The sequence below is a fragment of the Apostichopus japonicus genome, chromosome 14 (assembly GCF_037975245.1).
Source record: "Apostichopus japonicus isolate 1M-3 chromosome 14, ASM3797524v1, whole genome shotgun sequence".
In the NCBI taxonomy this organism is placed as follows: domain Eukaryota; kingdom Metazoa; phylum Echinodermata; class Holothuroidea; order Aspidochirotida; family Stichopodidae; genus Apostichopus; species Apostichopus japonicus.
In genome coordinates, this window is record NC_092574.1 from 6,898,654 (window position 1) to 7,020,853 (window position 122,200).

Sequence of the window (122,200 nt, forward strand, 5' to 3'; positions counted from 1 at the left end):
TCATACTTTTGTTTCGATTATTGTTTTATGAGGCTGACGTCATACAAAAAACAAATCTCCTTGAAAACAATAAAGAACGACACCCTCTCCATACATGCACACACATACACGCACCCACAGACACACCCATAGAAACACAAAGAATCATAGAAAATAATTCACACTAAATATTGCATGTATTTTTTTTTTGGCTTTACTTTATTCAATAAAGAATATGGTTTATGGTGAAGGTTACAGAAAACAGACAATTAAGCAATAATCTCAATAGCAAAATACAAGCAAGATAAAGAAAAGATGTTTCTGTTACTTTTTACAGCGACTTCACCGTCGTTATGTTTTGCCAATGTACGCCGAAAGCAGGTATAGTTCCACTGGGATCCCTGTTTAAACCCCCTGGCGTGAACAGAACGTAAATTTATAGAAAGCGATGCTAGACAGACAACTATAAACACTAGGAAAAACATCTGTCAGGCGATATTTGCTTCGTTTATCATGCTCTATGCTACGAGGGGGGGGGGGGCAAAAGGGGAGGCAGGGGCGTCAATCCGAATTGAATGTGTATGTGTGTGGGGGGGTGGGGCATAAATGACTGAACACGGGATAAAACCGAACGAGTCCGCGAGCGGCATGGCGTTAAGCCTTTACCGGGTGTGGTCCGGGGGCTCGCCTTACTGCATGGAAACTTGATGGTGCCATGAATTGCCAACTTGTCAGCTATCCAGTGATGGGTAGCGTTTAGCTAGTCAGAACTTCTATCTAGACTTCAAGACCACATTTATGAGTTAGTGTGTAAGTCAATGGGGAATTTAATAGGCGTATGCTACCATATACATGACGAGTAGTTAACATAAACCATGTGTTCTTTTTGAACGCCATTACTACAATACATGCTTAGAATCTTGAGGTTGCACACTATACTGACTAATTAAATCAGAAGATTTGAAATGATCGTATCACTAAACTAACTCAAAAAGCGCATACTGTGCAGGCGATCACATTATCGTTAGCCTACTTTAATTTAGGAAGTGGACATCTAACGGGGACAGCTGCCCCCTTGCCCCCCCCCCCACCCGCAAGCTACGGCCCTGTAGTTGGCATCAGTTAAAACACAAATAAAATATTTTGTGAACTTATGTACATACAAGGGCGTAGGAACCGGGGGGCTGGAGGGCGCCAGCCCCCCAGTGAAAAATATGGGGGGGCGGAAGTATCATTCCGCCCCCCGCTCCGCAAGTCAGAAAACCCCTTTTTCATTTCCAAATGAGAAAAAAATCTCATTTGGAGCACCAAATTGCATTTAAGGCCAGGTGAAAATGCAAAATTCTTTACAAAATGGAGTGGGAGTTGAAGTGTGCTATATTGCACCAAATTGCATCTGAGGCCACCTGGAAATGCAAAAAAATTCCAAAGGGGAGGGGGACACCCCCTCCCCTTAGACCCCTCCCCCAGGCCGGCCATCGGTCTTCAGCCCCCCCACTCAAAAGTACTTTCCACGCCACTGTGTACATAACAACTAAACTAGAACTTGAGGTATAATGAGTAACATGGTTATAAAAGCATGACTATAGCAGCTTAGCACCATATATATGCATGTCTCAAAACTCCTAAGAAATATGTAATTATATCAAAAACACTTAAAACTATTATGAGTAGCATTGCTAACCAATATTAAAACAGCAATAACTACTAATCTCATAGCACAATGTTTTGAGTAAATTTTAATGAAATGCACGGGACATGAAGAGCTTGGCAGGCCTAGCGCCTATATGCACGAGACAAACACTAAACTTGGGGGGGTTGATATTGTATCCCCACCCCTTCCGAAAGTCGGGTAGGGGTCGTGTCCACCATGATTGACGTCCCTCAAGGGAAGAGGGGGGGGGGTGTCAGTAGGGGAACATTTTGTACATTAATTATTTTCAAGCTTTGCCACTATCATTAAATGCAAACTTTTCTTTTCAGCAACTCTATCGATCAATATATAGCTTTCGAAATCAATTCCTGCCACTATTGTCAACACTATACAAAAGAAAACTGTATTATTTTACAAGTTTAAGATGTACTTTAATATTTTACAACTAACTAACTAACTAATTATCCATCTATCTATCTACCTACCTACCTATCTATTGTGTTAATGATATATGCATTTATCGGCAAATCACTTCCATGTCCTCTTGTATATGCTTAATGACATCATCATAATTTTACATAATACTAGTAGGCAATATACACGTGCACAAAAAAGTGCCTAAAAATTGACTTTCGTTGCACCTATATTGTACCAAGGATTGTAAGCTGAGAGTTGTAGAGGGATGTTCTGGGAATATATTCAGATATGTTTGATGCTTGGGGAGGTGTTAGTTTTCGAGTTAAAAAACGAACATGTGACGCTACAGTTAACGGTGTAAGATATTTATTAACTGCAGCAATTACTTTTCATAGCAACATGATATATATTCAAATGACTTCAGAGAACACACAGAGACCAAGGTTTGAACCATCAGAGATCCCGTGTCACAGTGTAAACATGGGTGTGGGGGTGGGGGTGGGGGGGGGGAGGGGTAGGTATAATGGTTATCGGTCATAAAGACCACTGAATCAAGTCTATACTCCCTCTTTCTTTCATGAACTTTTGAGACCTGACTTCCCATATGTTTATGAAGTGTCATCACGGTGAGAAATGGACTGACGATGAAGTATACCCATATATCAGTCTATACTTTGTTGTGCATCGCTGTTTTTTTTTTTTTTTTGGAGACTGATTGTCTAGCATTATTATGAGCTACAGAAACCAATACCAAAAATGAAATGTTCTGTGATTTTATAGAATCCCTTCTGATTACACTGGGATTGATATTCATGGATCAAACATGAATTTTCCTCTGTTGAAAACTGTTGCACTTTTACACAGTTAAGAGACATTATGTACCGAATCAAAATGCTTAAAATTGCTACTTAGTGGCCTGCTCAGTTTTATACAGAACATACAGTATTCCTATCGATATAACCGTACTGATTTTGAATTGGATAGCTTTGAATTTGAACTGACTCAAGCAGTAACTTTTGTAATAAGTTCCTCGATAAAGAGTAACTGAAGACAACAGCTGCAGTTGCCTAACTCCTGAATATGCTGCGCACATAACTTGCCCGCCCGCCCGCCCCTCCCCCCCCCACCTCACCCCAATTTATTTTTACCGAAAAATAGTTAGCTCTCGTATCAACATAATTGTGTATGACGACGGTACTTTTCTAAATGGGAAAAAAAGTTTGTGGGGGGGGGGGGGTGGGGGCAGCGCTCCCTACTCTGCTTAATGGATTTGGTGATTTTGTTGCAAAGATTTTAACTTTTTCAAAAGTGTCAATTTTGGTTTTCCTTCATGGCGTTTTTTTGTGGAAATGAGAAAACTATTGCACCCATATTGAATGAATATAATGAGAACAGTTTTTAACATTTATTTTTCACTCACTATTTAGTAGAGTAACCCGGCTTTCTATAAGTAACTAGACCTATACAATACCATAATGACTATTAGTATTTGAGTAGGGTTACAGAAGAGTAGCATAGACTACGCAGTTTATTTGTAGGTTAGGCCTAGTGTTCATCGCAAATCTATACGTACTGTGATCAGTCGTAAATCCGGGGCTAGGCCTAGGTATTATAATAGCACCCTCTATCGTTTCTTTGAACCTGGTAACGAACGAACCACGATGTTATCTCGCTCAGTCTCAAGTCTGACTCAAGGTTTCGTAGTTACACCGTCTTCAATCGACATGAATGGTTCTGTTTCCTGGGATATTGAGATGAAAACGACCACCCTCGGACTCAGCTTTCTAACTTTTGGCACATTCTGGCATAAGTTTGCTAGCTTTTCTTTCGAGAATTTTTGACAACTTTCCATATGATTTCTTAGGAGTATGACATTTAATATAAAAGAGCGAAGTAAATTGGTCCGTAAGAAGACTGCTGTTTATTCCTAAAATAAACACTTCCCGAAGCATCAAACATCGAGAAATGCAATAGGACATTCGAAGGCACTAGAAGTTGAGTTTTAACCTAAGATATAGGGTGCAACGAAAGTGTAAGATATCGAGCCTGCTATGATAAGACTATAAAAAGAAATATTTAATTGGAATATTATAAAATTGTTTTCCGCACACGTGCATCATTTTATCAAGCATAAACAACTCAATTAAGATTATTATTCAGATAAGCGTATATATGATGAGAATATATCCAGAGGGGGTTGGGGTGTGGGTGTGGGGGTTGGATGTGGTCATGGTGAGGGTGTAATATAAGGGCGATCCACAGTAGCAGTCCTTGTTGTGAATTAGGTTCGAAGAAACAGCCGTTGCAACAAAAGTGCCAAACCGATGATATAGACAAAATCTGCATGAAAGAAGAGGTTATAACTAATAAACTGAAAATATCGTACACTTGTATTTCTACGTTGCATTTACGAAGGAGCTTTATTTACTTATACGGAAATACCTACCATGAAAAAACAAAAACTCTCATTTAATGAGAGAACAATACCCGTATACGCTGGCACAATGGACACACGATAAGTGTCATACATAAGCGTCGGTCATTACAACAATGCTCCTGCATTAGTGTAGCCTAATTTATTTTAAATACGTTTTTTTTAGAACTTGACCTGTTGACCTGTGATTTAAATATCAAGTATGAAGTTTACCCCAAAAAAGAGATGAAAAAAAAAACTTTTGCGGTAAGGAATGATAAAAACAAATGAAATAAAATTAAATTAAATTAAACAAAATTTCCCACCGAGAGCAGCTCTGTAATCGTTGGCCGTAACACGATTTTTTTTAAAGTTTTTTTTATTCCGATCATAATATTATTTCCTTATAGGTCTATTGCGTATTTATGAGCAGCAATCTGCTCAATATACATAGAATACCACACTTACCGCCCATAAGTCGAGCAGCTCTGTTATGGTCGTGGTCATGATCATGGTCATGGTCATGGTCGTGGTCGTGGTCATGGTCATGGTCATGGTCCACGCTCATTGATACATTGACACTATGAAACATGTCCGTTTTGCTCAGATTGATTCTTTCGTTACTAATGTACGGGTTCCTCCAGTGCCGTGTAGGATCACCTTCAAGGAAAGATGGGGACAAAAAGAAGTTTTTTTCTTTTAAAATTTCTGAAAATTTAGCATGACAAAATATCAAACCATGACAACCTTCGTGTCTTTTTTTTTTAAATTACTATTAATTAGTAGGTATTAATGAATTAATAAGTACACCAGGTGATGACACCGTCTGGAAACTCTGATATATGATATCATTACGCCCTCTCTCTCCACCGGCGGTACACACGGCAACAACAAATTGTGTGAGGGTACTCGACTCCCCCCGGCCCCCCCCCCCCACGTAAAACAAAGTGTCGAGTATAGCCTCATTTTAACGCGGCTTATCTTCAATGAATAATGCACTTGAAGTTTGGAACTTATAACATGGGCGGTAACGTACAACATTCGATGGGATCATTAGTCTTAAGAGGCTATAGCACCCCCCCCCTTCCCATCCCCTTTTGCTCTGGGCCCTTGGGAGCTGCCAGATTGTCTGTAGGGTCTGCTCACCCGTGCTGGTTCCACTTTGCTGATCAAAATGATTCATCATTATTCTTGTATATCGTGTTATATCTAGCTATATGGTCATACGGGGGGAAATGTATTTTTACAACTGAAAATGGATACATTTTTGGTAGGTAAGGCTTCGAGAAGAAGAACATTGTAGATATTTTAAAAACAATAACTTTTACCCACGAAAGCATGGACAAGTAAATCATAAGTCATTTATATTACCAGTTGAGCTGATGGGCCCAGTACCAAAGAAAAGGTACAGCGGACTGTTAAGGTCAAAGGTATTGGCTGCTCTGATTCCCGCTGGTATGGTGAAGGCACAGGAGAACAAGTTTTCGTTGAAAGATTCTTCAATTTTTCTCAGACCTGTTATTGTCTGTCAAAGAATATATAATATTTGTAATACTATAGGTATGTACTTATCCCAGTAAGGCAAATTATGTCACCAAAAACAGAACTAGTATTGTTCGATACAGGTAACAAACGCCTACAGTGGAATTACGACCTTCCTTACCGGTTTCGAACCTCTGGACATACAATCAGCGTCCATATAGCCTAGTGGTTAGGGTGTCCGCGTACAAAGCGGGAGGCCCGGGTTTCGAATCCCGGTGGAGGCTCGAAGTTTTTGCACTGTTGTTGATTTTCCAACTCATTTATCTGTTAGATATTTATATATATATATATATATATATTTCACAACCCCTATTCTGTTTTACTTATAGATTGATATCTCTATGGCAAATAAAACATATATAACATGCCATGGGCATGGGCCACTTTCCTAAATGTATGGTACCTACCAAATTTGAATCTTGAGTGACACTCAGCCCAGTGGTGTCACCCGAGTATCTGTCACACCATTTGTGTAAAGCCTAATTCAGGTAGAATATCAATACCAAAGAAATTACTTCCCTGCTACGTCATTTTGGGGTCTTAAAGAATATCCTTACCTCACCTTTTGGTAGGTTTGTGTGCCCTTCATTGTATCGATGGATGACTTCAACTGTACCAGACTCACTACGGGTACACATTATGACTTCATCAGAACCCTGTCGTCAAAATAAAAAAAAGAGGTCACATCAAGGGACTTGGGGGGGGGGGGGCAATATAGCGGAATACATTAACTGCTAAGTTTTTTTTTTAATTTTTTATATTTTACTTATCGTTTGTTCTATTATTTTTTATGTTTTATATTACATTATCATTTTACTTTGCCAAAAAAATCTATCATAAACTAGGCACAGCTCATGGCAGTACTATAATAACTTACGGTATGTGACTATGTGACGTCAAATCAATTGATTCAAATCACACTGTTCAGGCTCAGCTAGAAATTAGGCTAAGCGATATACCGATTCCTGAACAGCTGATTTAATCATCTAGTGCTAAACTTGATAGTTCAGCCGCTTTATTGATATTTATAGGCATGATTGAAAAGAATGGAAAATATAGCAAATCGCAGCTTGCGAAATAACTGCGGTTTTCAAGGATCTGTCAAAACTCGGATTAAATTAAAATATTTAAAGAAAGAAGAAACCGTGTATAGCACGATTCTTTTTTTCTTATAGAGTTGAAGCGAAGAGAAGCAACATGGAAATCCGCTAAACAGATAATGGAATGTAAAGTTTATCGTTTTATATAGCATGTGCATGGATGGTAGTATTTACAGCCTACGTCTCCGTTGAAACATATACTACTAAAATTGACAGTTCGTCTTATAATGAAGGTCATTATACTGGATTGCCCCCTCCCCCTTTAATTACGCTAGAAGGTATATTAATGGTCACGTACCGTATGTGTTCGAAAACTTCAACAAGCACTTTTGCGACCACCCTTTAAGCATTTTCTTCACCTTGGTGAGAATGTTAATTATTTGAATTCAATAGTACATTCGTGAACGTCTTTGGTGTAATTCTAGATGGTCAGTACCTCCAGATGTTATAGTACAGCTTTGACTGCAGTAAAAGTATACCTGCCTTCATTTTACACTTGGTTGTAATGAGTAACCATGCAGCTATGTTATTAAGTGGCCAAACCCAAAAATCTATATCCCGCTGATCTATCATCTACCTGATGTAGGTGACATGGTAATGTTATAATCTCTCATAACCTTTTGACATGATTTATTTACCATAGTTCTATCGGATGAAAACCCGACAGAAACCCAACCAGAAGTTACATCTCTTTCGAATGTGCCCTGTAGCCGGAACGTGAAGACGTCATCTTCCAGCGCACTCATCCTCATCGTAATTTCACACGGTGCATCGGGAGTTCCGGTACATTCATCCGGGTAGTTAAAGCAGGTGGTATCGTTCAGAGAAAACATGTCACAGAATGTTTCATGATGATGATCATGACCATGATGATCGTGACCATGTGCCCAACACGTGACCACCATCGACAGTATGCACAATATTATATACGTCATCGTGAAACCCAAAATCCTGAAACAAAAGTTGACAACAGATGAGAGAGGGAGATAGATAGATAGATAGATAGATAGATAGATAGATAGATAGATAGACAGACAGACAGACGGACAGACAGACAGACAGACAGACAGGTGGGCATATAGGTGTGCACGCAACCCATTCTATTATATATATATATATATATATATATATATATATATATATATATATATATATATATATATATTTATACATGATTATACATCTGTGGTGAGAGCTACTTCATCCAATACACCGCCGTCACCCAAACAGACATTCCAAAGTGAGATTAATAATTGAATCGTATATATACGTCCATGTTTTCGCCACTTGACATCGACAACATACTCGCAAATAACTCAACACTCTATAATTGAAAAAAAAAGGCATGTAAAAGTGCATGGTGATTTCCTTTTGCCCTCACAAACCTTTCACATTAGCACTGCAATTGTAGCCGAATACAGAAAAGAACATTCATGTCAATGTGTAAAAGCAAAATCTAAATATTCCAGGTCAGAGTCCTTTTTTTCCAAGTCAAGTACCAAGTTACTTATAGTTAACAAAATGTTATGTACTCAGCTTCCGCATATCATAGGGTTCAAATCTATGGAACGCGAAAAGGGAAAACTTATTTCGTTGATAAGTTTAACGCAAGTTTAGACAACAACGTAAGTTTAGACAACAACGTAAGTTTGAGCAACAACATGATAAAACAGCAGAAACAACTTTAGTTTAGACAGCAACAAACTTAGTTTAGACAACGAAATATGGTTGCCCTTTTCGCGTTCCATAGGAACGCCTGTCAAAGGTGTTATTAATAAGCACTGCCTAGGTGACATTTCAATGATTTCACCACCAAACTAATACATCGAAATGATTCGGAAAGATGGCGGCATTGTTATGAAGTGAGCACGCGGGCGTATAAATTGCTAATTATACTTGGTTATGAATATATAAGACATCTCAACATGATTGAGCACATGAAATAACACAACGTGCTATCATGTTGATCAACTTGATACTGCTGATCGGAACTTCACTATTAGAAGCACACGGGTGTTCTTGCCAAATCACGATAACGAAATTAAAAGGAATGCTTTTTTAAATAGAGAGAATCACAATGTAGAACACTGACGTAGTGACATCTATTTCAGGTGAAGTTTCGCCACTCAGAGATGAAATCGACGCCTTCGGCACCCGAGTCAACCTGGCGGGGGTTCCGGTGCCTCGTATACCCGGTACGGAGCCGGTGTGTTGGAAGGTCAAACCCGCAGTGGTGAATGCAAAGTGCCGCCTATAGTGTCACTATATAGTGTAGTATCTTTGCTCTGGGAATTTTTTGGGGAAAACCCCGTCAGTGTTGGGATAACTGCATAGAGGAGCAATAGACTGCAGACGGAAACCTGTTCTATATATTAATCACATCCGTGCCCGGTGCATGGTGATATTAACCTTCATCCGAACATTGTGAACTCCTTTAAAGGGAGTGAAGAATCGAGCACAAAGAATCGTCTGATGCCGGTAATCTGACCTAGTTTCGAATGAGGTGTAACAGAAGTGTTAGACACCACCATCGATCCCAGGAAAGACATATACAGCTTGCTACCCTCCGGTAATTAGACACTAGTGTACAGACAGTACATACAGCTGCGGTAAATACCCACAGCACAGTGCATAAAAGATACAGCGATGGACATCTCAGGTACAGTAGTCCATGGGCTAGCAGGACCCACCAAGCACCCCCCCCCCCCAGACTCTCCGCGAGTGGTATCATTTTGTTCAGGAGACCCGTCCGAACAATATTTTGCATGTTACCATTGAAAATGTTGGGATCAACTCTCAGGTCGCTATATGGAGACGTGCAGACATTCCCATTCAAGACGTTCCATCGCCAACAGATGGTCATGGATGGACTCTGAAGTCTGGTTTACTGGAGCCATTGTGGGTGGACGGACCAATTCTTCCCCAAGCGCTAGTGGACGAAGTGGAAGTACTTGACCCAAGCTGTGAATCAGATGATGAAGATTCTGATGACCAAGACTCACTACCTGCTCCATCAGAAAGCGATGACAGTGACAGTGAGAGTGAATTGTAGTACAGGTGGAAAGTTACATCAGGATAACTGTAAATCTAGAGAAGTACTTGCATCACATGTTAGTTCTGAATGCCAAGCAGCCATTTTGGAATTCAAGATGGTTGAACATGTTACCAACAAAGGGGCTCAGCATTAATATCACTGAGCCTAGTGAAATACTTGACGATAAAAACATGGCAATGTTTTATTTTGTTTTAATTTTATAATGTTGTTGATCTTATTGGATTCCTTAACTCTGAAAACATGGGTTTGTGAAAGTGAAAATAGTTCCAATTGGCGGCCATTTTGAATTTCAATATGGCTTCCTCAGCACAATGTCCCAGTGTTAATGTTGTTATTCTTATTGGATTCCTTGACCCTGAAAACATGGGTATAGACACCAGAATTATAACTCTATGTGCCTTAGAAGCTGAGTTATAGGTAAAAATAGTTCCGAATTGGCGGCCATTTTGAATTTCAACATGGCCGCTGCAGCGCAATGATCCAATGGTTATGTCTTTGTTCTTACTGGATTCCTTGACCCAGAAAACATGGGTATAAACACCAGAATGATAACTCTATGAGCCTTAGACATCGAGATATGGGTGAAAATAGTTCCAAATGGCGGCCATTTTGGAAAATGGCGGAAATGCAGAGTTGATCCCAACATTTTCAATGGTAACATGCAAAATATTGTTCGGACGGGTCTCCTGAACAAAATGATACCACTCGCGGAGAGTCTGGGGGGGGGGTGCTTGGTGGGTCCTGCTAGCCCATGGACTACAGATAAAAGATAACTAAGTATCACGTTTCATAACTGCCTGCATTTTGTATAGCGACAAGAAGAAAACTTCACTTGCAAGCAACGGATAGTTAACTTTTTTTTTCAGATGGCGGCACGCGGTTTGGGGCGAGTCTTCAATGCCTTTAATTACAATGTATTAAAAGCAAGCGTATATGGTTATATATAATTGGATTTCTCAATAATGATTTTCCCGATTATCTAAAAAGCGGAGAACTAAGGTACGACTGTTCCAAAAAAAAAACCTGTTAACAAACTGTTTATCCACTAAAGAGACCATGTGAGAGAGTGTGTAAAAGTAACAAGTGGGCCTGAATGTTTCGATCCTATAGCAGGATCGTCTTCGGAGGCTGAATTACAAGTAAAACAGAAACTGACAGAATACAAGGCTCATTAACCTTGTAATTTGTCCCAGGTTGAAGTTTCTGTTACTTGTCATTAAGCCTCTGATGGAAGATCCTGCTATTAGTATCGATTCCATAACAACTCCCTGGTTAAACATGGAACGGCAGCATCATCCCTGACTTGGCACGATCATACCAGGGAGTTGTTGTCATACCGTAAATCCGTTTCGAAATTGTTTTACCGGAAGTGGCAATACAGTCACGGGAATGGATGTTGGTTGGCTCTCCCCTTTGTTTAGATAGATCACACTGCGTGGTAACAGGTTGAAGTATAATAGCGTATCAACTCTTGGATCCTCCCCCATCAGACTTAATAATGTAGGACGTTTGTGCACAGCTGGATAACAAATCAGTAAGCTGTTAGCTACATTACGTTTGCCGGTAGTCTACCACGATAGTAAAATGTATAGGCTCATTATGCTCAGTGCCAACATAGTCCCACATTTAGGCTTGTATTATAATAACATTTGACATGTCGATTACTTCTAATCAGAGCGTTAGAAAACAACACGTGACTGGTCGTCCAATGAGAGTAGGAGAAATTCAGGTCAAATGGCACTCTAGGCGCACTATTAGACGACTTATTTACGATGTTGGGATGTTCCAAGTGAGGGAAGGATTTGGTTGAGGTTTTTTACTGCATAGTTTCGGCACTGATGAAACCTATCACCGTAGGCATATAACTGATTAAATGTTAACAATGCTTTCCATGTCTGTCTGTAGGCGGTATAGCACATATCTTATGAGACATATTTTGATAATCCCTTGACAGTTCATTTTCAACATGCATCGACCCTAGCAACATATGGTTTAATGTTTGTCAAAGCATATTGATCTCACAAACACACACGTATATGTAGGCTAATTATACAGGTAATATGCGGGGAAAAACTGTGCGGATGGAAAGGGTGATATTTTCGAGCAGACGACGTTAATGGGAAATATATAAATATACTGCATGCATGGTTTCACATTCGGTATATTTCGGGGAAAATGCGTATAAGGGTTTTATGTTTGTAACGTACGTGACCGCTTTATTTTATAGTTAGGAAAAGGCTGACGAAGAAATACTCTACAACGGTTAAGCACATACGTGAAGTGTTTGCTGTATATGTACATACAGGTGTCCGTCAGTGTCTAACCAGGGAGTTCCATAACAACTCCCTGGTCTATCTTAGGCCATATGACTAGTAAGTGGTAGTGATTTGGTAAATATATCCGATCGATATAGGCTAGTGTATATATTTGTGCCTTCCTATATGCTATACTTTCAGGTATGATGATTTTACTATAAGTTCTTTAGTAAGTTTTGTTACTATAACGACATAGGTATAGCCTAGGTCTAATTTACAACAGGTGTGTAAAACCGAGATGATGGGGGAAAAAGGGAAAAAAAGATAGAGAGAGAATTAGACCCAGCGAATTCCGAACGCAGGCTGAATAACTCAGCCATTAAAAGTGACATATTTTACGTTGCAATCAAAAACGTAGAAAGTGCAGCCGTAAATTTGAGATCAATCTCCAATTTAGTAGGCCTAATTAGTAACCCATGGAAACCCTTTGTCTCAGTGCCTGGCAGCAGATCTTTGCGCATGTGCAGGTCCACATTTTTCAAGCACTCCTGACACATTTTTGACTTCGGGGTCTGTAATGTTTACCGACCAGGTAATATGTTGATCAATATCCAAATCAAGACAGAAATATACTTCTATAAACTATTACGGAAATCATGTATTGACGGTTAGCACTCGGAAGGCAAGATCGCGCAAGAGTGACGGATAGCCTAAACATGCAATTGGCTTAGCACACAACACAGTAATGATGTTCGTGAGTGATATATAAAGTAGTTCTTGAACGTAGCATATTAATGTCACAGGGCCCCCCTCTGAATCTCCTTTCAGTACAAAGCAACCGCCTCTGTTATGTCATTCATAAAACATGATAAGCTTTTTCTCTCGTCAACGTCCCCCGACCCCGCCCTAGTTCTGATGACTACTATATATACGCATGCTATACTATAGTGATGTAGTAGAAATAGCCAGGACGGTAAGCAAACAAAATATACTGTAATCAATGAGCTACATATTTGTTTATAATGATACGCCTGTTATCTTAAACTGATATGCGACTGAACAAGGAAATGACTTCATGCCATATTCAATGTCACACGCCCATGTCAACTTAAAATTGTTTAAAAAATAAACATTACATCAGTGAAAATGAAATTAATATTAGACGCTTTGTACTTAATAGTTTGTCTTACCAGACGAGTTAACCGTTGATAATAGGAACGAACGTTAATTCTCCTCCTTACATCCAGTTACAACCAACGTGATGAGCTCATGCACTTGTTTCCTCGACTGATCCCGTAGGTTTACTTCACTGCACTATAAACATGAGTGTACTTCCGCGTAACAAGTCTAAAGATAGACAACCCGATTTAACATGTTTCCGCTGAGTGAAATGTGCAGTCTGTGAACAATATGTGTGTGTGTTGTCTCCCGCCCATCGACAAGCAGTGTAAACCGAAGCGATATGATTACCGCACAGGTCATGTTCCTATATACGCTGAATGTGAAAGTGTCGTGAAAAAGAGGAGGTGGCTTGGCTATACACAAAAAACTGTATGTTGGGATAAACAATGGGAGACGTAAAAGAGAAGAAACCCGTACCACTCGACAACAGAGATTCTACTGGTATGTGAATGCGTACAAACTGGTTATATATATATATATATATATTATATATATATATATATATATATATATATATACATATACATATGTATATGTATATTCGTATATGGATGAGTGTTTCTCCAGTACTAACAAAATCGCCGACAAGTAGGCACGACAAATTTAACCTGTGTCAGTGATGACAGCCTACACGTGGGTCCTGACTCCTCAAAAAGTGGTCACATGTGGTTTGGCTTTGTTTCGTACTCCCGACCTGTCCCATTCCCCTCAAATAACTTTCACGCACTTGTAGTCAAGGCCTCCAAATCTCCAACCCCACCCCACCCCACCCCACCCCACTCCTCAGAAACGAAACATCTAACTCAAGACAGATATAATCAACACGATTCCAATTAAAAGCGATATTTGTTTCTACTTTCAATTCCTTATAATTAATTATAAGGGTTTCATCACAGTACACACCTTTCTTGGACGTATGTGTGTCGATTTGCTTCTCAAAGTGTGGTAGGAGTGTAGCCTACACTTTACTGTGTAGGAGTAATGCAACTGACATGTCTGGATTCTGAGTGCTGTCTATGAGGATGGGGCCTTATAGTCCAGTCAATCTGTCAGAAAGAAGAAAAAGAAAAAATGGGTCAACCTAACACTAATTGCCAAAAAAATGTTGGAGGTTTTTCACAGACAAATACCTGTACCTTGTGACAAACATATTAAAAATATAGCCTACATTCATCGAGGTTGCACAACCGAGCCAAAATATTCCCCCAAAAAAATCATAATAATAATGGTGGATCATGCCTGCGCTACATAGATACGAACTGCGTTCATTGTAAGCATTTTGCGAACTGATTATTAATTTCCCATTATTATGTTAATTAGGTAGCCTAATCCAGTTTAGCGAAAGAGCATGCGCCCTGGTGTATTTTCATTCTCATTATAAGATAATTTTTATTAGAAACAGCAAAAAATGGGGGTTCCGTTGACATAATTATTATACCCGGGCCCCCACCTGACTTTCTATGCCCCACGCGCATTAATTAATGTTGTACCTGTGTTGTAACAAGTGTTCTACCCAATATGCATATAGCAACGCGACTGATTTGCTGACAAATTTGATTCATTAAAGTAACACAGTGATGAGCTGATCATTTGATTTCAGTCGTGAAACATGTCTTTTTTTTTTTTTTTCATTTTTTTTTAATGTTTGTCACGTATATTACGGATATTCATAAAGCCTAACTTGTAGTGGAATTTATGTTTATATTTTCTATTACAATCTTCAGAAATGTCACAAAATAGGAAGGGTTTCAAATTTTCAAAATTGTTTTTTTTTCTCTCACATTTCATTGGATAATTATATGGCCAAATATCAAGAGAGTCTGGCAAAATTTGATTGGACAAAGGAAATAAAATAATGATAATAATAATAATAATAATAATAATAATAATAATAATAATAATAATAATAATAATAATAATAATTATAATAATAACATGTCAATGACTTGAATCGAAGACTCAAATGAAGGCTTCGGTGACCGTCAAATCTCTCCAATTCTTGTCTGATCGTTGCCAGAAATCTGCAAGATGTTCGAGTCAATTGTTATAGAGAGAGAGACCACCAAAGTGAACCCGTATGGTGACAACGATACATATATGCAGCGACACAGTGAAAATGATTTTGGTAGAAATGAACTGCCTACCTACCTATTTTTCATCACCCTCTCCCACCCCCCCCCCCCCCCTTTATTCACATATTCGCCAGCTATTCAATTCTTACATAGAATATATCTACATCTTTCTCTTGTGTAGGACCAGGATTGATGCCCATTCTATTGGAGGCGGTATATCATGTCAATTAGGAATTCTGACATATAATGGTCAACATTGCCAGCCACAAACCGAACAAAATGATCTGAATCGACTCATTGTTTCAAACCGCCTCGTTTTTGGAAGAATTATTCCGTTCGCACATTTCTGCCGACTCCTCGATTACCGAAAGAATTTGAAATGAAGGGTTTACCATTTAGCACAGATTTCGCTCACAAAATAAAAATGGAAAAAATGGAGAAAGAAAATAAAATGAAAAAATTACGAGTCAAAAAGCTGCGCCGGCATTCATAAGAGCCAGTGCGGGAAAGAAATCACATTTTGGAAAAGAATGTTGGGGTACTTGCACATAGTTTTACTGTGCGGTGCTCGCAAAATGGCCGCTTACGGGTAGTATTTTCATAATAAGCCATAATAGTTTCATTTTGCATGAAAGCAATAAATACAGTGTAACAATATACTTTGTTGAATTGTACTGGTACATAACCATTACTGACATTACTAGTTCAGACAGCATGCTACGTGTGGTTTTATGTTCATAACGGTACATTAAAGGGAGGGAACATACGCGCACAAGGAAATGTCTGATGCCGGTAATCTGACCTATTTTCGAATGAGGTGTAACAGAAGTGTTAGACACCACAATGGATCCCAGAAAATACACACACAGCTTGCTACCGTCGGTAATTAGACACTAATGTACAGTCACTACATACAGCTACGGTCAATACCTATAGGCACAGTGTACAAACGATACAGCGATGGACATCCCAGGTCCAGATAAAAGATAACAATGTATCACGTTTCATTACTGTCTGCATTTTGTAGCGACAAGAAAAACTTAACTTGCATGCAAGCAACGGAAAGTTAACTTTTTTTCAGAGGGCGTCACACGGTTTGGGGCGAGTCTTCAATGCATTTAATTGTTTGCATATAGCAGCGCGAATCGCGCAAACAGCTCTCACAATCCCGCATATTCACCGGGAACATACCGCAAAGTTACTGGCGAATTACGGTCTCCATTAACAATTTCAGTACCAGCGACAATAACCTAAAAATCCATGCAATATACAGAAATAACATGTGCTAGAAAATTGTTGACCTACATAAATATATATATATATATATACAACTCACCGAAAACATAATTTTATTTATTTAAATTATCAATAACGTAAATATCTCGTATCTACACGGCTTTCCTATGCATACAACGCTAGCGCTGTATAAGTCTAGCCTAGCCTAAACCTAGCGCGGTCTGCTGGCCTCTATAATCATGTTGCGTCACTTGCTATGAATGACCCAGGTCTGCAATTCTGCATGACCTTTACAATTAAACTTCATATGCCAGTCGTCTTCTCAGCTACTCCACTCATGACCATGCATAAAAAAGTTCAGTTGTTCGAGAAATGTACGGAGCGACTGCGTGGTTAACCTGAACGGCTAACTTAAAATATATGTGTGAAAGCACGTGGGCAGCTATAACTTTGTGTGTTAGCTAGAAAAATCAGTTGTTGTTGAAATAAGACTGACCAATACATACAGGCATGTTGGCACTCATTACATTATTCATAAAGAACATTACTGACAGTTTTTGGAAGCTCTCATTAGGGGCCTTCGTTCAGAGAACCCCATACATGAATCGTTTATTGCTACCCCTCCGTTACTAACAGGTGTTTCCATTAATTCCAGTGCATGATGAGAATTACTTTTGCAAAACGGTCCTCCAAGTTTCCTCGACGGCGACATAGGATTCTGCGACGGTAACAGAAATATGGTACAACGGCGCGCCATATATGCCGCAAACACAGTTACTGACATGCTCTCCACACATCTCGCTTGCTCAGCTGATACTTATGACACCTTACTCTGCATTTTATTTTTATTTCGTTTTCGCTTCCGTCTTGCCTCACACTTTGCAGTCATGCACTAGTCCAACTTGAGAGATGTATAACTGGAATTGCACACATAAGAAACAATCTACATTATTCTCAACTGTCTGCAAGCACAGCAGAGAAGAAAGGCAAATACATAATAATAAAATGCATAAAAACCTGAAATGATAGTGAAACTATATAACTGTCCTAGAAATGAAGAATTATATGACACGGTGGTGCTTTGCAAGTGATCGAAATTACACACACAATCCTCGGTACATAGTTCGAGATTGCCTCGCTGTAGTAGAGTAACGTTATATGACGCATGTAGGTATATTTAGGTGGGTGACTATACTAAATGGCACTATAGCGACTATTTGGTGAAGCCAAAATCCTATAGGCCTCGGGAATGGGCCGCAAAATGAGCCCAGCTGTGTCAGTGACCAGCACACGGAGGATGGAATACATTACTGCATGTACCCAAACTACAAAGGTATGTTCCTCTCTAACCTCATCGCCGCAGATGGTTGGACATTAATCCTTATATACACCACATTGATCTCACGTGTAACACCACCCGCTCACAAGCGGCCAGTGGTGGCGCTATACCAAGGGCGGCGGAAGCACTTTTAATCTGGGGGGGGGGGGGGCACCGACATCAAAGGGCACTTTGCAGAAATTCGATTGGACTGATGCAGCCTTATATTTAGTACCCTTTAAAACTCTTATTGTATTATCTTATTTGCGTATACACGTCACTCCATCAACGCCCCCCCCCCCCTCAAGGAAAATATGCATACTAGCAATGCAATATCCAATGTGCAAATTGGGAAACAAGGAACAAGTTTTCTTTTGAGACAAAATGAGGTGAAATCATGCTAGTTGCTAATGTAGGAATCTTCCGAATTAGAGTTTATTTCTTGTTAATATCTTAACAAATTTTTCCATTCGAAATAGCTTTGAGCTTGACCCACAGAAATTCATTAGAAGTCAGGGGCGTAGCCAGGATTTGCAAAGTTGTATGCACGACTATCTGAGCGGAGCGCCACCATCGGTTTGGCGCGGAGCGTACAAGAAAAATTTTGGTTTTACAAACCCCTCAGATGGCCGGAAACGGCCCTTCCCGAGTGTTCATTCTGGTTCCCTGGCCTCTTGCTAACTTGAGACACCTCAATTTTTATGTAGAAAAAGGGCACATTTTTAACCTGAGGAAAAGTGGGGGGGGGGGGGGCACGTGCCCCCTGTGCCCCCCGGTTCCGCCGCCCTTGCGCTATACTCATGCAATATGATTAAAACGTAGATACAAACCCCCTTTGCACGCTCTGTAGACTACAGTGACTACGCATATAACGCCCATTAAAAGCCCCATTGACTTACACACTAAATCACAAAAGTAATGTGGTCTCTAAGTCTTGATAAAAGTTTTCACTAGCTAACGCTACCCATCACCGGATAGCTGACAAGATGGCCTTTCTTGGCACCATCAATTTTCCGTATCATGACCATGTAGATTATTTTGCTATCCGAGCCGGAAGTTTTCGTCACTTATAAACAAACCTCTTCACTCAGTATAACAATTTTCCTACGCTGCTCCTGGGAGACCTAAAGGGGTCTAAAATTGCCTCAATTGACCCAATTTTCTCACCACATGTACTTCCATTCATGTTGTCGATCTATTGCAAAGCACCAAGGTAGCATACTCCTATTAGAGTCTATATCCATCCGCTCGATTGTTCTCCTTCAGGAAAAGTGCCAAGAAGCAGCAGGAAACATTTGTTTGACCTGTTACCAATCATGATCTAGTTTGTTGTGGCTTGCATGTTGAAGAACATGAATGGCAGTACATGTGGTGCCAACAAAGGGTTACAAAGGGGTTAATAACTTAGCAGGTGTTTGATAAAACTTAAAGGGGTAGGCCTATATAGTAATCCATATCACTTCATGACACTAGGCCTAATGGCTTTGTACTTATCGGTTTGGTTTCCACCAGTTTTATACCTTTCCTCGTGATATATTAATGATCCTTTGACAAATATAAATTGCTGAAGGCATGAATGTTTTTGTTTACAAATGTGCTATGAAAACATTAATGTAAATACATGGGCAATGTATACCGTACGCTTCTGGCCACCTGATGAACAGGCATAACCTAGGCCTTGAATTAAACCAAGGGTTCCCTAACTGGGGTGCATGAACCCCCAAGGGGGTGCGTGAGTCCACCCCAGGGGGTTCGTGAGACGTTTCTGAAAGTCAAAACAAAAGTTCTTTATGTTGAACTAAAATCTGATATATTATATAATTTAGTAATGTACCTATCGCCAACTCTTCTCGCGTTCCATACGCATATGTTGCCATAGTAGTACCGTACCGTGCATGTGATAAAAAACAGGAGCATCCGTCTCATCGTGTGTGATGGGTGATCGATGCGTGATAAAATTTGTGATATGATCTTGAAGTTTCCAAATAAATATTTGTTCATCTCTTGTTTTTTTTCCATTACAATCTTACATTATGAACTTGATCTTTTACTAAGCACTGTTACGCGTATTATAGTATAATAACTCTGACATCTGACATCCATCGTGGGGGGGATAAAGTTAGGGAAACCCCCTGAATTAAACAGTTTGAACTCTCTTCCTTTCTTCCATACCATATTCGGCGTAGATTCAATCAATAACAACTACGGATTCTGGTGGGCTGCCAAGCAATGCTAGGAATAAAGTAACTATATAACCTTGAACTTTACATGACCTTGTACATACACCAAAATACGTCTCACGTAAGATTTATCTTAATTGTTATAATTTTATCATATTTAATATAAAGTATACTTTAAGAAATACTAGTGATGTCATCACTCCCTAACCATTACCATTTTCATAAATGGTTCTGTATCAGATCCAGCCATTCACACCAAGTAAGGACAGCACAGACAAACCACAATTCCAAATCATCCTTCAATCTTAAATTCTCAAAAGCTCTCACTCCCAACAACTCAAATCTGGGAACTCGGGACATCCTGAAACATGACAATAATTATGTCTACTATGAATATAGTTGGTAATCAAATGAATGAATAAACCAGTTATATGGTTCTTACGTCTAGGCAGCGACCAAGACACTCAATAAAATCCCTCAATCAAAGAAGAATGTGTAAAAGTAAGTTGGCCTGATGTTTCGATCCTATAGCAGGATCTTCTTCAGAGGCTAAATGACAAGTAACAGTAACAGAAGGGACAAAAACACGCACAAAATACAGACAGGTTAATGAGCATGGTGAACACTAAGACTAGTATGAGATAGGTGTAAGGGGATGTAAGACAAAGGATGGAGAGAAGATAGAAACAGGGGAAGAGGAGAGGTATAGGAGATAAACAGTAGAGGGACAGAAAGAGGATTAAGGGAAGGGGGCAGGGAATAAACTACTGAAGGACAAAGACAGAAAGGTGTGGAGAAAAAAGGGTGGAAGAGAGCTATGAGTAGAGGAGTGACAGGAGGGGGAAGGGGAGATGGAGGTGGGGGGGGGGACAAAAGAAAAGATAGTCATGTCCTTCCTGAATGTTGAGCCCATGTGGTTGAATTGTGCGAAGGCGTTGCATCCACAGTCTCTCTCTCTGCTGATTCGTATTAGGTCAGGGCGGCTACCTAAGGTTTCAATCCCCTGTATGGGACATGTCATTAATGATATGGTTGGGAAGGTTGAAGTGTTCTCAAACCGGGGTCTCAGTCTTCATGTTGTTGACTGTGGATCTGTGACCATATATAATCGCTTCTTGAGGGTGGTTTTGGTTTCGCCAACATACTGGATGCCGCAAACTCTACAAGAGATCAGATATGATGACATTAGTGGTTGTGCAAGTGATGTGACCCTTAGTCTTGTGTGTGAGTTGCATGCTGTGGCTGGTGATGGAATTGGATTCAGCAATGTGGTGGCTGCAGACGAAGTACGATCACATTTAAATGTACTATGATGAATGTGTATAGGGTTAGAGGTTAGGGGTGGAACAGCAACACGCACAAGAAGGTCTCGTAGGATGCGTGGTTGTCGGTCGAGTCCAAGCACCATACGAGAGACGAATTAACAAAGTACATGGAACCCCGGTAAACTTGTGTACCTTCCAATTCACATACACAATCATAAATAAAAACTGATTAATGCAGCAAACCCAATTCCTCTCCTATCATCGTTTTTGAGATTCGACTTCACCACGACAGGAGCATAGTAATCCCCAAAATAGTAGAATAATTACAAAATGAGACAAAATTCACAAACAAATGTCGCGCGCATATTTTATAACACAGCAGAACTATAGAACACTTACAGGTTTCAACCCAGACCAAAAAAATTGACAATTCAAGACCTTCATACGGAAGCTTAAAAGTGCCATCAACATAAGAAAACTTTGCCACAATAAGTCAACATTTTTCATTAAATTGTTTAGATAACAAGATAATATCAAAAATCAGAAAAATGATGGATTGCTCAGTTGCTTTAACTGAGCAATTGAACATTTTTCTGCAAAATGTTTAATTGACAACTTGAGATCTCGTCAATTTAACATTTTTTTTTCTGAAAAATGTTCAATTGTTCAACAAAAGAATGCTGGCTACACCACTGGAGTAGGCCTAGCACAATGAAATGCTAAAGGATCGAAAACTGATGCGGATTCGTCATGTTAGTTTTACGAAACGTTTTACTTTACATAAGTACTCCTCCTGTACTTTAAATGGAGTACAAAGTATACGAATACTTTAGCATATGTGTCCGAGTATTGAATGACGTGTACAAATACTTTAGCGTCCGAACGAGTACTTGCGAATAGGTACTCGCGAGTAGGCTACTAGAGTACCGAGTAATTCACTGCATGCGAGTACTACATCACTGCTGTTTTGCCCCTCTCTTTGAACTCCATGCGTAGCCACGAAACACATCTAATGTTGGTACCTGTAATTAATCAGTGTACAATATCCAGAACCGTATAAACGATTTTGGCAATATCATAGATGAATCATGCTTTCCACGTTATGTTTTGTGTCTGGTCATATCGTGTTTGTAATATGTTCCGTGAAACTTAAAACTTAGCATCATCATTATTATTTAAGTAAAAGACTTCGGCTGTCTGGACGTTAATCTTGAACAAAATTGCAACCCCATATCTCCTCTTACACGACATGAAGTGGCTAGCTCTAATCCTCAAAGTGAGTCATATATCGATTGAGACATTTGTTAAAATACACAACTGTAAATCCCAATGTGCATAACTACTTTTAATAGTGACAGTAAATACTTAGTGTTATTCGAGCAAGAGTGACCACGATCTCACTTTATAGCATATTTCGGGCCAATACTGACGACCTTGTATGACGCGTATAACGATATTACCACATTCTGCAGGGGCGTATCCAGGATTTTCCAATAGGGGGGCGCCAGGCATGAATGATCGCCGTCCTTGGGGATGGGTCTAAGGGGAGGGGTGTACAATTTTTGCTTTCAAAGAAGGGCTGAAATGCAAAATGGTGTCATATGCATGGGCGGCGATCCGTACTTCCGAGTGGGGGGGGGGGGGGATATGACCTTGTTGACTATCTAAGCGTAGCGCCACCATGAGTTGGCGCGAAGCGTACAAGAAAATTTTGGGATTAACAAACCCTCTAGATGGCCGGAAACGGCACTTCCCGAGGTTTCCAAGCGGCATATACCCAACTTTAAAATAGGGATGTCATGTCCGAAATATCTCATAATCAGGATCCAAAATACTTTTTTTTTTAATTTCGGGTGTTATTTTGGGAAAATTGCCCCTGTCAATCTTGTTTCAGGCCCAACGTTAGAATGTTCGAGAGCTCTGTTATATTATTCGATGAAGAAAATGGCCTCATGCAGGCTATTATAGGCCTATACACATGCAATACACAATTACACATAGTTACATTCCTAGGTACCGATTGCTAGGGCATCCAGGTGAAACGTGTATTAAGCATTACCCTGGTTACATGAGATTCTCAGCTGTTCGAGGGAACATGTACGTGTGTAGGCCTACTATAGGGCCTATATGAATACTATGAGGGTGCATATATGTACTATATCAATACCGTGGGCGCAATAATACATTTTGTTGTTATAGGGCCAATGAAGCCTACAGTCAACTATTTTTGCTTTATAAAGACGCTTTATTTGAAAAGATCGCACTGCGTTTATGGTAGGCGAGAAATGAAGCTAAAAAAGAGCCGTACATTAACGAAGATGCATAAATGTAGGCATGAAAATATTCTTATCCGTGGCATTTGGTGGGGGGGGGGGGATATGGTGCATTACATCCCCTCCACCCATTTTCATGGGGGGATATATCCCCCCTCCACCCAGGATCGCCGCCCATGGCCATATGTGATCCATTTTTCGACCTTAATAATAAGCAACATTTCCAGTAAATATGGACACAAAATGCACAATTTAGTATGGCTGGCATGTCATTTAGTGTTTATAGTGATAATACCAACACAATTACCATCTATGTTTCTAAAACTATTATGCCGCCGAACTTCGCCAGAACCTTTTTTTGGCAAACAAAAAATAAAGCATACGGGAGGGGGGGGGGGGGTTGAGCGATCACCGACATCTCACATAAAGGTCGTCATCAATTTTTTTTTTTTTTTTTCTTTTTTTTGGTGACGGCCAATAGGGGGGGCGCGCGCCTGTTGCGCCCCCCCCCTGGATACGCCCCTGTTCTGAATAATATCGGTGTTTGATCGTTTTACTTGATTTTGTATAGGATCCAACTAAACTAGTGCATTCATAATTTAAAACAAACTAAGGGAAACGCATACACCCCAGCTGTCCCCTCCGAGGCTATGCCTTAATTGTGTCTACGCCCATTAACTTCATCCTAGTCCACCCATACCATTAAGCCATGCTTAGTGCCTGATGTGTTCTCCCCCCCCCCCCCCCTCCCCTCCCCACTTGGATGGCCTTTGCTTCAGCAAACTAATCGACCTTTAGAGATATGAACCACTGTGTCCTCTGCATGTACCGCGCCCCTTTATTGAGGGAATTCACCTAAATTGTTTGTTGTAAAAGTACTAGACTGCCCATCCTCGTTACGTCATCATGTATGATGCATACGATCTGTGTGAAGTGCATTGCAGTATCGTACTGAACCCACACAATACAGTGGCACAGCGCTATGCATAATTTGCCAAACTGTCTGATTTGTTTGCTAAAAATGGAGCAAGGGCTCGTATGTTCAACTGCCCTCTGCCATCCGTCTAGCGTATGAATCACGCTTGAATCACTTCAGACGGACTGAGAACATAACCGATCGTTCTTCTTTGTATTCTTTTGGAATATTTGCATCTTGATCACTTTATAAATCTTTTACGAATGCGACAATTTTAGTGATTTTACAGTATTTGCAATCTGCAACTCCGTCTGGAGGGTTCCTTTTTAATATCCTAACATTGAAGTAAACATAATAATATAACATTAGGCTCTTCACCCTGTACCTCAGCTGAGTACGGCCACATACATAGGCCTAGCCTAGTATTGGCATACGTGATACTACTTTGATTGCCCAGCTTTGTATTAACTTGGTAGAGGTGTCCATCTATTTACCTGAAGGTAAGAAGATCAATCATTAATTTAATTGTGTTTATTATTTATGTAAGAGAAGAGTAGGCTAAAAGCAACTACTAGTAGGCGCTTGGTGGGCTCATAAGTCATATTAATTGATGCACTTAAGGATTTGATCAAAGATGTTTGTCAAGGAAAAATTCAAATCACTCAACTGTTTGTGTTTTTCATATGTGAAGTTCCTCAGAAATGTAATGATCCCAAAATATTTAAGGTTCTGTGCTTATGCACTGTACAATTAAGCAGAATTTGACCACAAAATGTTTGCCGTGTCAAGTTCTTTCATACCTCTAAATTGACACATTTGTCGATAAGCTTACTGTAGTGTAGGCCTTAGTATACATCCATTGACTTTGGATGCTGTTTGCTATGCTCTGAGCCTCTAAGCTCAGACAGGTCAGGTCCCAGAGAGTAGTGGTATCACATTGATGTAATGTTGGTTACTTTTAGGGTGCAAGATTTGCAAATGACCAAAAAACCTGCAAAACTGGGGGGGAGGGTATTAAAAGCATATATAAAGATAAACACAATTTGGTCAGCAAATAGCTGGAATGGATTCAAGCTCATGAAATATGTAATTCTGCTTGACTGCAAAAAGTTTAGCTGGCCTGCTGTATCGTTCCTAGTAATATTTGAAGGTGTGTCAATTACGAGGGTGCGTCAATTAAGAAGCCTTTACTATATACTAGTAGTAAATAAGCCTTTCACAAATCACACAAGCCAAGGGGATAGAACTGCCTAACAAGTAACAATAATCCTAGCATAGACCATGGTAATTGGGCTATGGAGGTTATGGAGGGGTTGGTAAACTGGTTTGATATTTAAACAGAGCTCTGTGTGTGTTTGCAAAGCCAAAGTCTGCTATCATCATTTTGGCGTAATTTCAGTTCAATAGCAAGAAAAACATCATTTGTGACTTTACAGGTCATGACATATTATTGAAATAGAAGTTTAATAAAGATATGATCATTGGAATAGAAGTTTAATAAATATGATAATTGGAATAGAAGTTTAATAAAGATGTTTGCTAGTCTACCTTTCCAAACAAAGCTCACTGTTTTAGCCCTCCGTCCTTCAAAACTACTACTTTAGGCCTACAAAACTGGTACTACAAAACTGTATCGAGACCTAGTCGATAAATATATGAAAGTTCCAATTGAAATTGTAAATAAGACACTTCCCATATTGTTATCAGGTTCACACTCAATGTTTGCACGATTGGGATAATAATAAACCTATGTGACACATTCATTTGGAACAAAAGACTAGTTATTGCATACTGTTATAAATATTCATCATATCCCTGTCTTGACTACCATAAGGAAGAACACATGCTTATATTTCTCTTCACCCTGCTGTGCAGCAAACTCTAGTAACAGCTAATATTTAGAAACATGAAAGTCCTCAAATACTTTTATTTTGTTATAATTTGATATACTTCTCTCTAAACAGTCAATATCAGAATATATGAGTTGTGGTAACAAATGGTTGTGCAAAGAAACTCCAGGTCTATTCATAGGCAGGGGCGTAGGAAGCGGGGGGGGGGTGTGGGGGGGTGTCACACCCCCCAATAATTTGGTCGCTGTCGGAAAATTTTGGGTCTGTCGGCAAAAGGAGAAAAGGTGAAGAGAGCGGAAGGGGAAGAAAGAAGGAAAGCTGAATAGAGAAAAGGAGAACGGGACCTTCTTCCGTGCCCAGTTTGACTTAAAATATGCACCAGATTGCATCTAAGGACGTTTCAAAACTAAAAATTTTCCAAAGGGGAGGGGTAGACCCCTTACACTTAGACCCCTCCCCCATTTCAGTCACCACTTCCAGATCCGTCGGCAAATCAAATTTGATTTAAAATATGCACCAGATTGCATCTAACGACGTTTCAAAACTAAAAATTTTCCAAAGGGGAGGGGGAGACCCCCTACCCCATTTCAGTCACCACTTCCAGATCCGTCGGCAAATCAAATTTGACTTAAAATATGCACCAGATTGCATCTAAGGACGTTTCAAAACTAAAAATTTTCAAAAGGGGAGGGGGACACCCCCTCCTCTTAGACCCCTCCCCCATTTCAGTCACCAATTCCAGATCCGTCGGCAAATCAAATTCTCCACACCCCCCCCAACAAAAACCCCTTCGCTACGCCCCTGTTCATAGGTCATCTTAATTGCTCCCTTGTGAGTCAAATCATTGTCACCCATGCTCAATGATCAAAAGTCAGTGTTCTGCCACCTCTTCAAGGCATTCTTTATTAATTATACATTGAATTGTACAATTGCACATTCCTGGATAATTAGGAGAGTCAGAAACTTCCAGAAAGTAATCAATTTGGGGTCGGTACTGAGGACCTATTTAATAAACAGACAGCAACATTGAATGCCAAAGAAATATACCAGATATGAATAGTTTGAAGGATTTAATTATTAACTTTAGAGTTAAAATCAATACAGCTTATTAATTAAATCTGATAACATTCTTCTAACCACCCATCAGCATAGTCAATGCAAACTTGTACTTCTTGCACAGTAGTTGGTTTGTCTAAACTTGACTGAAGTCATGAAGTAAATTAAAACGTTTGCTTGCTATGACCTTAATACGAATGTTGGCACGTTATTAAATATACGAACAATTACATTGCCTTACTTTTAATGGCAAGTACATATTAAAACAAACTTGTCATTTTTGGGGACTTTTCTACTTTAATAGGGTTTGTGATAGATTGTACTCTGTAATATATTTATTGAGGCCAAAAATTGTGACAGTCTGATAAATACAGTCTTTCATGAGCATATCCAAATGAACACTTGAAGTCACAGTACATGTACGTATACTGTACTGCATGGTATAAAGGATTTAATGAAAGATGGCATTGTGGCATCATTTATTCACCTGGTGACTCACTATAAATGCTGCTTATCCTAACACTGATAGAGCTTTGCATCTCTGACAAAACTTGAGGTTACACTTTGTACCTCAAAGACTACTGTATGTAGATAAAAGACTTATGTCTTGATTATGTATTAAGATATACATGTGTCATGTGTGTAATATTTGAAGTGATTTGAAAGTGACATTGTACTCTGAGATAAGATTCATGTAGAATGGTTTCAACACTGACCTGTAACTACAACATGTACATAAGTAACAGGCATTTGATGAACGATATTAAACCATTCTTATAGATCATGGGTACAGAGATATTATTATTTAACGAATTGACTGACCACGAGCTGCATAAGTAATGGAGCATTTTAGCTGGAAAGCAATTTTTTCGGGATAACTAAAAAATAATAATCGCAAGTGGCTTTTAACTAAACGTTCCAAATGCAATCAAATTGCGCATATCGCGCAATCTCGCGGCTATGGGCCTGCATAATAGATCTAGTAGAAGTGAAAACTGTTTAAGAGCTAAATTGGATATTTATATGGTCTGATCTAATAGAGGTGGAGAGCAAACATAAGCAGCAGTGGCAGTGCGATGATAGTTGTGATGTTAAATATATACATGAAGTTATTAACAAGTTAATGAAAGAAACAAAAGCAAATAGAAATTATTGAGGAAGGTTGTGTGGTCCCTTAAACCTTACACCTATTTGAACATGAACACATTATCAGTGGAGAATATAATTAATTTATTATAGCATCCAGTATGTAATTTCCTCACGATACACGAGGGTAAACATTTTTTCCTGGGTACCCGGATACCCGACGGGTCATGGCTCTCGGGGACCCGGTTCCCGATTTTTGTACCCGTTTTAACACTAGTACTAACGGTAAGATGTGGAGATAAGGCAAGGATTACACATAGCAGATTAGCAGTGCTACTCAAGGAAACTGAAACTTATCAGTTGCTTCGGTACAGTAACATTGTCCTGACACAGACAGGCAAGAGCGTTCGGTTGAAAACATTGTTACTGTACATGTTACTATGTTAGCTTTTAGCAATATTGTAACATATACAGAGCTACAGCAGTGACGTGTGAGGATCTTTCCTGTTTTACTTATTTTGAGATTCTTTTTGGTTTTTTTGGATGATATCAGGAGATAGATTGAGGATTTATTGAATAATTCTTCCTCACAGAAAACATGACTGTATAAATGTACGTAGTAGATCAGATGACTTTTAATGGGATAATTTTGCATTCTCTGGATGATGATCCCAATATCATGGGGAATTTTACCAAATAACCTTTCTGCTTTTTCATTTCCTGACTAGTAATTTGAACAGTTGAAAGGAGTCTTAATGGAGGACATGATGGAGAACGAAATTGTTTACGGTAGCGGGGAAGAGTCGGTGCAAGGGGTGATGTCGGAGAGGGTTCAGAGCCTGGCTTCGAGCATCTACCGAGAGTTCGAGAAGATGATTAAATTGTACGACGAAGACGTCGTGAAAGAACTGATGCCGCTGGTAGTGAGTCTGCTGGAGGGTCTCGACCAAGAGGTAGCTGAAAACCAGGAGAGTAAAGTGGAACTGGAGTTGTTAAAGGATGACAACGAACAACTGATAACACAGTACGAGAGAGAGAAGCAACTTAGAAGGCAGGCTGAACAGGTCAGTGATTGAAGCACTTGTTAATTAAATGAGTGTTTGACGTGTTAATTAATGAGTTTTCGACATGTTAATTAATGAGTGTTTGACATGTTAATTAATGTGTTTTCGACATGTTAATTAATGAGTTTTTGAAAATTTTTAATTAATGAGTGAACATTGGACATGTTAATTAATGAGTGTTTGACATGTTAATTAATGAGTGTTGGACATGTTTTCTCACTATTGGCTTCAGGTCGGATATATATGTGTAATGGAGAGTTCCTTGCCACCTGACCAGAATTTGTTGTTGTTGATGTGAAGAGGGTTTTGTTTTTGTAAAGATATTGCCCCCCCCCAAAGAAAAGGTGGGGGGGGTAGAATTTAAAATTGTGACTACTTAAAACAACCTGTTTTGGTAATGTCACCCAGACCTGTCGTATATATCTGATGTATTTTCTTTTACAGAAATATTTAGAATACGAAGATGTAAACGACCAAGAGAAGAGAGCATTACAGAACAGACTTGAAGCAGTGGAGATGAATCAGAAACAACAGACGCTCAAGTTAAAGAATTTCAACGATCAAAGTAAGTTTAATCAGTGCTCGTTAACAATTAATGCTTTAATTAGGTGATAATATTGTTGGGATCGTTGAGCTCGAAGACAATAAAAAAATGTATTTTGAGAGGTACATCTTAAATCAATTAGAATCGGGCAAGCACTCTCTAGGCTCAGGAGAAAAGAGTACAATATTGCCTTAAAGTAAATGAGTGCATTCGAACTTCAGAATGGTAGATGTAGAAGGATCAGGATTTGGACAGTGACATGGAAGGGGGTTTTGAGGGGGGGGGGGAGGTGGGAGTGACTTCATTGCGAAATGTGAAGAATTTGAAAAATTAGTTGTCAAGGGAACATTTTACATTTTGAGTAGAATATAGATAATTATCATGATCTGTAATTCTCAAAAGCAATAACCTTTGCGGTTTTAGTGATTTAAGATTTTTTTTTGTAAAACATTTCATGATTATGGAAGGAAGGGGGGGGAGGGAGACTTATGACTGACATGAAATTTTTCAACACAGTACATATAAGCAATTAATAATTTAGGACAATATGTAATGAGAATTGGGCAAAAAATTCTCTACTGTAGGTTGTGTTCCAATGTTGACTCATAGATTATTGATGGTGTAATAACTCCTAATCTGAGGATTGGGTGTTTGCTCATGTTTGCCACAAAAACGCAGGCTGCCCTCCGTGAAATATGACAACAGCGCAGCTTAACATTTAGACAGAAATCACTTTAAAATCCATCCTTTTGCATATTCATTGCTTACAACCCCATAATTTTGAGCAGTGCCACATAACACAAGAACTAGTCATAGTTCACTTTGAGTAGTGCCACATAACACAGGAAATAGTCATAGTTCACCCAACCCTCTTCTTTGTTTAACCTGTTGTCGTGGTAACCTATTGGTATTGTGCAGTCTTGCACGACCTGCTTTTGTTAATTATATGTAGTTTATTGTTGTGTTTTGTAAGTTAACAGCATTTTACAAATATTTGTGCATGAGGTATGGTCACAAAAAAAGGAAACGAAATCATCGGAAAGAACCATGGAAAAATTAGAGACAACCGTTGTTGCCGTTCAGAGTCAAAGATGATCACCTTTTCCTGTGCAATTTACATTGTATATAGTGTGTTTCGTTTCGTTTATTTCACTTTTTTTCTTTTTTACAATTACATTCACAATAATGTATAATACCAATGTCAAAGAAAGAAAAAAAGCATGGAAAATCTGAAAAAGCTACGCTTGTACACTCATAAAGTGCAGATTCACCATGAAAAAATTAAATACAATACGCTAGCTACACCCCCCCCCCTCCCCCACTTCCCAAACTGGAAGCACAAGTAGCATTATTAAATGTGATAACTTTAACGCATAAATTACAAATCATTTTTTAACAAATATAGCTTCAGTTGATTTATGAATATTGATAAGGTTGGTGATTTTTTAAGTTTGGGTTCGAGAGTATTCCAAAATGTGGCACCAGTAAATCTTACAGACTTAGTATTTAAAACTAATCGTGGGTAATCCAAATGAATGTTATTGGATTTATTGGATTTATTGCAATCTTTGGAAGAAAGTTTAGACAAAGCGAATGACAGCTGGCAAAAACAGATGTGTTGTACTCAAAATTTAAAAGTAAACAATATGTTAATACAAGACAGATCAAAGACAAAAAAGAGAGCAAAAAAAAAAGGTACAAGCTTTGAATGACTAAGAATGCAACCAGCATTTTTCTTTTTTGACCCTTGGTACCCTAACATATACTTTGTCCCATAGTGCTAGTTCAGTGATGTATGCCTTGGGCATGGGATCACCACAGGCACAATAATGTGCCCTCCCCCACCCCCACCCCCCAATGACAAAGTGCATATACAGTATTACAATTATTCTTCCCCCTCCCTCCCTTTCTATCATCCTTATCCCTTAAATTGATAGTTTGCAGGCAATTTACAACTTTCCTTCAATAGTAAAGCAATATTGACAACTCCATATGTAACACTAATATATAAAAACAAAACAAAAAGAACCTGACTACTTTCTATGGACTATGTAGATCCATGGTATTACCAAATAATAACAACCACTGCTGCATTTCCACTTTGCAACCTCCCCCACCCCCTCCACCCATCTCCCTGGCAAAGGATGACACCCATTATTTCCAAAATAATTTCAAACACACTGTTGAAAATCCCCCCCCCCCCCAAGAAAAGAGTTGAAAATGGACAATAAAGACCTTTATAAAATATGTCAACCAAGATAAGAGCCTGAGTACAAAAACCAAACTTACTTGATCCAACCTGATCCACTTGATCCAACTTGATCCACTCTCAACCCCAGTCCCCTTACATCAAGACTGTAACTGTATGATAATAATAGGATTTTGAAGTGAGTTATTAAGAGTCCCTCAGAAACCAAACTATACATGATCTCTGTTCAAGGTTGGTTTGATAGCAATTTACTGGAGTACTGTTTATCTGAAAAGAACAGAGACTATATACAAGATCTTAGACCTTCATAGTGTAAACAGTACACTAGCCCCCTCTCTCAATTAAACCAATAGTAACCCATGGTCTTTACATAATGCTTTTCTTTCCCACTGTAACAGTTTCAAGACACGAGTATCGGGAATTGGATATGAAGAAGGAATATCAAGCATTGCAAAAGAGACATAATGAGGTAAGTGAGTTGTCTTGTCGATGTATACAGTGCAAGATACATTAGTTACCTCAAAGAGGTACAGGAGTACAAGCTTAAATTCAACTATGAAAGAGTTTAAATTTATTTCATTTCTGAAGTGAATCATCCAGGACAAAAAAACCTCAGAGACTGTATCGGACAGTCTCAGTGATTGATCTCCTCCACCTAACATCACGCTTAATTTTCAAGTGCTATTCGATTTGGACTTATCAACTGACCATTCTATTGTAATTCAGCAAAGGTTAAATAAAAAAGTTACACGTAATTTTGCAAGAAAGCCAACACAGAGGGTAGTATACTGCCCTCATGAATACATTTTACCGCATTCAGAGCTATACGAAACTGTCTAATTGAATACATCTCGACGACAGCTATATGAAACCGTCTAATTGAATACCTCTCGACGACAGAGCTATATGAACTGTCTCATTGAATACCTCTCGACGACAGAGCTATATGAAACTGTCTATTTGAATACCTCTCGATAACAGAATAAAGTCCTGACGTTTCACGCTTAACAAGAACACAAAGATACAAATTAAAGAAGTTTTAAATTGCTGTTTTTAGTTAGATATTGTGAGTGATGGTTCAAGTGGAAGCCATCAGCCCAGGATACAAATATTATGCCTTTGAAATCTCTTGCTGGTGATTCCATACATAACACCCAATTAGGATGTCATGTAGATCATGCAGGTAGATCAAGGCCCTTTTAATAATAGAGTTCATTATGGGCCTGTGTATAATATATATTAACCTTTTCATCAGCAGATCATTAGTAGTGAAATTTCCTTTGTTTTATGTCATATATCTTCATCAAAATCCTTTTATAGATTAGTTATTTGCTGTATGCAAATTTTCTTACTAAACTTTGATTAATTATTGATAGCAACATACTTGTGATAGTTTTTACTTGCCATTTTAGCCAAATAACTCAAGAAAATAGCAGTATTATTATTTTGGAAGTCATCACTATGTGATAGTGATTGTAGCAAAGTCTAATAATGAATTCAGCATCAAAAAGTACCTTTTTTCAATACTTTGTATCTTTTTCTCAATGTCTTGGGTATTAAAAAATATAATTAACCAAGTGTTTTGTAGAAATATACACCACCAAACAGTTGTTTTATATAAAAACCACAAAATGGTTGTGGTTTCCCTACCAGTATAATAGACTTGCCTTATGTTTATTTATGAGCTCATTTAAATGTACGGTGGCCTTGAATGGACGTTGAACAGTAGATAAACAATTGAAAGCCTTCATATAATGAAATGAAAGGTTCCCTTAAGTGAATAGAATTGCTGAAATGATGGTTTCATTCAAATTCAAAAAGCTTTGTTCATCATGCTCATCCCTTAGAATGTATATAGTATTTTTTATGAGAAATTCTGGAATTATTTTTAGTTTTTATACACAATGTTACAAACTTGGTATGGAGTTAGAATTGTCCACTTGAAGCCTAGAGGAGATTTCCAAATTCCCCATAACTTCAGCAGTACTATTGAGTAGGTAATGGAGTTTCAAGATGTTAATAAATTATAAGAGAAGCAAATGTGGTGAGCATGAAGTCTTCTTCCTCCTCCTCTAGCCACCCCTTCCCCTCCCCTTCACAGCCATTCCCCACCCCCTCCCCACAAAAATGAAAGAATTGTGATGCATTTAGAAAATAAGATCCATTTGATTCCCATAATTCCTTTGCATCTGACACTAGGATATTGCCATTGCCACACTCCCCAGCCACAGTAGGCAGCTGTTTCTGTTTTGCCATTTATAATGTCTGTTGAGTTAACACAGAGACCAAGGTATATTAATATCATTCAGGTACTTAATGTCAATTTCTGAATAAGAGATATATTGTACTATCTAGAAATATATCAGTGACTGCAATCAAATCTATAAAATGTTTGTGTATAATGTCTCTTCTCCAAGATTACCTACTTACAGTCCCTCCTGTAATTTGTTTCATTTTGTTTCATTTTTGAAAATATTTTTTATTATCAGTTTCGTGTACGATTTGTATGATTGTTTACATTTTTATCAGGTTCTTCAAAAGTACATGGAATATGTCGACCGGCTGAAGTTGATGGGACACAACGATACTCAGGGAACACCAAGGTTAAAGTGAGTAGAGTGGATGTGTCCATTACATAATAAGTTTCTGTAATATCAATGCTGAGTCCATTGTTCGTGGTTTGTATCCATCAGCCCATACGACATTTATAGTATAATCCTGCTTGATTACATAGTAGTATGTGCAATGTTCAATGGCTACATGCAAACATTAAAATTGGTCCTAGATATGCTACTATTCTATAAAAATGGACTTGCAATCATTTATGAAATCATGCATAGCATATAGAATCATGTCCTGCACAGTAGTAACTTAATTAGCCCTTTCATTATCATGCACTGCACCCTGTAGTGTAGTTGCATGGCAGCCACACGGGTAGTTAGCCCAGAAGAAACAGTACAAACAGAAAATCTAGTTCCCAGGTTTTGTCGTGTTGAACGAAAGAGTCAAGCGCAGTTTAAAGTTCAGTAGATATATCATAACCTTTCCTGTTGTGAAGGTAGGAAATATGTTTGACCTTAGCCATTGTTTGAAATGCCAGACTTGTTCAGAAATCTGTTATGTTATCTGTTATCATGTGCATATTGCTCTATAAACTGATCATTGCATTGTTTAAAGAATGTGTTTTGATTGTTTGGTGCAGTGGCATTCTATGGTGCAGGGAGTATTCATGGTGCAGGGGCTATTTATGGTGCACAGGCTGTGTATGTTACGTTTGGCTGTCTATGGTGAAGAGATATTAAACCCGGTCTCTCCACTAGAACCTGACTTTGGTAACATACAACAGTGTTGCCTACAATATCATTGTTTTCAATTTAACATGACAATATTTTTTTTTTTATGGAATTATGGTTAAAATTTAATGGGTAGAATGGCATGTCACCTAGAGGGTACAGACAGGTATTTTCAGGACCCTTGACAATTGATCACATAAATTACATTGTGATGTTCTCCATTAATGCCATGCACTGAATATCACAAACTGCTTTGTATCTTATAGTTGTAATGATAAGAGTTGGGCAACCCAGGGTGGTTGGGGGGGGGGCGGTTGGGAGTTGGGTGGGGAGAAGTTATTGGTGACATTTCAAGAAGGCTAAATACTTTCATCATTGGTGACCATTTTTGGTCTCTCTAGCATATTTTGTTCAATACTGCTGACCTTTACATTCCAATTAAGTACTTAAAATGTCTGACAAAAACTGTACTGAAAACTACACCAGCTGCTTGGCTACATTCTTGGCTAATGAAGCAAGATCATATGTCATGGCAGTGAAAAGTCTCAGCGAGTGCCAAATGTTGACCTATATGAGTAGATTATTATTAACTGTAGTTGGTACGTATATAAGGTTAATACTGGATGTGTAGGCGTGAGAGTGTTCATGGTTTTAAGATTAGTCGAATACAGTGGAGTGAGACGGTGTGGGTGCAGTCTGTATATATACTGCCCCCCCCCCCAACAAAAACAAACGAAACACAAAATGTTCTTTCCGTTATGCTAACAACTATATGATTACATTCATGATTGGTACTATATTGATAAGGTATTTTGAATCATGGGTTTCTATGGAGACAACTAGACCAGTTTAATCAGTGAAAAAAGAGGGAAATTTGATGGGAATGAGTCATGGAATGAAGAGTATTTTTTTATTATTTTGTAATTTTTTTTTATTATGAAATAAAGTGCTTCTTACAAATTCAAAACCTGTGATACATTCATCTTGTTTGAATTAACTTGAACATGAACAGGATTTTTGTGATGCAATACAGTATAAAGTGTTCTCTGATGAGAAGGGTTCTTGTGATTGTTATCATTGATGAAACATGAATCTCAACAGGCCGTCATAAACAGCCGTTTGTTTGTCTTTGCAGTGTACACAGGGGAATTATATAGTGTTCAAATTGCTTTCGTTTTGCAGTGTTGGATGTTCTGGACTCTTGTCTCATATCAAATGCTATAGTTTCTGTTTACAATAGATGACACTTTGCACTTGCATAGCAATTTCCTCGTATTGAGTAGTAGAATTTTGCGATCAATCCAGGGTAAATTATCCCCTGGTACACACATTTTGCAACATCAGATCCATTTGAAGGGAAGCTGCGTCGATAGTACGTTCTGCAATGGAGTATGTACTGAACATCAATGTTACATAATGAATGTTTAAGGTCCTGGAGTAAGGTTGAAGGGTTGGAGGGGGGGGGGGCAGATGAGGGTGTTGTGAAAGTAAGTTAAGATGTGGTTTTAATTCTTTCTTTTGAAGTCCTTCACATGACTTGTAAAGAGAGTTATTTTCCTTTCTGGACTTAGTTGGTTTACTGTGAAGTAACTTTGAAGAGTATCATGTGTTAATGCCAAAATTAATGTTTCAGTGAAATATTGAAGTGTATTTATTTATAGTGACTGTATCCATCCAGATTATATGAATTGTACATTAAATGGCAATATATTTTCTACTTGAGAGACTTCTGACCTATAGCTGCTCTTTATAGCTTTCCAGTATTTTATTCAGCTTGATTTTCATGTTTGTAGATCAAGCTGGTAAATTTTTAGTTATGTTAGCCAGCTGCCCAAAGCATCGGCTAACACCAACCTATACCATCCTCCAGCCTCATGCTTCAAAACACTCATACTGACAGTATGAACAGTTCCTAACCTTTATCTGATAGAAACAGGATATGCATACTGCTCATACTGTCAGTATGAACAGTTCCTAACCTTTCTATCTGATAGAAACAGGATATGCATACTGCTCATACTGACAGTATGAACAGTTCCTAACCTTTATCTGATAGAAACAGGATATGCATACTGCTCATACTGTCAGTATGAATAGTTCCTAACCTTTCTATCTGATAGAAACAGGTATGCATGCTGCTCATACTGACAGTATGAACAGTTCCTAACCTTTATCTGATAGAAACAGGATATTCATACTGCTCATACTGACAGTATGAACAGTTCCTAACCTTTATCTGATAGAAACAGGATATTCATACTGCTCATACTGTCAGTATGAATAGTTCCTAACCTTTATCTGATAGAAACAGGATATGCATACTGCTCATACTGTCAGTATGAACAGTTCCTAACCTTTGTCTGATAGAAACAGGTATGCATGCTGCTCATACTGTCAGTGTGAGACTGTGCTTTGAAGCAGGTTATAAAAGTAGAGTATAGCAACAAACAAAAAATCCAAGCCTTAAGTAGGTCATGCATATTTATGGCCTATTTACATATTCATCATGTAATTTGTAAATATTTGATGAGTATTTTAATTCCTCTCTTTCTCCTCTTTACAGATTTATTCTTCTTTGGCTGCTTGCTGCTGCGCTGCTCCTACTCGCATTCCACCTTGCATGCTCTCATTCAGGCTAAGTTACCATCCCTCTTTGTAGTATTAGTATTAACACCCCCCCTCCACATCCCACCCCTTCCCTCCACTCCCCTCCCCATCACAAGCCATCATCATACCATCAGATATTTCATGGTGATCATCATTATGTATAATCCAATTACACAGTCATTGGTTCATATCATATCAGCATGGGAGAAATGGAAATAATATTCAGAATAAATTTGAAAAGTTTACTCAGGGAAGGATTGGAGCTTGTACCATGAGAAAGAGGACGTTAAAATCAAAAGGCGCATATATATGTTTCTTTTATTGTTAGTACATTACAATATATATTTCAATATATCTCACATGATCAAATGAGTCCTTGGGCATTAGTCTAAAGGTTTTGTGCAAAAATGTGGGATTCTAATAGTAAGTTATCCATTTGGCTTCAATTTTCAAGGATGTTGTAATAATTAGCCCCCCCACTTCCCCACCCCTCCTCTGACCCAGGCCATGTTTGATCAGCTACAATGTTAAGATATGGTTGAGGGCAAGACTGGTGATGTCTGTAGTCTACTATTAACCAAAATCAGATATACATTTGAAACAAAAAAGGACAAAAGAAAGTGGATGTGGGGGGGGGAGGGGGAATGGTAAGGGAACGTTAGGTGCTAGTGGTAAAATCAAACGTGAAATGAACTTGCTTCAAATGATTGGTGATTATTGGGCTGTATTTCATATGGTTACATTCAAAAGTATATGGGAAGCGAAGTTAAGTTATCCATGGCAATTGTGAGGAACAATTTAAAAAGAGTTACTCTATAGGTCTTACCTGCGACAACAGTCCATGTTGTTCAAGAAATCAGTTTGTCGATTTTTGATGAGGAAAAAAAAAATCATTAATGAAAAGCAATTGCTCATAAAGGCTTAATATTTGGTGATTGGTATCTAACTTTTCTGCTGCAATTACTAATACTAACACAACTCTGATTCCCTTTTATTTAATTTCAAGGCGAGATAAAATAAATGATGTATTTCTTGATTTCTAGTGTAATATTTTATATATTACTCACTCTTCTTTAACAATTATGTATGTCAAAGCATAATATGTTTGAATGAAGGTAGATACAGGTACATATGGAAGGTTCCTGTTAAGTCAGTAGTGCAAAGAGAAATTTTGTTATTTAACTTATCTATTGTCATCTTAAACTTGTTTTGAAGATCTAAAGTTTATGGAGGTTTGCATTACTTGATATATTCTAGACATGAGATTAATTCTTGGGTTAAATAACAAGAATACCTAACAGCTGTTTGGACAGCTAATTTATAGCAAGGTTTATAAATGAGATACCAATATTTGAGTAATTCTTCAGTTCAAACATGGTATGCTGCTACATATATCAAAAAAGTTATACAAGTTATCAGTTCATTTTCGATTTATCCAACATTTGTAGACATGATTTCTATGTAAGTTTAGTTTTCAGTACTCTTACAGGACTTTTACAAGAGGCATATATGCAACATTGACAATATGTTTACATTAACCATACATTAACCTTGACCATGTGTGTATGAAATTGACCTTATGTGTATAACATTGACCATGTGTGTACGTACAACATTGACCATATGTATACAACATTGACCATATGTGTACAACATTGACTGTGTGTGTACATCCCATCATGTGTACAACATTGACCAAATTCATACATTGACCATATTTGTACAACATTGACCATATGTATACAACATTGACCTTGACCATATGTGTACAACATTGACCATATATATACAACATTGACCGTGCGTGTATAGCATCCATCATGTGTACAACATAGACCATATTTGTACATTGACCATATTTGTACAACATTGACCATATGTATACAACATTGACCATGTGTATGTCATCCATTATATGTGTACAACATTGACCATATGTGTACAACATTGACCATGTGTACATCATCATATATGTATACAACATTGATCATGTACAGCATTAACCATGCAGACAACATTGTCCATATGTATACAACATTGACCATCTACAAACTTTAATTATGAACATTGGTGATATATACTACTGACCATGTACAACATATTATATTATAAGACATGACAATGTACAATGTTCACTCTATTGACCATGTACAACATGAATCAAGCAGCATGGACTGTGTACAATGGCTGACCATATCTTTGTACAACATTGACCATTTACAACGTAGACCACTACACATATACACAACATTGACCATGCACGTATGCAACACAGTTTTTGAAAACAGATTTTGAAAGGTAATAAAAGAGTAAAACAATAAATGAATCCTGACATAATACTGAATTTAAGAATTTATTTTCTGCTCAGGTTAAACGTTCTCCGGCAAACGTCGTCCGAGTTCATAGATGATGGTCCAGAATCCCTTACTCAGGACCTTAATGATCATCATTCTTTGTCCACACCCACAACACCGGTCAAGGAGTTGCCCGGTGGTGGACGACGTCCTAACAATGCCACCCTTCAGCAGGAGATGATCAGTTCGTCGACTTCACCCGATAATTCTATTGGTACGTCAACCGGAGTCCAGACCAACACAGAGACACAAGCTACAGTGGACACTGTAGATACTGAAACAGGTATTGTGGTAGGGCGGTTACCATAGAAACTAAGACAGGTTATGCAGTCAGGTGGATACTGTAGATACTAACAGGTATTTTGATAGACTAGTTACCATAGAAACTAAGACAGGTGATGTGGTCAGGTGGATACCGTAGATACTAACAGGTATTGTGATACTGTGGTTACCATAGAAACTAAGACAGGCGATGTAGTCAGGTAGATACTGTAGATACTGAAACAGGTATTGTGGTAGGGTGGTTACCATAGAAACTAAGACAGGTGATGTAGTCAGTTGGGTACTGTACAGAGACAGGTTAAATAGTATGGTGGATACAGTACAGAGACAGGTCAAGTTACTGAGACAGGTAACCTGGATAGCCTACTTAGAAAGTTAAGTCAATATGGCAGATACCGTACCGTCATCAAGGGAGACATATTAAGTGTGCTTCATTTTCTTTCTCTTGTGTCTTATCATTTCCTTACAGTGATGACACCTATCGATAACCGCAACCTTAGTCCTCAAATGGCTGAATTCGTTAACGAATCACCAGAGATCTTTGGAGATGGTGGAAAAGCTGAAAGACCATCGCATCTACCAAATTTACAAAGGTTACTAACATGATTATATTTATCAGATCTTGGAGGTTTTTGGAGTGGTAGCTTGGTTACCATTACGACTTATGCCATTGTTAAATGTTTGATTGTGTGTGTGAGTTGTACATACAAGGGCTTTGAGCATACATGTTTATCTTGGCGTAGCAGGACTTTCTTAGTCAAAAGAATTTTGTGTGCAGCAAAAACATAGGCTTTGTACATTCTTCTTTGTAAGGAGATGTTGTATGGGTCAAGTAGTTTGTCATAGTGGCCAAATTTTTTAAGCAGGTAGTGGGTCAGCCTCTTCTGGGTGTTGTTTTGGAGGGGGGTGGGGGGTTGGGGGTGTGTGAGGTGTGTGAGGTTATTGGACACAAATTCAAAGTTGACTAAATCCCAAAGAGTGTCTTGACATTAATTCATGACTTGGAAGAAAGTGACAGCACCATGGGAAATTGCTAAAAATCATACTAGGCGATGTCTTTATGCCCCTTTCTCCCTTTCCCCTAAACTGCCATTTAATGAGAAAGAACAAGCCAATGACTCAATAAAGCTGATATATTAGCCCAAACCTTGTTAATTTGCCATTGATACTACCCTCACCATTTTCAAACTTGATTCCAAATCCTTTTTATGTCAATTCAAGATAACAGTTAGGTACGAAAGGTGAAATTTTTCCCCGGTTTTATCTTCATTTGCGATATTAACTCCCCCACCACTCACCCTGTTCCTCTTCTTGAGCGCTTCCCAGTAACATCATCTAGCCAGGGAATATTTGATAACGCATTTTGTCATCTTTGCAGGGCAATAACAAACTATACCTTTTAATAATCTTTTGCACTCTCTGTAACAGTTTCCAGCAACCAGCTATTTTTGATGAACTCGGTGCTGAAAATGCAGCGGAGCTGGATGATAGCTTTAATATTACAGGTAAGCAAGGTTTGATTGATGCTCTCAAATATCTCACTGAGTCAGTGTACATTGAGGTGACATAATGGTTTCGCATAACAATAAATGATGCAAATTAGGCAACTTGTTATACAAATACAAAGATATACAGAGCAGTTTTTGTTCACAGGAACCAATGTATTTTATAAGAGGCAAACTGCAGGGCCTCCAAAAGTGCTACGGAATATTTGAACACTTATTTAAGTCCTTGGACATTTCTTTTGTACTTCAACAATTGTCTGATTCACAATAACTCATCATTAGTCTCTTGCCTTGACCAGTGTTTTCAATTTGTAATACAGCATGCTGTGGTGGTGTGGTTGAATAATGGCATGTGTTTGGTAGTTACTTTGACACCTAATCCAATGGTTACAAGTGGACTTATCGACTGTTCTTCTTAGTGTGAAATAGCTGATTTTTTGTCATTTTAATTGCAACCTTAGGTAGCCTAACACATAAACCATGTTGGAAATTGAAGCCTAAGCTTTTCAAAGCTGACCCCACTTCTAAAGATTGTCAGTTTCCTACAGTTTTTAGCTTAGTGATATCCATTCACTTAAAGATAAATCATTGTTCAGAATATCAAGAGGCTAGTTTACATACTTTCAATATCCTGAAAATGTTGGCTAAATCTCTGCATGTGATAAAAGTAGGAGAAAAATACATATTTTAAAGTCATTTATTTTGCTGCCTATTCTGTCACTCTCATGATTTGTTATTATCACGGCAAATTAAGCTATTGCCACCCGCATTTCTCTTTGGTATGTACATGCCAGCACATCCAATGTTTACTTTTCTGGTCATATAATAGCATTCAAAACTACTTCCTTAATGATTTTTCCACTTTTGTTTTCGCTCTCGTTGGGAGGGAAACAACCACTGCTATATTTAAATTATTTTCAGGCTTGTGTCATACAATAAGATTATTCCTTTTATGATATAATTTCCATTTACATACATCTATTATTCTTGTCATCATTTCATTTTCTCCCTCTGCCATCGCAGTGGATCCTTCAGAGTTTTCTGGTGGGTACAAATTAAGGTTGTATTTCACATTCGTAGTTACCGTTGACCTGATGGTCCGGGGTGAAAATTTGTGACTGATGAAAAGAGGAACATATTCTTATCTTCCCTGTGAAATTTATATAAAAACTCCTATTTTTGATGATATTGATAAAATCTACTAGTGTTTATCACAGTTGTACCATATAGGTGAGCTTGATGCACACAGGTGTGATGTCATGGTTACACACTGAGATTAGAATGTTTTGTTTGGCTCTAATTTTTCATCTTTATTATTTTGATCTTTGATTGGACAGGGTTCCATCTTTGCCTTAGGAGATGTGAAAGGTAACAAGATACCATTGGGTCTGGTGTAATTCATATTAAAATTAATCAAAATCTGGAGGTCGAAAATTGGATATAAATTGTGAAGAGAAACAAACCACGAAATATGTCAGGATGCAATTTATGACATCACGCCTGTTTGCTTCAAGTTCATTTACGCTGCAAGACCCGCAGGCTATAACTGCCGTTGTCTCGAAAATTGTAACTACGAATTGAATGGAAATTTCACCGGGATGCTTAAAATTCATTTCCTTTCATCAGTCGTAAAATAAAACAATAACATTTTCACCTCGACTATCCTTCTGAGTCCTGCAAAGTTAGTTCTCATTAACGAGAGGATCTTGATATAAACAATAAGTGTAAATTATTCTGTACGGATCGTGAATCAGATTTGCCGCTAGATTTTTTTTCTTGTTTTTGACTCTCCAAGCATGTGCATCTCCTTACATGGTTTCTTGAAATTTAATTCCAGTCTCAATGAGTTGTACATCTTAGGAAAGTTTATGTCCTTGTCAGAGAATCATTTGTTAAAATTATCGGTATCCAAAGTTATGTTGTGATGTTCTGTTTACCTCATGTAATCCTCTTGTGATAGCTAAATGTCCCCCAAAAAATATAAAGTTTTTCGTGTAGAAGCATTTGAAAAAATTTGCATGCAAGGTGTACACTTCTTAGATAAAAAAAAAGTGAAATAAATATTTTTTTATATCCATAGTAAAAGAATGAAATGTCTGTACGATGTTTAGTGCTCGAGTTGTGTGTATTTAAACTCACACATTCTCATACCTGATTTAAGGAATCAAACTTTAGTCAATTCCCTTGGTTAGAGCTGCATTTTGGTTCTGCTTTGGGTTTTGGATAAAAGATTCATTCTTGTCAGAAAACCAAAATTTAATTTCTTGTGATGTGCCCAAGTTGTCAGATTTCAGTGGTATCATCCTACATACGTTTAAATCTTTTGAGAAACAATCTTCTCTGGTTGGACAACCTCAAATGAAAATCCCAAAATTTTCAACAAGAAAATTTTTTCTTGCAAAATCTTCTCTGTTTGTCGAAATAATTGAAGAAGCTTTGTTGTGATTCGATGACTCCTGTTTGAGACAAAGAGTGATTGTCTTTTCAAAGAAAATAGTTCTCCATTGTTTCTTGTGCTCTGCAATCGATTGAATGAATGTTCTTAACGCTAGTACGTCTATCTAATGCATGTACTTACCTACCCTTTCAACTCTCCAGTGTGGTTGTACTTTTTAAAGAAATGTTACAGATATTAACTGTAGTGACACCGTTTGGCCCAGGGGCCATAAAGGATCAATGGCCCTCCATCTTTAACATAAATTTACATATCAAATTCGTCGCTACCTTTCAATACTTGCACAAAAATTGCATCTACCAAAATGTATGAAAATCTTCACATTTGTGAATTTTTCAATGTCAAATCAAAAGCTATTTCTTTTTTTTTGCTTTAAAAATTTCTACTTGGTCAAATCCCTAAAATGTTACGAAGTACACTCCAGGTTTGCACATCTTACTGTGGTTTTACTTCAGGGCTAGTAACATGATTTTATAACAGTATGTCGGGCAGAAACAGAGGTGAAGGGTTGGGGTGCAGTCCCAGTGGAGTTGAAGGTGAAGATTAGAGAAGATTTGAAGGGAGGGAGAGTTAAGTGTAACATTATGCACATTTTTGTCTACTTCCAAACTTCAAATTTTCTATTTGAAAATTGCACAAACACATCAGTTCATGCAATACTTTTATCCAATTACTTTGTGCAATTTTTACTTAACCCTGGAAAAGCTACCCCCCCCCCCCTCTCTCCTCTCCTCTCAAGTGATCCACATAAGTTGAATACTTTCTTCCTGTCTTAGTGTTTTTGTTTATTTAATATATTCCTAATCTGTAATATTCCTGCAAGTTGCCTGTTTATCTGTTAATATATTCGATGACGTTTGTTTCCCAAACTTGCTCACCCCCCTCGTCCTATTCAGATGATGACAGCGATAGTACCTTTGAGGGTCTATCTACCCCTTTAACTGGTAATGTAACCTCTGCATGATTTTTTAGAACCATTCTGTGTCTTATATGTTTTAACATATTTTTTAACCCTTTTTACTTACATTTTTTAATGTCAAATTTTTATAACTTATGCTCACTTTTCAAAATTTAAAATGCAGACCTTTCTTTTCTCACAAATGTGTTTGTTTTTTCTTTCTTTGGGGCACATAATTATTGGTTTGACTTTTCTCGAAATCTGATCATTAACTTTCATCGATTGAAAATGTTTTAATACCATGGAAACATCTGTTCATGTTTGATATCTTCTGAGAAGAACCTTGAGAAAGAAACTTGAGAAAGAAACTCTGACAAGAAGCTCTGAGAAGAGCTACAGGTCATATCTTATGTCCTCCAATGGTTGAGTTATCGGTTTATTTTTATCCCTGTTAAGCGGTAAACTATTTTCTCTGGAAATGTTTGCTGTATTGAAGGTGTACATTCCTTTTGGTGGATGGGTATGGAAACATTCAGCAAAGATTGTCAAAAGGTTTTCTTGCTGATGTTAGCTTATAAATCCTGCTGGGTCTGTGTTGAGACTTTCTCTGTGTTAGGTGGTTATGTAAATCCTGCTGGGTCTGTGTTGAGACTTTCTCTGCATTGGGTGGTTATTTAAATCCTGCTGGGTCTGTGTTGAGACTCTCTGTGTTGGGTGGTTATATAAATCCTGCTGGGTCTGTGTTGAGACTCTCTGTGTTGGGTGGTTATATAAATCCTGCTGGGTCTGTGTTTAGACTTTCTCTGTGTGTTGGGTGGTTATATAAATCCTGCTGGGTCTATGTTGAGACTTTCTCTGTGTTGGGTGGTTACATAAATTCTGCTGGGTCTATGTTGAGACTTTCTCTGTTTCGGGTGGTTATATAAATCCTGCTGGGTCTGTGTTGAGACTTTCTCTGTGCTGGGTGGTTATATAAATCCTGCTGGGTCTGTGTTGAGACTTTCTCTGTGCTGGGTGGTTATATAAATCCTGCTGGGTCTGTGTTGAGACTTTCTCTGTGTTGGGTGGTTATATCCTGCTGGTTCTGTGTTGAGACTTTCTCTGTGTGTTGGGTGGTGACGGATGCTGTCAATATCAATACCAAAGAAATTATTCCATGGTTTTTAAAGAAAACCGAGCAAATCTTGCAGCATGTATTTTTTCTTTCTCCCCAAAAACTCAAGATATGACACCAGATAATTTCTATGGTAAGGTGTGATTGTCGTCTCAATATAGAATCGTTCAGTATGGATAGTATTTGTTGCATGTTGCGGGTCAATCATTTGTGTGTTTGACCATTGTATGTAAAGTGTATAGAACCACAGAGGAACACATAATCAAATGTCTTGCATGTTATACCATAGCCCTCCCTTGATGTTACATGTCGCCTTTCATTGAAATACGTCAATAGGACGTTTACTGTCAGTCGCATTTCTACAGCAAAATATTCCTAAATATCTTTGTTTCATATCAAATTAGGTATTCATGTTGATTATAAGCCAAAATATCGCAGAATTATGATTATTTAGAGAAAAGAAAAACTTTTCCTGCAAGTTTCTATCATGCCAGGTCCTTAATATCATTTTGGGGGGTTATTTGCATGAAGGGTTAATTTCTAGTTTTTAAACCCCAAGATAGGAACAGCATATTTGTGTCCGGTTTTAAACACCAGGGGAGCCTGACCGTAAAGTTCTAAGTGTGGCAGTATGAACTGAGCAAAGTCAAAATAATTTGTGCTGGCAAAAAAAAACTTTTTTATTCTTGATGTTTAGGACAAGTGTTGTTAACAAATGTCATTCTCATTTTTGTTGTTGATTTATTTCTAACTCGGAAAGGAAATGAACTGAATTGAGTGTAATAAATTAGACAGGCCAAAAAAAAAAGAAGTCTCATTGAAGGAGAAAGCTTGAATGGTAGCAGAATAATAACATGTTGACGCTACAGCATGGTTGACCATTATTTGACTGTCTAGCATATCCGTGAAAATGCTATAAATGGCTATGACTTTGTTAACTACCAGTGTGAAAAGACGAAGAAATTTAGTGAATGTCAAAATGTGTATGTTTTTCTTAATGTATTTCAGTGCTTGATTTGTCCTTGAAATGTAATACATATGTAGTATTTTTTGTTTGATATCATTTAGGTTAAAAATAAGGAAGTTGTCATGACGAAATGTTCAAAGTTTTCTGAGGAAATTTCTCCCTGATAGGAAAAAAAACTGTGTAGATATTTGTTAATAGAAGAGAAAGATTCATACAACTTTATGCTAAATATGGATTTAAAGGTTAGAATTATAGTATTTTAACATAATGAAAGTAGACTTTAGTGATATACAGTACTTTTTAGTTATAATTCGTTCGTCTCTTAAATTTATATTTACATAGTCGGAAGTCCTGATTACGCATTGCCATTACTAATTCATTCTTTTATACTCATGAATTAAATATCAGTATCATGTTTGCCTACAAACCTATTAACAAATTTAACCCAAAAAATATATGTAACAATTCTTTCTTTTGGGGAAGTTAAAAGGTTAAAATATCTATGTATGGTTTTAATTTCCACATATCTGTTGTAAAAAAGACATTGCCAATGCATGAATATCATTATCGTATTGTTATGCATAGTAGATGGTATTAAACAAAACTAGTGTCATGCATATTGAAGCAACTATAAGACTTCTCCATATTGCAAAATAAACCTGAAAAAAAAAAAAACAAGCTTGGAAGACAAGAGAAAAGGAGCATTTGTAATTTTCTATTGGAGGTAGCATACATAGGTCGTATAGTGAAGTCATTGCATACAAACCTTTTTATTAAACAACACATAAATATGATTTGTAAGATCATATTTATGTGTGTTTTTGTGTGTTTAATCTATACTTGTGGTCTCAGTGCTGTGCTCAATTCTACAGATTACTGTCACCTTGTGCGAGAAACTTTCTCTCTCGTTTTGCCGACTTTCATCTCTGCAATCTCTTGACCACCCTCAATCCCTTAATCCCTCAAAGTCTTAATCCCATATTCTACCCTTTTTATTTGTCATCTTCTTACCACTACGATCTTTTTCCTATTTCTAAAACAGTCCATTTTAAGTTTTCGTCAAGACAGATTTTTCTTTTCCTGTTCTCTGTTTTGTTTCATATTTGTTTGAATGTTTGTGAAATCATCCTGATATTTTAAATTAAAAAAATTCAATCATTTAATTTATGATTCACAATAATTTAAAACCATTTGCATGTTTTGTCCTCTTATTGCAGACAGTACTGATGCAAAACAATTCAATCTGCTTGATTAATATTGCTGTAGGACTGAATGGAAATTGAGTTGTTTTAGATTTTAAGGCATTTAGTGAGTTGGAAATTACTAAAATAAATGTCATAAAATATCACAGGTCAGATTTATAATGTTGTTGCCTAATTTCAATAAAAGGAAAATGTAAACATCGTTACTTTAATTGAAAAAAAAATTATAGCAGTTTGCGACATTGAAAGGTCTTTTTTTGGGGAGCATGCTTTGATTAATATTAGCTATGCATCTGAACTGCATTTCTCAAAGTAATTCTGCAATGTAATCTTTTGCTGAAACAGCTTTTAAACAGTACTGGCAATGGAGTCATTGTATTAGGGATATTTGTAGCGATATTTAACTGGTTAGTAAAAGCATATATATCACAAGCTCTGTAAACACCAAAGTAAATTCATTAACGATTGCCATAATCTGAAAAGGAATCTCCTTTGTCTAAAGTCCTAACCCCAATGTTCAAAGTTCGAGATATGTAAAGATGAATCATTTTATGAAGTATAAAGTGTCTTCTTCTTTTATATGCATTAACTTTGCCTGTCTATGTTTGTGTGTGATGGAGGTAAGGTTCACTCTAAGCTATGTTTAATATTTAAATCACCATTTTTAGGGATCATTCAGATTCATGACTTATGCCTCAAGATACAGAATATTTGCCAGTATCAAAACCCATATTTCATTTTCTCTATGACAGTGATTATGTATAAATGCAGCAAACTAATGTAATAGTGAAACTTCAGGAGAGACATTTCAGTACTTATACAGCATTCTATTTCATGTTTATTTTATGCATAATTTTCTTTTTAATATGTAATTTGATGTTGTTTTCTTTACAGGAATGGGCAAGGAAGTGGAAAACATTCTTATGGAGAATTCCGAACTCAGAGCCACCAAGTTAGTATTCTCTTCCAGCTTATTAAGGCCAACAGTATAAATCCCAAAAGCTTTTTTTCTTCTTAAATAAAGGGGTTTGATGACACCATGGCTTGGATAACACCATTTCTAGATAGGGGGAGGGGGTGGTGGGGGGAAATGTTTTAATATGGAGATAAGCAAAATGTTTAGTTGTTTACCTGTAAATGTATATGTTGGTGCCCTTCATCAACAAACAGTCTGAGCAGAGAGAGTGTTGAACTAAACTCTTGCCCCATCTTTTTAAATTTTCTGTGAAATTTTTTCTTTAATTTCCAGAAATGCTCTGAGCGTTGTGAAGGACGATCTGATAGCAAAAGTTGATCAACTGACTGCGGAGGCGGAACTAACCAAGCAAGAGCTCTACTCCATTCAGACCTCGAAGAACAAACAGAATCAAAGGATAGCTGAACTGGAGTCTGAAGTTAAAAAGTATGAAATGTTGATGTTACCCAAAAACAGCTTTAAAATCTTCCTCAATATTTATTGAGTTTTCTATGCAGTTTCTATGTATCCGTACATCCGGCTGGCTATGTTTAGCCAAATCCTGTGGTGGGGAGGTGTGTGTGGGGGGGGGTCGGCAGGTGGCTCATTTAATATATCAATTATTTATCAAGTAAAAAAATATCATCTGTCATTCATCTCGATGTAATGTTTCAGCAGAATAAAATTGGCATCCACAGACCACAGGTGAGAACTTTTCAAACCCTTTTTTGGTCTCCTCTGTCACTTTTCAGAACAAGAGAAGAGTCAGAGAAGTTGCGGGAGGTCGAGGAGGATGATGGCGTACCAATGGCTCAGCGAAAACGCTTCACACGGGTGGAGATGGCTCGTGTTCTGATGGAGAGGAACCAGTATAAGGAACGCCTGATGGAACTCCAGGAAGCTGTCAGGTGGACTGAAATGATCAGGTAAGGACTCGTGTGTGACCACTCATCATTGGTTTGACGATTCATCATGTTAGATTAGTCATAACTGTTGTCTCATTATGTGTGATGGTTCATCATGGTTGGCGACACATCATGGGTGATGAGTCATACGTGATTTATTAATCATTTTGTGACTAAAAACAACTTATGAGCTTAATGAATGATGATCATTCTGCTGCAGACAAGAGAAAAACTGTATAATACTCTATTGTACAATAGTGTATCATACAAAACACTATTGTGTAAAACACTATTGTATAAAACACTGTTGTATAATACGCTATTGTATAATACACTATTATACAAATAATGAAGAGTGCAATAGTGCAAATATTTCATGAGTTGAAAGATGGAATGTTCCATTCAACGAGGCGCAGCCGAGTTGAATGGAACCAATTACATCTTTCAACGAATGAAATATTTGCACTATTGCACGAATGGAAACCATTCATTATTTGTTTTATACAACACCTTCAAATTTGGATATAATTGGATGTGAAATGCACTCATGCAACAGATTGTTTTGAAAAGACAGGTTTCTCTGCTCTCTTACCATTGAAAAAAGTGCTATCAAAAAAGTATAATGCATGGTTCTATCATCATAGCGTGCGATAGAGCGGATTTTGCATGCAATCGACGAGCAATTGACCAATCAAATGGCCGGAATATAATTAGGTGTTGTATAATATTGTATAACACGCTATGATATAAAAAACTTGTATAATACACTATTTTATAATACGCTATTATATAAAACACTTGCATTATACACCATTGTATAATACGCTATTATATAAACCACTTGTATAATACACTATTGTATAAAACACTGTTGTATAATACGCTATTGTACAATACACTATTGTGTAATACAATATGTATAGTACACTATTGTACAATATACTATTGTACAATATACTATTGTACAATACACTATTGTGTAATACACTATTGTATAAATAAGATTCAATTTTCTTCCAGAGCTTCCCGAGAACATCCATCCTTTGAAGGAAAGAAGAGTCGGTCATCTATATGGAAACTGTAAGTAAAATAATAGAGTTTGCTAAGTGAAGTTAGTGGACTCCCTATTTAAAATGTTTACAGTATTACCTCACAGTGGCAACTGGAAAGTTTTAAAGATTACAATACCTTATTGTTACAATGATAACAATAATACATTATTGTTGCAATGACTTGTGGCTTTTGACCATCCTTTTGCATGAGATTTATTTCCATGGGGTTCTACATTTCAGTTTACTGTTCTCTTGTGATTTATCTTACAGTAGGTATTTTCTATTGTATTCTCTTATTCTTTTGTCTTTTTTTCCTTATATAATGTATTTTGTACCTTTTTGGTGTTTTCTTGAAGTATATTGTATCGGTTTAGTTTGCTCCTCATTGACTCTTTAGGTATGTCAAGCATTTTAGTCATTTGTGCAATTTCATGGAAATCTCTCTCGTATTCTTAATCCACTGTTTCTAATTGCAGGTTTAGCAGCTTGTTCAGTTCCAACACCGCGCCAGCCAGACGGCCAGTGCCGCAGGGAAATGTTCGATTCAATGCCCCAGGAGGAAATGTGAAGCCCCACGGGAAACAACGAACTGCCACGGTGGCATCTCTGGAGAAGAACACCAAAGTGTTTGACTTCCTCGATGATGGGTAAGTAGATTACAGAGGAAGTTAATAATTACTGCAAGCTTCCAAGAATTTCATGGACCAATTGGCAAAAGTTGTCGGTTACAGTGTTTGATTTTATTGTACTTTTTTTCATGAAATGGGATAATAAGGTGCTTAAACCATCATGCTTTTGAGTATGATCCTCTATGCACTCTGTAATGGACAACTTTAGCCCCTTCAATCTAAGCCTCTTCCAAGTTAAGATGGGTACATTGGAAACTTATTTAAATGGTTTGATTGTTTTTTTCTTCATGTTTTTTTATGTTTCATTGTTATTCTTTGTTTACCACTTCAGTCCTGGACAGAGAGCTAGAATCAGGCAAGACCAGTACAGTAAGGTCAAGGCCCATGTCAGGAAGGACGATGGGCGTGTCCAAGCCTATGGGTGGAGCCTACCTGCCAAGAACCCCTCCCCTTCCAAGAACACCAATCAGCAGTCGGAGGCGTCTAAGACGCCGCTGATGGGCGTGCCTGTACCTATCTACTGCAGACCGCTATTCGAGAAGGAAGCTGGGACCAAGGTTTGCCAATAAGATAATGATTTAAATTAAATTCATCATTCAGAAACCTAGAAACCTTGTAGAAATCAAGTATATAAATCTCAATTGGATGAATTCGTGCTCTGTCCCCGTGAAACCATTCAGTGATGTTGATCAGGCCTTGTGATCAAAGAAACAGTTAAAACAATAGATGGAAATTAACAACAATAATTTGGACAAATAAAAGTCTGGACATTTCTAGGAAACCCATGTGCATGAATATTTTAAACTTTCCTATTTTCGGTGCAATAGAAACTTACTACGCTTTTCAATTTAAATTCTATCGCCCGTTCCTTGTGCAACAAAACAGTATGAATCCCGTCACTTATTTTAATTTTTTTATTACTTTAAGATTTTGACCATTTTGTGATATTCAGATCTGGTGTGCGGCTGGTGTCAACCTGAACGGAGGACGGACCAGGGATGGGGGTTCTATCGTGGGGGCCAGCGTGTTCTACTCTAGCAGTATGGAGGATTCCGAGGGTGCCGAAGGTATGAAGGATAACAGCGAGCTGGAGAAACTGGACGATGACATCACTGTGAGTCCATTACAAGCTTCCTTACATTGTATACATTGTATTCCCCCATATCATTAGGATAGGGTTTTAAAGGGTGTGAAGACTCGCGCAAAAAGAAATGTCTAATGCCGGTAATCTGACCTAGTTTTGAATGAGGTGTAACAGAAGTGTTAGACACCACCATCCATCCCAGAAAATACTCACACACAGCTTGCTACCATCGGTAATTAGACACAAGTGTACAGTCAGTACATACAGCTGCGGTCAATACCACAGCACAGTGTACAAACAATACAGCGATGGACATCTCAGGTCCAGCTAAAGATAACAAGGTATCACGTTTCATTACTGTACTGTCTGCATTTTGTAGCGACACAAACAAATGGCCACTTGCAAGCAACGGAAAGTAAACTTTTTTAGATGGCCGCACACGGTTTGGGGCGAGTCTTCAATGCCTTTAATAAGCAGGTTTTTCTGTTGAATTGGTAAATGTTAATTTTAAATGGATATTGCATGATGGAAATCTCATAAGAATGTAGTTGATTAGCTTTAACTAGCCAAGTTTTCTCTGTAATGATTCTAAAATAATTTGAAAACTATTCTGATTTGGTGGTTAATATGATTTAACGCACAATACAACAAATTTTTTTTTCCTTCAATTTTCAACCTGTTAGAGTTAATATCACTGTAATCTCTTTTACAATCTTTACAAACACAGCAACAACAACTTCAGAACGAGAAGTCTCGGAGGAACCATCTGTCATCCTACGTGTGGATACTGACCAGTAACCAGAACAGCAGTAAAGTAACCGTAGTGGATGCCAACCTACCGCAGAATATCCTCAGCACATTCTCAGTCAGTAATGCAAACATCATCAGTATTGCCAGTGTACCGGGTAAGTTGAATGCAAAAACAAACAAAAAACACTTTAAATTGATTAATGAAAGCAAAAACGAAGAGAATGTAATGCCAGTGTACCTGGTAAGTTGGATGCAAAAAAACTTTAAATTTATTAATAAAAGCAAAAACAAAGCAAATGTAATGCCAGTGTACCTGGTAAGTTGGATGCCAAAAAAAAAAAATGTTAAATTTATTAATATAAGCAAAAACAAAGAGAATGAAAGAAGTTTCCCCGAGAACGTTTGAAAAATTGTACAAAGCTGCGGAAGAGGATATTATTCAAGCAGGGATTTGTAAAGTACAGGAAAGACCAAGTTGGGAAAGGACGTTTCAGGGCTTATTGAAAGAGAAAACTCTGCAAGTGAAAATCTGTTCCATTTTGTGTATAGCTTTGCCATATTACTTGCAGTTTTCCTGAGGTCATGTAGGATATGTTGTGTTAGAAGATTTCTGTTTAATTTTTTTCAGTGTCGGTGATATTTCTCTGTTTCTTTCTTTTTCATGCGGTGATTCAGGCGCCATGGAGAGTGACTACCCTTCCACAGAGAACATCACAGCAACTGCTGAATCGGCTGACGACACCACTTCAGTATCCAGCAATGACAGCTCCTTCGGTAATGTGACATTGGTGTCGGCGAGCATACCAGCGACACCGGGTAGCTCCACTCCTACATCAGATAGAGGTGAGACCAGAACAAATAATCTGTGTGGATATAGGGGCAAAATCTTAGGGTGTGGAGGGTGTGGATGGAGTTCAGAGGGGAAGGAGAGGGGGGGGGAGGAAGTTATTATTGGTATGTTTTGACCATATCGCCTCAAGAATTCCTGACGATGCTTCAATGTGAAAGTTAGTATGTTCTATTAACATTAATGTGAGTCCCTGCATCTTGAAGTGATTACAGTCAAAATGGATATCTGCTTACCCATCCTCTCACTCAGTTATCACCTATGTCATCCCCTATGTGTAAGTTATCCCTATATTATCCCATATATTATCCCCTATGCTATTCTTCGATGTCTCTCACTCTTGAATCAAAGATTCCTTGTGCTGGTATCCATTTTGTTAACTTGGCAGAAAGGTCGAAATGGAACTGAATAATGCTTCTAGAGAAAATGTTAATGACTGGTTATGAATATATCAATTAGCATTTTTTTATTTTGAAAAATTTAAACTAAAAAGTTTACGTAAAATTTGGGAATTCCAGGAATTAAGCAGTGCTGCTGAATAATATAATAAGGCCTTGTCTCTTGTGATCGTTGCTGTAAATAATTGTACTGCATGTCGCTTAAACTATTTTCACCTAAAATCATTTTACTGAAAACTTTGTGAATGCAGTTTCTTGATTGTAGTGCATGGTGTCTGCATCGAATGGTATACATCCTGAAAAATTCTTTCACAATATCATTGCAAATTGAATTAACTTTGAGAGGCCCAAGGGGATTTAGTCATATTGAAACTACATGAAATACAGTGAACCAATGAAAAGTGCATACGTAATGCTATTTCTAGTAATAATGAAACTAGATGAAATACAGGGGACATAATTGCATACATAATGTTATTTTAGTAGTTATGGAACTACATGAAATACAGGGGACATAATTGCAAATGTAATGCTATTTTTAGTAAAAAATGAAACTACATAAAATACATGGGACATAATTGCATATGTAATGCTATTTTTAGTGATTATGAAACTACATGAAATACAGGGGACATTATTGCATATATAATGCTTTTTTTAGTCATTATGAAACTACATAAAATACAGGGGACATAATTGCATATGCAATTCCATTTTTTAGTAATAATGAAACTACGTGAAATACAGGTGTGTGTATACATCATTGCCATTCTTCGTAAACATGCAATAAAAAAAGGGTACAAAAACAGACAATGAAGCTAAAAAAAATGTACTTACACAATGAAATGATAGAGTAAATCATGGATTTTTATCTTTTTGATTTATGACGGACGCCATTTATCCGCAATGTTTTGAAAAATGCTGAAACGATAACTTTTATCTTGCCATAGATTTATTCAGTTTTAAGAAAGTGCGCAAGAATTGGACGTTGTATTTCGAAGGTACAATTTTACAATTACATCTAAACAAGCTCCATTGGTTTTTTTTATTCTTCCAATTTTTGTGTTGCTCTCAGGCAAAGGCAGCCCTGTTGTTTTTCTTCCCTTCACAGCTGGCCATTTGACTGCATAAACTGAGCCGCACTTTTTTTCTTTTTTTTCTCACCATTTGACAATGTTGGTTATGCCAGTTAATCTTTAGCCTTCTTTTCTTGCAGGCATGCATGCATGTGTTAAAAATAATAAACAAAAAAACAAAACTTAAATCTTATATTCATCCACATTCTGGTAAATTTGAAAGATCCACATTTAAAATTCAGGATTCTAAAATGATCATGAAAAACTTGGTAAAGGCCATGAAACACTTTGAAAGAGGGATGTTATTGATGAGGGAACGGTGGGGTTGCAAAGAGTTGATGAAAATTCTGAATAGTTTGGATCAGAAGGCAAAATAAAATAAATCTGTTAGCAAACTGCTTATCCACTAGAGAGACTGTGTAGGATAATGTGTAAAAGTAAGTTGGCCTGAGGCATCAGACAACTATCTAATCTTTTAAAAGGTATAAAGTTGAAAATAAGTTAACAGGGGAATAGGGAATTTTGGGAGGTGGGGGGGTGGGGGGTTTATTCATAAAAAATCATAGTGAAATTTAGGGTCTTGTTTTGTGTTACAACCTCGATACAGACAGAATGTCAAACTTATGAAAATGTTAAGAAACTGGTGTTATCAAATTTGCATGTGTGTGATATTTTATGGTAATTATATTTATGCAAGTATGCAAACCGCCATTTTGAGTTTTCTAGGGCAGATTGATTTCCTTAGAAGAATCCTTATGTTTTTAATTCTCTAACTTGTTTGATTCCTTACGATACAGATCTTTCACTGGATAACCTTTTTGACCCAAAAGTTAGTCAAACTACCAAAGAGTTAATTGATGGAAGTTAGCTACTGAAGTTAGACAAAATACCAAAGAGTTAATTGATTGAAGTTAGTTAATGAAGTTAGTCAATCTACCAAAGAGTTAATTTATGAAAGTTAGTAACTGAAGTTAGTCAATCTATCAAAGAGTTAATTGAACAAAATTAGTTACTGATTGCAGTTATGAAGGATTCCCAAACTGTATCAGAAAATTAAAGAAATATATATTCACCGATATACGTAATCAGTATGGAATTGCCGCAATGTTCATAATCTTTGAAGTCAGAGTAAGCTTCATTGTTTATATATCTCAACAATGACACAAATTTGGAATTTGGACCAATAACCCTCTTTACATTCCTTACTATAAATGAAAATGATGAGGCTATGGAAAGAAAGTTTGTACTTTTCCCGTTCACTGCATCTCTCTGACCCTAGACAGTATAGGTTCTTACATGATGACGAAGATGGATGTTGAAAGGTCTAGGAATCACCATTAATGTTCCTTGTTTTTTGGGGGGTGTTGGGGGTGGGGGGGGGCATAGCAGGGGGTTGCATTACAGATATAGAAACTCTGTTCATACCCTTAGTTTCTATCTAACATTGGCCATAACAGTTTTGAAGCTGTGATTGTGTCATTTTCTTCTGTCAAAAATCAATAACTTAAAATTACCAAAAATAGTTGAGTTTAGATAAAGGAAATTAATTTCTTATGCACCTGATTTTGAAAAGCGTGAATTCCTCTGTTTTCTGTAGGGGCTGTCAGTGCACACTTCCATGCATGCATTTGCAATCAAAATCTCATCTTTTCACACGTTTTTTCCCTAGTTTTTAGTATCCTGGACTTTTGTGTTTTACAAATAGATTATGTCATCTTCAGTACTAGATAGATCCATTTGAAATTCAGATTCGTTGGTAGCATGGGTTTTAATGTGCTTTGCAATTTTTTTTGTGTCTTTTCTTTTTCGCTGTTGTTTTACTTTTAATTTTGCATTCCTCCAAATTAAATTCATATTTTTGAAAGAGCAGTCAAATTTCACTCTTTTGAAAGTTTGGGTAAAAGTTTGTAGTTTTTGCGGATGATTTTGCTTACATAAGAATTCATAAAAAGGTAAGACTCCTAATTTGAAAAATAAGACCTCGTTTGTGAAAGCTTTATCTCATATATTGCTACTTTAAAGTGATATGATTCAGTTAAAAAAAGCTCAACACACATTTTTCTGCTTTTCATAGTGGCAAGTGTTTTGCAAAATAAACAACAACAAATGAAAAAAATACAAAACAACAGAAATAAACAAATAGGAGAAAACAACAACACACACACTAAATTAAAAAAAAGCAACAACTGAGTCTAGATTTTGTCGTCAAATTTAAAATTTTCCCATATTCGACCTCTGCTTACAATTTTGTTCTTGTTCTTCAGTTGTTTTTTTTTACTTTTTGTTACTTTTTGTACCATTTTATATTTTGTTCCCTTTTTTTTTTTTTCGTATCTGTTTACTTTTTGATTTTTTTCTTCTTTGCTCTTCAAGCCATTTGTCAAGAAATTGTTTCTAATTTTACACACATCCATTTTAAGTGTGAATATAACTTGATCATTTATAAAGCAGGTCCCTGATAAAGGGAAGGGACAACATTGGAAGGATGGGATAGTAATAGCCAGAAGACTGAGATGAATAATAATAATAATTCTCAGTTCTTATATAGCGCAACTTACAATAAAGTCTCGCCGCGCTGTATTTAACCCTGGTCATTGGTAACTTGTCACACCTACACACCAAAGTGTGCACAATTAAAACAATCTCTCCTGGGGCACCACAGACATGTGTCCCCTGGGGGACTTCCCATAGGGTGCAGCCACAAACCGGCGCACCAACTATATTTACAAGTCACCTCGCAAATCCCCATTTATACACCTGGGTGAAGAGAGGCAATGGAGATAAAGTGCCTTTGCCCAAGAACACAACGCAATGATCTGGCCAGGACTCGAACCTGTAATCCTTAGATCACAAGTCCACTGCCTTAACCACTTGACCACAATGCCCCCAGAGATGAGGTTAAAATCATGATATAAGGTGCTGAAGTCTACTCATTGAATTGGGTGGTTGAGGCGTGAGCCAGAAGACTGTAGAATGTAGACTGACATATGCATAACTATACATAAACATTATGTAATATCATTAACATACAAACAGATGGTGTACAGTTAAAATGTACAATATCATTCCTAACTATCTTACTGGAACACATGTTAAAGAAAACCTGCACAGATGATAATTGAGTATCTTTCTACTCAGGAGGACAATAATTAGAGAAGTAGTAGAATCATTAAATTGAATCTAGGAAGGTGTATGGAGGTAGGGGCAGGGCCAGGAGGGAGGGAGGGGGAGGGTTGGTAGTAACTAAGCAAGAACTTTCTTATGTAACTAAAGAATGTGACAATTTGAGCCAGAAATTTAACAACACGGCTCAAAAGTTAACCAACACAAATGCAAATTTTCCAAATGAGAGGGCTGATTTGTTCAGGCATATTGTTCTTGAAAGAATATATTATCAATTTATTGGATTCCATGTATCCAGACTTGCAGTTTGTCTGTGGCATCTACAAAGTGGACAGCTAGTAGTGTCAATCTGTAAATCTGTGGTCGTATATGAAAGTCACACTATGGGGCTGGGATCCTCACTAAAATTACACTAAAAAGAATGTTTTTGTGTTTAAAATTTGTATCACGTTTGAAAAGCAATTGACAAACTCTAAAATAGCTTTGCAAAAAGAAGAAGGAAAGTAATATCACAATTAAATCGCAATTAAAGCAAAGATGATATTGTCATTTGAAGCTTGCTCAGTTTGTACAAGACTATGCATTACTTGCTTCTGTCAGTACAGACAGAAGTCGAGGAGGGTTGTCATCCATAGAAATATACCAGAGAATGAATTCAAGGAACAAAACTCTAATATGTAATGTGTTTTTTTCCTTTCTTTTCTGCTTTTGGAAATATACCAAGCTTTAACAAACAAGGAGATTAAATCACCAGCCACATGAACCTGAAATGGACAAAGTTGTCATGTGACCCAAAAGGAAATAAAATTATCAATTTATCAAAACTTTTAGTTGGAAGAGTCATCTGCAAACAGCTGGATCCATGCATAGCCTTTTTGTGTGTGTGTGTTTACATATGTCCAGTGCATGATCAGTGCCGATAAAACATTCTCTTGTATATTTCTATGGTGTTTTTCGCAATGAATTTGATTTGACTTTCATCAGGCGCGTAGCCAGGAATTTGCCAAGGGAGGGGCAAAAATGTAGGCAAACTATCAGAGCCGTAGATACGGCATTGCAAACTATCTAAGCGCAGCGCGGCCATGAGTTGGCGCGAAGCGTACAAGAAAATTTTGGCTGAAAATGCCTCCCAGATCGCTGGAAATGGCACTTCCCAGGCCTTGTAAGCTGCATCTTAGCATTTTCTCTTTCGAAATTACTAGCGATATCATAACAACAGTTAACAAAAATTTACAAAATATGCTCAAGGGAGGGCGGCTGCCCCATTCCCCCCCCCCCTTGGCTACGCGCCTGACTTTCATGCTTTCAGTATTCAAGCTGTCACAAACAATTAAATTACATGTCAGCTTTGCAAGTGAAACGTAAAAAAATCTTCATTCATGCTTTTGATTCAACCAAAAAGTAGCTTCGCCTTGTAATAATTTTCCAGCTGGACAAAATATTGGTAGTCATTTTAGGACAATTGTCGGTCATGGCTTACGTCCAAGCGCAAAGTCAGGAAACGGTTTCTCTTGAAATCATTTTCACATCATGCAAAGTAATTAGAAAGAAAGTGTTCAATTTATGTTCTTCAGTGTTGTCTATTAGAGATGGTTAAAGGGGTCCAGTGTTGGTGCTTGAAAGAATTTATGTTTGATTACTTCTCTGTAAAAATTGATCGGCTATTTTGTAAGATATTTTTGTTAAGCACACAGTATGAAATGAGACAATTTCATTAATTGGACCCGACTAAATTAAAAAGAAATAACGACTGTTGATATTAGACAGCTTTATAGGTTGTATATCAAAGTATGAGTAAATATGTTAGTTTACTTAGACACCGTACAAATTCTTCACTAGGACTCTACGTACTGCTGGGGTCTACTGTGAATGAGAGAGAATATATACCCATGCTTAGAAATGTTCATATTTTGATAGGTAAATGATGTTCAGAGTTTTGTGGAATATTCTGTCAGGTCTGTTCATGTCAATGTATCAATTGGCCGTTTCGTTCACGTGACGGAACTTGAAACGCACACGGTCCACATGGTCCAATTTATTCTTCGGATGGTGCCATAGTATGTGCAACAGCCTCTATGCCAGTGTGTGGTATTAATCAAATCTGATATGTTGCGAAGAAAGATGATAAACTAGGTATTCTTTACTTATTTATTTTTACGATCTAGTAGGTTTGCTTTACTGATGACTTGTGCATGAAATTACACCCACTTCTCTCTTTTTTGACTTTCTGATGTTTTAATATCACCAGCTGAATGAGGTTTTGGTTCACAAATCTTGAAGGAAATTTGTTATGTCATTTTTCATACGAATGCAATTTTTTCAAAAAGTTTTGGTATTATTCACAAAAAGAGCTTTTCACTTTATTGCCTGTGTCCTCATCATATCACTTTCGATTCATTTAAAGAGCTCGACGAACCTTCGGACTTCAAGGCCGAGGTCGGGGAAGCCAACATAAAGCGGGACATCACCAGCGTCAACGAGGCCGAGGCGATGCTGGCCAAAGCTGCCACGGCTCAGGCTCTACCGGACACCTTAGGCATGGAAGGAATCGTAAAGGAATCCACCCTAAGCAAGTCAGACTCTGGGGCCAGTAGTGATGCAGGTAAAGCATCCAGGGGGGAGGTGAAAAAGGGGGGGGGCAAAGGTGAGAAAAGGAGGGGGACGACCATTGCTTCACCCATTTCATGTAGATGGGATGCAAAGAGTGCCATAGATGCCAAACAGTGAGAGTGAATGTTTTCTTCTATGACGAAGGAGCCTTTACAAAAGCCAATAATTTAGCTGAGAACTAGGGAATTTTTACTTAGGCCATATCGATATCACGAAGCGATAGAAGCAAGCGCATAAAATGTTAAGAACAGGTTTCACAATGCCGTCTTAGAATGGATTAAGCTCTACAAAGTCTGTTGAAATACTTTATGCAGTGTGTCCACGTTCCAAGATGTTAGCATCTCCAAGAGTATTGTATTATGGCTGTGATTGTTTTATTTTCAACTGATGTCAATATTTCAATAGTTTACCCTTCCTGCCTCCCCAGACTCCTCGGGCGACCCTCTAGGTGCCACCTCCCAGCCCATCCCCACCGAGACCATCGTGTCCCGACAGCGTTCCAACAACGTTGAACTACCGAGCGATCTCTTGAAAGACGGGCTGTCGACGGCTCCCGAAGAGGCAGACCTGATGCACGAGGAGGCAGACAAGAAGAGCACTGTGATGCCCACGATGTGGATGGGGGCACAGAATGGCAAGTAAGTGACCTGAGGTCAAACCTTAAAGGTGGTGTGTCCTACTTAAAGAGATGTAAAACATGGTCGATCAAAGAATACCCATTAATATTACCTCCCGAATGTCGTTTGTGCTCAACATTATTGTTCTAGAGGGCCGAGAGGGTATGACTAATGCTTATAATTTAGATTTTAAGGTTTGTTGTACCGGTAAAGTATGTAATGATGATGTCACTGAATGCACTGTTGCCAGATACCTTGTATGAAGTTATATTTCAAGCTCGGTAAATTATTTCAAAAAATGTTATCGGTTGGTGCAGGAGACAAAAAAAAAAAGACACAGTGTAAATTTATGAACTAACATAGTCTGTAACCGACAATTCCTTGAAGTCCTCAAGAAGATGTTGTGAGGTTATTAGGTTAACCTAATTGCATTAAATTGTAAAGAAAAGAAAAACTAATATAGTTTATCAAATATTGTTTTGCTTTTTTACCTTGAATGTGTTGATTGTTTTTATGTTGTTGTTGTTGTTGTTATCTTACAGCTTGTACATCCACTCAGCCGTGTCCAACTGGAAACGTTGCCTGCACGCCATAAAACTCAAGGACTCTATCCTGGAAATTGTGTAAGTCCAATTAATTATCCAATCAGAAGCAATAGACAAGTAATAAGATGCTGAAAAGAACATTTATGTTTTCAAATTCAGACAAAATTGTTTGTTTTCTTAATTTATGGGTCTGCTTGTAGTATGTGATGTTTGTTTCTATTTCAATTCAGATCATTTAAGAAAAAAAAAAAAATTGTTATTGAGAATTCTCATCGAGAAAGAACAATGGCAAATAACTTTGGCAGCAGAAGGGGGGGGGGCGTGGTGGAAGGGGGGGAGGAATAGTTAGCTTGTTTAGACTTTTGACCATGTATATGTGTGTTGCACTCTGAATTTGAAACAAAAACAATAGATAGTGTTTGATGAGTAAAGAAAGAGTTGATATTCTGGATGAGTTAAAAAGTGCTTTATTAATAGCAGCATTCTCTCAAACTTTGTTAATTAGCGTAATTATCAGTCCAGTGAGTTTCATTGTCTTCAGCAGAGGAAATAGATCTTCGTTTTAGTTTCAAAACATGAGACACTGTGGGTTTGGTACATCTAATGAGACTCCTCGTTAGGGATTATTTGCAATGTTTGGCTAACATGTAACATTGGATTGTTGATGTCGTTGTGTTGAAGTGGATAAAATTGTTTCCTCAATTACATAAGAAAAAAAGTATAGTCCGATGGTTAACTAAACTTTTAACCGATGAGAGAGGATGATGTTCTAAGTATCCTAGTGAAGTTTGCATTGTAAATTCTTATGTGCTTGTATTTGTAATAATTAATTTTAAATGTGGACACATTTGTACCAAAACTGACATCGCAACTTGTGTTATCTTTAAGGTGACTTACGGGTGAACCTCAACTTGACAACCTCAACTATCAATATCTCAAAAGGCCACTATTTAGTATTTGCATGCAAATTACACCAGGTTGCTTCTGAATGTGTACCTCTCTCATTAGTCAAACATAAATGTACCCCTGGAATATCCCTTTAAGCTCAAGAAGTATTTCAAACTCACCACAAAGTGCCTCATTATTATTCACCTCCTCTTTGGTCAAGTCAGGTCAGGTCAGGTCAGGTCATTTACTTCAATAGTGAGGATATTCTTCCTTTGTTTGCCTTGGCTTTCGTTATTGTTTAGTCGTTGATAAACTTCATGTTTCTTTCTCCCACCACCCCCCCTCCCCCTCCCCCCCTCCAGCCACATCAAAGGACGAGTGATGGCAGCTTTAGCCGATGGGTCCGTTGCAGTCTTCCACAGATCAGAGGGTAAGCTCGTCTTGACGAAAAACCTCTGTTTTTATCGCTAATTTAATTGAAATAATATTTTGCTGTCTGTGCAACTGGAACAAATTGAAATGAGTAATAGCAAACTAAGGTATTGTGTCACAATGAAAGGTATGAGCAGCTTCAGAATCCTGTTCAGCACAGGATGAATGAATATCAGGCAATACAGAGTTGATCTCCATAGACCTGTGCAGTGTCTAAATGTGTGAGACTTGCAGAGCACAAGAGATTTCTTCCTATGCCGCCTTGCTGAAGCTCCTTTCCCCTCATTTTTCTACTTTTGACATGGTAGCTTTAAATGACACAGTGTCCTTTCAAGTCTGTTGCCACACCATATGTTAGTGTGTATAGTTATGCTTCAGAGGACATTCTCTATGTCCTGTGTAGTACAGATATCTTAGATTTGCTTTTATAGTATGCTTATACTTCCATATGCATATGTTCATGCATATACCTAAACTTGTTCCTTTAGTTTTCTGAAAGATATATTCACATCAACAGTTATATATATATATATATATATTATTTTATTTTCGTTTTCAACTGTATTTTGTTCACTGGTTGTGCCATGTTTGTTATATAGTTTGATTGTGCAATGTTTTAATTCATTAGATTGAATACAAGATTTAATGATATAATTCATTAGATGGATTATGGGATTTAATATTTTTATTCATTAGATGGATTATGGGATTTAATGTTTTTATTCATTAGATGGATTATGGGATTTAATGTTTTTATTCATTAGATGGATTATGGAATTTAATATTTTTATTCATTAGATGGATTATGAGATTTAATGTTTTTATTCATGAGATGGATTATGGGATAAAATGTTTTTATTCATTATTCTTATCTCTTAGATGGATTATGGGATTTATTTTTTTTAGATGGATTACGGGATTTAATATTTTTATTCATTAGATGGATTACGGGATTTAATATTTTTATTCATTAGATGGATTATGGGATTTAATGTTTTTATTCATGAGATGGATTATGGGATTTAATGTTTTTATTCATTAGATGGATTATGGGATTAAATGTTTTTATTCATTAGATGGATTATGGGATTTGAACAACTATCATCTGCTGGACTTGGGTCGTCCGCAGCACTCATTGAGGTGTATGACCATCGCTAGGGATAAGATCTGGTGTGGAATCAGAAACAAGATACACATTATTAATCCACAGACACTGAAAGTCGAGGTGAGTGGGACGATACCTTAAACAAATCTTTTCTTTTTTTAAAGGAAACTCCCTACGCCCCCCCACCCCCCCCCCCCCATGATGCTCATACTTGCTAATAAAAGGTTTTGTAAAACTCGTAGAAAGCTGTTAAAACAGATGGTTGATGTTCCACCGTCAAGTGTTGTTACATTATTGTCATTTCTAAATGAAGTGAAATCAATCAATCCATTTTAGTTTAAATAAATGCAATGCAGAAAGACAATTGTATGGAGAAACATAAGTGATTCAATAAATGGAATGGCAAAAATAAAAAAATAAGTCTTTTATTAACTACCGTATCCCATCCACCATCCCACGATAACCACAATCGGAGATTAGTCCGAAGATTTACGAAGAAACAGGACAAGGGGGAGGACTTTTTACGCTTGTTAACGGAAGTTTTGTATCTCGTTTTGCAGAAATCGTTCGATGCCCATCCACGCAAGGAGAGCCAAGTTCGATTAATGGCATGGCAAGGAGATGGGGTCTGGGTGTCCATTCGGTTGGATAGTACCCTAAGACTATACCATGTCCATACGTGCAAGCACCTACAGGACGTCGATATCGAACCCTACGTCAGTAAAATGTTAGGTGAGTCCTCGACGATTTGTCACCAGAGTACCTCGCGACTCTCTCAAAAGCTTTTTTTTTTAATTTTTTTTTATCTTTCACCGAGGACTAAACTAACTCCCATAAGCACAGGCATGAGCTTTTTATGCGAATTCGCGGAATATCCGTGATTTCTTTTCTACCTCTGGGACAAAAACTATTATCCTAACACACTGTAGCATATGCAAACTGGAGCCTATACCGCAATTTTTGAAAAGTTCCATGATTTTTTTTACCCCAGGCTCATCCCTGTAAGCAAACATTTTGTCATTTTCTATTTAGAGTAAGGGTGAGTACTCATGTCTAGTCATTGTCAGAATTCCTCTTTACATCACCAAGACATTTTTTCTAATTCCTTTTCTTTCTTTTTTTCCACGTTTCTTCTCTCCGATGCAGGAACCGGCAAATTAGGTTTTTCTTTTGTCCGCATCACCTCCCTCCTAATCGCTTGCAGTCGTCTCTGGGTCGGAACCTCCAACGGTGTCATCATCTCTATACCTCTGACAGAAAGTACGTATGACTTACTGGTCATCCATATCCAACAAATAAATGCTAGAAAGTCAAGTAATGGCCGCCCATGTTCTTCAACCTCAAAGAAGCATTTGTAATCTTTAAATTTGCCATCTGCGAAACGATCAACCTCAATGTGAGGATTGTCTAATGTTGGTATGGGAATGAGTCAGATTGTCAGAACCTCCTTTCGTAAAAAAAAATAATAAATACAAAAATAAATAAATAAGTAAAATAATAAAAAATAAAAAAATCTTAAGTTGTAGCAGGTAGCTTGCCAAGATTTTACTTTAAATTACCAATTTTTGATTTATCCTGATTTAACTCATGGTAACCACTAAAATACTCCAGGAATTATCAGTTGTATCGTTAGTGACAAAAAACCATGACAACACCCTAAAATTCATTCAGTCGATTCGACGTGCCTCGCTCGGTATTCTCTAACACTGTTTTGATTCCATTTGGTTTCACAGCTAAGAAGCCCATCGCTTCAGGTGGGTCCAAACCAGGGGGCGTGATCAGGGTGTATTCCGACAATAAATCTGACAGTGTCCGAGCTGGTACCACTCTACCGTACTGCAGTATCACTCAGGCCCAACTATCATTCCACGGACATCGGGACAATGTGAAATTCTTCGTGGCCGTTCCAGGTGAGTGGGTTACGCCACTACTGTGAATCAGGGTTTCAGTCGTGTTAAAGTAGTAGTGCTCGATCACCAAAGAGACATTCTGTATTCGACCTGTCTGTTCTCTATAGAATACATGCAACTGCTTCACTAGCAAAAAAAAAATTTCAAGGAATATGAAATATATGAAAGGGATGAATACGGAGGCTGGAAAAAGGTAGCCAAGAGGGGTGGAGGAGCAGGAGGAAAATGAGGGAAAGGGAGTGAGAAGGGACAGAGGAAGGAGGTGCTGAGGGTGAAGGAAGAATTGGGGAGAGGGGGAGGGAGGGACAGAGAAAGGAGGGGCTGAGGGTGAAGGAAGAATCGGGGAGAGGGGGAGGGAGGGACAGGAATGAGGGACTGAGGAAGGAGGAACTGAGGGTGAAGGAAGAAGGTGCTGAGGGTGAAGGAAGAATGGGGGGGGGGGGAGTGGGAGGGAGGGACAGAGGAAGGAGGGACAGAGGAAGGAGGAACTGAGGGTGAAGGAAGAATAGGGGTGGAGAGAGAGAGGGAGGGACAGAGGAAGGAGGAAGGAGGAACTGAGGGTGAAGGAAGAATGGGGCGAGGGGTAGGGAGGGACAGAGGAAGGAGGAACAGAGGAAGGAGGGACTGAGGGTGAAGGAAAAAGAGGGAGAGGCGTGAGCAGGGACTGAGGAAGGAGGTGCTGAGGGTGAAGGAAGAATGGGGGGAGAGGGGGGGAGGGACAGAGGAAGGAGGGACTGTGGATGAAGGAAGAATGAAGAGTAGGGAGGAAAACAGATGGAGAGAGGAGGGAAGTTATGAGTAAAGTAGATTGGGAGAGGGGTCAGGGCAGGGGGGATGCTACTTACATTGTTAGTGCACCTGGTAGTACTGTATCACTATCCCCTCAACAAGCTTACACGTGGATTTAGAAAAAAACGTTAACAAGATTTTGTTCACATTTTGAAGTCTCTGATAGATATATCCATAATTTGTTGTGTCTTTTGCGATGTACCTTGGATCCGTCGTGAGTTGTGAGTAAAGACTGATTCCTGGCTGAATATCAAAATATATCTGCTTTTGGTATTAAGCTTAAATGTTTGTTATCAATTATTGTATAACCTATTACCAGTCTTACACTTCTCAATATGGCAATGTTGTAGTGTAGACAAGCATGTCCAACTGCGTGGCTAACATGATAATAATAACAAAAAACATTACTGTATTTTATTACTAAAACACTGATAACAATTCTCCCTGTAATTTTAACTGTATTCATGTCACTAACATTGTAATTGTTCTGTAACACCTCTGTGTTTTATTATTCTCGCCCTAATAAACGTTGATGCTGCCTGTCACTAAAACTTACACCGCTGAAGCGAAAATAGGAATGTTGGCATAGATCAGAATGTCACCTAGACGTGGAGTCATCTACTCTGAAAAATATTGTATGTCTAGAATTAAGTCTATATTCAAAAAAAAAGAAAGAAAAGTGTCAGACAAGGTACCATTTAATGACTTTCTATAAAATAAAAAAAAATAAAATAAAATAAAAAAATAAATTTCAAAAATTCCACAAAATTTCAAATATAAAAATATGCAAGAAAGAGAGCATACCGTCCCAAAAAAATGCAGAAATATTTCTTGAGATTTCCATAGTAACCGTTCTAAATCCTCTTTCAATTCCTTGCAGTACATTCTCCTTGGACTGGTAAGAATATCAGTTAATATATCCAGAAAATTGGTTTCATTTTTGCATATTTGAACATTTCAAACCATTGTGAAATATATTTCAGCTTCCTCATCCCAATAATAAACCATCCACACTTGCTGATCATTTTATCAGTGCTTATCAAACAGTTCGACAATCTTGCCATACATATTTTACTCTAGGAATTAAGTCGAAGAATCACACATAAAGTAGCCCCATGATGTAGGACAGGTTGTGAAGTGCACGTCATATCGAACATCCATCAGTTTAATAGAGTAAAATCACTTATGGTGTGAGAGTGTTTTGACATTGAATGAATTTTGTATTTTAAATATCATGTAAATTTTTTAAAAATTTTTTTAAACAAAAGTGAAAACAAAGCATGTAACATAATATATTCATTAATATTAACTTTAATTCCTGTATAATATACATAGCAGTGTACGAAGCAGATTATTCCATGCAAGATAATAACAGTTTTTTACCCAACTCATATATGTCATTGTATAAAGCATCTCACTTAATTTATTTATATGTTTACCTTTTCAAGCCACTATGATCATTCATCAAGACATTGTTTTTTTTGTAAAAGTGTACACCAGCCTGTCGGGTTGAAATTTTCTATAGGCAAAAGCAATCATTCATTTAGGTACTAATTAGCATTTAGGAAAGAAAGAAAAACCATTATTGAAGACTTGATTGATTTGAGTCACGGTCTGAAAAGCAAATATCTACATTTTTTGCCCAAATTTTATAAGAAAAAAATTAAAAAAAGAGGAGAGAAGAATAAAGACCAACTGCAAGGAGTTGATTGCGATTCCTGTAAAATGATTAAATATTAGGTTTTATCATTTAGGTAGCTTGATGCATAAGAAATAATCCCTAAAGCTGGAAGTTTCTGGTTTGAGAGAGGGAGGGAAGGAAGGGGGACTTTGAACTAAAACAGACCTAGAATTGACAATTCTGTCCATGTTGACAATTCTGTCATGCTTGTAGGATCTTACTGCATTGGTTCCATATTTTTGTTTGTTACAGACACACTTCATGCTTGCATGTTCCTCCCCATTGAGAGGTGTGGGAGGGCAGGGGGAGGGGGAGGGGGGTGGAAGGTATGCTAAGAAATGGTTTGTTCACTAAACCACCACAGATAACAGACCCTTAACTTCCATTTACTATTTACTTCCATAACTATTAATCATTGTCTGCATTTGTCTCTTTCCATTGTTTAACCATTCCTCATTAATCATTCCCATTAACCAATCATTTTTCTTCATTTGCCATTTTTTCCACCACCACCCTGGCCGTAATTCCCCAGGTGCCCTTATTGTCCCCATAGGTCAAGTGACAGATCCGGCCAGTGCCCCTGACCAGATCACCAACAGGAATATGCTAGTCCTCAGCGGCGGGGAAGGTTACGTTGACTTCAGAGCAGGTAAGAATCATGTCTTCCATATTATCCAAGCAACCATCAAGAGTTGTTAAGCGTGTAGTTATAGTTAATTAATCAGTATCTCATTAGGTCATAGGTAGATGTCATAAATTTTAAAAACTTGAAAGGGAAAAAATTGGGGTTTTTTAAAGACTTTTGTGTAAGTTGTATGAAAGCCATGGTAAGAATACATCTTGAATTTTAAAATGGTATTGCTACGCTGTGAGAGCATGTAATGTAACTGTGTTAAAAAGTGAATTTGTATAGAACTTGAGCGAATGGAGTAAACTGCTCTCAGGCTTACATTAGATATTAACATATTTTGCATGTCTATCTATATCAAAAGTTATTGGTATGTTGAAGGGTGGGGTGGGGGGGGGGTTAAGTATGTTTGATTTCTGCAACAGTACTACGCCTTAAAGTCTAGTTACCACTTTCTACATATTTAATATTCATTTGTTATCCCTGTTAGCTTTTGTACAGTTTAATGTAGCTGTTTATTTGTGTCAGAACTGTTTATTTTGTGAATACTGCACAAAGAAGGTCTGCATTATGAGTTCCTGTAAATGCATAGCCATTGAATTTGATGTCACAGATCATAAGCAGCGAACCACAAACTGTAATGTGCGTGTAGCAGTCCGATAAAAACAGTATTTAGCTCTATTGTTTTGAGTAACTTACACTTTAATCACCCCAAAATGACTGTCTTTCAAGGTGTTTGCAAACGGTAAATAGATCGCATTATAAACACATAAATTATCCAGGAAAAAAAAAGATGATATTTGGAGTGTGCCCTAGAGCCTTCATTGTTGTCAATAATGTTGTTTTCATGTTTACTCGAGATCATGCCATTCATTAATGTGACATGTAACAGTAATTTGCTACCCTAAGTTTTAACTTTCTTATTATATTTATATTTTTTTTTTAATTTTTATTATTTAATTATTATTTTTTAATTATGATTATTTATTTAATTTTTATTATTCTCATTATTTGTTCATATTGATTTAAATTTTTGTTTTCTAAATGCATTTCAATGAGTTAGTATTAACTTTTGTATATTTTTAACTATAGCTTTGTGAGATTGTGTTAATAATTTTGATTCTTTTATTTTCAGGAGATGGAGAGGAAGATGAAGACAGCTCCTCCTCCAGTAGTTACGGAGACGGACTGGCAAACTCATCCCGCGCCGCTCGATCCGAGAGGAGCCATCTGATCGTCTGGCAGGTGTCGGGAGTCAGCGAATGATACCCTTACAACGTTCACCTCGAGAGTTCTTCTACCTTGAAAATCGTAGCTTTGCTGAGTGCTGCCATTTTGAGTGAGTACAGGCAATCCCAGATAAGGACGCTTAAAAAAGCAATATATGGATCGCAAAATTTATCGGAAGAATCATTTATCCCTCTCAAACTCAGTATTCTGATGCCAGCATCTACCCATGAAACCGTGGTTTTAAAAAAAAAAAAATGTATGTACTTACTCAAAAAAGCTTGCCTCTCGTAATAAAGCAGTCTGTATTTTCGATGGACGAAACTTAAGTTTGCGCAGCCGGATTCAGAGTGCATAACAATGATGGTATTGTTCTAACGGTCGACCAGTTTGCGGTATTCTGTACGGAGAGCGTCAAGCTTCTGACATCCAACGGTAGGAGTCCATAAGTCGAGGATCACCAGGGCTGACGACCTTGGCCGCGTATCAGGGTGTTAAACGCATCGCTTTCTCGAGTCTTTCCCATTCCAAAATGCAACAACTCTAAGAAGTTAACAGTATTTCCCCCATTAGAGGAACAAAGTGATGACTCCAGACCAACTTCTTAAAAATTCAGTAAAAATTGACTTGAGGTGATTCTAACAAGAAATAGCTTGAGTCTTAATTCCAGATTTGAAGAAGAATTTTTAGTATTTTTTAGAATATGAAAATAAAAACTGCAATGTTTTATCCTCTCTGGTGAGAAATGGGGAATTTTAAAGACGTATTTTATTAGATAAACTTGTTGACAGTATTTGATCCATAGAAGACTTTTACTTCTCATTTTAAAAGTCATTTGAGTCTTCAATTTATTGTGTTTGTGTGTGAAGTTTTTTTTTAATTTTTACTTCTTTGTACAGAGGTAGAAAATACATGGCAACAAGCCTCAAGATTTAATCAGGAAATTATCTTTAGCCTGAATTCTTATATGTAAATTAGGTTTGGCTAGGTACATCAGCTATGAAGGTGCCATATGTATAGGCAAAGTACTCATGCCCCCTCCATCCCCCCTCCCCCCCCCAAAAAAAATATATCTCTTGTAATTAAGGGTTCCTTCGCTCATTGAAAAAGAGGCTTGTCATTAAATACCAACAGAAATAAATTGTATTATTTTGAAAGGTGCTTGTTTTGTCAAAGAATATCAATGGCAGGCATGGTGCTGGACTTAACTTTTTTCGTGAAGATTTTTAACAACAAAGACAATTTTTTGGACAACAGAATTTTCAAACTTTGAGTCTCTATCATCATCTGTACATTTTAAAGTCATATGACAAATCAGAACTATTAGCGGTTTCAAATTCAGAGGGGTACTTTCATCAAGCAATTTTAATCTATTTGATCTTCTCTGTAGCTACCCCCCCCCCCCCAAGGACGCTTCAAGCAATATACCGATCAAAGTCATCAGTAAGAATTATGTATCTCAAAGTCAGTATTCTGGTTGCCAGCATCCTATTAATATTTATATTATTTTAATTTTATCGGTGATATTTCTTGTTTTATCATTTCATGTTGTGAGCTTAATCAGCTCCGAGAAGTCGCTAATTTTTTTTTTGTGACTCACCATTTCTAGCACTCCCCATTCGATTCTCGTTTCTTATTTCAGATTCGCTTGTAAATTCTCGATGGGTCTTACCAGAGTTTTTATCGGAATAAATGTCATATATTATTTTAATGAATGTTGTAAAAATGAAGTTTTTTTATTTCTAGCTCATGATAATAGTGTAATATGTGTATTGTCATAGCCAGGTTGTTGTCTTTAGAGAACCCTGGATGTTAAGATCTTCTAAAAAAAGTTAAAAATCTCTGATGTCGGTTTCTTTATTAATAAAGGGATCGGTTTCTTAGAAGTGTGCTCCAGTGTCGTTGTGTAGCAGTCATAGTGGTTGACGTCCCCTTCGGGGCGAGAAATGCTCGTTTCCATTAAAGAGGGACAAAAAATTGTTTATAACATTGATAAATTAACATGGTGTAATTAGAAGTGTTGTGTACTAACTTGTGGCCGGTTGACTTTGAAAGTTTTCTCGCGTAGATTGATATCTACAGGTGAAATGACAGAAATTTGAGAGTCATAGACGATCGTAAATCCAAACTGTTTCAACCGTTTTTGGAGATGTATCGAAACTATGCGTGTCATATTGCCTTGGTTGTGCATAGATGAAACTTTGAAATAAAAAATCAATTTGCTATTTCAATAAATCATTTATTTCTTACATTTGTTGCAATATTATATTTTCCAGATACATTTGCTTATTGGAATGGGGATGTATATTTTATGTCTTATTTTTTTTTTTAAACAGATAATATTTATAACATATTTTAGGTTTTATCATCTGAAACTTGTAAAAAAATATGCTGCAACATTTTTGGGAGCCTTTTCTAGAAATTATTATGCTTAAAATACCATAGGCAGAGAATATAGCACAGTGTACCCCCCCCCCCTTCTTCACCTGCCCTTCATAGCAGTAACATTTGAAGATTTAACTTGTTATGATACAAACTATTTTAACATCTACAACAGAAAGAAGGCTTTTGAGATGATAGTAATATATACAATGATCTTTATATACAAATTAATGCAGTCTGTTGCAAAATGACATCTTTAATTGTAATTCTCAGAACAAATATCTCAAACCCGTAATTTCATTTTCCATTTACCTGAGAAATAGGTCAAATCTTGCCAAATGGGGGAAAATGATAAGTTATGTAAGTTGTGGATTTAAAGATTTAAGAGTGAATTTGGTGGACGTGCAGTGTTTTAAAAAGGAAGAAAGTTGAATTGGTTATTTATAGAGGGACGGGTATTAGCGTGGATGGTTGACTCTTTGAATAAAGTGAAAAATATAAAGCAAGGTGAGAAAAGTGTGGTGATTGTCAAGAACCAATAAAGCTGTTAGAGAGAGAATCTTAGTTCACTTTTACGATGGGTGTCATCACAGTGAAATAAGTGCTTCTGTCACAGTGAAAACATTACTGCTGTCATAGTGGGATGAAAGCTACTATTTGTGCTGTCCCACAAGATCAGCACTGCTGTCCCCATGGGAACAGCGCTGCTGTCACCGTGGGAACAGCGCTGCTGTCACAGTGGGAACAGCGCTGCTGTCACTGCGAGACGAGACGCTGCTGTCATATGTCATCATCAGAGATGATATTTATTGCTTATGATATCATTGTTATTATTAGTGTCCAAGTTAAGGTAACTGTATGCTCTTTATATAATTTATATAACTGTATGCTCTTTATATAATTTATTCAACAGTTAATCCTTTTCGTCAGTTTTCCTAAAACAGAATGCAGTCATTTAACGTGTCTCCTGCTGAAATTCAAATGCATCTTGTCCCATGGTAATGAATATGCAACAGCCCAAGGTACAAATATTGACAATTTACAGAAATGTTGATTAGGATATGAATTTTTGACGGGGGGGGGGGGGGGGTTATTAATATAATAAAAGGGTATATATAAATGTGTATGCAAACCTGTTCATATTTGTCAAAGTCATTGTTCGTGAGAGTTTAATGGGATTTTTTTTTAAGCTCTCTTGGCTAAGCTGATTGTAAAGTGTGTTTTTTTTTTCTGATGAAGCATTGATGTACAATTTTTAGAGGTTTACTTTTTCTCAGTTTTTCATTTGATTCCAAGCTGTTTTATGCATATTTCTGTGGCCTGTTAATGTTCTGTATCATTCAAATGTGGTGAATTTAACTTGAAATATAAGTGTTTTAATGAAAATCATGTTCCTTGTATGAAATTTCTTTCCAGCTTCTTCAGAGCACTCGTGTTGTCAGTACGAGCAGTATATTAAATATCATGAATGTTTCTATCAGATCAAGGTTTACAGGAACTGTTTTTACTGTCAATACCAGTGCTTTGAGAGCATGATATTGGGAGTACAGTTTAGAGAGGTATTAACATTAGGAAATTGTCCATACTGGCTACATTCCTGCTTCAGTACATGAATATGTGTATTTCCTGTATCAGGTGCGAGGGATCAGGAAGGGGTGGGAAGGGGGGGGTAGTACCATAAATGTATATTTATATAATTTATATATTTCTGCAAGGTGTGGGAGATTCTGGGGGGGGGAGGTTTACGTGGGAAGCTTAGAAGAAGAATGCTAGAACTGACCGTTTATGCAGAGGAGGGGTGTGAGGGTTTAATCTGGGGCACATGTGCAGACTGATTTCAGGGGCAAACCGCAAATTTACCTCAAAACTTTGTGACAAATTGGATCTGCGCTGTACATTCTGTACTATAACAAGGCTAGTACTAATGTGAATGCTTTTCAACAAATTGTCACTTTATAATTACAAATTCGTTTGTACAAATTTTGTCAACATAAGGGCACTATTGAAGTAGAAAAAAAGAGGAAAAAAAGGGTACTTTTCATGAACAAAAAGGGGTACTTGGTATTCGTGAAAAGGAACACTTTTATTGTCTTTGACATGTATCTCTGTAACCCCCCTGCACAAGTGCATCTTTGGTATAGCAAACACTTTGATTTTAATACTGATGAACATGAAAGACATTACAATGTCAAAAGTTGAACAGGTTGCAAGTTTATCAATCAATGCTAAACATTTTGGTTTCGATGATAATCGTAACCTATGAATTCATGATGGCGTATGTGTGTATGTAGGGTGTGTGTGAGTGCGGTTGTGACGCCCAGCTTGTAAACACGATTTCTCAAGAAGGGAAGGTCAGACCAATTTCTAAATATTTATGTGTAGAGGTACCACATTGATTACAAGAAGCCTATTGTTTTTGGTGGAGGTCAAAGGCCATTTGGGGTCACCAGGGGTCAAATTGTGAAAATCTTGTAATCACGATATCTCAATACTGGAAGCTTGGGCCAACCTCATATTTAGTGTGTAGAAGGTACCAAATTGAGTTAAAGAAGCCCATTGTTTTTGGTGGAGGTCAGAGGTCAGCAGAGGTCAAATCGTGGAACTCTTGTAAACATGTACACCCTCACTATACATTACATCAGAGTCATGAAGAAAACTGCTTATGTTACATCATCAAAACCACAATGCATTTTTGAATTCTGATTTTGATAGTCATCGTGTAAGTGGGTTCTTTGTATTGACAGACGGATACACATAAGTGATGGACTTAGATTTGGGTGTAAACCAGGCATGTGGTGTGCAGAGGCACAACCAAATTTTGCCCCCTTTTTGATTCCTTGCCCGAAGGCTCAAGGAATCTATGAGACAGGGATTGCGTGTGTGTATGTGTGACGCCCTTGGCTCGTAAACACGATAACTCAACAATGGCAAGTTAGATTGAAGTCATACTTGGTACATAGATGCGCCATGGTGAGTAGATGGACCCAATTGATTTTGGTGCTCATCTCATGATAAACGAAGAATATATAGGTGTCATCGCCAACAAAATTTGACTAATGTCAATAGGTAGATGAGAGCGCAATAAAAAAGTCAATCACGAATAAGTAAAAAGTGGCAAATAGCTGAAAAGGACGCCAGCAGTCCATTTGAGTCCGTCAGGGGGGGGGGGGGGCGGGGCATCCGCCCTGACTGTATGGACGCTCCGCCACTTTTGGGAGCGCAGTGTAGGAAGAGAAGGGGGAGGGAGGGTGGTATTTTTTAACGGTTTGTGTGAGTGTGTGCAATGATTCGTAATGACATGTTATCGCAAGGGTTCAACATGCTCAAATAAAATGAATGAATGAGGAGGAATCCATGTCACTTTTCAACCATATTTTGAAACAAATTGAGCGAATTGATCGCTAGTTATCTTGAAATTGATTTTATCACGGTCATTGTCATATTTCCCATATGTACATTTCCCATAGAAAAGGAGGAAGGGCGAACCTGTACGTAATGTAATCAGAAATACTTTTAAAATGACACCAAAGAGACTAAAAATTCTTTTCGACGTGTTAATAATGATGTCTTTAAAGAGACACCGTAGATCCGTTTGCTCGGTTGAGTTTACTGCAATAGTGGCAAATGGAGACCAATATCCGCACTTAGAGGACCTAATGTTATAGTCGTGGATTGACCTTGAACAGAGGGGCCTACCGTGAAAACGAACGGAAAATTCATCCTTTTATATCTCAGCGATACAATTCCACTGGATACAGAAATACGACTCAAAAGTCATTAGATGTGGTCATTATAACTGTCACATTAAAAGATATGTATAAAAGCAGGTTAAAGATATGATGGAAACTCAAATGTGGACCAAAAAACGATGTCCCTACGGATACCGTCCAGTGACATTTACATAATTTGTGTGTAGTAGGTTCTGTGGCTCTTTTGTTGAAAAACTTTGGAATATGCTTAAAGTTGAGAGTTCGTCCATGCTTAAGATTATTGAGGGACATAGATCATCACGTTTTATGAGGAGGGAGGCTGTTTTTTATTATTTATATAACATCTGGGTAATAGGTGCTGTAACTCTTTTCTTGGAGAAAGCTTGGAATATGCGGATAAGGAAGAAAGTTTCAAGTTCCTCCCATGCATTAGATTAATGAGGGACCTAGATCACCACGCTTTACGAGGATATCTCATAAATTAGGTGTAAGATAAGCGGTGAGTGTGAGGAAGGGTAGGGGAGAATGAGGGGGGGGGTTAATGATGTTACCGGGGGACCTAATAATTCGTCCTAAATGAGATTTGAAAGAAAGTCATTAATGTAGGTAAATATCATTCATTACTGCCTGCTCTCGCTGATTTCTTTTAACCCTAGGAGCGGAGTGCGTGAGGTGAAGAAGGGTAGGGCAGGATGGAGAGGAATAAATGACGATGTAACCAGGGGGCAGATAAATCGTTCAATAAGAGACTTGAATATATATATATATATATATATATATATATATATATATATATATATATATATATATATATAACTTAATATCATTACTGCCTTCTCAAATAGAAATAATATAGACAAAAAGCCTTTCCCGGTCAGATAGTTACACGAAAGTGATGTATAACAAAGACAAGGGTGTCTTCTACTCCACATCTAATTTTAATGTCGATTGATGTTTCAGAGAGGACAAGAGAGGGGCTGGAAAGAGGGGGTTTCCCAAATTTTGTACTTATAAAGAACACGTATTTCTATCTTGTACTTTGGGACCACGTATCTCCCGAACGTAAGCAGATATGGACCTGGGAGTTGCAGATTTGGGCTCCTGAGCATCGATTAACTCCTGTTACGTTATTTGGGCGAAATCGATTTTGGGTCAATTTTTGGCAAAAATTGCAAGGGATAGTTACCCTTACGGATTTTTTAAAATCAGGTTTTTTGCCTCCCACGCACTCAAAATACATCCAATTCGAAAATAAAGTTCAGATTCGTAATCAGCGTGTCGCGAACTACCAGAAAAGATCCACATTTATCGATTTTGCGACAACAAGTTTTTTCACGTCAAAAAAAGTAAGAGCGAAAAACTTTTAGGACGAACAAAGGCTTAAAATCTTTTGTTGTCCCTAAAAGTTTTTCCATTTTCTTTTGTTCATGTGAAGTTGCAAACTGAGCGAAAAAGGTGTCATAAGAGGGCGCAAAGGCGATAAATGTGTATCTTTTCTGGTAGTTCGCGACATGCTGATTACGAATCTGAGGTTTATTTTGGAATTGGGTACCAAAATGAGGTACTTTTTTAACTTTGCAAGAAAAAACACCTATTTTTGGCGCAAATAGAAATAATATAGACAAAAAAGCCTTTCCCGGTCAGATGATTACACGAAAGTGATGTATAACAAAGACAAGGGTGTCTTCTACTCCACATATAATTTTAATGTCGATGGGTGTTTCAGAGAGGACAAGAGAGGGGGCTGAAAAGAGGGGGTTTTCCAAATTTTGCACTTATAAAGAACAGTCACGTATTTCTATCTTGTACTTTGGGACCACGTATCTCCCGAACGGAAGCAGATATGGACCTGGGAGTTGCAGATTTGGGCTCCTGAGCATCGATTACTCCCAGTTACGTCTTTTGGGCGAAATCGAGTTTGGGTCAATTTTTGGCAATTTTTATTTGCGCCAAAAATAGGTGTTTTGTCTGAAAAGTGAAAAAAGTACCTCTTTTTGGTACCCAATTCGAAAATAAAGTTCAGATTCGTAATCAGCGTGTCGCGAACTACCAGAAAAGATCCACATTTATCGATTTTGCGACAACAAGTTTTTTCACGTCAAAAAAAGTAAGAGCGAAAAACTTTTAGGACGAACAAAGGCTTAAAATCTTTTGTTGTCCCTAAAAGTTTTTCCATTTTCTTTTGTTCATGTGAAGTTGCAAACTGAGCGAAAAAGGTGTCATAAGAGGGCGCAAAGGCGATAAATGTGTATCTTTTCTGGTAGTTCGCGACATGCTGATTACGAATCTGAGGTTTATTTTGGAATTGGGTACCAAAATGAGGTACTTTTTTAACTTTGCAAGAAAAAACACCTATTTTTGGCTCAAATAGAAATAATATAGACAAAAAAGCCTTTCCCGGTCAGATGATTACACGAAAGTGATGTATAACAAAGACAAGGGTGTCTTCTACTCCACATATAATTTTAATGTCGATGGGTGTTTCAGAGAGGACAAGAGAGGGGGCTGAAAAGAGGGGGTTTTCCAAATTTTGCACTTATAAAGAACAGTCACGTATTTCTATCTTGTACTTTGGGACCACGTATCTCCCGAACGGAAGCAGATATGGACCTGGGAGTTGCAGATTTGGGCTCCTGAGCATCGATTACTCCCAGTTACGTCTTTTGGGCGAAATCGAGTTTGGGTCAATTTTTGGCAATTTTTATTTGCGCCAAAAATAGGTGTTTTGTCTGAAAAGTGAAAAAAGTACCTCTTTTTGGTACCCAATTCGAAAATAAAGTTCAGATTCGTAATCAGCGTGTCGCGAACTACCAGAAAAGATCCACATTTATCGATTTTGCGACAACAAGTTTTTTCACGTCAAAAAAAGTAAGAGCGAAAAACTTTTAGGACGAACAAAGGCTTAAAATCTTTTGTTGTCCCTAAAAGTTTTTCCATTTTCTTTTGTTCATGTGAAGTTGCAAACTGAGCGAAAAAAGTGTCATAAGAGGGCACAAAGGCGATAAATATGTATCTTTTCTGGTAGTTCGCGACACGCTGATTACGAATCTGAGGTTTATTTTGGAATTGGGTACCAAAATGAGGTACTTTTTTAACTTTGCAAGAAAAAACACCTATTTTTGGCGCAAATAGAAATATTATAGACAAAAAAGCCTTTCCCGGTCAGATGATTACACGAAAGTGATGTATAACAAAGACAAGGGTGTCTTCTACTCCACATATAATTTTAATGTCGATGGGTGTTTCAGAGAGGACAAGAGAGGGGGCTGAAAAGAGGGGGTTTTCCAAATTTTGCACTTATAAAGAACAGTCACGTATTTCTATCTTGTACTTTGGGACCACGTATCTCCCGAACGGAAGCAGATATGGACCTGGGAGTTGCAGATTTGGGCTCCTGAGCATCGATTATTCCCAGTTACGTCTTTTGGGCGAAATCGAGTTTGGGTCAATTTTTGGCAATTTTTATTTGCGCCAAAAATAGGTGTTTTGTCTGAAAAGTGAAAAAAGTACCTCTTTTTGGTACCCAATTCGAAATAAAGTTCAGATTCGTAATCAGCGTGTCGCGAACTACCAGAAAAGATCCACATTTATCGATTTTGCGACAACAAGTTTTTTCACGTCAAAAAAAGTAAGAGCGAAAAACTTTTAGGACGAACAAAGGCTTAAAATCTTTTGTTGTCCCTAAAAGTTTTTCCATTTTCTTTTGTTCATGTGAAGTTGCAAACTGAGCGAAAAAGGTGTCATAAGAGGGCGCAAAGGCGAAAAATGTGTATCTTTTCTGGTAGTTCGCGACATGCTGATTACGAATCTGAGGTTTATTTTGGAATTGGGTACCAAAATGAGGTACTTTTTTAACTTTGCAAGAAAAAACACCTATTTTTGGCGCAAATAGAAATATTATAGACAAAAAAGCCTTTCCCGGTCAGATGATTACACGAAAGTGATGTATAACAAAGACAAGGGTGTCTTCTACTCCACATATAATTTTAATGTCGATGGGTGTTTCAGAGAGGACAAGAGAGGGGGCTGAAAAGAGGGGGTTTTCCAAATTTTGCACTTATAAAGAACAGTCACGTATTTCTATCTTGTACTTTGGGACCACGTATCTCCCGAACGGAAGCAGATATGGACCTGGGAGTTGCAGATTTGGGCTCCTGAGCATCGATTACTCCCAGTTACGTCTTTTGGGCGAAATCGAGTTTGGGTCAATTTTTGGCAATTTTTATTTGCGCCAAAAATAGGTGTTTTGTCTGAAAAGTGAAAAAAGTACCTCTTTTTGGTACCCAATTCGAAAATAAAGTTCAGATTCGTAATCAGCGTGTCGCGAACTACCAGAAAAGATCCACATTTATCGATTTTGCGACAACAAGTTTTTTCACGTCAAAAAAAGTAAGAGCGAAAAACTTTTAGGACGAACAAAGGCTTAAAATCTTTTGTTGTCCCTAAAAGTTTTTCCATTTTCTTTTGTTCATGTGAAGTTGCAAACTGAGCGAAAAAGGTGTCATAAGAGGGCGCAAAGGCGATAAATGTGTATCTTTTCTGGTAGTTCGCGACATGCTGATTACGAATCTGAGGTTTATTTTGGAATTGGGTACCAAAATGAGGTACTTTTTTAACTTTGCAAGAAAAAACACCTATTTTTGGCGCAAATAGAAATAATATAGACAAAAAAGCCTTTCCCGGTCAGATGATTACACGAAAGTGATGTATAACAAAGACAAGGGTGTCTTCTACTCCACATATAATTTTAATGTCGATGGGTGTTTCAGAGAGGACAAGAGAGGGGGCTGAAAAGAGGGGGTTTTCCAAATTTTGCACTTATAAAGAACAGTCACGTATTTCTATCTTGTACTTTGGGACCACGTATCTCCCGAACGGAAGCAGATATGGACCTGGGAGTTGCAGATTTGGGCTCCTGAGCATCGATTACTCCCAGTTACGTTATTTGGGCGAAATCGAGTTTGGGTCAATTTTTGGCAATTTTTATTTGCGCCAAAAATAGGTGTTTTGTCTGAAAAGTGAAAAAAGTACCTCTTTTTGGTACCCAATTCGAAAATAAAGTTCAGATTCGTAATCAGCGTGTCGCGAACTACCAGAAAAGATCCACATTTATCGATTTTGCGACAACAAGTTTTTTCACGTCAAAAAAAGTAAGAGCGAAAAACTTTTAGGACGAACAAAGGCTTAAAATCTTTTGTTGTCCCTAAAAGTTTTTCCATTTTCTTTTGTTCATGTGAAGTTGCAAACTGAGCGAAAAAAGTGTCATAAGAGGGCGCAAAGGCGATAAATGTGTATCTTTTCTGGTAGTTCGCGACATGCTGATTACGAATCTGAGGTTTATTTTGGAATTGGGTACCAAAATGAGGTACTTTTTTAACTTTGCAAGAAAAAACACCTATTTTTGGCGCAAATAGAAATAATATAGACAAAAAAGCCTTTCCCGGTCAGATGATTACACGAAAGTGATGTATAACAAAGACAAGGGTGTCTTCTACTCCACATCTAATTTTAATGTCGATGGGTGTTTCCTAGAGGACAAGAGAGGGGCTGAAAAGAGGGGGTTTCCCAAATTTTGCACTTATAAAGAACACGTATTTCTATCTTGTACTTTGGGACCACGTATCTCCCGAACGGAAGCAGATATGGACCTGGGAGTTGCAGATTTGGGCTCCTGAGCATCGATTAACTCCTGTTACGTTATTTGGGCGAAATCGATTTTGGGTCAATTTTTGGCAAAAATTGCAAGGGATAGTTACCCTTACGGATTTTTTAAAATCAGGTTTTTTGCCTCCCACGCACTCAAAATACATCCAATTCGAAAATAAAGTTCAGATTCGTAATCAGCGTGTCGCGAACTACCAGAAAAGATCCACATATATCGATTTTGCGACAACAAGTTTTTTCACGTCAAAAAAAGTAAGAGCGAAAAACTTTTAGGACGAACAAAGGCTTAAAATCTTTTGTTGTCCCTAAAAGTTTTTCGCTTTTCTTTTGTTCATGTGGAGTTGCAAACTGAGCGAAAAAAGTGTCATAAGAGGGCACAAAGGCGATAAATATGTATCTTTTCTGGTAGTTCGCGACACGCTGATTACGAATCTGAAGTTTATTTTGGAATTGGGTACCAAATTGAGGTACTTTTTTAACTTTGCATGACAAAACACCTATTTTTGGCGCAAATAGACATGATATGGACAAAAAACCTTTCCCGGTCAGATAATTACACAAAATTGGTGTATAACAAAGACAAGAGTGTCTTCTACTTCACGTCTAGTTTTCATGTCGATGGGTGTTTCAGAGAGGACAAGAGAGGGGGCTGAAAAGAGGGATTTTTCCAAATTTTGCACTTATAAAGAACAGTCACGTATTTCTATCTTGTACTTTGGGACCACGTATCTCCCGAACGGAAGCAGATATGGACCTGGGAGTTGCAGATTTGGGCTCCTGAGCATCGATTACTCCCAGTTACGTCTTTTGGGCGAAATCGAGTTTGGGTCAATTTTTGGCAATTTTTATTTGCGCCAAAAATAGGTGTTTTGTCTGAAAAGTGAAAAAAGTACCTCTTTTTGGTACCCAATTCGAAAATAAAGTTCAGATTCGTAATCAGCGTGTCGCGAACTACCAGAAAAGATCCACATTTATCGATTTTGCGACAACAAGTTTTTTCACGTCAAAAAAAGTAAGAGCGAAAAACTTTTAGGACGAACAAAGGCTTAAAATCTTTTGTTGTCCCTAAAAGTTTTTCCATTTTCTTTTGTTCATGTGAAGTTGCAAACTGAGCGAAAAAAGTGTCATAAGAGGGCGCAAAGGCGATAAATGTGTATCTTTTCTGGTAGTTCGCGACATGCTGATTACGAATCTGAGGTTTATTTTGGAATTGGGTACCAAAATGAGGTACTTTTTTAACTTTGCAAGAAAAAACACCTATTTTTGGCGCAAATAGAAATAATATAGACAAAAAAGCCTTTCCCGGTCAGATGATTACACGAAAGTGATGTATAACAAAGACAAGGGTGTCTTCTACTCCACATCTAATTTTAATGTCGATGGGTGTTTCCTAGAAGACAAGAGAGGGGCTGAAAAGAGGGGGTTTCCCAAATTTTGCACTTATAAAGAACACGTATTTCTATCTTGTACTTTGGGACCACGTATCTCCCGAACGGAAGCAGATATGGACCTGGGAGTTGCAATTTCTATTTGCGCCAAAAATAGGTGTTTTGTCTTTGCGAGTTTGCGACAAGTTTTTTCAATTAAAAAAAAAACCGTTATGGGTACGTACCCCTTGCTGTTTTAATAATCTTGTTATACTTGGCATGTGTATTGATCATATAGAGAAGAAGTTTATTATTTAACGTGGAGGTTAAAGGTAATCTGAGGTCACCAGATGTCAAACACTGAAAACCTTGTAAACACTATATCTCAAGTTAGGAAGCATGAAGATTGTTTTTAAGTCGTATGCGGATGCGTTATATTGAATAGAAAAAAAACTCAATTGCTTTTGGTAGAGGTCAATGGTCATCTGGGTCACCAGTAGTCAAACTCTGGAAACCATTTCAACATGATCTCATGGTAGAAATCAGGCCATTTTATATTATAATAGCTGTTTCTGGTGAATAAGCAGAAGTCTATTGCAATCAAGTAATCGAAACTCCAATGCATATTTGCATTTTGGTTCTCAAACTTTTTCGTTAATAAGCGACCAGTTGTTTTGATAATGTTAAAACTCTGGTGCAAACAAGTCTATCGATTTGAAAGTATGTGCTATTGAATATTAACAGAAGTCAACATACCCTTTTTGTATCAACAAGTGTGGAATTTGTGAAAACAGATATCTCGACAGTTTTAGTTTCACAATCTGTGTATGTCAACGCATGGGGTAAATAGGGGGGGGGGGGCTGTTTGTTATCTATATAAGGATTTCATGATATAAATCCTTGCCTTCTCGGACTGTGATTCGCCTGGACTTTATTATTATCGAGTTACTTCAATTTTAATATGAACATGCCAGCACAGTGTGTATTCTTGGCCTTTTACAGACAGATTGACAGATTACTGTTACAGGTTAACTGTCATTGTGAGAAATTCAAATTCAAACATACAAAGAAAACGACGAAATGATGAAACAGATGTTTCATTGTAGCTGATGATATGGTTTTATTTTTCTTTATTTTCCAAATCTTGATGACATTTCACACAGCCTGTTGACAATCTTATTATAATACACAATCTAAGGCTAAAATCTCTCACTGAATACGATTCCAACGTTGCAGTCACACATTTTGACATTCACAAAATGCAATCAATGTTTATATGCAGCTATCTCTTTCTATTTCCAATATCCCTCTTAGAAAAATACAAAATGCTCTCCCATCTTCATCAATTTTTGCAAATAGCAATCTTCCGACACGATTTCCATCGAAAATAGAGTCCATTATTAAGTTCATATTATTCTCGTTGTCGAGGTGATAGGTGTGGAAGTAATGATGTCGATGTAATGGTTAGAAACTGGTGAAAATTGATTTCCACCAGAGGAGCTCGGACACCACACTAAAAATGATGTAAGAGATGCTTGTTATCAAAAAACTCATTCTGACATCTAAGAAAAAAGTCTTGATCAATTTGGGAGGGATGGTTTAAAAAGCCATTTCAGAAGGGAGGGGGGGGGGGGTGATGGGGATATGCCACTTATGTCACAGCCAATGTGGGACTCTCCTAGAGCTCATAGGAAGTGATATTTGTTAGTTTTTCTCTTTTCATATTTTCATGGAAATAAAACGGTATCGATAACTGGCAAACAGCTTCATTAGATCATCTTAAAAATCTTCATTTTAACAAAATTGGAAATATCGCTAATATGTGTGGAAATATAATATATAGAGAATCATTTAATACACAGGTAATGGGAGCTTTGTGATGTCATTGCTGGACTTGACCAAGTCTTCAGTCAGTATATATGAAAGAACTTTAGAAAAAAAAAGAAAAAAAAAAACATTTTAAAACATAAATCTCTCATTCACATAGGTTTAAGACGATGTCTGGGTTTGTGTCTCGTTCAACAATGAGGCTCCGCAAACTAATTGACGAGCATTTCTTCTTAAAAAACAGATATCATCTATTTGCATAAAATTCACAAATATGCTACAAAATGAAAAAAAAATTCTGCTAGAATGACTGACAAAGGTTAAGAGATTGGTGACTGTCATAGAATACTCACAATCCCCAAAAATGGACAGCGATAATTTAATACAGAACGATTAAGGACAAAGAAATCGTTAGAAAAGTTGAAACTTACATTAAGTTTCAATATAATTTAAATTTATTTTTGAAGCAGATGAGATACTATACAAATGATCTATTTTCAACTTTTCTTTGGGGGGGGGGGGGGAGAGGAGTGGGACACCCATTACACCCCTGTCTGATCCTAAACTACATAATCACCCCTTGGGTACTCTCTGGGTGAGTAATATATTTGTGTTATTTGCCCAGGGCAGTGAAAATGGTGTTTCTTTTCTCTAATGATGCTAATCACCCCTTAGCAATCGTGACACTCTCAAATACTCCATACCCTACTCCCACCCCTCTCCATTCCCCCCTCCCCACCCACCCACTGCACTGACATACAACATTACCAGATGTCCACTACAATGCATACACTTACACTTAATGTCACGTGACAACATATTTCACATATTTTAACAAACTGCAATAAAGAGAAGGGGAAAAATATAATTCTGACTTTAGTTCCATGAAAGCCTAATAAAAAGTACTTTAAAATTAAAAATTAAATTATGGAATGAATTGGTGTAAGATTGCAAAAGTATTGAAAGAGAAAAAAATGGAAAGTGCTATTGAATATTCATAGAATAAAAACAACATGACGGATTGCCAAATGTATTCGTTGAGAGAGGTAATTTGACGATAGAAACTTGACGACACACCACTCAAGGCACACAAAACTGTCATAGTATCATAAAAAAAGATGTGAAAAATAGCAAATAAATAGAGTTATTTTATATAGAATAAATGCACATTTACCATGAAAGAATCTAGGTTGTATTAGAATACCTTGAATATTAAATACATATATATTTTTATCATGTGATCACATATCATCCAATAAGCTGACAGAGTAGGTTTCATGATTTCTTTGTTGTTAAATTAATCCACCAGGAAATCGATAAATTGATTAAATACTTTAGACTTGAAACAGAAGTAACTGAGGTAACTTATGAAAGCCAGAATATTTCAAGAATTAGTCATTTCAGTCTAACGTAGCGTTTAAATCTGTAAATAAATACAGAGTTACAATTGAATCGCAATGGGTAGATGGGGAAGTGGAGGGGGGTGGGGGGAGGGGGATGGGGAGGTAAGATTGAGGTGATACAGATGAGGGATTAAAATACCATTTTGTTCCTTTAACAGAACCGGGGGGAGGGGATGGGGGAGGTTTGATTGAGATGATACAGATGAGGGCTTAAAAAAAAACATTTTGTTCCTTTAACAGAACGTATCTAATGGAATGATTCAGAAATATTTACGAATTACACAAGGTGATGAAAATTCTTGATGAGGTCTAAGATGGCAGTCAACTGTTGGAATAATTTGGTTAAAATTACATCTTTTCCTAAGGTCTTAATATCAACTTTTTTCTCTTTTTTTGGCAAAAAGCTTAAACCATCATTTTGAAGGTCTGAGTATACAAGGCTGCATTTTCTAAACAATTTTCATTTTTGTTTACATTCACCATGAATACCTGAATACCATGAATACCTCTCGGATATCTTGAAATATTAAAATGCTCCTTATAACAAGTTTTAAGAACTTTAGCATAAAAAAACACGATTGTTAACATGTGTTTAAGTTTTTCATGAACTGCTGACCAAAAAAAAAAAAAAAAACATCAGAAAATATGTGATTCAAAACACAAAAGCTTGATGAATGACAAAATTTGATAAGACTGCTGAATAAGGCAGGTAGGCTCAATTCTACCTACAAAGAAGAAAAATGTATGTTATGAATGGCAGAATTTGGATCGTTTTCAAGAAACTAAACAGAGACTTTTCTGCACCAGTAAAGAAGACTGTGTGTTCATAGCCCGACATTCCATCACGAAGATGTGAAGATTTTTGTTAACCTTGCTGTGATTTCAAGAATGTATCTGGGGTATGGTGTAGTAAATAATATCACCATGGAAACTGAAGTTTAAAATGGCTTTGCTTGACTTTATATATGTACAGCAAATTTTATTGAAAAAATATTTTTACAAAATAAATTGCATTTAGCCTTGAATTCAGAGTAAATTTTACTAGCTTAGAGAACCATTTCAATCATATCACATTTCAAGCAGAAACAAAATCAACAACACCACATTGGAAGGAACATCAACCTTTTAAAATCCTTGTGTTGTGATGATATCACAGACTACCTGGCATGATCCATTTTCCTGGAGTAACTTTTCTTGCAATTATAGTAACCTTCATAAAAAACCCTACCTGGAAATCAGAAACAAGATATCAAGATTATCAGGCATGAGCTTTTTTTCTGAGAATTCCCGAAATATCCGTGATTTCTTTTCTACCTCGGGGACAAAAACTATTATCCTAACAAACTGTAGCATACGCAAACTGGAGCCTATATCGCAAGTTTTGCAAAGTTCCCTGATTTTTTTTTTACCCCAGGCTCATTCCTGGATTATGCATGTCACCTACCAATATGGTGTATTATTAATTTATTATTCTCTCCTAGAGCTGAAAATGTCACATTAACGGAGCTACCAAAATATTTCTTCAATCTTTAACTGTAATTTAAAAACCGTCGACTATCTGGGCTCGGTTATGAAATTGTGCATTAAACCTGTCAGCTTGGACAAAGAAGCCAAAGATCATGTCTTCGAATACAAACACTTTGAAATTTTGTTTTACCCAGGAAAATTCCTCATTCAAATTAAAATATGCCTTTCTCTTTAAAATCTAAAATATATATGTTTCCTGAAATGCACACCTTTCTCATAAAAATATTTCATAAAAATATTAACTCTTCTCTGTATCTATCATCCATATTTATTTTCATATTACAATTCCACAAACTCTTAACCTCAAAGCTCACTAAACTTCCTTTTATTCTCGAAAGATCACAATGCCATCGCCTTTATCATTGCCGCACATTTCCATTCCTCTATGCCTGAGGCTCGAGTAGCTCCTGTAGGCCAACGGCAGATTACATCATCTCTCTAACCCATTCTCCCTGCCGTCTATTCCAACATTTGCAGCCATTAAACCCCAAGCTACTTACAAGGTTTAATCAAGCAAGCATTTCTTGCCATGCAATTCTCTGTACAAATTGAAATCGACTTTTTTTTTTCTCCATTTACATCAGGGACTATTAAAAAAAAACAAGCTTAATGAAATACACAGAGAAACCCGCAAAGACGAAACTACCAAGGAAATGGATAATCACATAAACGAAGAAGTTCAAATGTTTACCACTTTTTGTTTGTATTTCCTACAACATTGCCAATTCATTTAATCTTCTTTTTTTTGGGCTCTTAAAATTGGAAGTTTGTAAAACTACCGGACTGATTTTATTATCAATGCAGAGCATCACAATTACCCTGAAGTTGAGTGCCCTGTCATAGATTACTATAATGAAAAATAAAAACCTGTTTCTAAGTTACCAGTGTTTATGGTTTCGATCTCATATTTCCTAGCAAGCTATATTAACTCCATGACTTGAGATAATGAAATATGATTATCATGAAATATGATCATGTTTAAGTTCTACTTGGCAGGAGGGGGGGGGGGGGGGAGATCTCAATGAGTACCACAACAAGGAGAGAAGTAAGAACCACTGGCTCTGATCTTGAGCAAAGGCGAGCACCAGTGATATGATTGAAAATGTAACCTCAAGGATATGAATCACTGGATATGGGGTAACCATTATGTGTCTTGCATCTGGGGAATAAAAATGGACTCAAAATATTTCTCAGGTTTTAGTGTTTTCCAGATTTCCGGACTACCTGGTAGCTGCCAATAATGAATATTCATTCAGAGATGAATTAGCCGGCAACGCTGCCGTGCTAAAAGACTGTTCTCTGGTCTACTCATTTGTTACAGTCCGGGCACTTCATGAGGCCGTTTTCGTCGCACTTGGTACACTTGAGAGCGTGGAACTGGTCGGTGAAGTCGTTGCGATTCAGTGACTTCTTGCTCCCACTGCAGGACTTGCAGGGCACGAATCTAAACCCTCCACAGACGTCACAGTTAGAGGTAGGCGTATATTTCTGTGGGAAGAAACGAAAGATGGGCTTGTGATAAGAGTGCTTCTGCTAGAGGACAGTTAACCGTCACGTCGACAGTAACGGACCTGTGTCGTGTCTATGTGGACGTTGCCGTTGTCTTTGTAACAGCTACATGAGCTAGATACGGTGAACTCTGCTAGTAGAACTCATTCCTACACGGTTTTTCTCTCTCACTCCTGCTACAGTGAGTCTTTACGATTAATTTCGTGATTTGGGTAAGGGGAGGGGTGTGGAGGCGAGAGGGGAGGCGGTGCAAGCCGGTGTTCCCAACCTAAGAGGGTTTCTTCAAAATATTACATTTTGAAAGAAGGAATAGCTGCACAGTTAACATAGAGTAGAGTACAGTACCTTTATTATATGTATACATAGCATATGGTCCCATAGACTCTATTGTTAGGTCAAAAAATGAACTTCATTTTGGCCAAACAACTGAAGAAGAAGAAGAAGACAAATTTTATATCACAAGATATCTTGCTCAATCCCTTACCTCAAATCTCTCCAGAATTCTCCGGAGCTCTCCGGTCTCGTTTAATTTTTCAAGCCTCTCGACATCCTGCAACAACAACAACAACAAAAAAAACAAAAAAAATGAATTTTCGAATGTGAAATGACACTAGAGATGCTGTAGTGGTTTACCGTGAGAGATGATAACAATGCTTACTGTGTAAATCAAGAAATACTACCTGTAAAAGAAATGACAATCCAATACCTTTGGCGGGTTCTCTCGGTTTCAAGAGATGGAGGGGGGGGGGGGAGAGGGAAGTGGCCAAACAATTGGTCAGAGAGACGTTATAAGGTTTCTATATTGCTTTATGTACAAAGGATAGTGAAAGTAGTACTGTGCATTTGGTTGTGTGGAGACAGGTAAGTACTATGTGTCATTACAGTCTCTTGCTACTGTACATGTAATTGTCTCCATGTCACCATTCGGGAGAATTGAATTCTGCAAAAAAGTCTTACTGTTGATGATGAGGGAAATGCAATATGCATTTTAATATGGACCACACTGCATCTTGGTGGTAATACTCAGTGCACAGATTACTGAGGTTGTGTCCATTATACTAAATCATCAGATGTGAAGCTTTTAAGTTGACCTACTGTAACTTCACAAGACAATACTTTCATAGCCTAAATTGTTTACTTTTTCCATTTTATGGTATATAATCTACGGACTTCTGGAATAGGAAGGTAGTGGGATGTTTAATTCTAGCTGAGAAATCAGACCTAAAAAGTCACAAAAATGCCAAAATGCTACAGTGGTGACAAATTGCAAAATTTCAAAGGTTATGATTCCGGCAAGTTTCAAAGCAATGCAAACTGAAGTTTACAGAATATGCTTATTTTATAGGACTCAGTCAAAGCACACAAAAAATTTGGGTGATTTTTAGAAGAGGTCGAAACCACGGCCATCCGTGATTTGACACGGAATGACCCCCAAGCAAATGATGCCAACTATTAAACTTATTATACTCGGGTACTCTCTGAAATAGCATATATGTATAATTGCACAGTGCAGCGTAAAAGACCACCTCATCATACATACAGTAACCTTCATCAGCGCCTATACTACGCAGCTATTTACGATGCATCATTAAACTACGATCATCTGCACGGAATATTTCCATCAATGTTCTCTCTCCGATCCTTCAAAGCTCTGCACAATTCTAAACGTCGACAGATGTCGGAGAGTAAACTTAGTATTTACTTGTACATCAACTCACGTATCATTGAAGCAATGAAACACAACAACGATACACCTGGCCTCTACGGTATATGAAAACCAATAAAATCTCCGCTTCATTCATCTCTTATGCATTTTGAGCACAAACTCAGTTCACCCATAATTAAGCCCCAGGGGATGAAATCACTCTCGAGAATTAAGTCATAAATCCTGTTTCCACTTTTTCTGAGATTCGCGCAATTTCGCCATCAAACAAACTAAAAGGCTGAAATGCACAATGCCGCTCATGAAAAGCTACCGAAGGCTTACTGTACGTAAACCTTTTACTGCTCTTTGTAAACAGCTCTACGATACAGTTGACAAATGAAAGAAGGCCGAGTCAAATCCATTTAATCGACAGTTTCCGAACCATTTGAAATTATATACGTACAACAAATCCATATTTAGCATATAATTATACCTTGTATACATACAGGCAGCAGCTGTGTGATGATATCAATTCACACCATTTTATAATAACTGTTGCTATGAGTAGTTACAAGTTAAGTTGTAGTAGTGTCTTGTGGTCAAGTGGTGAAGGCAGCCAAATGGACTTTTGATATAAGATTTGCAGGTTCGAGTCCTGGCCAGATCATTACGTCCTGTCCTTGGGCGAGGCACCTAGGTGTATAAATGGGGACTTGCGAGGTAAACTATGTACACATAGTTGTGGTATGCTGTCAAAGTGCCCTGGGAGGGATTGTTTGAATTATGCACACTTTGGTGTGTGGGTGTGACAAGTTACAAATGACCAGGGTGAAGTCATGTGAGGGGGCTTTGGCCTCAAAAAAGACTAATCTTTCAACTTTTTTTTAATACACTGTATGCTTTCAATGTGATATTAAACTGTACCATTGTGGGGTAGTCAACCATAAATATCACGATCATGTATCTCTGGGGACTTTGTGTCATATCTTTGTCAAACTTCGAAACAGCAGTTGAATGTACACAAAGCATTGAGTAACAATACTTTATGTTTAAAGGGTTAAGCACCACAACTTTTACACTTTATACACAAACACGCACATACTGTACAGAGTGCCACACACACCTTTCCATAAACTCAGTTATTAAGTTCTTCAGTGGCAGATCCAGAGAGGGGATCCACGCCCCCCTCTCCTAAGAAATGGCACTAAAAGTTAGCTTCTTCACACGCAAGCATTCCTTACATTTTATCTATGTTTTCATACATATTTGTTTTTCGGGCCCTCTCTTTAGAACTGAGAAATCCTGGATATATGCCAAGTGTTGTTCTTAGCCTAAAATCTGCTGCACAAAGTCTGTTTCAATCTGTAACAGACTGTTACAGTCTGTAACAGACTGTCCTGTTATGATTGTAAGTCTGTTACAGTGTGTTACAATTTAAAACAATCTCTAACAGTCTGCAGCAGACCGCCACATTCCGCAGCAGGCCGCCACATTCCGCAGCAGACCGCCACAGTCCGCAACAGACCGCCACATTCCGCAGCAGACCGCAACATTCCGCAACATTCCGCAGCAGGCCGCCACATTCCGCAGCAGACCGCCAGTCCGCAACAGACCGCCACAGTCTGCAGCAGACCGCCACAGTCTGCAGCAGACCGCCACAGTCCGCAGCAGACCGCCACTTTCCGTAGCAGACCGCCACAGTACGCAGCAGACCGCCACATTCCGCAGCAGACCGCCACATTCCGCAGCAGACCGCCACAGTTCGCAGCGGGCCGCCACATTCCGCAACAGACAGCCAGTCCGCCACAGACCGCCACATTCCGCAGCGGACCGCCACAGTCCGCAGCAGACCGCCACATTCCGCAACAGACCGCCAGTCTGCAACAGACCGCTACAGTCTGCCAGTCTGCAACAGACCGCTACAGTCCGCAACAGACTGCCACAGACCGCTACAGTCTGCCACAGGCTGCAACAGACTGACACAGTCCGCAACAGACGGCTACAGTCCGCAACAGACGGCTACAGTCTGCAACAGACTGCAACAGTCTGCAACAGACTGTTACAATCTGTAACATTCTGCAACAGACTGTTACAGATTGTAACAGTCTGTAGCCGTGTTGCGGACTGTGGTAGTCTGTTGCAGACTGCTACAGTCTGCAACAGACTGTTACAGATTGTAACAGTCTATTTTGAGCATGTACCACACGGTTACTGTACTTTCAGCCATAAATTATAAATCTTTGCTTTGCATATCACAGCTTTCCAAGTGGCTGTGAATTATTATACACTTTCTCTGAACCTGGTTATTTTCAAACTGCTGATGGGCTGTTACAGCCTACAGTTATTACTGACACTTAGTGCATTAATAATGACATTTGGAAATGTCAAAAAAAGAACTTTATCAAAATAAAAAATGGAAGGGAGAAAGTAAAAAGCATTAAGATTCTTTTTAGTACTTCCCTCAAAACAGAGTAATTTGGTATAAAACTTTGAATGCCAAACAGTTAGTCAAATTGCTTGTATGTGGCTGTTTTACTTTTTTTCTTTATCTCTTTTACTATGATAAATGGTTAGACATAAATGACTCACTTATATCAAGATCTAAAGTTGAGTACTCTGAAATTGTCAAGAAGAACATTTTAATTAAATTCCTATTTTTTATGGCCGTAGCGATGAAAGCTGCAATTAACATTTGATTTGAAGTCATAAATGTTATCAAGTAGTCTCTTCGTTGATAATAAAACCAGATCTTTTTCACATTTATAGGGTGTGAAGACTCGCGCAGAAAGAAACGTCTAATGCCGGTAATCTGACCTAGTGTTAGACACCACCATCGATCACAGAAAATACACACAGCTTGCTACCGTCGGTAATTAGACACTAGTGTACAGTCAGTACATACAGCTGCGGTCAATACCCACAGCACAGTGTATAAACGATACAGTGATGGACATCTTTGGTCCAGCTAAAGATAACAAGGTATCACATTTCATTACTGTCTGCATTTTGTAGCGACACGAACAAAACGTCACTTGCAGCAACGGAAAGTTAACTTTTTCAGATGGCAGCACGCGGTTTGGGGCGAGTATTCAATGCCTTTAAGCACTTACACTGACACTACCAGCAGTAAGACTTGTCCTGTTTCTAGCTGATAAAGTTTGGGAACTGTTCATGTTGTCAGTAGGAGTGCAGTAGATCAATTGCAATCATGATACACTGTATGAGAGGACAGGAGAGATTAATCATTCGTAATTTTACTTCATAGTTTAGCCTTAACTTAGCAAATAGTCCCAACTCGCTGGGAGTGACATATAAACAAATATACGTAACAAAGGAAACTACGTACTAGTTACTATTTTGTTTCTCCAGCTCTCTGAACTAGATACTACAGGTACATGCAGGGCGTGTGGTTACATACTAGGCCAAAATTGATTCCTAAAGCTCACCCTCCACGACCGTAAATGATTGAAATTCACAACCAATATGATCAGGCTTTACAAACTTTTATTACACTTTTAATATTACTGTACTATTCATACACTGAATTGTATTGCTGTACCGTTACTGTGTTATACTACATACAGTACTGTACTATGCTGTACAACTGTACTTTATGTCTGTGGAGAATTTATGCATTTTCACATGATTCTCAAGACCTTTTCATACTTTTCATTGCGGTATTCAAATTGCAAGAGAGCAAGAAAGAGTGAGAGAGAGAGAGAGAGAATCTATCTGTATTACGCCATAGCATTGTGATTGCAATCCATTAATAGAGGACTTTCAGATCATGATGGATGCCAGATGGAAACAGTCAATGCATAGTACAGTAGTTACCTTGGTGATCATGAAAAACTAGAAAAATTTAGGCATTCTCAGAGACTAATAAAGTGACAAGATTTATGAGGGAAAAGTGTCTCAGAAATAATTGCAGTTCTATATATATATCATATAACAGAATATGTGTCTGCATTTTACAGTACTTCAGAGAAACAGGTTACAAAACTGATTTTTAGTTTTAGCAATTGATGATAAGTGAAGAATCAACGTTTTTGCAATATATATATATATGTATATAATTGAAATATATTTATATAATATATTTATATATATATATATATACATAATATACATATATATATATATGTCATATATGTATATATATATATATATATTATATATATATATATATATATATATATATATATATATATGTATTATAACGAAAATCCACGTTTACTCCAAAAGAAAATATTATCAGAGAAAACCAGAGAAATAAGATATGACTCATAATTGACAAATAAGGAGTATATAAGTTTTAGAAAATATATATATATATATATATATATATATATAGATAAAAATATATGTATAGATCAAAATATATATTTATATACAGTAAATATATCGATATATATAGATATGCAAACTGAGAAACTGCTCAACGGATGGGTTGACACATGATATTCTTGTATATACTTTTACTGTGTACTGACAGTACTGGTATGAATCACCGATATTTTCAATAACAGGGCGTGTGAAGGTTACCAACAATGACGTACACAGAGACTGTTGATGTCACATACAAACACACTGACAAAAAAAAAAAAACAGCTGTGATATCAGGAAAATCAATTCATCAATGTAAACGCAACAAGGTGAACCTGTTACAGTATTTTTACTGAATTGCACAGGATAACACAGTTTTCAATACTGAGCAATGAGCACAGTATGCCAGTCCACTGTATAGTATGCATACTGTAGCCTCCACTGTACATGTTCTAATGTATGAATATATTGTACCAATGTATATACATGATTTAAATAAATTTTGGTTGGCATTTTGAAAACATAAATGATGATAGATCTCAAACATTATAACTCTTGAGTACAATTTGCTCATTGCAAAAAAAATGCTAAAAATTTGTGTGGAGAAAAGTGCTAGATATTTTAAATATTACAAATATAGAGAGGGCACCATGCATGCAGGCCCTCAACTCATTGAAAATGAGATGATTTTAATAGCTAACTCTTTCATAGCTAACTCTGCACAATAGGTATTTATGACATAAAGGAACATAGGACAACTCTCAAAATTCAAATTATTTACAAATATTGTTTGACGAAAGACCATAAATAGACTAAAGCTAGGACATTTTGCGGTCTCTAATGATGGTGGTCTCCCTTTAAAAAATAAAATTTCTATTACAATTTTTTCACTTTTTTTTTCTCATGAGAATTTCTGTTTTGTTTACATTTTCAGTTCTTTGTATTATACTGTAAATATGTGTATATACCAGAGATGCAACTTAAATCACATTATAAGATCAATGGACCTTGTCCAGATAAAATCTAATCTATTTAGCGGACCGGTAAAGTCAGGTTGCAAACTCAATTTTCCTTTCAGCTTACAGGGTCATGGCATTCATTTGAAAGTTTGATTTTTTTTTCCCCCCAGGAGGAAAATGATTTACTTTCATGAACAATTCAACATCTCTGCTCTATGAAACACTAAACAGGTACAGTATACATGTACAGTAGTTCATGCATAATTGATGGATTCGATTCCTTAGATCTTATTTTACGGAACTATGCTTTCATGTTGAGTGTTGTCCTAACCACGGAGGATAAATGTGCACAATATACTGTACTTAGTCAATAGAATATCACAAAATGAGTCTGTCTTGCCAACTTCCGCCCCTAAATGTTACGTCTGAAACTAAATATTTACACTTGCTACTAAATCACGCCCGTGGTTCGAGTCATGAACGCACGTCAGAATGAAATCAAAGTTCCCTCCCATCTTTGTTCTACCTGCTGATGTCAAATGTAAAGCTTAAAACTTATCATAAATTCTAAAGTTCTTTTAAAACAAACAATTACTTGACATTGGGTGTCTCAAGGGTTCATTACTAAAGTTAATGATTATTGTCATAACCGATAACGGCTCAATGACGAGTGCGCACAGTGGGATACGCCCAACTCCGGAATTCAATTGTACACACTTAAAACCTCTCCCACACCTTCCCCCCTACCCAACTCTCAAAATCACTGTACTTTATTCCTTTCTACTGTGGGGGACGGGGGGGGGGGGTATACTAATTGGTTAACAGCACAAAAGTAATTTGTTAATCACTTTCTGACTGTGACTCTAATCTATCGTTAACTTCTAGGGGAACCTGTACCAGGGAGTTGTTCTATAACAACTCCATGTGTGAACTAGGTTTCTATCTTCTATTACCCATTTCATCTTAATTGGAGGTTGGAGAGGGGGAGTGGGTGTGGGGGAGGGTGGAGGGGGGAGGATGAATGGAAAGAAGAGATGCTTGAAACAAAACTGCCATTGTTTCTAATAAGTACTGTAAATAGTGTACAGTATGCACTGTGAACATATAGCACTACATACTGTACGTACTTCTGACTTCACTTTGTCACTCTACTGTCCAAAGAGGTGTTAGTTGCTTTTTTACAAGGTAATATTATTTGTAAATATTTGGTTTTATGAGGTAAGCACCAGACAGGTTCTGTCAAAGTCTAACATGTCTTGTTTACATCCTTTGGACATGTTTAATAGGATTACAATAGGATGATTGTTGCCTCAAGAGACAACAATGGACAGTTGTCTTAACAAATAAAGAGGTGCTTGTATATATATTCAGTAAAGGTGGATGAGTCAGCCAGACAGACAAAAAGTTTGAAGTTTTATCTCTAATCCTCTTCCAGAGTCAAAGTTAAACACTAACATCTTACCAGCTGTGACAGAGAGATTACAAATTGCAAATACACATCTCTTGATCTTTTCCATGTAGTGACCTTGATGTCCTCCATAGAACTGTCTGTCCCTCCCGATCCTTCTTGGTTTCCCGAAAGGGGAAACTGTGGTGTTACTCTTACCGACCTTGCAAAATTGTGAGGGGGACCGTGGATTTGCAGAAGTCAGCAATGGATACAACGCTGATCGCAAAAGACTGTCAATAGTATTACGGTTAGATTCGTACAACACGGCAGCATACAGAAATGTAGTACTCGAAGCCGAAGCCAATGTGAATTAACCAGGTCACACATCCGAAGTCTATGCATGCTAAATTCTTCAATACCGCCCTCATTATCTTTCAGGTAACAATATGTACTATAGTTTGGACTTTTTTTCGCCTTCTTCTACTTGAAATATAAATTACCTCATTTTGTAATGGACAACAACGGAAGTTAACAAGGTCACCACTGATCCTGGGTCAACCCCTAACTGCATACGAATTTAACAGTGAGCGCGGGGGTCTGATCCTCCCCCTATCCTATAGTCAATCATTGGGTTCAAATCGAGGGGTCTGATGCGTTTTTTATGTTACAAATTTTCCATCAAATGTAGTGTTTAACACTGTGTTCGCTGTGTCTTATGTACACTGGGCTTTTATAAAAACTATGGAAAAAGGGGTGATTCTAAACAATGGGGAAATTATTTTCCCATTTTGATATATGGTCTAAAATTTTTAAGACCAAAAAAAAAAAAAAAAAAAATTATATACCTAAATGAACAAACAGTTACAATTGTTGTTAACTAAACAACTGAGCTGAGAAGTGGCAATTAATTCTTACCACCTGTCGGTAACTGAAACATCCATCTTGTTTAATGAGGCTTGACTAATACAAACACTTCCCGGTTTCCCCGCACTTTCTATACGATCGTAAAAGAACTTGCAGGATACAACACGTTTTGCGATAAGGATATATATTAGTGCAGAGACAGCACTGACCATTAATTGATTTTCTAGCATATCTCTAGCCCTGCTGTTAAACCGAAGACCCACATAGTAGATTCTTGCATCCATGACAATATGCTCACTTACGGTTCCAATACTCTTCTGATCCATCCCAAAACTGATACCGGACCGCATGGCCCTTCCAAACAAAAGCACAGCTGTATACAGGAGATGGCTCTTTCTAACAAGAGATTTATTTTCCTCTCTCATCCCCCCTCTTTTCTCCCACCCTCCCTCGATCCCGTCCTACATTCCTTCTGTACCCTTGAATGGCAAAATTGCATAATGTATAGTACAGTGCTCACATATAAACTTTAAATATAACATGTTACACTACAGATGTTACACTATAACATGTTACAATTTATGAGAAATGTAAATTGTACTGAAAATGTGTCATAAATTCATGTCCAAAAGTACACAAAAAAATGCACACATATACCATGTGCCTCATCACTACTTATGTGTGTATATATATATATATATATATATATATATATATATATATATATATATATATTTTAAAATCGTAATGAGTTGGAGAATCAAGAACAGAGAAAAAACTTCCAGCCTCCACATATATAATTTATATACACAGTACTTAGTGATTTTGTGGAGCATACTACTACACTATAAAGATTATGGAACACACACATGATACAGTATTACATAGGTTATAACATGTACCCATTATATTATGATAAGTATTCATAAAGTAATTAGACCGTGTCTTTCTCAACGCATTTAGTAAACCAATAAACATATATAAGGTTACAAGCACAAAGGCTAACTTACAGTTGATCAAACTTACTGTACATAGTTTGTCAGTACAGTACTACATAGAGCGCTGATAACACAGTAACTGTGTGTACCTGAAAACTATGACTCACAGAGTACATAGAGTTTACCAGGTGATCCCTGACTGGGTGTAACTATTTACAAAGAACTAACCAAAGAGAAGATAACTCTTATTGGTTTTTATTTAATATTTTTTTTTTAAATATCTGATAATTGATAAAAAAATAAAAAATTGAAATGGTCTTTGTTAGTACCAGGGACAATGACAGTTCTACATGCTGTGTATTAAATCACTATGAAAAAGAAAAACGTCTTTTGTGCGGAGATGAAAGAGCAGGCTCCACAAAGGACAGCTCCCGAAAAAAAAACTATTTACGTATGCCATAATTGAACGATAGATCATGATGTTTGAAATTGGAAATGAGAAAAATTGGCATCTGGATCACAATTGTATTACAGTATTGAGTCGACTATAAGACTATAAGTTGTGACCTTTACACAATTTGAAATGTTGAACAAATCCTTCTGTCCATACTGTAGATTGTACAAAGCGTGACCAGACGTTGCAAAGTTTGAGATCCTTAAGCATTTTTGTCTAACTGTCTCCATTACGACTTTAATTCAAAGACAATGGAGTCGTTAAAAAGATAATAAATTTTCTAATTTTATTGAATTTTAGTTATTTTGTCGCAGGAATGCTCCCCAAAATTCCCTTTCATAGTTCAATTGCTATTTAACCAATGCTCAACCATCAAACCATAAACTTGTCATTACACTGTACATACTATCCAGTCAAACAAGAATTTAGCAGTGAGAATGGCATATCATTATTTACATTGACATCTGTAAGTGTCAAGCCACACACAGACAGATTGTGTACTCAAAAAAAAACATTGGAACGCTCACTACAACTTCTCTATGACAGACAGCATACTGCATAGATAATGTCACACTCACTCGCACAAATAATGTTTTCCCTGCAAATTTTGCAGAGTTAGTTAAACATTCTTGTAAATGGAAAAGATAGTTTGCACAGTTTATAGTATTGTCTGAGTGAACTCTTGGGTACATTAGACTGTGAAACACTCACTCTTAAATCTGCGAGATGTTTACGAGCGGTTGTGCTTTGATTTACTTTCAATGGTACTGTAAACTTGAAAGTGATGAGAAGGTCATTTATGTTAGGAATAGGAGTGGGTACTGTGCGTCATGCGATGAATCGGATGAAAAGGATCTATCTAAATTTGTTTAGTGACAGTGTTAGACCTACATTATGAAACATTATATACCTGTTATGGGTGGGTTTGGAAGTGGGCCTAGCCACTTACTCACTTAGGCAAAGTGGGGGTAGTGTTAGTATAAAAAAGGTCATTTGTCGAGGCAGTAGGCAAAAAATGATCGCGAATTACAGGTACAGTAGCAACTTCTGGTGGCCCTGCTGATTACTTTCGATGCAACGTTCTAACAATATTATACTGCACATGGTTTTTCATTGAATTGCATGGCAAGACAATTTACACAAGTTTTTGCCTTTGGTCTGCAATTTTGAGAAGCCTTTCAAGTATCACTCAAGGGATGACAACAATTGACCTTGAAGTAAGAAATCCTCCTCTCTCTTTTTGTTTCATTTTATGAAGGGTTTCGAGCAAACTTAACCGTTAATGATTCCAATTGCTTCCAGATCTGAACATTTTGTCACCGAGCCGGGGAAAATCCAGGCTTTTATCAAGGAGGAGCTGTGTACCAGGGGTCATTGAGGACTACTCCCATGTAAGGGAGGGGGGAGGGATAGGGTCATGTACAGTAGGGGTCCCTCCAGAACGAGTAAAATACATACGTAGCTGTGAAATGGTGCATTGTGAACGTATATTTAGGTTCTAAACAAGGTCTTAAACTTTGTGCTAATTAACTAATTACAGTACTTTTGAATTTTTTGTTGAAATTCCTTCCCAATATGCACTTTCTGCTAACCTGTCCATACTGGACTAATTAATAATTTTAACAAACTTAAGAAACCTCAGGTCTTTACCAATTATCCTCCAGAATTGTAGAGTCAAATTGAAAAATATATCTGAATGAAACAATCCGACCAGACTTTAAAACCTCACATCTAACAGATACTGTATTCTGTGTTGCTATGCACGGGGAATTAATTTACGGAATCATTTATCATTAAGACCGTTTTATATGACAGCTTCGAATCAAAATTGATTGTGTCGAGGACTCGGGATAAACACTGAAACCTCTCCCAACAGGTGTTAATGACTGAGTTCGGACTCTCCATCACCCGAGGGAGGAATTAACTTGCAAGTAATGACGACATACTATAAATATAGAAGACGGTTGCGTCATTCAAGTTGGAAGCCTACTTGACATTTGACGATAAGGAAATTTTATCAGTGCACAGAGCCATAGTCCAATGCCTCGGAGAAGCTGTTTAATAGCAAAAAATGAGTTGAGATTACAAGGAAACAGGAAGTAAAAAGATGTCTTTTCTAAGCCATATCTTGAATATATGTGTACAGTTCACATAGTACGTGTAAAAACACACATTAATGTACACGTAACAGAAGTTGAAATATAGGATTATTATAAATACAACTTCTAAACAAGTGTTGTTTGCCTAGATGTTAGTCAATTTCGGTTCACCTACTGTTGGTAACAAATGTACATAGCGTCGAGTACAGAATAAATTTTCACAATGAGACGTGCATGCACCCGAGACTATCAAGACATCCAACTAGACAGCAATTATCATACAATGCCATTTGAATGCCCAGTCACTCAGCATGGTTACGAAGGCAGGATTCTGCGTATGGGACATAATCTTTTAGGATATTTTGTTTGGGGGGGCGGGCAGGGGGGGAACAAACCCAAGTACACACACTCACAACTAGGCCTTGATGCAAAGCATAACAAACACTTTTTTGAATATCTTTCTTTCGTTCTTTTCAAAAAAGTGCCACTTCTCAAAAAACCCAGAATTTCTTCCAATCCTTTGTGCATGAATTGATGAAGAGTTATTTACATGTATACTGTAATGGGAAAGGGTTGGAACTGGCTAGGGTTGGGCCAACTTGCCTATATATAGTGGTTGGGGGAAAAAAGGAATCTTTGTTCTTGAACTATATAAGATCTCTTTAAATAAAAAAGAATAAAATTGCATTGGGTTTGTACAGTTAATGGTAACTTGCGGCAGAGGCTCATAAACTTTGTGAGCAAGTACTAAGTTAGGGGAGTGTTCTTGTGTCGTCGAGATCTATACGTAATATTTACTAAATCATTTAAAGGGCCTCAATTAAATCAGTTAAAAGTGCAGTACTTTTATTCTTGATTCTCTCTCCAGGCACTTGTTTGACTTTAATTTGGTTTCCGACATTTACAGCGTATTCATAGCCAACAAAAGTTTCACAGACGCTATGTAAGGGAGTTGTATACCCTGTACAGAAGGCCAGTATGGTAACTCATCTACGACAAATATCCTGTTTTAGAATCTGACAGTAACTTTATTGTATACTAGTTACAGCTTTCATCATTCCATTTTTTTTCTTCATGAACATTATAGACCTATCACTATAGACTTCCGTTGCGCACAAACCAACGTTTTGTCAGGGGTCATTGTGACAAAGTATCGTGCGTTCCTATTGGGATATTTTAAAGTTCATGTTTTCATTGAGGACTGTAGGGACGCAAGTTTTTCTGAGCGGACGCAAACATTTGTAAGATGTTGCGCCCCGCTGACGCAACTTTTAAAATCCTGGTAACATTATTGACACTTTTATACATGTTTTATCATATGAAAGAGACAATTAAAAATTTGTCAAAACTTATATGAATTTTTCTTCTAACTATATGAAAGGAGACTTGATAATGACTAAAAGTAACCTCAAAATAGTCCAAAGTGATTTGGTGCATTGCTGAGCAAACTTTTTAAAATCATTTGGAATATATCAACTTTTTATCAATTTTTTTTTTCATATCAATTTTTTTAATCAAAATCATGACTTTAGGCTTCTTGCATCTAGAGGAGGAGTAGGGGGGGGGGGCGGGGAGGGGGAGGGTGCTCTTACTTAGAAGGAAATAAAGAAAACCTTAAACTTACCCCTATAAGTTCACCGTCTATGAAGATAATCGGTAAGGTAACAGGATGGCCCTCACCGAGTCGGGCAATAAGCTCGTCATGGTACTCTGCGTTCATGAATAGGTCCTTCTCTTCATATCTCACACGATGGTTCTGGAATATTTTTCGCACCAACTGGCAGTCGTCAAACGTCTGTCGTACGATTCTCATGCTCGTTGTGAAGATGACTATCTTGCCAACATCCTCTTCAAACATTTGCTAGAAAATTTCAAGTGTGGTTAAAGAAAGAAACACATAAAAAAAAATGAAAGGAAAGGAAAATAAGATGACTTTTTTAAGAAGTTTAGAGTTGATATGCCATTAAATCAAATCATAAGGAATCTTTTTCAATGCATGTATGTCGTCCTTCTTTTACATTGTGGTATGCCAGCTATTTTTAAAACTTTCCAAACATCTGTGAACCAATATATATATTACATATAGACAAGTCTTACTAAAAAATTGTGATATTATAATACAAATTTATATACTTCTTTGCTAGGCTCTTTTGGATTCACTGAATTTGTTGTCCAGAAGTTGTTCAAGTGTAACTGATTCGATGTTAATTATTTCACAAAACCAATTTTTGTTTCTCGTGGGGGGAGGAGGGGAGGCTAAATTTTGTATTTAACAATTGTTGAAATTAGACTGTGAAGGGATAAATAAGTTTTTTTTATGTGAAAATGAGATCAATACTTACACTTCCTTCATGCAGTGGATGAAACTCAAAGTTAGCGATTCCAGCTCTCACTCTATTTTTGACTCCTCGCACTGTCCCTTTAGCACTTTTGATATCCTCGCCATCACCAATTGCAAGCCCTCTTCTTCCCACAAATCTTAGAGTTCTGTTTTCATCCACATGCTTTGACGACGACCGTGGCATGACGTGACTGTATTGGTTGTCCTTATAATAAATTGCATCACCATTTGAACTACCGATGGAATCTTGAGCAGAGCTTGTACTCGACGGACTGTCTAAATCGATTCCTTCGTCCACTTCTCCTTCCACAATGATGTTTAAGCTATTAGCCAGTCCTTTACGCCTAGACGTGAGTGTTGCATTAGTATAGTTAGCCATGGTCACTTCTTATCTTCGTATTTTCTCCCTCAATCAAAACAAAGAGGTCAAAATCCAACAAACAGTCTCAGTGTAATTAAATTAAGTGTCCACACACTTGCTAGGCAACGTTGGAGCAAAATTGGCGCAAAAGGAAAAATAATTAACTTTGAAAGTTTTCACAGGTCAAAACTAAACAAATAATTATTATGTAGGCCCACTATAGTTTTCTCCAGAAAATGAGGGTTTAAATATTGTGATGGGACATTGGCCTACTGCATTAATTATTCATTAAACTTTGGTTCTTGCCAAGTGGAGGCTTTAGCCTAATTACCATTTAGGCCTAGGGTTACCAATGAAAGTAACCAAGTTCTTCATGGACCCTGAGTTACAACTGGCACAACCTCGATAACAAATGCAGACCCTTGTCGCGTAAATTACTGCTGATTTGATGTGGTATTGGTGGCCTAGCTTGTTAAGGCCTAGATAGCTATGGCTAAGTTAGGCTTAAGCTCTAACAAGTTACAGTAACAAACAGAAGGATAGGCAACACAAGTCACGTTCACAATTTTCGTCTTAGGCCCTAAAATGTCTCACCCAACAAACAACAATGTTCGCAAACACACAATAGGCTTCAAAGTGAGGAGAAGCTTGTTTATATCACCACAATCCAGTTTGAACTTGAGGAAGATAAGATAAAAGTTACTTTTCTTGTGCAAACAACATAGCCTAACTCGGCCGTCCTTATCGTCCAAAGGTTACTACTGTTTGAACGTCGAGCTGCTGAGTGAGCCTAAGTATATTTATACTCAATTACATCCTACAGCCTATAGGCCTAACCCATGAGCAAACCTATTATTGTTTGATGCAACTAGGCAGCAGAGGATTTCGTACGTAATAGAGGACGCTGTTCTGGAATGTTTATGGCTCTGTTGTTTGTATAGATATGGAAGGCAGTAAATAGGACTCTTCGGTGATTTATAACTAATGTGTACTTCGACACGGTACCACAAGGTACCCAATTTTAAGGTAGATTCCATGATAGTTTACCTTAACAATGATGATCAGTGGGCACAATGCAAGGGCGTAGGAACCGGGGGGGGGGGGGGGCTGGGGGGGCGCCAGCCCCCCAGTGAAAAATGTGGAGGGGCGGAAGTATCATTCCGCCCCCCCGCTTCGCAAGTCAGAAAACCCCTTTTTCATTTCCAAATGAGAAAAAAAACCTCATTTGGAGCACCAAATTGCATCTAAGGCCAGGTGAAAATACAAAATTAAGTTTACAAAATGGAGTGGGTGTTGAAGTGTGCTATATTGCACCAAATCGCATCTGAGGCCACCTGGAAATGCAAAAAATTCCAAAGGGGAGGGGGACACCCCCTCCCCTTAGACCCCTCCCCCAGGTCGGCCATCAGTCTTCAGCCCCCCCACTCAAAAGTACCTTCCTACGCCACTGGCACAATGCAATGTAATTAGGAGTAGAGAATAAATGGCGAACGTTGTCTCATTATTGATGAAACAAAAGCAATTACATCGCAAGGTTTTGTGTTTATTAACTACTACGACACGGTACCATAAGGTACTCAATTTTACGGTAGATTCTATGATAGTTTACCTTAGCAATGATGACCAGTGGGCACAATGCAATGTTATTAGGAGCAGAGAATAAATGGGGAACGTTGTCTCATTATTGATGAAACAACATATGTGCATCACAAGGTTTTCAAAAGATCACTAATATCAAACTAATTTTCCGAGTTACAGAAAGTTTGATGGAAAATGAACTAACAAGGGTGGAAAAACCACACTCTAAAATTTTAGTTGACAGCAAAATCTGTTTACTAAAAAACAAAATCTATCCCTATACCATCTTTCTGGTCATCTAAATTTGAGCACAGCAACAACAAAAATGATGAAGCTACAATATGGTAAAAGTACTTTTTGCTAGTATCTGATTCTCCAAATTATTCATATCTATTGAGGATTATTAGCATAGACAGTTAAATATCTCAATGTGGGGAACTGTTCTTAGAGTGGTAGTAAAATGCAAGTTGGATTATTTGTGACCATTATGTGAATCCCTCCGGCATATTTGTTGACATGATGATCATGCATCTGTGATTCTGGTCTGGAAACTTGCCATCCCACTGATAAGATTTATCTCTTACATGTTGTGAAGGGGCAAGGGGAAAGGGGGGGAAGGGAGATGGATTCACAACAAAAATCACAACATAAAGAAGGTAATTTTGCAATTTTATTTCATTACGATCAAACCACCAATTTAAACATTAAATTATATATATACATAGGAACGGCTACGATTCCTAGATAATACAGACGAATAATCCAATCGATATTCACAGTTAAAATTGGATAAGGAAAAATCTAAACAAACAAGACTAGTTAAATTCGACTTTAAATAAAAGGAAATAAAAATGTCAATAATGGGAAAAGGTGAATAACACCAGTCCCTAAAAGAAATCCTCAAAAAATTCAACTTCGCAGGAGGTGAGGAATAAATCAAGTACCCCATTTTGGTATATGGATGAATACATACTTCAACACTACTAACTCACTCCCATTGATATTAAGATAAACTCTTGCAGAATGCTCACCTTTCCTGAATTCAGGATGTAGAAACGACTTATGATGGGCGACGGTATTTTAAAGCAACCATCCCACATGGCTGGCGGTGGTACTTTATAAAAAATGTTTTATTTCTCTGTAAATAACATTTTATATATAAAAAAAAAAATCCATTGACATACATAAAAAGAGAAAAATAGTACTAGTGTATGCATTATATTTGTGCCAGATATAACAAACACCTTCAAAATTCTCTCTCAGAACTCTTATATTTCATGATTTTGAGAGATAAGGTTAAGAAATATTGAATGTATCTATGTGAAGTTCTTCTTGCACAGGTGTTACAAAATTCACCAAAGGTGGTATTAGTTCCTCCAATTCTTAGCTTTGTTTTCAATATTTATGATGTAATTCAATTGTTCCAAGTATGGCAAACTTAAATAGTCTCTGCATACATGAACAATTTGTTGAATGAACCTACTATGAAAAGAAAAATATAAGAATTAAAAAATTGGTCACTTCATATGCTTGCAGTAGCTATTAATTACTATACACAAATCTTTGACATATTAGTAGACATCAACAAATCAATACAAACAGTCTGCTTATCGTACTACTTCTTTCAGCCTCGGAATGTGATGGAATTAATATACCTTTTCAGCCCAAAAAAATATCTATATATACACAAATAATTTTCAGATTGATTGGGGTGATGAGAATAACTTTGACCCTGTATTGTCCATATTCACACGGCAATGTGTCGTATCTGATGACGTTTTCGAAGATAAAACTGAAAAAAATTCCAAATTTTGAGAGAAAGTCAAATGATGTATCATGAATGAAAAAAGACTTCTGTCGCTTTCTCGTCTGTCCAGAACGAGGACACCAAAGACGAAGGACAGATGACTGGACAAGCTTGAAGACAACAGGACATCTTTGTAAGAAAGACAAAAAATGACCCTTCATTGTTTCTTTCAGTTTTACTTAACATTTAACATGTCTGGATGTCTTTGTAAAAAAAACAACAATAAAACAAAACAGTAAGAGATGGACTGAACTGTTTCTGCACAGAGAACATAAAATTCACCAAAAACCATTTATGCACAATTTCTGAAGGTACAGACGAGACTAGTCCTACCTACTTAGTGAGGGTAGGTGGCACAAAGGCAGTGATCAATTACATTCCCCAAGCTTAGGAATGGAGTAATGGAGTGGTTTTTCCTCCCTTTTCAATATGAAATAAGTTGGCCCCTTACTTGACATCCATCTTCACATGATCAAGAGCAAACATTGTTTTCGGATAATTCAACTTCCATATATCCCAAAGAGAGGCATAGGCTGAGTTTTCTTGATGAGTGTCACCAAACAATTTCACGCCGGCGTAATTGCTCAAGTTGGAATCGATGAGAAATCAGGAGGCTTACATTTCTTAAACAGATGTTGAGAGTCGCTTGTTCAAATGATTGGAATTGTGTTTTGTCTTTCAATTATTATCCTTTTGCAACTTTTGAAAATTCAACAGCATCCAACAATGATGTCTTTTTCTACCATAGAATTTTGGTCAATGTTTTTTAATTTTTTATAAACCTTCACTGCTTTCATGCAAATTGAAATAAGACTAAAATATAGACAACAGAGCAGAATTATTCCACCTAAAATACTCTTTAACATTTAGAATTGGTGAAGCTTTATAACGATAGCTGCATATTTCAGTGGTTGAATTCAACGTACTTTAAACAAGAAAAGCAAATTTACAAAAAGGAAATAAATACTCTTAGTTCTACATAATTCTCTGGTTTATATAATCTGTCCAACAAAGACTTGTGAGATGATTCCATATTTTCCAACTTCTCTGATCCAAACTTAACACACTATCGTCAAACTCTTCTTGGAGGACTTCTCCTGTCCTACAGCACGACTATGGGTTTCCAAACAATGGTATGCACCTTAGCAAAATTGTCTGACGTTGCTTTAAACATCTCGGATGATACGTTAACAGATGGTATTTTAATTCACAAGTTTTCAAAACGGAAGAGAAATAATTAACACCTTCTACCCGAGCCTTCTAATGGTGTCCACCTGCAAACTCTGCGAGAAGCACAATTGGAGTTTCTGTTTATATTCTATCTCAACTGATGCAACCATCTGTACATCTGGCTGTTCATTATCTGGGTACCAAGTGAGTTCTCGGGACCACACCAGTCGAGCTCGCAGTGATGAACCATTTATTTACCATTTGTGTACCAAGTGAGTCCTCAAGACCACACAGAGTTGTGCTATCAGTGATGAACCACTTACATACCATTCGTCCACACCAAGTGAGTCCTTGAGATCAAACCAGTTGTGCTTGCAGTGATTATCATCCGTGTACAAACTGAGTTTTCAAGACCACAACAGTCGTGCTGGAAGTGATGCACCATTTGTTTTATCATCTAGGTACCACGTGAGTCCTCAAGACCACACCAGTTGTACTCGCAGTGATGAACCACCTATTTACCATGTGTACCAAGTGAAACCTCACAACCACACTAGTTGTGTAAGCAGTGATGAACGAGGAACCACTAACATACCATTCATCCACCGAGTGAGTCCTCGAGACCCACACCAGTCATGCTGGCAGTGATGCACCACTTCTCACCTCGCTGGAATGCTGTCAAAACTCGCTGCCGCATTACCAGAGTTCCGGTTGTACTGGGTATTTTCCGGAGAGGCAAGCAGTACAGTGGTGTGAGGTGTGTTTCCCCATGTCTTGCAGGTTCATCCCTTCCGACGTGGCCTCCAGCAGGCCGTCTATTGTCAGGTAGACCACACTGTCCGCGCCAAAATGATCCGCAAGTTGCTCTGGTTGCAGCTGGTTTGCGATGAGTTCCTGTTTGGTTGGAATATTGATGCCCATATAGCAGGGGTACTTCACAGGGGGAGATGCCACTCTTATGTGTACCTGTTCAAAACAGAAATGAAATCAAAGGTGAATCCGAAGGTTCCGCAGGCCACGAGGTTCAGAAGGATAAATCGACAAGAATAATATTATAATAGCCTGAGTAAGGACCTTTTGAAGAGGGTTCACCCAGATGACATCACACCCCCCCCCCCCCTCTACTGTGATCCAACTTCATGAGAGTAGTTGAAGGGTTTAGCCAGTCAATATAGGTTACGTTCACTCAACCATATCTCAAGTTAGGGGCAAGATATTGAGACGGTGGATTTCAACTAGCAGTGTGGAATATTTTGCTCTTCAAATGTAAGTTCCACATTGCTTTGGTCACCAAAATTCTTTGTATAATGAATCCGACTAATCCCTCACCTCTGATGCGCCTGCCGTCTTCAGGAGTCTTATAATCGGGGCGATGGTGTTCCCCCTCACGATGGAATCGTCTATCAGTACCACCTTCTTGCCGACAAAGTTCTCTGTGAGTGCCCCAAACTTTTTCGCCACTCCCAACTGCCTGAGCCGGGTGCTGGGCTGGATAAACGTTCTGCCGACGTATCTGTTTTTCGTTAGGACCTCCGCGTATGGTATACCAGACTGAGGGGTGTAGAGTATCAAAAGGAATTATACTGAACAGTGTAGAAATGTCTGATGTGGGGCACGCATAAAGGATTAAAACTGAACCAGAATGGCAAGAAAAAGATGCATAAGTTATTAGTATGTGACAGGTGTTGCTCTTATTGTGACCTAGCGCCCCCTCCAAAACAGTACCCGGTATAGGCTCAACTTTAATGTTACAGCCTACTGGTAGGATAGAATACATCAGTTTAAGACAGGGTGTATGGAAGTCTGTAGGTACAACATGGCTGTTTTACTTTGTCCATTTGCTGTCAGAACCAACAGGGTCCAGTCTTTGAAATCCTGTTAAGCATTTGATTTGTGTAGAAGTTTAAGGGGATTGTATGCACAGTGAACCAAGGGTTAATTCAATAAATGTATTGTACACCAAAAGAGAAGAGTCTTCTTGAACGGAGGTTTAAGCTTGAAGACTTGTTACTTACCATTTCTGAGTATCCCAATGCCGCAGGGGTGGCAGACTCTGGTACCGTGCTTACTATATCAGCCTCAACTGGGGCCTCTTTTGCTAACTTCCTACCACATCGCATTCTAACAGAATACACCATTTGACCTGCAAGGAACGATACAAGCAAAATATTGAAAACCCCGTCTATCAGGAATAACAGCCTGAGGTATCATGTCCCGAAGAGGATAAAAAGCCAAATTTGAATTTGAGTTTACACCACAGGCCACTCAAAGAGAAACATAGTGGAATAACCTTTTCCCATTGCAAAGTGCTACGCGATATGGGCAAGTTCCTATATGAGTGCAAAGAATGACCAACGGTGTTTGTTCATCTTAATTCAGTGCTTAATTCAGTAAGACAGTGTAATGGGTCAAAAATAGAGTGAGAGCTGGAATTGCTAACTTTGAGTTTCATCCACTTCATGAAGGAAGTGTAAGTATTTATCTCATTTGCACAAAAACTATTTATCACTTCACAGTCTATTTTCAACAAATGTTATACAAAATTAAAGAATTCATCTTAATTCCCTCCATGAGGCATCTGGCATATATTGCGCATCCTTGTTCCTTAAACACTGGCAGACTTTTGATTCGAGAGACCTTTAAAGTGTAAACAAAAGATGAGTTGCATAGGATAGCCACAAAAGCACGACCCCATTTTTCTATTTCTCTATTTCATATTCCAGTTTAGTTCTTTCGAGACCTTAGTCGGCACCTGTAGATCTATTCCCCGCCCCATATTACTTGCAGCAGAGATAAAAGTATAAAACCCTACACTTTAAAAAAAAGAAAAAGCTCTCACCTTGTAGTAAGCTGTCAGGTCTGGCAAAATAGACATACTCGAAAATACAAAATGCAGGAGGATCCTTCTTCGGCCGTGGTACGATGGCGAGGGTTTTGATCCCCTGGTTGGTAATTTGCACGATTTCCCCGGGCAGGACTTCCCGGACGAACTTCGCCCCGATAGATTGAAAGGCACACGATTCAGATGATACCACCCAGCCCTCTGGCTCAAAATTTGAATCTTCTGTGAATAATGAATAAAAAATAAATATAAATAAATAAAAAGAGAAGTTAGGAAGGATAGAGTCAACAAAATCTTTCACTTGGGTGAGAAAATTGTGACAAAATTCACAAAGACTGAATTGAAAAAAAGCCATGGATTTTGGGTGAGGTTAGGTTTTATATCACATGAAAACTTGCTTTGAGGAATTTATAATGGTGGATTAGGACGGTAAAATGGGCCAAAATGAGATGGGAATTGACTCGAAAAAAGAGTCAGCAAGGTAAAGTAAACAGGACAAACACTTGTAACAGTAAGAATAACATATAAAATCAACAATAATTATTAGTTTTTATTGTTAACCAATTTCTGAAATTTTTGGGAAATTGGGTCGTTGCCGATCGTTATTGCAATCAGTTAGACACTACTTGTGGGATGAATATATGTTAGTCCTGGCGATGAATTCAAATGGAATAAATATTAAAAAGCACAACTGAGACGAAACCTACCCTTTGTTATTATCTTCTTTGAGTAATTGTTGTGAAAGAGGTCTGCGAGAAAATGATGACGTGAGAGAAATATGAGATTGATGAAAAAAAAAAAAGGAGACAAATTGTGAGTATGATGTGTGACGAGGAACACAAAGAGCAACGCAGGTATGGGATGTCATTATAGACGGTCCTGGAATGGATTACCTGTCAACCATGGTTTCATGGGAGTTGATGCTAGCTATCGTTTTCAGCATCAACGCAGCAGAAACGCTTAAAAGAATAGTCCAGGTCAAAATTTCATTCTGATATGTTAAAGAGGAACATAATCTAAGCATTCTAGTGAAATTTGCATTCAATTCGTTTTTGAGATATGGAAAGTTGAAGTTATCTGATATTCTACCAAAAGTGAACTTGAAGCAAACAGGTGTGATGTCACAGTTGCAAACCGACAAATAATGTTTTGTTTTTTCTTCATTTTTCTGTCTATTGATTTGACCTTAAGTTGATAGGGTCAACTAGTTTTTCGGAAGGGCATGTGAAATTAATAAAATACCAATACCTATGGTTCATTCATATTATGGATGCATCCAATTGTGTAGTATAAAATTAGACGTAAATTTCGTCAGAATGCTTAGATTATGTTCCTCTCTTACATATCAAAACAAAATTTTGACCTGGACTGTTCTTTTGGCGTAAGTTTATTATATGCAACATCGTAGCCAGTAAAGAGCTTGATGGGAAGAAATATTTTTCTTTCAATTAATCAACATCATACGGGTAGCATCAAAAGGTTAATGTTAGCCGTACATTAGTCTGAAGTATTCATGATTCTCAACATTAGTATGTGTAATGTTTGCCTACATGCTCTGTACACAATGGTCTCTTTTTATACAACACCTTATTGTATTCTGGTCATTTGATTGGTCAATTGCTCGTTGATTGCATGCAAAATCCACTCTATTCCACTCTATGAAATAGAACCATGGGTTATACTTTTTTGATAGCACTTTTTTCAATGGTAAGAGAGCAGAGAAACCTGTCTGTTCAAAATAATCTGTTGCATGAGTGCATTTTACATCCAATTATATCCAAATTTGAAGGTCTTGTATAAAACAAATAATGAATGGTTTCCATTCATGCAATAGTGCAAATATTTCATTCGTTGAAAGATGTAATTTGTTCCATTTAACTCGGCTGCGCCTCGTTGAATGGAACATTCCATCTTTCAACTCATGAAATATTTGCACTATTGCACTCATAAACATTCAATATTTGTATAATATTACATCAATCACATATATGCTTTCTATCACCTGCAACAATGACGAGCAAAGCATTTACATCACGACTTAATTGCACTATTAATTGAGCCCAGTGGGAGATATCGTCATGGAGATCATTCTTCATAGTGTCTTCTTTTTTAAGGACTTTTGAAGGCGTAACTGGTAAGGAGATATTCAGTGAATTCTAAAGAGAAAACTTGAAGCCAAAATATGGACGGCTTTCTTTGTGTAAGCTGTACTGCTGACATGGAAAAGTACAGTGTTAGTTCGAGTTCAGTGAATTGATGCTTGGATGTTATTATTTGTAGTATTATGTGGATGTAATGTAAGTTGCGACAGTAACGGGGCAGATTATAAATACTGCAAGGCACTGGTTATGGAAGTTTACACAGACTTTTTCTTATGGTTTTCAATATCTTTAATGACATATTAATTACATATAGTTGAAAACTATATATATGGTATGTTAAATATATAACAAAAAAGTTTGATTCAAGTGTACTGCATTATCACACTTTAATGATAATTAGAATTTTAATGATAGCTTTGATCCACATATAGTGCACTACAATTATTTACACTATCGAATGGATGGATGTCTGTAAAATATGTACATCTACATATATATAAATATATATATATATAGATATATGTTTGTATAAATATATATATATACAGTGTGTGTATATATATATATATATATATATATATATATATATATATATATATATATATATATATATATATATATATATATATATATATATATATATATATATAGATAGTAGATATACATATATATTTATATTTAGGCCATCAATGACATCAAACCAGATAACTCCATGGAGGGGAAATTGTAGGACTAGGCAGCTACTGTGAAGGTTTTGTCTCATTGGGCATTGGGGTGAAGAGAGGTGGAAGGGGGGGGGGCATGCCTGGAATGAATAAATACTGATGGAACGTTAGCTTTTAAGCATATTAAAATGATAACACACCAAATGTTGTAATGATTTTCATACGAAATTAAATTTCATGATAAGGGTAGTGCAAAATTTGATGGGCAATCTTTCAATCAGACCATCTCAGATTCCCTTTGATTATAAACCTAAAATACAAGGTCATCTGCTGTGGAACTTTTACCCTAAGCCAGGTATAAAAAAAAGGAAGAGAACTAGCGGTACAGATGCAGGCTAGGTCGCGATCAACCGAGCACAGACGGTGACCAAGGGTGACAAAGAGACAGCTTTGGGTGACTGTGGTATAAGTAACTTTTTTTTGTCGATTTATGATGCCATTCTCATTCTGACATATGTAAATATCTCAATGACCTTTTTCAGCCCACTGATGAAAGGTAGTTTTTCACTTACTAAGGAAAGCAGTCCTCTGCAGGGACCCCACACAGAGTGGCCTGTTCCCGTACGGGTCCCTGAACGCGTAGACGCTGGGACCGAACATGACCAGCACGGCGTAGGACAAGGGGGACTCGTTCATGAACTGTTTGATCCGAGCCTCCCAGTCAACACCCTCTGGCTCCCCTTCCGGCGGCGAGCCGCACAGCAGCTGCGTGATTACCTCCGAGTCGGAGCTACTGGAGAGACCGATGCCGTGCTTCAAGACCTGATGGAAACGAAATAACAAGAAACGCACTGCATGCTATGGTGTCTTGCTGATTGTTGTTGCTGTTGTGTATCTTAAAAGGATTATCCAGATAGTCCAGACTCACAATTATTCAAGGAAATCTTCAAAATATATCTTCTTCTATAATGAAATGAAGCTGTTCAACAGCAGACCTGTATCATGCAGTCTATACATGTAAAGGGTAAAGGTCAAAGGGGGGAGGGAAGAGGGAAGAGGGGCGAGAGAAATTATATAGATTTCAAAGAATTTTTACTTCAAGAATATGCAACTGTCCATTACCATCATCAGTTTACAGTCTAATATACAGATGCTTCACAAATTGTAATCTTGATGATACCAAGGGGTACCCTCTTCACCATCTTTAAACACACTGAAACAGACAACATATGCATGCTCATGTCCCCCTAAAACAGAGAAAGGGAATTGGTTAACCAAATTTAACACACTGAAACAGACTGAAACTCCAACTCCCAACCCAAAATAAGAAGGCGGCCAAATACAGACATTTAAAAAAAAATTGGTACCGATGGAACAAAAAAAACCCCCAAAGTTACAAAATAAGGTTCTTTTGTTGAAAAGGAGACAGTTCCTTGATTAATCCTAACCTTTTGTCTGAGTGACTTGCAGTTGATCAGTTCACCGTTATGAGCCACTGCAATCTTTCCTTGTAACGTCTCGACTTCGAAGGGCTGACAGTTGACCAGAGCCGACGAGCCCGCCGTCGAGTAGCGCGTGTGGCCGATCCCCAAGTCTCCCCGCATCTTGCCGAGGATCTCTTCGGTGAAGATCTGACTGACCATCCCCATTCCTATGTGTTTCTTGAAGGAGGCGCACTCCAACCGCCCGGTTATCATTCCTGCACTCTCCTGCCCTCTATTGGTTGAGAACGGAGTCAAAAGTTTGCTTAAAATGGCTCTGGATTTTTTCCTCTTAATTAGAAAATATCGCAATGTATGTAGCTTTGCACTTGTATAGGCAATTTGCATGTGATGTGATACTTCATGAATGATTTGCTGGGTTTAATGAGCAAAATTTGATTGACTACACTAGGTTGGAAATTTACTACCCTAGACTGGATTATGGTTGATAGTCATCAAATTTATGCTATGGTGCATGTTAGCAGTGGATAGGCAAGAAATACCTCTTCCCCTGCTGTCTCCCCTTACCCCCCACTTTCCCCCCCCCCCTCATGCCTACCCAGTAAGCAAAATGTAAAACAAACAAGTTAGGGAAGGCCTGTGTTGGTTGTATTATTGGCTGTTCTGCAAAAAATTTGACTTGAAGAGGCAACAAATATTTTTGACCTTCAGTGGAATTCAAACCAGTGAACCATTTTCTGCTATCCCAATAAATAATACCTGTGCTGTAGAGCTGTCAGTCCCAGGGCCAACAGTTGAGGAACATCTAATTGAGAATCTACGGCTGCTACACATCCAAACACACCGCAGGCTTCTCGTAGGCCGTAGTCATCTTCCACATCATCGTCGAGGTTCGAATTCACTGCTCCTACGTCATCTGCCACAACATTTGAAGCCATTGTGATTCTCTAAGATGAGCTAGATTGTTTGATCAAGATTACGCCCGGAGCAGGACTCTGCTAATCCATGGTTCACTGATAAAGTTGTACCGTCTTTAAAGCTAAGTAAACAAGATGATAAGAAAGTACGTCATTGCAGTGTTAGTGTGGAACACTGACTATTTATGTTGTATGAAAGATGTAAGTTTAAAATGCATTTTTTCTTATGAGTGCCGGAAATGTTTTGATGCCAGATAGATCTAACACTTTTATAGCAGCTAATGGAAGTCTAGGCCTATACCAATAAACATGAAACTGCATGCAAGCATATGTAACACTAACACAGTAACAGTGGGCACTGAGGTGGCTGGCTGGGGCTTAACTACCTTCAACTTACTTGGAACATACACGGACCTTAAGTAAGGCAATACATGTTTCTTAAACTTTAATAATGAATAGGCTAGGCCTAATCGTAGCTTTCTTTTTGAGCTAGGCTATCAGTGCCAGGCATTACGTTAGGCCTAACCTAAGTAAGTGAGGATACCTAAGGCAGTATGTCTTTATATTGATTGCCTTTAGACTACTCAAAAAAATGGTATCAAAGATTCTACCTAAACGTTACTTCAATGCCATGTAGGCCTTTGTGACGAATCAATACTTGAATGATAATGACCTTCCTTGCCAGAGTCAGTGGTTAAAATTCTCTGAAGAAATCGGCCGGTAATTTTGCGAGCGAAAGTACAGTAGTATATTATTGCCCAGGACTATACTACAGTCTACAGTACTACAACACGCACTCGCTCGTACGAAGAAAGCTACCGCGTAAATGATATTCAAGCCATGTGTGTATCACGCTCACACTGGACAATAAATAATATTCCGGAAATTGAAATGTTCTAATGTACTGTACGGATAACGCATGTAGCCATATTAAAATTTCGCAACTTAATAAATACTGAAGCTTAACTAGTCTAGAATCGCTGGTTCAAGTGTTTTTATGTACAACCTCCACAACACCACCAAAATAATAATTAAAATAAAAATTAAATCTCGTTTTTGAATGATTTCACTTAGTTAATCTACAAAATTAGTGGAACATAAAAACTAACAAAATCAAACAAATATAAACAAATGACAAAATGTATTAAGATACACTATGTCAACTTGCATGGCCACGTAGTATTGAACTGTACAGGTGAGGTTACAATTGTCTTAAGAATTCTTTGGCGTTGGTTCCTGTAAGTAGTAAGTGACGAAATTGTTCCTGTTCGTGATATGGCTACACGAAAGTTAAGTCCCCTAATTAAATTGTTGGTTAGTTAATTAATAGATGACATGACAATTGAAGAAACACGCGGAAATTTGTGAAATATCCTAGTCATGGATGCGTGTTATTATTCATCGCTAGCTAGCTTACTGTCATGAAGGTTGCAACCGAGCCTATGGGCTCCGGCGGGACTGAGGACTTTCACAAATATAGAAAGATACAGTGAAAGACAAATATAGCGCATATATACGCATACTAAATTAATTCCACAAGAAGTAGGAGGAAGAAAACATACCATAGTAGGCTTATATCACTGAGCAGAAGACGATGGTGTGAAATTAGGCCTGCTTAATGATCCAAAGTCCTATACGAAATTAGCTAGAAGGCATACATACAAACCATGCATGCACAATACTGAATCAGTGGTAGGGTATCCGGCATCAGTGCAACTTTTAAAATCTTCAGTCCCTGTTAATTCAGTAGCCTAATTGTATGGTCTGTCCCGCAGGTACATTGCACTCTGTGATTGTGGACTTCAAAATTTAACAATGAGCTTAATTAGAACACACGGGATCGATCGATACACTGGCCCTCCGGTTTAATTAAATGGACTACGGTTATTCACTCTATAGTTCGAGATATCCTATCATTCTTCAAGGAGATAAGGAGGCAAATTATCCCTTCACATCAAGACTTCAGGAACAGGGACTCCATTCAAACTGAACTTGAGAATTTTTTAATTGCAGGCATGCACAATTACTTTGCCAATTAATTAACCCTTTTGCAATGCCTGAATAGCCCATGTGACCTAGTTTAGTAAGCAGTAGGCCTAGATAGTGATTTTTCTTGGACTCAATTTACATCAATTAAAATTTTATACCTTTATCCGCCTTTTTACCATGTCTATTTGTATCTCCTGTTCTTTTAGGTGTTTTTTTTTTTTTTAGTGTTTTTATTCGTTGTTTGATATTTTGTAGTTTTGCATTTTTCTGTTTCACCTTTTATTGTAAAGCGCTTAGTGGCCTTTGTGATGTTAGGCGCTATATAAAT

At 37.6% G+C, this 122,200-nt stretch overlaps 4 protein-coding genes and 1 non-coding gene across 18 annotated transcripts; 1 reads left to right on the plus strand and 4 right to left on the minus strand.

Moving 5' to 3' along the window:
• Positions 1–179: 179 nt before the first annotated feature.
• On the minus strand, positions 180–13,873 carry LOC139979506 (putative ferric-chelate reductase 1). 2 transcript variants are annotated; one of them, XM_071990376.1, is made up of 7 exons: positions 13,606–13,873; positions 7,744–8,056; positions 6,563–6,661; positions 5,835–5,988; positions 5,006–5,123; positions 4,932–4,963; positions 180–4,390 (listed from the first exon to the last, which is right to left on the minus strand). In XM_071990376.1, exons 2-7 carry the CDS (start codon positions 8,038–8,040, stop codon positions 4,332–4,334), a joined length of 759 nt encoding a protein of 252 aa, XP_071846477.1. In that variant the 5' UTR covers positions 8,041–8,056; positions 13,606–13,873; the 3' UTR covers positions 180–4,331. The 2 variants fall into 2 exon arrangements, with proteins under 2 accessions (XP_071846477.1, XP_071846476.1); XM_071990375.1 differs by having other exon boundaries at positions 4,932–5,123; positions 13,606–13,865.
• An 11,056-nt stretch (positions 13,874–24,929) lies between these two features.
• On the plus strand, positions 24,930–76,365 carry LOC139980225 (C-Jun-amino-terminal kinase-interacting protein 4-like). 10 transcript variants are annotated; one of them, XM_071991734.1, is made up of 31 exons: positions 24,930–25,357; positions 29,578–29,913; positions 30,358–30,478; positions 33,065–33,135; positions 35,196–35,275; positions 40,935–41,203; positions 41,672–41,795; positions 42,631–42,707; positions 43,731–43,751; positions 46,059–46,106; positions 50,238–50,295; positions 50,593–50,745; positions 51,051–51,224; positions 52,224–52,283; positions 52,732–52,902; positions 53,216–53,441; positions 53,837–53,998; positions 54,696–54,873; positions 55,394–55,561; positions 56,914–56,964; positions 62,567–62,764; positions 63,200–63,410; positions 63,932–64,012; positions 65,185–65,252; positions 66,331–66,479; positions 66,920–67,091; positions 67,506–67,619; positions 68,093–68,269; positions 69,939–69,956; positions 71,272–71,388; positions 72,503–76,365. In XM_071991734.1, the coding sequence occupies exons 2-31, from the start codon at positions 29,605–29,607 to the stop codon at positions 72,631–72,633; spliced, it is 3,957 nt and encodes a 1,318-aa protein (XP_071847835.1). In that variant the 5' UTR covers positions 24,930–25,357; positions 29,578–29,604; the 3' UTR covers positions 72,634–76,365. The 10 variants fall into 10 exon arrangements, with proteins under 10 accessions (XP_071847835.1, XP_071847839.1, XP_071847840.1 ...); XM_071991738.1 differs by having other exon boundaries at positions 71,293–71,388; XM_071991739.1 differs by lacking the exon at positions 46,059–46,106 and adding an exon at positions 47,284–47,307.
• On the minus strand, positions 33,733–33,868 carry LOC139980411 (U11 spliceosomal RNA). The gene has a single exon (XR_011797561.1). It is a non-coding gene; the product is annotated as a U11 spliceosomal RNA (small nuclear RNA).
• Positions 76,366–86,812: 10,447 nt separating the features above from the next.
• On the minus strand, positions 86,813–108,155 carry LOC139980227 (glutaredoxin domain-containing cysteine-rich protein CG12206-like). Its single transcript, XM_071991744.1, has 4 exons — positions 107,001–108,155; positions 106,283–106,519; positions 92,468–92,533; positions 86,813–91,962 (listed from the first exon to the last, which is right to left on the minus strand). The coding sequence occupies exons 1-4, from the start codon at positions 107,376–107,378 to the stop codon at positions 91,783–91,785; spliced, it is 861 nt and encodes a 286-aa protein (XP_071847845.1). The 5' UTR covers positions 107,379–108,155; the 3' UTR covers positions 86,813–91,782.
• A 1,440-nt stretch (positions 108,156–109,595) lies between these two features.
• LOC139979976 (amidophosphoribosyltransferase-like) lies at positions 109,596–121,604 on the minus strand. 4 transcript variants are annotated; one of them, XM_071991268.1, is made up of 9 exons: positions 121,446–121,604; positions 119,726–120,005; positions 118,973–119,240; positions 118,097–118,346; positions 115,465–115,506; positions 114,755–114,979; positions 113,931–114,058; positions 113,245–113,466; positions 109,596–112,881 (listed from the first exon to the last, which is right to left on the minus strand). In XM_071991268.1, the coding sequence occupies exons 2-9, from the start codon at positions 119,902–119,904 to the stop codon at positions 112,612–112,614; spliced, it is 1,584 nt and encodes a 527-aa protein (XP_071847369.1). In that variant the 5' UTR covers positions 119,905–120,005; positions 121,446–121,604; the 3' UTR covers positions 109,596–112,611. The 4 variants fall into 4 exon arrangements, with proteins under 4 accessions (XP_071847369.1, XP_071847367.1, XP_071847368.1 ...); XM_071991266.1 differs by lacking the exon at positions 121,446–121,604 and adding an exon at positions 120,495–120,723; XM_071991267.1 differs by lacking the exon at positions 121,446–121,604 and adding an exon at positions 120,557–120,721.
• Positions 121,605–122,200: the final 596 nt, after the last annotated feature.

What these genes read in the sequence shown, in the direction of transcription:
- LOC139979506 (XM_071990375.1), bottom strand. Translation starts at nt 8,040, where the DNA reads ATGACGTATATAATATTGTGCATACTGTCGATGGTGGTCACGTGTTGG. An exon ending in CAAACCTACCAAAAGGTGAG is followed by an intron (nt 5,989 to 6,562) that starts GTAAGGATATTC and finishes ATTCTTTGACAG; the next exon opens with ACAATAACAGGTCTGAGAAA. An exon ending in AGCTGCTCGACTTATGGGCG is followed by an intron (nt 4,391 to 4,931) that starts GTAAGTGTGGTA and finishes TCTTTCATGCAG; the next exon opens with ATTTTGTCTATATCATCGGT.
- LOC139980225 (XM_071991734.1), top strand. Translation starts at nt 29,605, where the DNA reads ATGGAGGACATGATGGAGAACGAAATTGTTTACGGTAGCGGGGAAGAG. An exon ending in CACTCCTACATCAGATAGAG is followed by an intron (nt 55,562 to 56,913) that starts GTGAGACCAGAA and finishes ATCTTGCCATAG; the next exon opens with ATTTATTCAGTTTTAAGAAA. An exon ending in CTCTATACCTCTGACAGAAA is followed by an intron (nt 67,620 to 68,092) that starts GTACGTATGACT and finishes TTGGTTTCACAG; the next exon opens with CTAAGAAGCCCATCGCTTCA.
- LOC139980227 (XM_071991744.1), bottom strand. Translation starts at nt 107,378, where the DNA reads ATGGCTAACTATACTAATGCAACACTCACGTCTAGGCGTAAAGGACTG. An exon ending in ATCCACTGCATGAAGGAAGT is followed by an intron (nt 106,520 to 107,000) that starts GTAAGTATTGAT and finishes GAAATTTTCTAG; the next exon opens with CAAATGTTTGAAGAGGATGT. An exon ending in GAATTCTGGAGAGATTTGAG is followed by an intron (nt 91,963 to 92,467) that starts GTAAGGGATTGA and finishes TTCTTCCCACAG; the next exon opens with AAATATACGCCTACCTCTAA.
- LOC139979976 (XM_071991268.1), bottom strand. Translation starts at nt 119,904, where the DNA reads ATGGCTTCAAATGTTGTGGCAGATGACGTAGGAGCAGTGAATTCGAAC. An exon ending in CTGACAGCTCTACAGCACAG is followed by an intron (nt 119,241 to 119,725) that starts GTATTATTTATT and finishes CTCAACCAATAG; the next exon opens with AGGGCAGGAGAGTGCAGGAA. An exon ending in ACCTGACAGCTTACTACAAG is followed by an intron (nt 114,059 to 114,754) that starts GTGAGAGCTTTT and finishes CGTTCCTTGCAG; the next exon opens with GTCAAATGGTGTATTCTGTT.